Here is a 143,834-nt window from a genome sequence, read left to right on the forward strand (position 1 = left end):
AATGCTGGGCCAATTGTGCGCCGCCCCATGCCGGCCAGGTCGTGGCCGGCTGTGACAGAGCCTGGACTCGAACCCAGAATCTCTAGTGGCACAGCTAGCACTGCGATGCAGTGCCTTAGACCACTGCGCCACTCGGGAGGCCTGATATGGGTAATTTAATAGTAAAATCATTTAAGGGATCAATACATTTCTATATTGCTTCCCCAGGATCTGCATGAACCATCAGGCCAAGAGTTTTTGGTTGACCCTGCTGGACAGAAAGAGAAGGAGGAATCGGAACACACTGCATTCAAATTCAGGTCTTAGTTATTCCATTGTACTGGATCCAATATATATTAGCATTTTACATACATTCATGAGTGTAATAATTATTTATGACATACTATGAAAAACTCTCTTGACTGCTGGCTCTGTCACTTTCAGACATGCACAGAGCAGACTGAAAGGGGAAGGGTAGCTCTTGACTTGAACCACCGGGGTTCAGTCTGACTAAAGTGCCAGGGGTATGAGGAGAGACATCCTCCTTTGTATTTATGGGAACAAATATTTCCTAACACTTTGGATCCTATTTTTGGACAGCTAGAAGACACAATGCATCAATGCAAAAAACAAACAAAAAAAAGACTAATTATTGTCCATGAGTAACCTCAACCTTGTGGGTCTGTGGGTGTTTGGGACAATACCAGTGACGAATCTCCCATGCCCCTATGAACGGGGACTCAGGGCAATAGTTTTTCATCTAAACCAGCATTTTTTTTTACTGGAGTACACTAACCCCTAATTGGAGCTCTTTTCTTGACACATAGTAGCAGTTTACCAGATAAGAAGAGAAGAGAAGAGAAGAGAAGAGAAGAGAAGAGAAGAAGAAGATCAAAAAGTAGATTGTTGTATGGGTGTATTACATCCTGTGCTGCCCCATTGTCATATACATTATGGATTCTGAGTGGTAAAATCATAGCTGAAAAATGCCTCTATGTATTTGTATACATTTTCCCCCAAGACAGAACTGCCAAAGGGGGTGGAGTTGCAATCTACTGCAGAGTTCTGTCATGCTATCCAGGTCTGTGCCCAAACAGTTTGAGCTTCTACTTTTAAAAGTCCACCTTTCCAGAAACAAGCCTCTCACTGCTGCTGCTTGTTACAGACCCCCCTCAGCCCCCAGCTGCGCCCTGGACACCATATGTGAATTAATTGCCCCCCATTTATCTTCAGAGTTTGTACTTTTAGGTGACATAAACTGGGACATGCTTAACACCTCGGCCGTCCTACAATCTAAGCTAGATGCCCTCAATCTCACCCAAATGATCATGGAACCTACCAGGTTCAACCCCAAATCCGTAAACTCGGGCACCCTCATAGATATCATCCTCACCAACCTGCCCTCTAAATACACCTCTGCTGTCTTCAACCAGGATCTCAGCGATCACTACCTCATTGCCTGCGTCCGTAATGGGTCCGCTGTCAAACGACCACCCCTCATCATACCACCCCTCATCATAGTCAAATGCTCCCTAAAACACTTCAGCAAGCAGGCCTTTCTAATCGACCTGGCCCGGGTATCCTGGAAAGATATTGACCTCATTCCGTCAGTAGAGGATGCCTGGTTATTCTTTAAAAGTGCTTTCCTCACCATCTTAAATAAGCATGCCCGTTCAAAGAATTTAGAACCAGGAACAGATATAGCCCTTGGTTCACTCCAGACCTGACTGCTCTTGACCAGCACAAAAACATACTGGGGCATACTGCATTAGCATCGAATAGCCCCCGCGATATGCAACTTTTCAGGGAACTTAGGAACTTATCGGCAGACTCAATAGCCTTGACTTCTCAAATGACTGCCTCGCCTGGTTCACCAACTACTTCTCAGATAGAGTTCAGTGTGTCAAATCGGAGGGCCTGTTGTCCCGACCTCTGGCAGTCTCTATGGGGGTGCCACAGGGTTCAATTCTCGGGTCGACTCTTTTCTCTGTATACATCAATGATGTTGCTCTTGCGGCTGGTGATTCTCTGATCCACTTCTACGCAGACGACACCATTCTGTATACTTCTGGCCCTTGTTTGGACACTGTGTTAACTAACCATACAACTCTCCTTCCGTGGCCTACAACTGCTCTTAATTGCAAGTAAAACTAAATGCATGCTCTTCAACTGATCGCTGCCAGCACCTGCCCGCCCGCCTAGCATCACTACTCTGGACAGTTCTGACTTAGAATATGTGGACAACTAAAAATACCTAGTTACAGTGGGGCAAAATAGTATTTAGTCAGCCACCAATTGTGCAAGTTCTCCGACTTAAAAAGATGAGAGAGGCCTGTAATTTTCATCATAGGTACACTTCAACTATGAGAAACAAAATGAGAAGAAAAATCCAGAAAATCACATTATAGGATTTTTCATGAATTTTTTGCAAATGATGGTGGAAAATAAGTATTTGGTGAATAACAAAAGTTTATCTCAATACTTTGTTATATACCCTTTGTTGGCAATGCCAGAGGTCAAACGTTTTCTGTAAGTTTTCACAAGATTTTCACACACTGTTGCTGGTATTTTGGCCCATTCCTCCATGCAGATCTCCTCTAGAGCAGTGATGTTTTGGGGCTTTTGCTGGGCAACACGGACTTTCAACTCCCTCCAAAGATTTTCTATGGGGTTGAGATCTGGAGACTGGCTAGGCCACTCCAGGACCTTGAAATGCTTCTTACGAAGCCACTCCTTCGTTGCCCGGGCGGTGTGTTTGGGATCATTGTCATGCTGAAAGACCCAGCCACGTTTCATCTTCAATTCCCTTGCTGATAGAAGGAGGTTTTCACTTAAAATCTCAGGATACATGGCCCCATTCATTCTTTCCTTTACACGGATCAGTCGTCCTGGTCCCTTTGCAGAAAAACAGCCCCAAAGCATGATGTTTCCACCCCCATGCTTCACAGTAGGTATGGTGTTCTTTGGATGCAACTCAGCATTCTTTGTCCTCCAAACACGATGAGATGAGTTTTTACCAAAAGTTATATAGTGTGTTACATAGTGTGTTACTGATGGTAGGCTTTGTTACTTTGGTCCCAGCTCTCTGCAGGTCATTCACTAGGTCCCCCCGTGTGGATCTGGGATTTTTGCTCATCTTTCTTGTGATCATTTGACCCCACGGGGTGAGATCTTGCGTGGAGCCCCAGATCGAGGGAGATTATCAGTGGTCTTGTGCCTCTTCCATTTCCTAATAATTGCTCCAACAGTTGATTTCTTCAAACCAAGCTGCTTACCTATTGCAGATTCAGTCTTCCCAGCCTGGTGCAGGTCTACAACGTTGTTTCTGGTGTCCTTTGACAGCTCTTTGGTCTTGGCCATAGTGGAGTTTGGAGTGTGACTGTTTGAGGTTGTGGACAGGTGTCTTTTATACTGATAACAAGTTCAAACAGGTGCCATTAATACAGGTAACGAGTGGAGGACAGAGGAGCCTCTTAAAGAAGAAGTTACAGGTCTGTGAGAGCCAGAAATCTTGCTTGTTTGTAGGTGACTAAATACTTATTTTTCACCAAAATTTGAAAATAAATTAACTAAAAATCCTACAATGTGATTTTCTGGATTTTTCCCCCTCATTTTGTCTGTCATAGTTGAAGTGTACCTGTGATGAAAATTACAGGCCTCACTCATCTTTTTAAGTGGGAGAACTTGCACAATTGGTGGCTGACTAAATACTTTTTTGCCCCACTGTAGAAGGGGAGTCAGTGGACATTCTGAACCTTGTTTGAAGTCCCCAGGTCACATGATCAAGGAGCTATTGAAATGTTACATGTAAAAAAAAATCCTGTAAAAATGTGTGAGATGAAAATGGACAAACCAAAGGGTGTGCAATATAGAAGGGTAGTCAGTGGACATTCTGAACCTTGTTTGAGTCCAGTAGGTCATTTGACCAATAAGCTATTGAAATTCAAAAATGTATTAAAAAATGTATTTTTAAATAGTGCAAGATGTAAATTGACAAAAAATAAATGTGTGCAATGTGTATCTATGCTATCGGGTTAGCTAGAACCAGTTTTGAAAGTTTTAGGAGAAATGCTTAAATAGCTATTGGGATTCGAAAAATGTGATTTGTCACTATGTTGTCGGTCCCTATCTGCAGTTGGTGGACGTAAGGAAAACTAAAGGCGAATATCCAACCTGAAACTGTCTTTACCTCGGTTATATCAACACACTAATCGCTCCCATTTAACAACTCTAAATCGCCTTGGCATAGTATGCATCAAGTCACCTGCCAATAAAGTTGCATACAACATTTGGAAGGTTTATCATTTTCATCAAACACAATCAAAGTTAACATATGCCTTAGATTCCTTCAATTGCCAAATTTATAGGCATGCCCAATGTTGGCATCTTTTTTTAACAACGTGATATTGCGCTACAATGGGATAACTTGAAATAACAATGTAGGCAATTAAATAATCCAAAGAAAAACATGTTCATTTATTAGCCTAGTGGTTATATGTATTTTGGGTATAAAATGTGAAATAGACCTTACGTGAAATCATTGTCAAAGGCACAAGAGGTCTCGATTATTTATGGTTTGATTTACATGTTACATATTAGACATTTAGCAGACGCTCTTATCCAGTGCGATTTGCAGGAGCATTGGGCTTAAGTGCCTTGCTCAAGGGCACATCATCGGATGTTCCACCTAGTCGACTTGGGAATTCGAACCAGTGACCCTTTGGTTACTGGGCAAACGTTCTTAACCACAAGGCTAGAGAAATATCAAAACGTTATTTTTAACAACTTCAAAGCAATTGCTTGTCTATGGCGCAGGAACCACTGACTCGCTGTATTTTTCTATTATCAAGACACCTGCAGGTAACTTTTAACTAGTTAGGAGAGCTCATGAGGTATCCTAAATACTGTATCTGTAGACTAGGTGTGACTCTTACGCTTGATCCGAAAATGTGATCGGAGGGGAGTCTCTGGAGGCACACAGAGGCCAAATTGAGCACAGTACCGCATAGCTGTGCGGCCTCAAATTGTGTAACAATGCAGAGGGCTCCATATTGCTCCGCATTGACATGATTGGTTGATGGTATGTGGGGGCTTGACAACTTCCTTCACAGCAGCTCTGCAGTACTCCTATCAGCGCAAGAAGTATGAATGCCCTGACTTCTGCAAAGGCCCAATGAGGATGAATGCCCTGACTTCTGCAAAGGGCCAATGAGGATGAATGCCCTGACTTCTGCAAAGGCCCAATGAGGATGAATGCCCTGGCTTCTGCAAAGGCCCAATGAGGATGAATGCCCTCACTTCTGCAAAGGCCCAATGAGGATGAATGCCCTGGCTTCTGCAAAGGCCCAATGAGGATGAATGCCCTGGCTTCTGCAAAGGCCCAATGAGGATGAATGCCCTGGCTTCTGCAAAGGCCCAATGAGGATGAATGCCCTGGCTTCTGCAAAGGCCCAATGAGGATGAATGCCCTGGCTTCTGCAAAGGCCCAAGAAGTATGACCATGCTGCCCCTTTTACGATTAAAGAGGCTTCATGCATAGCTTTCAGTGGTGTAAAGTACTTTAGTAAAAATACTTTGTACTTTAAAGTATTTTTTGGGGGTTATTTGTACTTTTGCCAACTTTTACATCAATACATTCTGAAAGAAATAATGTTATTTTTACTCTATACATTTTTTTGACACTCAAAAGTACTCCTTACATTTTGACAATTCACACACTTATCAAGAGAACATCCCTGGTCATCTCTACTGCCTCTGATCTGGAAGACTCATTAAACAAATGCTGCGTCTGCAAATAATGTCTGAGAGTTGGAGTGTACCCCTGGCTATCTGTCAATAAAAAAAGAGAAGAAAATTGTGCCATCTGGTTTGCTTAATATAAGGAATTTGAAATTATTTATACTTTTACTTTTGATATTTAAGTACATTTTAGCGATTCCATTTATTTTGATACTTAAGTATATTTAAAACCAAATACTTTTAGGCTTTCACTCAAGTAGTATTTTACTGGGTGACTTTCAGTTGTACTTGAGTAATTTTCTATTAAGGTATCTTTACTTTTTCTCAAGTATGACAATTGAGTACTTTTTCCACCACTGCTAGCTTTAATTATAGTAGTAAAATGTCTTTATTCTCAGCACTAATTTTCTACTGAATGGTTTAATTAATGATCATGAAAACAATGTAAACCACATGCCATGACCGTCTATCACCAGATCTGAGCACAACTGAACACTTATGGGAGATTCTGAAGTGGTGCCCGAGACAGCATTTTCCACCACCATCAACAAAACACCAAAATATGGAATTTCTTGTGGAAGAATGATGTCGCATTCCTCCAATAGAGTATTACATACACAGTACTGTCTTCCACAGTTTTGCAATTGAGTGTACCTTGTATCTGTACTTATCTTCCAGAAATGAAACGTCCAGATTATTTCTATCTTTACCTCAAGACTCCAATATAAACCTGTCTGGTGTTTAAGATGTGTGCAACACTATATAACCCCTCTATACGGTCAATACGGCTGTCTGTCTAATATAATCCCTCTGGCATTGAATCTAGTTTGTGCCTTTGTGTCCTTTTACCCTGTCCCTATAGCACACGTGCTTCTCCATTTGGTTCTAAAAGGTTGGTATTATCTGTCCACCTTTCTTCCAGTTCCTTTGTAGCTGATTTACTTTCCTGGCTGTGGCTAAAGCCACAGACTGATTCCCAGTCCCCTCTAACTAGGTGTTCTGAGGTTATATGGAAATGGCTTGGCGATATTGCAATTCGCGTTTATGCATTTTACAGTCTGCCCCACAGATATGTAGTACAGTGTCCATACCTAACCGCTGATTAAGATAACTTTTTAAACCAAAATAATATTTTTCCCCCATTGCTTGACAGTGACACAGAGAGGAAGTTCAGATTGGTTGCAGGTCTTATTATACCTCAGTGGCCAGTCCCCAGACACGACTTCCACTTTTGGAAGTAAACAATGAGACACTCCATCTTAACTCCTCCTCCATATTTACTGGATTGGTTGAACAGTGCAGAAGAGAACCTCCCCTGACAGGCTCTCTTGTTCAAGCTGTGTTTAGAATCTTCCAAAACATTATGGCTTTTGTCAACGTGATTATGTGAATTCCTTGCCAGTAATTATCTTATTATTCTTACATTATTAGAAGGCTGAAAGAGAAAATAGTGTATGATCTTATCAACAGTAAATTGCACAAGCACCATTGTAAAAGTGTGAAATGACACAGGGGGAAGGGGGGATTTCTGGAATTGTAAAGGGCATTATAAAACAGCATCTAAAACCATAAATGTAGGACCACATCTATTGATCGGGTCTAAGTCATACAGTGAGGGAAAAAAGTATTTGATCCCCTTCTGATTTTGTATGTTTGCCCACTGACAAAGTAATGATTAGTCTATCATTTTAATGGTAGGTTTATTTGAACAGTGAGAGACAGAATAACAACAAAAAAATCCTGAAAAACACATGTCAAAAATGTTATAAATTGATATGCATTTTAATGTGCGAAATAAGTATTTGACACCTCTGCAAAACATGACTTAGTACTTGGTGGCAAAACCCTTGTTGGCAATCACAGAGGTCAGACATTTCTTTTAGTTGGCCACCAGGTTTGCACACATCTCAGGAGGGATTTTGTCCCACGCCTCTTTGCAGATCTTCTCCAAGTCATTAAGGTTTCGAGGCTGATGTTTGGCAACTCGAACCTTCAGCTCCCTCCACAGATTTTCTATGGGATTAAGGTCTGGAGACTGGCTAGGCCACTCCAGGACCTTAATGTGCTTCTTCTTGAGCCACTCCTTTGTTGCCTTGGCCGTGTGCTTTGGGTCATTGTCATGCTGGAATACCCATCCACGACCCATTTTCAATGCCCTGGCTGACGGTACATGGCCTGTCCATCGTCCCTTTGATATGGTGAAGTTGTCCTGTCCCTTTAGCAGAAAAACACCCCCAAAGCATAATGTTTCCACCTCCATGTTTGACGGTGGGGATGGTGTTCTTGGGGTCATAGGCAGCATTCCTCCTCCTCCAAACACGGCGAGTTGAGGCCAAAGAGCTCCATTTTGGTCTCATCTGACCACAACACTTTCACCCAGTTGTCCTCTGAATCATTCAGATGTTCATTGGCAAACTTCAGACGGGCATGTATATGTGCTTTCTTGAGCAGGAGGGACCTTGCGGGCGCTGCAGGATTTCAGTCCTTCACAGCGTAGTGTGTTACCAATTGTTTTCTTGGTGACTATGGTCCCAGCTGCCTTGAGATCATTGACAAGATCCTCCCGTGTAGGTCTGAGCTGATTCATCACCGTTCTCATGATCATTGCAACTCCACGAGGTGAGATCTTGCATGGAGCCCCAGGCCGAGGGAGATTGACAGTTCTTTTGTGTTTCTTCCATTTGCGAATAATCGCACCAACTGTTGTCACCTTCTCACCAAGCTGCTTGGCGATGGTCTTGTAGCCCATTCCAGCCTTGTGTACGTCTACACTCTTGTCCCTGACAACCTTGGAGAGCTCTTTGGTCTTGGCCATGGCTCTTTGGTCTTGGCCATGGTGGAGAGTTTGGAATCTGATTGATTGCTTCTGTGGACAGGTGTCTTTTATACAAGTAACAAGCTGAGATTAGGAGCACTCCATTTAAGAGTGTGCTCTTAATCTCAGCTCGTTAACTGTATAAAAGACACCTGTGAGCCAGAAATCTTTCTGATTGAGAGGGGGTCAAATACTTATTTCCCTCATTAAAATGCAAATCAATTTATAACATTTTTGGCATGCGTTTTTCTGGATTTTTTTGTTGTTCTGTCTCTCACTGTTCAAATAAACCTACCATTAAAATTATAGACTGATCATTTCTTTGTTAGTGGGCAAACGTACAAAATCAGCAGGGGATCAAATACTCCCCCCCCCCTCACTATATACATATACTTTATATAAAATGGAACTTATTTATTTTAAGACGCCCAAAGAAAAAAAAAGACCTCCTAAAATCCAATGTATTGAGATGATATTATCATGTTCATCACAGAATGTGCCATTGACATCACCAATAAATTCTGACAGGAGGAATAGGAAAGAGGGGAGAAGATATAACCATCCATAGAGATAATACTACCGCATACAAGAGGACCCAGGTGCAAACCATTATGCATTGGTCCACATTCATACCTGCATTGAGCAACATTCTGGGCTGTTGACCCTTATTGCTGACCCTCCTGAAGCCTTCATGTCCTTCAACCAGGCAAATAATAGATTAAAACACACTGTTTTGCAATGAAGGTCTACAGTAGCCTCAACAACACTCTATAGGGTAGCACCATGTTGTAGCCAGAGGACAGCTAGTTTCTGTCCTACTCTGGGTACATTGACTTCAATACAAAACCTAGGAGGTTCGTGGTTCTCACCCCCTTCCATAGACTTAACCAGTAATTATGACAACTTCCAGAGGATGTCCTCCAACTTATCAGAGCTTTTGAAGGATGAACTGACTTGTTGTTCACCCAATCAAAGGATCAGAGAATGAATCTAGTACTGAAAGCATAAGCTACAGCTAGCTATCAGTGAAGTGCATCAAATGTGATGAGTAGTTGACTCAAAGTGAGAGAAAGACAATAGTTACAGTTTTGAACAAATTAATTTCTTAAAAAATGAAGTGCAAGAGAAAGAGGGATAGCTAGCTATATTTTGTTGTGTTTTTCACTTTCACTTACTTAACTAGCAAATGCATCTAGCGCAGGAGGTTGGTGGTACCTTAAGTGGAATGGTATCAAATACATGGTTTCCCTATGTTTGATGCCATTCCATTTGCTCTGATCCAGCCATTATTATGAAAAGTCCTCCCCTCAGCAGCCTCCCCTCACATCTAGCTTGTTTAGCCAACTCAAACACAGAGCTCAAACAGAGAGGGCTGCTATGTTAGCTAGCTGGCTATGGCTCTTCAACACTGGAACTCTTTTAAGTCAAGGTAAGCTTTTTGTTTTATTAATTTATTAACACCGGGGCCGACGGTTTAAGATGAGCGAGGATGTTTTTTTTTTTAATGAGTATGGCCTTATTTCTATTACGGCATATTGGATGACTGTCATTTATATTCCATTCACCCAGTTCAATGTAACGTTGATTAGTTTATGCTACTACTTTATTCTCAAATGTTCCCTATACCCCATCATGAGGTTGCTACAACCTAGCTTTTGAATGAACGTTTACAACGTAGGTGAACAGGTTGAGAGACATTTGAGTAATCAAGGTGACCGACATTGACACATTTAATACCGTCTTGCACGCTCTTGCCTGCATCTAGCTGTGCTAGGGCGTAGTCATTAGTCCAACAGTTGTCAAACTAGAGTTTCTAGTGGACAAATTCAGTTATGTTTATCCCCATTTTGTTCTGTTGCGTGTGATCCCTGATCACATGCAAACACAGTTTCATAGCAGCCACATACAAACAGCATGATCCCTTTGATTGTTGTATAATTCCTTTTCACATCTATGCATTCTCCTCCTCTGACCTTTTCCCATTGCTTGTGGACTTCAGTGCACCACATCAGATGTCTGTGACCAGATGAAAAAACCTTTCCAGGCCAAACCTTCATATCATAACCTCTAACCGTACACTATCGTTGTCACCATATTAGCTAAAGTCATAATCAACATAGCTACTAGAATTAATGCATTAGTAAACCCACTACAATCATGCAGTACAGTCTACAGTCAGCAAGCGGTTTAGTAGTTAACCTCTGAACCACCCATACCGGATTCGGGATAATTGTCATCAGCAACGCTGAATAGCATAGCGCCACAGTCAAATAATATTACTAGTAAATATTCATATTCATGAAATCACAAGTGCAATATTGCGAAACACAGCTTAGCCTTTTGTTAATCCACCTGTCGTCTCAGATTTTGAAATGATGCTTTACAGCAAAAGCAATACAAGCGTTTGTGTAAGTTTATCGATCGCTCGACAAAACAATAAGTACACTTAGCATCAGGTAACTTGGTCACGAAAATCAGAAAAGCAATCAAATTAATTGTTTACCTTTGATCTTTGGATGTTTTCACTCACGAGACTCCCAGTTAGACAACAAATGTTTTGTTCCATAAAGATATTTTTTATATCCAAATACCTCCGTTAGTTTGGTGCGTTATGCCCAGGAATCCACTGGAAAGAGCGGTCACGACAACGCAGACAAAAATTCCAAATTATATCCATATTGTCCACAGAAACATGTCAGACATTTTATATAATCAATCCTCAGGGTGTTTTTCAAATATGTATTCGATAATATATCAACCGGGACAGTTGGCTTTTCACTAGGACCGGGAGTAATAATGGCCGCCTTTCTCTTTTGCGTACAATTCACTCTGAGAGCCCCCACCTATCCACTTACGCAATGTTCACGCTCATTCTTCAAAATAAAAGCCTGAAACTATGTCTGAAAACTGTTGACACCTTGAGGAAGCGATAGGAAAAGGAATCTGGTTGATATCCCTTTAAATGGAGCAATGGGAGGCTATGGAATATGGAGTTTTCAAAATAGAAGCCACTTCCTGGTTTGATTTCTCAGGGTTTCGCCTGCAATATCAGTTCTGTTATACTCACAGACAATATTTTGACAGTTTTGGAAACTTTAGAGTGTTTTCTATCCTAATCTGTCAATTATATGCATATTCTAGCATCTGGTCCTGAGAAATAGGCCGTTTACTTTGGGAACGTTATTTTTCCAAACATAAAAATAGTGCCCCCTAGCTTCAAGAGGTTAACTTCTTAGGGCTAGGCCCCTTTTTCTTCTCAATTTCCACCTGAATGACATGCCCGAAGTAAACTGCCTGTAGCTCAGGCCACTTTGAAGTTTGTAGAAATGTTAAAATAATGTAGGAGAATATAACACAATAGATATGGTAGGAGAAAAACCACAGGAAAAACAACCAGAATTTTGTTTTTGAGAGAGACCATCCTCTTAGAAATGCAAGAGAAAGGTCATATTGTAAATTCTCCCTTGATGCAATTCCTATAGCTTCCACAGGGTATCAGCTGTCTATGTTCAAGGTTTCAGGCTTGTAACTTCAAAAACAAATAAGAAATAACAGTTTTAGTAGAAGGACAGTCTTGGAAATCTGTGTTTGCGAATGCCATGAAGAAATTACGCACCAGCTAAAATCGGTTTCCTATTGAACATACTTCTTTCCGAAATAAATATAGTTTAATTACATTTTAGGGGATCTGCTGAGTAAATAGAAACATATTTTGACTTGTTGAAACAAAGTTTACCATTCTCTTTGAACATGTGGATTACTCAAATCTATGGCACCAACTAAATATATAAAGTTTAATTACATTTGAAAAATCAGAGGAAGATCTGTTGATCTGCTGGGCACCGTCCTAAAACAATTGCATGGCATGTTTTCGCTGTAATAGCTACTGTAAATCGGAGAGTGCAGTTAGATTAACAAGAATTTAAGCTTTCAGTCAATATAAGACACTTATATGCACCTAAATGTTTAAAAACCATAATATTTATTAGAATTTATTTTAATTGCGAGCCCTCCAGTTTCACCGGAAGTTGTCCCGCTAGCAGGACACCGATCCTTACTAAATGGCACCGACCACCACTGGTTTGCACATACCATTTTTAATGACTAAAAGATAACATATGTACACTACAGGTCAAAAGTTTTAGAACACCAACTCATTCAAGCGTTTTTATTTTTACTATTTTCTATATTGTAGAATAGTGAAGACATCAAAACTATGAAATAACACATGGAATGTAGTAACCAAAAGTGTTAAATCAAAATGTGTTACTTTTTAGATCATTCAAATAGCCACGCTTTGCCTTGATGACAGCTTTGCACCCTCTTGGCAGTCTCTCAACCAGCTCCATGAGGTAGTCACCTGGAATGCATTTCAGTTAACAGGTGTGCCTTCTGAAAAATTAATTTGTGGAATTTCTTTCCTTCTTAATGCGTTTGAGGCAATCAGTTGTGTTGTGAAAAGGTAGGGGGGTATACAGAAGACAGCCCTATTTTTTAAAAGACCAAGTCCATATTATGGCATGAACAGCTCAAATAAGCAAAGAGAAACGACAGTCCATCATTACTTTAAGACATGAAGGTCAGTCAATACGGAAAATTTCAAGAACTTTGAAAGTGTCTTCAAGTGCAGTCACAAAAACCATCAAGCGCTGTGATGAAACGATCTCATGAGGACCGCCACAGGAAAGGAAGACCCAGAGTTCCCTCTGCTGCAGAGGATATGTTCATTAGCGTTACCAGCCTCAGAAATTGCAGCCCAAATAAATGCTTCACAGAGTTCAAGTAACAGACACGTCTCAAAATCAGGACTTCATGGTCGAATTGCTGCAAAGAAACCACTACTAAAATGACACCAATAAGAAGAGACTGGCTTGGGCTAAATAGCACGAGCTATGCACATTAGACTGGTGGAAATCTGCCCTTTGGTCTGTAGTCCGAATTTGAGATTTTTGGTTCTAACCGGTTTCTTTGTGTAACGCAGAGCAAGTTAACGGATGATCTCCACAAGTGTGGTTCCCACCGTGAAGCATGGAGTTGGTGTGATGGTGCTTTGCTGGTGACACTGTTGGTGATTTATTTAGAATTCAAAGCACACTTATCCAGCATGGCTACCACAGCATTCTGCCACAATATGCCATCACATCTGGTTTGCGCTTAGTGGGACAATCATTTGTTTTTCAACAGGACAATGACCCAACACACCTCCAGGCTGTGTAAGGGCTATTTGACCAAGAAGGAGAGTGAAGGAGTGCTGCATCAGATGACCTGGCCTCCACAATCAAACCACCTCAACCCAATTGAGATGGTTTGGGATGAGTTGGACCGCAGAGTGAAGGAAAAGCAGCCAACAAGTGCTCAGCATATGTGGGAACTCCTTCAAGACTGTTGGAAAAGCATGTCAGGTGAAGCTGGTTGATAGAATACCAAGGGTGCAAACTGTCATCAAGGCAAAGGGTGGCTACTTTGAAAATTCTCAAATATATTTTGATTTGTTTAACACTTTTTAGGTTACTACATAATTTCATGCTATTTCATAGTTTTGATGTCTTCACTATTATTCTACAATGTAGAAAATTTTTAAAAATCTAGAAAAACCCTTGAATGAGTATGTGTCCAAACTTTTGACTGGTACTGTATACAAACGTGACCTAAGACTTGACTGAAACCAACTTTGCCGCCATTCATGTATACATACCCAAATTAATGTGATATGAGATACTCACTAATTGACTGCGCAACGTACACATTTGATTTCAGTTTGAATGTGATATGGGGGTTAGAGGCATGTTTATTCTGACATTCTAAAGAAAACATTGCCATGTTGATCTGACCCTTGCTGTTGAAATACCAGTGTCTGACACTCGGCTGTCGCAGATGCACCGCCCCCGACATTTATCTAGTCAGATGCTTCATCCTTACCACTCAAACGAGCCCCTTGAGTCAGCATGTCAGATCTTATAGAGTAAAGCAAATTAACGAGTGCTCCCTAGTGGTTAAACATGGAATAGCCATTGACAAAAAAAAACAACTCTGGTGGAAGAGGAAAAAGTACATGCAAAATCCAGACTAGAATGAGGTTTGTGTGGGGTTGACACTATTATAAAGGATTGCTACAAAGGCCCAATAGTAAAGAGCCACTCCTTGAGATAATGGTAGTAAAATAAAAACACTACGTATGTTTAACCAGATTTAATATTTTTGAAACATTGGGTTTGGAAAAAGTACAAAAGTGATCAGTACGCCACAGTATGAAACCAGCTCAGTTTGGTGCAGAGCTGAAATGGTACGTTCCTTTAAAAAGCGTATTCTACAGATGTATTTATATAATTAACCAGCCTTACCTGACACACACTCACTAAAACCGATACAAGTTACACATTTTAAATACATAGGCTGATCCCTGTAATACCTTTACACGTATAAAAAAAACACATTTTTTTTAAAAGGCTGAAAAAGTACATTACAGCAGGGGTTCTCAACTTTTTGGGGCCGGGGACTCTTGTCATACCAAATTCATCAGGGACCCCCTCTTAACCAGAACACAACTCGAGTGAGAAGTAGTAGCATACAAGCTAATACCCTACAAGCTAATGTCCTGCAATTCTACACATTTTTCTACGAGGCAGAGAGAACTTTAATTACAGTGCATTCATGTTCTGCATTTTCTTGGGTGAGAGGGGGACAAGTAATGAGTTGAAAAATAGATAACTGGTGGAGTACTGTGGATACCAATATCCCTGTGAGCCTCCCAGGGCCATTCTGCCCAAAGTTAAGAACAAACCGTAGATTAATAATATTACATTGAATTATACCCTCTAAACTTAATCCACAGATCCCTTCAACACACCTAATGTAATAATTAATCTGTTAGTAACATTCATGATTTTCTTTTAAAATTTAAAACAAAAACTGTTATTTTGAGATCTGGCCGCAGACCTCCTGCATTACCTCCCCAGGGGCCCGTGAAACCCAATTTGAGAAACCCTACATTATAGTACAGGAGACCACAATGCTAACTTGTATGTCAGTAAGTCATGCAGTATTACAAATCGTCCCACTACAGAAAAACAGCAAAGCACTACAGCTGTCACAGTGAGAAAGAGGGCAGCCGGGAAGTGTCTCTACAAAACAAAGTTTAAAAATCTCTCATAGAGTTGATGGTTTTTGGACTTTAACGTCTAAAGGTCTCTGCTACTGGCCAGCAATGCTGTTGTCAGTGACCCTTTTGACATTTGCATACATAGTAAGTTGAGAAGGGTCTCCAATAAGGAGGAGTTTCTCTTCCATAATTACGTCCATTTAGAAAAATATAATTAATATGTTACGAGAAAGTTGCTGTTGAAGAAAAAACATTTCCCCAACCTGGGCAATGCTCTGAGTATGTGGTGAGAAAAAGACCAAAAGCTACAAAATGTAATTGAATAAATAAAATTGCATGACATCCGTAAAAAATCAAGTGGGATCTGTGATGTTGACAGAATCGTATCCACCTTGCACAAAACATGCTGCTGGACCCGGGCAGTGTTAACGAGGCTCTCTCCTCATCCACAGTCACATCACATCCAGTGGCAGAGTAAAACTCAGGGTTAAAACATTTAAAACATGTTGAAATTGAGGATGTGTCCTTATTTTCATGCCAACATGAAAGAGGATTTCCATGTATAGCATGGTCACCTGTTTTCCAATGAATAACATAACTGAAAAGATCAAAATGATTGAGAAAACACAGGAAGGAGGGAGGGAAAGGTAGAATGGCATCAGGCTTTCACAGTGTTAAAACAATGAAGCCACTGAGCCGTGGTTGGGTGGGCTTGTCGTTACGGTAACAGCAGTGAACTCCCCGTCCTGTCAAACTTCTTGCCCTTTGAGAGGGCGGCCACTTGTTTCAGCAGCTCCCGGTTTTTGGCCTGTAGTAAAAGAAAATAAGTGAGTATGTGACCATCTATGTTTAATGAAAGCCTTTACCACAAGCTAGGAGCGTTTGATTTTAGTGCCTTCAGAAAGTATTCACACCCCTAGACTTTCTCCACATTTTTGTTGTGTTACAGCCTGAATTTTAAAAAAGGGATTAAATTGAGTCTTTAGTCAAAAAGTATTCAACCTTTTTGCTAAGGCAAAATGTTCTTAACAAGTCACATGGGCTCACTGTGTGCAATATGTGTTTCACATTTTTATTAAATGACTACTACTCTCTGTTCCCCACCAGAGCATGTGAGGGGAGTTGAACGGTTGGAAATCCCACTCATTGAGTGGTGTACCACGCCGGTGCTCCAGGTCTTTCCCTAAAAACCACGCCGCGCTCACAGAAAAACAAACCGCCGCTCCAAATTCCCTACATTCAAATCACAATTTAACCAACACCCATCTATTTTTGTGACCACCTAGACCTACCAATTGGTTTGGAAGTATTGCAACCAAACCATGTGGATTTGAATGAAAAGTATTTGAATAAACATGAAAAGAAGCTAACATTTCAAATAGACTAAATGTCATATTAAACAGCATATCAACACTAAATAGGCCAGTAGCCAGACTAAGGAACTACAATGGATTTTTAAAAACCATATTATTTCAAGGCTATAGCCTACAAAAAAATACATTGTGAAGCATTTGCGAGTGTGACATAATAGGCTGGTAGGGACAAACATTTTGTTGTATTAAATAATGAATCTATAAATTGTGCATATAGGCTGCGACTTACTTAGAATGAAATACACATTTTAAAAAATCTTATTAAAAACGAGTTACGCCAGTCTGTGGCTTCAGGCTCATGTGATGATGCGTGGAGAACAGACCAGCAGCTGAGAATATCCTCTCCACACTTACAGAGCCACTGGGGATGCTAAACACCCTTTTGGCTACTCTTGCCAGGCTGGACAGAGATGCAGAGTCCCCCCCCCTGAATACAAAGTTATGTTTGGGGCAAATCCATTTTTATTTATTTACATTTTTTATTTAACCTTTATTTAACTAGGCAAGTCAGTTAAGAACAACTTGTTAAGGCTACCCTGGGGCGGCAGGGTAGCCTAGTGGTTAGAGTGTTGGGCTAGTAACCGGAAGGTTGCAAGTTCAAACCCCTGAGCTGACAAGGTACAAATCTATCGTTCTGCCCACTGTTCCTAGGCCATCATTGAAAATAAGAATTTGTTCTTAACGGACTTGCCTAGCTAAATAAAAAGGTCAAATATTTGTATTTAATTTTTTACAATGACTGCATACTCTGGCAAAACCTGGACGAAGCTGGGCCCAATCGTGCACCACCCTATGGGACTCCCAATCACAGCCGGATGTGATACAGCCTGGATTCTAAACTAGGGAGTGTAGGGACGCCTCGTACTGAGATGCAGTGCCTTAGACCACTGCACCACTCGGGATAGCGCCATAGTATTATTGGAGACCTGGATAACTATATTTCTGTCTATTTTTTGTGTGTGGAACATTTAGAATGAAAAGTTAAGATTGTAAATGTGGTGAGTGGTAGAATGGGTGGTAGGGGCTACAATCAAATGTGATAAACTTTCCCAATCTTTCTTCTCTGTCTAGCCTATGGGAAAGTGTTTCTGGTCAGAAAGAACAGTGGTCACGATGAATGGAAGCTGTATGCCATGAAGGTGAGTCTATCGTCTTTGACATTGTCTGAATATAACACATTACTGAGTACCACTCATATTTTTAAGCATAGTGGTGGCTGGATCATGTTATAGGTATGCTTGTAATCGTTAAGGACTGGAGAGTTTCAGGAAAATATTTTTACAGATTGGAGGTAAGCACAGGAAAAATCCTAGAGGAAAACCTGGTTTAGTCTGCTTTCCACCAGACACTGGGAGATGAATTCACCTTTCAGAAGGACAAAAACCTAACGCCAAATTCTACACTGGAGTTTCTTACCCAGAAGACTGAGTGGCCGAGTAACAGTTTTGACTTAAATCTGCGGCAAGAACTGAAAATGGTTGTCTAGCTTTAATCAACAGCCAATTTAACAGTGCTTGTAGAATATTGAAAATAATGGGCAAATGTTGCACAATCCAGGTCTGCAAAGCTCTTACAGTCTTACCCAGATACTCAAAGCTGTAATTGCTGCCAAAGGTGCATTTACAAAGTATTGACTCAGGGGTATGAATACTTATGTAGATTATGTAGAAACATGTTTTCACTTTGTCATTATGGGGTATTGTGTGTAGAAAATATATTTAATCCATTTTGAATTCAGGCTGTAACAACAATGTGGAATAAGGGGTATGAATACTTTCTGAAGGTATGGTTCATCCTACTGTGTCTAACTTGTTAGGAAAGTTGTTTGAATCCCATGTGCTTGAGAAGCAACAGGTATGTTGCAATATGAGGTCCTCCCACGACAACTCAGGAAAGCATGCAGTTTATTAGGCTACAGATGAAATAAGTTACGATGAATTTCACAGGGTGGTGAAAGTGCACGGTGATGAGCTTCATGCTCCTTTCCAATAAAATGTCAAGAGTCTTACTATTTGACAAATAAAAATGATCTTGCTCTTTTGTCCATAACAAATCATGTAGGCTATACCTGCACTGTATCTGCAAGCTGTTGGCTAGAGTGCACGTGCCAATACCAGAGTGGGCACATTCACTATAGAGTGCAAAATGTTGAGAGAAAACGATCAGTAGAGTTAAAAATGCAATGGATACCCATTTAACTTGTATATTTATTCGGTACATGGGAATTTAACCGCAAAATATATTTTTATGTGCACTACGTCATCACGCACTGCCTTTTATGACCAACAAGTCAATTTGATGGAAACATCTTGGATAGGAAATTGTGCGTATTACTTTTATGCAGATTTTAGAATATTCACATGAAACTGTGTTGCCAATTGGATGGAAACCTAGCTAGGGGCCCACAAGATGTCTTGTTTTTTCATGTCTGTATGGTAATTCTTACTCTACCTGTTGCTGTTCCATGGCCTCTTTGTGCACCTTCTCCATGTTGTTCATCTTAACCCTCATGTTGGATTCCTGGTACTGGAAGTCTGCCTTAAGTTCTGTGAGCTGGAAGTACAAAACAAAGAGGGAGACGATCTGGTGAATACAACATGACCAGAAGTCACATAGCAAAACAGATAGTTTGTCAAATCAAATCGTGTGTCACATGTGCCGAACACAACAGGTGTAGTAGACCTTACTGTGAAATGCTTACTGACAAACCATTAACTAGATTTTCTTAACTGCGTTGTTGGTTGAGAAAATATTTACTAAATCAACTAAAGTAACAATAACGAGGCAATATGAAATGGGATACTGAGTCAATGTGCGGGGTACAGGTTAGTCATGGTCATTTCTACATGTAGGTAGGGGTAAAGTGACTATGCATAGATAATAAACCGTGAGTAACAGCAGTGTAAAAACAATGCAAATAGTCCGAGTGGCCATTTGAATAATTTTTCAGCAGTCTTATGGCTTGGGGGTATAAGCTGTTAAGGAGCCTTTTGGTCCTAGACTTGGCGCTCCAGTACCGCTTGCCGTGCGTGCGGTAGCAGAGACAATAGTCTATGACTTGGGTGGCTGGAGTCTGACAATTTTGAGGCCTTCCTCTGACACCGCCTAGTATATAGGTCCTGGATGGCAGGAAGCTTGGCCCCAGCGATGTACTGGGCCATACGCACTACCCTCTGTAGCACCTTACGGTCAAATGCAGAACAGTTGCCAACCAGGCAGTGATGCAACGGGTCAAGATGCTCTCGATGGTGCAGCTGTAGAACTTTTTGAGGACCCATGCCAAATCTTTTCTCCTGAGGGGGAATAGGCTTTGTCATGCCCTCTTCACAACTCTCTTGGTACCATGATAGTTTGTTGGTGATGTGGACACCAAGGAACTTGAAGCTCTCGACCCACTCCACTACAGCCCCATTGATGCGAATGGGGGAGTGTTCGGCCCTCCTTTTCCTGTAGTCCACGATTGGCTCCTTTGTCTTGCTCACATTGAGGGAGAGGTTGTTGTCCTGGCACAACACTGCCTGGTCTTAGACCTCCTTCCTATAGGCTGTCTCATCATTGTCAGTGATCAAGCCTACCACAGTTGTGTCGTCAGCAAACTTAATGATGCTGGAGTCATGCTTGGCCACGCAGTCGTGGGTGAAAGAGGAAGTACAGGAGGGGACTAAGCATGCACCTCTGAGGGTTCCCAGTGTTGACGAACAGCGTGGCAGATGTGTTGCTGCCTCCCATTACCACCTGGGAGCAGCCCGTCTCAGCAGTGGTCGTTTAGGGGCATGAATTACTGTGACGATACAATTAGGTGTGTACCTTTCGGTCCTTCTCCAGTATTGTCTGATCCCTCTGTTGAAGCATTCTCTTTAATGACATCACTTCCTCTTTCAGCTGGCTGATCAGAATAAAGTTGTCCGTTCCTCCAGAATCCATAGATTGGGTAATGGAACTACTGATGGGAGAGAGGACAGAGAGCAGGGAAGAAAAGTTGTCAGAAAAAGGAAAGTACCTTAACTCAGATCTTTCACACTGACCCACTTTGTACCATTACCTGCTCCAACACACCTTGATGGCATCTATCACAGAGATGTGTGTTAGAACAATGGAGGTCAAAAAAGTGTCTGTAGGAACCTACTGGATGTTTTCCATGTTTACTTCAAAAGTTAGAGCTGGCTTGTAACTCCTTACATGTGATTGAAACTCCTCTCGTACCTGTCCCCGTTGGATGGCTTCACATCCAGTTTTGGCTTCTTCTTTGGGGTCTCCTTCTGGATCGAAGACGATTTATGGCTGAGGGGAGAACCAACACACAACTTTAGCCACTGAGGCTCTCCATCAGACCTGTAAAGTGTCCCAGAGTATACCATAGTTCAACTAAGTTGTATAACTAGGCAAAAAGACTTGTCATAACAGTCAATCAAGACGGGAGGGGGTACGTCTTACCTCTGCTTCCACAGTCCCTGCTCCTGCTCTGGACTTAGGCTCCCACTGAGTCTACAAAAAGACAAAGAACAAACACCAAGTTATCAGATTTTTTCAACATGTTCCTTCAAATATCTGACACATGCATCATTACTCAGAGACCACAACATCCTTCCAAAAAGTGCCAGTTCAGCACAATAGATATACAGTATTGTGACAGAGTAGAGACCTGCAGAAGACCCGCATCACAGAGGAAGTAATGGCCTAACAGTTAGAGGATAGGGCTGTGGCACCATGGCCTACTTATGTGAGCTGCTGTGTCTGTGCTGCTGGTGGTGTTGATGATGCTGCTGCCTGGAGTGGTGGTCCTTCTCATTGAGCGAGGAGTTGGAGTGGGAGGAGCTGAAGCCTTTCCTTTGCTCCTTGGTCTTCTGCAGCACACGGCGGTAGGACAGAGTGCATAGCCAGCACAGCAGCTTCCCATCCACCTGACAACACATACACAGGACAGTGGAAAATGGTAAATACGCAATCTCATGAGTGCTGGACAAAGTGTGTTAGGGTATCAATGCAGCGGGTGTGCGTGCCTACCTTCCTCCTACCCTCTTCCTTGCGGTCAAATGCACACTGTTGTTTGCACTGCTCACAGGTCTGTGGAGGGCCATACTTCTTCTCTGAGTTAGTGCAACGCTGACACTTTGTTCCAATGAAAGCAGCAATGATGTTACAATACTGGCAGGGTTTAGGCTGAGTGGGGAACAGAAGATTTGGCAAACATAACCATAACGAAGTCAATACACGTAAAATTATAACAGAGGCGTCAATTCAAGTCAAAACTTACCGTCCCAAACTGCTTTACATTCTGGGCACATTTCTTGCAAATTGTGTTTGTTTTGCTGGAATAGAGAACGTGAAAAAGAAAATCGCATCAACATCCTGGAGCCAATGTTATCACTATATTACATGGTGATGCCTTTGGAATAACAATACCATACACAGTAAAGGTGATGGCGCAAAACTCGCCTCTCCTGCTGAAACTCTGATCTGCAGTATGTACACTTGACGATGGGATGAGCGATGCGACACTCCTGTTGACACAAGAAACAAAGCAGTTCAAGGCCATTTGCTTAAAAATAAATGCAAACAGATACAATGTAGGACATAGATTTTAGTGAATTCTTAAAATGTTAAATCAGAGTTTGGTTTGTCCCAAATGTCAAAACCCCTTTGTATGGCGTTATTTAGTGTTATGCATTTGTTTATAATAATTAACCATGCATGGAATAGTGTGCTTACCTTTTATTCAGACACAGGTTTTCAAGCCTTCTGCCCAGTATGTGTGTGTGGTATGCTTATTATGGCAATGTGAAATATGCATTTCCAACGCATCCGCATGAATACAAAAATGTGATAATTTGTCACAAATTTCAACTTGATTTTTGACATTGCATGAAGAATTTATGTGGAACATAACCTACACTACTGGGCGAAGAGGGATGCTACACTGTGCCTCCTCGAATTCAATTTCGTAGCTGCCGGTAGGTTAAAGACACTGACGCTGTGGCTACATCGATGATAAATCCAATTTGTATTATCTGTAAAGGGCATGACGTGTAAACAGATGCTAAATGAACAGGTCATGGGAGACGTAATGTGAAAAGATCTAGCTAGCTAGTTAACCAATGTACATCTGACGTTATTTTGTCTGCTACATCCAGCAGACTGCATGAGTAGAAAAAACATTTCGCGAATAAATTATATCGTCCTGCGTGTGACATTATCTAACAAGGTGGCCATTTGCGTCCCAGACAGGCTGCAAGGATAATAGTTAGTTGTTACATAATCTATCATCAAAGCCATCGCTTGCGATAAGTGCTGAATGTGGCCAGAGACCTTATAATTAAACATCCAGGGAGCAGTCGAAATGCATATGAGCCTGTAACAATTGCTTTGTAATCTATTCATATTGCAAAATGTGGTGCTAGTTAACTAGCTAGCTATCACCCAAACACTTCCAGTCCAAACCTTGCACAGTTGCTGTCCCTGCGACAGTTCTTCGAAAGGATACCGCTGGTTACACTTCGTACACGCGTACAGGGCCGATGTTGCCATTATCACCAAGATCAAGTCAAAGATAAAAACAAAGAGTGAAATAGCTAGTCACCCAGACAATGTGTTGTCAAACAATTTCCTTGGTAGCTAACGTTAGCTAACTAAGCCTGTAGCTAGCCAATAATAGCTAAGCTAATGCTAAATAAACAGCTAAATATTCTTAAATATCTATCATCTCTCTCCGTTGGCTAGCTAACATAAGTTACTTGACATAGTTAGTTAAAAATACTGATCTAGCATCCGCAAAATGTATAAACAAGAGTAAAATGTAAATAGTTTTTTCGCTGTTCTTAGCTAGCTATTCCTATTTTCCCTTTCTCTTTTTTTGTATCCGCAGCGTCGTCATTCAAACCGGATGCGGCCAACGACAGAAGAAAGAAAGAGAAGCCAATCATGACACATCATTAGTGCGCGGGACTTTGTATTTTGAAACACAGAAGCCAATCACAGTGCAAAACAACACAGCGATTAAGTTCCATTAAGCTGCCTCAATTTGTATCACTGTGATAAGAGGAATATGGAAACAAAGTATCTAGAATGTACATATGCTGTATTACTGTTAGATATTTTAATTCTAAAAGCTAGCTGCTACATGTAATTAAACGTCACTGTCAGGTGGCTGGGGATAAAAGAGAACAATATATTCATACCGTTGTGTACATTGTCAGAGGCATTCTGAAAATATTAGGCAATGCAATGGTACTATGAATTCTGTTTAGAGATTGTGTTCACAACACACATTTAATTTGTGGTGGTCTTTTATTTATCATTAAATTAAGTCAACAGCAACCGGGGTCAATCCCGGATCAAAGAGCAAAGTAAATCCAGGCTGGATAAACTGCTGATGTGCTGGGCCATATGCTGTGGTTAACAGGCAATATAAAGTACTTTGTCATGTTGTATCTACCTACCTACTAACAATATATTGGTGATCATAATACATAAGGACAAGAAATAGTTTTATTTCCAATTTTGCAAATTAACATTTAAACAAAAACTAACAAAAAAAATAAATTATCAAAATATTGCGGTCAAACGTGTATTGTTGACAGGCATGGGTTACAGTCCATGGTAGTCAGCTTGTTCTAAGTTAATGGCCCGCAATTAAATTGACCATAACATTCTTACCAAATTAATTATTCTACTAACACATAAATATTAGTTCAACAGTTAATGATTTATATTGATTAAGGATGGGCCCTTGCGAGGCCATGAAAAAAGCCACTTCATCATTGCACTAGTGGGGAATGAGCCTCACTACTTTTCCTCTGGTTAGTAAATCAGATCACTATTCAAAGACAAAACCCTGTTGTGACTATTTATTTTAAACAACAGTGCAAAGCTCTACATCACTGTGCCTGTGAGATGCATGTTGTTGGAGTCTTAACATTTTCCATGGAGGAATGGTTAGTGGCATTCAGTTTCTAGTTTCTGTAGAATTTCTTATTCGAATACATATGCAGCATTTATTAACAACCTGTGGGTATGACCTTTCAACTAAACCATGTCATGCATATTGTCAATTTTACTGATCTGTTTTGGGTAAACAGTCTGCAACGTGACGTACACATCATCACCAAGGCCCTCAAGTTATCACCTAATTATAACTGAGACTCAGAGCTCAGTATTAACCTAAAAGTCTATGGTATAAACTGTACACACAACCTAGGCTAAGAGAATGGAAATAATATGTAGTTAACTTGCTAGTAAAAAGAACTCAACAGCTTAGGAAAAAACATCAACATACTGATCAGATGGAATGTCATACATAACTATACACCCACATTCATTCATACCTATTTGGTCAAAATATGTGTCCATCCAGTAACAATTTTCTCAGCTTCAAAACCATTTGCAGACATTTCTGACCTCAAAACCTATTTGGAATATGTCAAGTAGAAATAAACAGAAAATTGCTTAAATAGCATGTCTTTTTTCTTTTTCAATTCTCCACCTCGCTTTCACAACGAAGAAATTCATTGAGCATATTAGCTACTTGTTTTATCCTATTAATAATTTAGTGTACTTATTACTTTAGAATAAACTAATGCATTAATACTGGATGTAGTTAAGCCGATATGCAATAGCATACTTGTGAGGGATTATTTGATGATCATTATATGTTACAGTACTCTTGACCCTGGTAGCAGAGGTCAGTGAAGTAAAGTATGGCTATAGTGAGGTGGTCTCAGAGATAAATAGAAGACTCATTTATATATGTGCCATTATAGCATGTGTGACAGCATGGGCAGTGCCATTGAGGCTACAACCCATAGGAAGCCCCACCCTTTTGCAAACATTGATTACTTTAAAATGGCAGAAGCATGGTGGAAGCCCTTAATGATGCTGCCCATGCTAAACAGCCTTTTGGCCACTAGAGGCCTCTGTTATTGTCTATGGGTGGTCTTAAACAGAGGCAGCACGTCTTTTTGGTGCATAGACAACATAGGGTTCTGACCATAGACATATACATTCATATTCTTATTCTATTTCTATGGGTCTGACCCTGTACGACCTCAGCTGTTGGAGCAGCAGTGAGATGGAACATCCAAAGGCCAATACATGGTTTCTACAGACACTTGGTGGTTGCGTTGCTTTCTACAGGAGTGTGTCATGTTAAGCAGGAATGTGTGACACAGCAAGTCCCCTGCAGTGCAGTCTATTAGTTATGGGCATGGCACCTTATCGTTGTGAGGCCTCAGTCCTTAGCCTTACTCTATAAGCCCCCTGTCAAACAAAGGTCTGAACGGGAGTGATGGAGCGGGTGGGCGAGCCAGCCCTCTCAGTGGAGGAGGCAGAGCGATTGGTCACGTCTCGCTGTAGCTCCTCCACCCTCTTCTGAAGCTCCGCCCGCTTGGCCAGCAGCTCCTTGTAGCGCTGGTGAACAGGCTCCTGGGAAGAAGGTACACAAACAGTAGTGGTCAACACTAGAACATAACTATGCTAAAACAAGCATATAAACTTCCATTTATACTCATACTAACAACGCAACAGTAAAAATGTAGTCCCCCACAAATTATGCAGCCACCCCCGGCCAATTGAGATACCGTGTGTGACTAACAGTTTGTGAGTTTGTGTAAAAGTTTGTGAGTGCTTTTGGTGACAAGCTGAATTTCTTCAGCCTTCCTGATGTTGAAGAGGCGCTGCTGCACCTTCTTCACCACGCTGTCTGTGTGGGCGGACTAATTCAGTTTGTCCGTGATGTGTACGCCGAGGAACTTAAAACGTACTACCCTCTCCACTACTGTCCCGTCAATGTGGATAGGGGGGTGCTCCCTCTGCTGTTTCCTGAAGTCCACGATCATCTCCTTTGTTTTGTTGACGTTGAGTGCGAGGTTATTTTCCTGACACCAACACTGTGGGCCCCCACCTCCTCCCTGTATGCCTTCTCGTCGTTGTTGGTAATCAAGCCTACCACTGTAGTGTCGTCTGCAAACTTGATGATTGAGTTGGAGGCGTGCATGGCCACGCAGTCGTGGATGAACAGGGAGTACAGGAGAGGGCTCAGAACACACCCTTGTGGGGCCCCAGTGTTGAGGACCAGTGGGGTGGAGATGTTGTTACCTACCCACACCCCCTGGGGGCGGCCCGTCAGGAAGTTCAGTACCCTGTTGCAAAGGGCGGAGTCTAGACCCAGGGTCTTGAGCTTGATGACGAGTTTGGAGGGTACTATGGTGTTAAATGCTGAGCTGTAGTCGATGAACAGCATTCTCACATAGGTATTCCTCTTGTCCAGATGGGTTAGGGCAGTGTGCAGTGTGGTTGCGATTGCGTTGTCTATGGACCTATTGGGGCGGTAAGCAAATTGGAGTGGGTCTAGGGTGTCAGGTAGGGTGGAGGTGATATGGTCCTTGACTAGTCTCTCAAAGCACTTCATGATGAAGGAAGTGAGTGCTACGGGGCAGTAGTCATTTAGCTCAGTACCGTAGCTTTCTTGGGAACAGAAACAATGGTGGCCCTCTTGAAGCATGTGGGAACAGCAGACTGGGATAAGGATTGATAGAATATGTCCGTAAACACACCAGCCAGCTGGTCTGCGCATGCTCTGAGGATGCGGCTGGGGATGCCGTCTGGGCCTGCAGCCTTGCGAGGGTTAAAACCTGTTGGGGCGAGGGTTAAAACCTGTTGGGGCAAGGCGTTCCCCTCAGGGAAAGGCGTTCCCCTCTCCGCCATGTTGGAGTCAACAGAAATACAAAATTACAACATAAATAATCCCTTACCTTGATGATCTTTCATCAGAATGTAGTGCAAGGAGTCCTAGTTCCACAATAAATCATTGTTTTGTTCCATAATGTCCAATACTAGTGTCCAAGCTGCATTTGCTATCACTTTCAGCTCACGTGCCCAAAAACTGGACTGCTGGTCCAAGAGAACTTGCATGAAAACTTCCAAAAGATATATTCCAGGTCGAATAAACTGGTCAAACTAAGTACAGAATCAATCTTCAGGATGTTATAATCATATATATCCAATAACGTTCCAACCGGATCATTCGTTTTCATCTGGGGCTGATTGGAACAGCCGTAGCACTCACAGAGAAATGCGCCACAGCAAAATGGCATTCTGTTGCGACACCGACTATTTTCCCTCCCATTAGGTCAAAGTTCACAGCAAATGCTCCATTACACTTTCTACTGAATGAGGACATCTAGTGGAAGGTGTAGGAAGTGTTTCCAGATCCATAACTTGTTGGGAAGGGAGGGGGCGATGACGTCAAAGTTGCCCCAACTTTCAGAATTTCAAAACTTGTTTGGAAGATTGCCTGCCCTATGAGTTCTGTTATACTCACAGACATAATTCAAACAGTTTTAGAAACTTCAGAGTGTTTTCTATCAAATAGTAATAATAATATGCATATATTAGCAATCTAGGACAGAGATTGATGCAGTTCACTATGGGCACGCAATTCATCCAAAGTGAGAATACTGCCCCCTATCCACAACATGTTTTAACACGTTTAGAAGTTTTACTCAGTCGGCTGCAGTAAAGGAGAGTCCGCAGGTTTTTGATAGCGGGCCATGTCAGTGGCACTGTATTTTCTTCAAAGCGAGCAAAGAAGTTTAGTCTGTCTGGGAGCAAGACGTCCTAGTCCGAGACGGGGCTGGTTTTCTTTTTGTAATCAGTGATTGACTGTAGACCCTGCCACATACCTCTTGTGTCTGAGCCGTTGAATTGCGACTCTATTTTGTCTCTATACTGATTTGTTTGATTGCCTTGCTGAGGGAATAGCTACACTGTTTGTATTCAGTAATGTTTCCGGTCAACTTGCCCTGGTTAAAAGCAGCGTTTCACGCTTTCAGTTTCGCACGAATGCTTCCATCAATCCATGGTTTCTGGTTTGGGATATTATTATTATTTTTTTTTTTTTTACCCCTTTTTCTCCCCAATTCCGTGGTATCCAATTGTTAGTAGCTACTATCTTGTCTCATCGCTACAACGCCCGTACGGGCTCGGGAGAGACAAAGATTGAAAGTCATGCGTCCTCCGATACACTACCCAACCAAGCCGCACTGCTTCTAACACAGCGCGCATCCAACCCGGAAGCCAGCCGCACCAATGTGTTGGAGGAAACACCGTGCACCTGGCAGCAACCTTGGTTAGCGTGCACTGCGCCGGCCCGACCACAGGAGTCGCTGGTGCGCGATGAGACAAGGATATCCCTACCGGCCAAGCCCTCCCTAACCCGGACGACGCTAGGCCAATTGTGCGTCGCCCCACGGACCTCCCGGTCGCGGCCGGTTACGACAGAGCCTGGGCGCAAACCCAGAGTCTCTGGTGGCACAGCTGGCGCTGCAGTACAGAGCCCTTAACCCCTGCGCCACCCGGGAGGCCCGGTTTGGGAATGTTTTAATAGTTGCTGTGGGTACGACATCGCCGATGCACTTGCTAATAAACTCGCTCACCGAATCAGCGTATTCGTCAATGTTGTTGTTTGACGCAATGCGGAACATATCCCAATCCACGTGATCGAAGCAATCTTGAAGCATGGAATTAGATTGGTCGGACCAGCGTTCAACAGACCTGAGCGCAGACCTGAAATCGGGCCAGTGCTGTAGGAGATATTGCGTGTGACTAACATACTAATGGGCAGAGAGAGATCCATAATCCCCTCCTCAATTTCATTCAGGGGGACAATTATTCAAGATAGCATAAACATTACTACTATCAACATCATTACCACTACTATGAAAGTGAGGTAGTTTGCCCAGACCTGTGGCCTCATGCGAGGGTTCCAGCGGATGTAGTATCCCACCCAGAGCTCCAGGTGGCGCATGCTGACCACTGGGAACAGCACATGGTTGGAATAGTTGACATAAAGAGGGTTGGTGAACTCCTCTAGCTGGCTGTTGATGTAGGCCCACAGAGAAACTGTCTTCTTAGGCAGCTCCTGCAGAACAATTAGATGTATGAGATGTTGGTTTTAACATTAGCAAATAAAACATACTCATTATTATATTCCTATTCGCACTGTTATGACAACTGTGTATGAAATGTCATCCATGAGAAACAGTCAAATAAACATTGAGTTTAGTTTCAGGTTTTCTGAATTGCACTCCATCCAAGTGGTGTTTAAACCTAACATAGTCTGCACTCTCACCTCCTTCACCCTTTGCTGTTCACTGTTACACATGAATGTCCCAAACAGGCAGCTGTACATGTGGTCCAGGATGGTGACCAGGAAGTACTCGTTGAACTCAAAGGCTGCAGGAAACTAGACAGGAACAGTTAAATTATAATCCATATACGATCAGGAGAATCTAGAGGGATTATGTACATAAGTAAATCATCCCGTGTGTAATGTGTACTTTATTACTAAGCCTGGAATTTTTTCTGCTCAGGTCACATGACTACCCATCAACGCCCCTTACCAGTGATGTCCCTCACCTGTCGGGTAATCTGCCACACACAGTCAATGAACTGCAGGAAGACAGGCGAGCGGTCTGCGTCTGTGTGGTTCTTATCCCCATGACCGATCCTCTGGAAGGAGAGTGGGGAAGGAGGGAGAAGAACAGAAAGTCAAGCGACCGTAATGGCTGAACAAAACACGAGAAGGGTAAAGCTGTGCCATGGCGATGGTTGAGCCATGTGAGTCAGGAAATGAGGAAGTTTCAAACCATTTTAACTTCTCTTACCACATTAGAATGTCCCGAGCATTTCCAAAACGTACATGAATAATCAAGAGAAGGTGTCCCAAGTGTTTTAGCTTGGTATAAGGAACACTACACAATGAGAGGGAGTAAAGGCTTATTTACTAGCTGGAAGCGGTGGCCAAAGCTCAGCCACTCTTTCTCCAGCAGCACCTGGAAGCCACGGATAGTGCGGTAGTGTCCGTCCAGCATCAGCATGGCCAGGGAGGTGAGCTGGGCAGTACGGTCCCATCCATCACTGCAGTGAACTACCACTGAAGTCTTCCCAGACTCCACCTTGTCTGCAATACGCAGCGCCCCAGCCAGGATCAGCTACACAGGGAACAGACAGACAGGTTCAACAAATAATCTCAACCTTGATTTTTTTTCTCTCCCTTCTGTCCTCACCTTGATGTGCTCCAGCCAATGAGTGGACTCGAGGTTGGAGAGCCAATGGGACTCCTCGATGTTGGGATAGACCACCTCCTTCAGCTTGCGCAGTGACTCTCTCATCACATGGATGTTGTGGATGTCCAAGAACACCAGCTCTGCATTCTGATAGGCATCCTCACTCTCATAGCCACCCCCTTTCATCTGAGGAGAACGCAGGGAATGTAGTCATCTCTTGGAATTGAATATACTCTTTGAATAACACTGAATAGTTTTCATACTTACAGAATGTAATTATCTATGAGGAGATCAAAATCAAATCCAAAGAAAACAACACTATGGGTTGAGCATTGAACTGTATAGGCACTGTGTGTGGGAAATGTACTTTGACGCAAAATAAAACATGATTATTATTACTAAACTACATACCTTGTTGGCGGCAGCATTGACGCTAGGCCTGGCATCGAAGATGAAGAGCTTGTGGGACTGAGCGTTGGCATCCATGATGGCCTGGAGGTACTTCTCATCGTCTTTGCTACGCTTGCCGTTGACCCCGACCATGGGCTGACTACAGCGGGTCACTGTGGCCTGGCTCTCTGGGTGAATCCACGACAGCACCTGCAGAGCCACAGCAGAGGCATTGGCACGGACAGTAACACAAGACCGCAGGTACAACATCAGCGTGGTACTACATCAGCGTATTACTACAGAGGTACCGCAGACAGTTAAAGAGTGGGGACAGTGTGAAGTGTAAATGCTAACTCACAGGTATCCTGCCCTTGGCTCTGAAGGCAGCCACTCTCTTCAACTCCTCATCTGGTATGTTGACAGGCACCACCAGGTTTGATGGGTAAGTGTCACACACTTCGTAGTGATCATTCACTTTAGTTATCCTCCAGCTCTCGTTGGGTATTCCCTACACACATACGAATATAGAAACATTTAAAAACAACTTATACCTAAAGCCCAGATTTTTGAAATCTTCCAAATACCTGTCTTTTGTATTCCGCTTGAGCATCATACACTTTCCAGCCATTTTCAGGATAGACCTGCCCATACTCAAAGGCAAAGATTGGCTGTGGATGACAGAGGGAAAAACATAGTCGGTTAGTTGGCCCTGGGCCTTTATAGTACACAGTAGCAGACCATGGGCAACAGACCTAGTGACTCACTCACCAAACCATTGGAAACAGGAAAGGCAAATTTCATCAGGATCTCAAAAATGGACTTCCTGAGTGAGTCCTCCATCTGCTTGTGTGCAAACCGCAGATTACGGATATCCTGAGGAGACAGAGTGACAGGTCACTGTAACCATTGTAATTTACACTCAGAGAAAGAAGAAGCACTAGAATGCAGTGATTAGAGTCTGAAGTATAAGAAAAATAAGAAAAATGCCTGTTCTCTTTGAGAGCAACAAAGAGATTATATATTAGTATAAACAGCAGGTAAGGGATGTTCCAGACATTTTTTTTGGTGGTCACTGCTCACCTTGCAGACCAGCCCGTAGGAGACCTCACCACGGCTAGATGCACCTCCTATCTTCTCCACACGGCTCACTACCCCCAGGGGCAAGTCCAGCACAAACGCTGGTTCCTAGGACACAAAGGAAATAATAAGAACACTGATTTGACATCCTGAAGAGTGGATGGAGACAAATCGAAAACTGAAAAGCATACCCTGTCCATGCATCTGAAGAACAGTCTATAGTTGGTGACAGTCAATGTCCCCCTCAGTGCACCGATGTAAGGACAGATGTAAGTGACGTCTTTGGCTGTTAGAAAATACAAACAAAAGTTTAAGCAGGTCATTCCATTAAACCCAAAATAACCCATAGCTGGGGGGTGAGGGAGATGACCTACCCATGTCTTGCACACTTTCCTTTGGTAGTAACTGTGGTTCTTCTTTGTTTGAATCCCTGAGCACCTGTATATAAAACAATATCTAATGTTTAGGTAAAACATACAGAGTAGCCAACAGCACAAATCAAGTTGATTATTTTTACTTAAACACCAACGCAAATCTTTGAGGGAAGAGGGATGGAAGACTATACCTTGGCAGCAGCTTTAGGTCTGCCCTGAAATCATTAGGAGAAAAGCGAGAGGGTTAACCGCAGACATGTTTAAGATGCTATTGCTACATTAGTAGAACTGAATCTATGTAAAGTTGTAGGTGAAAAGCCATGTACCAACCCGTAGTTCTGGGGAGAACTCTGTTGAGGTGGACACATTGTCAGAAGACATCGCATAGGGGGTCTTGGCAGCGTGAGTGGACCGGTCAGAACGAGACGTGGACGTACTGTCAACAGAATTGCAGAATACGTGTATACTATAGGATAATGACCAGTGAGAAATAATACCATACCAAAATTGCTTGTTCATTTGACAGCAGTGTTCGCTAAAGCAGAAACTAAATGGTTGGCACCTAGCCCAGGGGACTGGAGAATAGATACACTCTGTATGTTACAGACCCTCTCTGATTTCCAGTCCCCTGGGCTATTTGTACCCAGACTAGATGGCTATGGAATCTGACATTATGTCTAGCTAACTAGATAACGTTAGTCGTATAAACTAAGGCTGCTATCTTGGGCCAACTGTCTACCTTCTCGGGCTGCCTGCTATAGCGACTTTTGTAACCCGAATCTCCCAGTAAGGTTTAGCTGAGACTTCAACATCTTTCATTGAAATACACTAGTATAATTCAATATCTTCACTGTCGACAATTTTTCACCATATTTAGATAGCATGTAGTTAGATAACTATAAAAGCTCCTGTCAATCGACTACACAGGGAGCTAGTTGAACGAGCCCCACCTGGACAATGAATCAACGCTGGCCTGCCTTGACGAGGATTGCTTCGAACCCAGACTGTCGATGCTTCCACTCTTCTCCATGGTAAATCTTAGTAAAGTATTCAAATATATGAATTTGAGGCGATTGGGCAGATATCTACATGCAACTGTTTTGATTCCGTCCTTGGTGAAAAGTAAATCCCAGGTACAGACAGGAAGCTGCCATCTTTTCCCAGAGTCCCCTATCCATAATAAACAAGGGAGTGGTGTTTGGAGTTGGGGGTAGCGCCCCCTGCCGCCATTACTGGTTATTACATGTAGCCCAACACTATCTTCATCATTAACAACAGCAACATGCTTCAGATTAGAGATTTTTAAAGATAAATATGTGGAGAGAAGGTGAAGATGTGGATTGAGAAAGGACACGTACTCAATACATTGTGTGAACAATATTTTACTTGTCCACAACTATCAATTAAGAACAAATGTAAATATCCAGTGCATGATGTTAACATGTAGATTCAGAATTCACAGAATTATCTCTATTATTTGGAAATAGGAAAATGCAAACATACATACTGTACAGTACATCAACATAATAACTGAATATAGCTGTTCCAAAAACAAAAAACATATAGACCCTATGCCATTTGTACCTGTCACACATTCAAAAAGCAATGTCCAAAGGGTGAGATGATCAGTCCAAACCCTGAAAACAACGTTTGGGGTTCTACAGGCAATACAGGGAATCCCCAAAGTGGTAGTAATGCCAATTCAACCATTTACATGTTAAGAAAAATCTGTGCGCTATCAACTAGTACATTTATAACAACAAATATACAGTTTTACAGTGTTATGTATTCCAATCACTAACATTGTTATATACACAATACCTCAAAGTATATATTATCAATCCAGCAGTTTCTCACATTGAAGGCAACTTAGACAAAGTAAGGCAAGCTTGTAACATACTGCTTATAATGTACATGTTTTGACCTGGTAACACTCAATACCTGCCTGTAAAGATTCACACAAAGTTAAAATATCATTGATAGAAACACCAGGCAAAGGGGGAAAAAAATAATTTGAAAAATGAGATCAAAGCCATCAGTATTGTCTTCTACAATGATGTGCAATCAATCCTTTTCTGCCTCCCCATGCTATCTGCATTGTGTTGCTCTATACCTGCTGCAATGTGACACACTCTAATGATCATTTAGATTTCTGTATCAGCAACAACACCACACAACAACCTGTAAAATAGGTGTATTTTCAGGGGGAGGTAATACATTACTGATGATGTAGTTGATAGTTTGTCTTGCTGTGTCCTAGGGCTGGGCCGGAGGGCTACCATTGGTCTCATCGTCCCTTCCCTGCTCTGTCTTTCCGTCCTATCCATTCTGCTCGTCCTGTAGCTGCTCAAACTCTGCATCTAGATAATCCAGAGAATGGTTTCCCGGTTTGTGAGAGACCCTGCCCCACTGTTCTCTATTGCTGGCCACGGTGTCATACAGCTCTGCCGACCTGGGGAACAGGTCCTGGAGGAGTCTGCAGGAGAAGGGAGCAAAGCCAGGAGGAAAGTATAGTCAGACTCAAGCTAAGGAGGGACCACTAATATGCATATACAACACACAACAGTTGTTATTGTCTGAGTTAACAATTACACCACTCATCTCCTAGATATGGGGGTTACAGATCAGTCAGAGGCTCACTTGTAGATGGGCATGGCTATGTGCTCCATGAAGCCTGTCTGTAGCTCTGGGATGTAGGCCTTCTCTCTGTCCATCATCTCACTGGGACGGTTCCCCATAGCCTTCTCCTGCAGCCACAAGCACAGGGACACACACACACAGGACATTGTAAAGGTTCCTGTACTACATGGACACAGAGAACAATATGATGGATACCATTTTTGGCATTCATAAAAAATGACATACATACCAGATCTCCTTGAGAAAAGAATTCCTTGTAAATGAGTCCCTGTCACAAAAACAAACATGAGTTTCATGTTAGCATACTACATGGAGACCATCTTACTAACAATAATAAAATAGATGTAAATGCAATAAGGAGGAGGGGTGAACACAGTTGGTTTAGCGGCGGCAGGTAGCCTCAAGGTTAGAGCATTGGGCCAGTAACTGAAAGGTTGCAGGTTTGAATACCGGAGCCAACAAGGTGAAGAATTTTTTAAATCTGTCGCTGTACCCTTGAGCAAGGCACTTAACCCTAATGGATCCAGGGGTGCAACCCCACTTCCTGCAGGTGTCTCAGGGGGAATTTGAATATCCCCCCCAAAAAACATTTCCATTACACACGAGTATAAAAGGACAAATATAAGCACCCCCAAAATTCTTATTAGAGGAGTCAGATCTGAGTGGGTACTTACTGCGATCTTCCAGGTGGTCTTCCAGTCTTTGGTCTGGTCAGAGAGGTCACATGAGGTCATGATCAGGCACAGTAGCAGGTTATGGTGCTGAGGTTCTTTGGTGTTGTAGCCCACTGGAAGACAAAACAGACAATATGATCAAATTAAATTTTTATTGAACCTTTATTTAACAGTGGGGTGGCAGGTAGCCTAGTGGTTAGAGTGTTGGGCCAGTAACCGAAAGGTTGCTAGATCGAATCCCCGAGCTGACAAGGTAAAAATCTGTTGTTCTGCTCCTGAACAAGGCAGTTAACCCACTGTTCCTAGGCCGTCATTGTAAATTAGAATTTGTTCTTAACTGACTTGCCTCGTTAAATAAAGGTAAAATTAAAAAAATTTAAACTATGCAAGTCTGTTAAGAACAAATACTTATTTACATTGACTGCCTACCCTGGCCAAACCCTAACCCGGACCAATTGTGCCCCGCCCTATGGAACTCTCAGTCATGGCCAGCTGTGATACAGCCTGGAATCGACCCGGGGTCTGTAGTAATGCTTTGACCACTGCACCACTCAGGAGCTCTAATAAGAAATGGAAGAGCTGTAGAAATGAAGATCTACCTTCCTACCGCTCACAAGACACTCAGACAGGATGTATGGGCCGGGGGATGACTTACCATCTGCCATTTTCTGTAGATCCTTCAGGATCCGTAGGTGATGAGCCAAGTCTGTGGCCAGGATGATGTCCCTCATCAGGTCAAGCATCCTCTGGTAGTCCTGGCAACCAAAAACACAACACAGAAACAGAGTCAAAATAGTACAAAACCAACTAGAAAAGAGGAATGTTCTTACAGTGCCTTTGTCTTACCTTTCTGGAGAACTTCTCAAAGATATTGCAGCCCTGGGTGTTGAGGATGGCGATCGCCTGAGCAAAGTGGTGTCTCTGGAAATGAAAGCCAATAGTCAGTGGTGAGGCTGCAATTACATTTTATATCCACTAGAGGACAGCAAATACCCAGTGCGCAATCAACTCATGTTTTTACCTTTTACCTTTAAATAAAGGACACACATAATACATTTATGTTCATGATACTTTGTGTTTACCTCCAGCACAGATCCCTCAGAACTATACAGGCCAGCCAACACAGATTTCTGGAGAAGAGAAGACAAAACTGATTGTTTTTGTAATGCATGCTTCTGTGGCAGTTTGTGTGACTCCAGTAAGCTACATTATGTTTATTTGTTGGTCATTGATTCTATGGCTAAATTTAAAGGGAAACTCCGCCGCTTTTAACATTTGGGTTGTTATTAAGAAGTATTTATTAATGTCTTACACAGTGTGCAGTATTATGATTTCATGTCTATTGACTGTTTAATGATGAGCAAAATTGGAAATTGTTTGTGAAGTTTTCAAGTAGAATCTCTGAGATGACTAATACAAGTTTTTATGGACAGTCATTTTCAGCTATCTATATAACTCATCTGCAGTTTTCTGATCATAATGGAACAGCCTGCTTATGCTATATGTTGCTCTGGTTGTCTTCATCCAAAAACCTATAGATATTATATTTATAGTCAGCTTCCTCCAGCAAACTCCCATGACTCCATTTGGCAAGACCACGCCCACCATCACAGATAAAGTTGCAACTCCGGCCATTGCATTCTTTCCAAATAGCCTATATTTTTGTAGTGAATTACTTGTTAACTTCATACTTTGTATTAGTTCTACAGTGTTGTATTTGGCTGTTAATGTTGAAAATACTTTAAATGCAGCAAGGTTGGCTACTTTACTTAGCTAGCTAGCATTGCTAATGTTAGCATAAAAGATACAGGCTTCAATCATTAGAGACTATGATTCTGTAATGATTAGCCTGTAAATGTCATGATAAATGTTCTAACAGGCCTAAATGTTGTTTGGACTGTTGTTTAAGACAGTCACTAAGATTAAGCTTGGCTGTTATTGTTGCAAACACTTATTATTTTGGGTGTAGCAGTCGAGCTAGCATGCTAGCTAACATCAGATACAGTAATGTATTGTTAGCTTTTGTTTGCATCTAAATTTGAATGGTTCTTTATTGTGATTGGTGACAATACATAAACATATATTCGGCATGATATGCATGCAAGCATTATAATATGATTACAACACAAAAGTAATGTGAAATGCATTCGTCATTTATGACATAATTTATGCTTGATCTGAAAATGTGATCTGGCGGCACCATATGGAGGGTGTGGTGCAATTGCGGGGCCTCCGGGAGGTTGCGGAGGCCAAATTGCTCCGTACAGCATCACAATGCGCTTCCCAAATTTTGTAACAATTACATGATTGGTTGACAGTAGGTGGGGGCGGTACATCCTGTATAAACACAAATTCACTTCTTGACAACTTCCTTGATAACAAACATGAACTTTGACCAAAGGCTATCAGAAAAAGTTCACAAATAAAAAACATTTACGATACCTCGTGTAAGGAATTTCAAAGACACAGAAATTAGTTTGAACTCCTGGAAAGAGATCGGGGATCCAATTTGGTTTCTAAAATCGGATTATATTTGGCTGATTTCACTGCATAACATTTAGAAGTTGTCCCTTTTCAGGTTTAGAAAAACGAACTCATTCGTATCAGCATACAGAAATCGAAAGTGGTAATTAAAGTAGTTTTTACCCGTAATGCAGTTGGTTGATGATGACATCAATGTATTGGGTTTGACAGATTCTGACCCCAACATAGTGTGGAGTACACAAATAAACAATAGCCTAAATGTAGAATAATTTTGCTGTGAAACAATGAGATTCGTGGGGGGAAACGGTGCAGTCGTTTTACATCATGCTATCTTGGCTGAGCTCCTGTGTCAAGCACTGGGAAACGGACTCCAACATCTCAGAAGAGGTAAAGTCTGGTCTTTTCGTTTAGCTAGTGGCTGGATGGCTATAGAGATTAGCCCTGAATCACTAGGAGTGGTGCAGTGCAGATCAATTTATTGGCTGCGTATGAAGTATGAATGCTTTGACTTCTGCGGAGGCCGCATCTCAGTAAATGCTGTACGGCCACTGCAGATGATGGATTGACCATGCATAGCCTTTTAGTCTGGGTTTGCTAGCCAGCTAAGCTAACTGCAGACTGGGCAATGCATTGTATCCTGGGAGGTGAAATGCACCCTGGGAATTGTAGTATACGGTACGAGGGCAAAACAGAAGCTTAAAAAATGACAAGGAATCGTGCAGTATTACTAACAAAAACGATAAAACGTCAAAACGTGTATCACATCTTACATTAAGAACACCTGCTCTTTCCATAACATAGCGTTCACCTGGTCAGTCTATGATCCCTTATTGATGTCTTATTGATGTTTTTCACACTGAACAGTTTCCCATGTGTATCAAGAATGGTCCACCACCCGAAGGACATCCAGCCAACTTGACACAACTTTGGGAGGCTTTGAGTCCACATGGGCCAGCATCCCAATGTTAGGATGGTGTTCCTAATGTTTTGTACACTCAGTGTATACAGGTACTTACAGCACAATAACTGGTTATAAAGTGGTGGAATTGTCCTTCAAACTGCAAATACATTCTCAATGAAGTAAGAATTATATCACAATAATGTTTAAATCAATTTAATATAGGAAAGAGGAGCCAACTAAAAGTGGCAGCGATGATGTTCAAAGTAGTCCAAGCTACAAAATAAACCAACAGACCACTTCAAATACAATAAAACTGTCATTAACGGTTACAGAATTTTGTTTTGACTGTGACATGTTGACTGTAATATGTTATTGTTTATCTACCTTAGTTGAATGCACTGACTGTAAGTCACTCTGGATAAGCACGTCTGATGAATGAACAAAATGTAAATGTAAATTGTAACAGCATTCTTCTTCCTCTTCTGAGGAGGAGTAGCGAGAAGGATCGGAGGACCAATGCGCAGCGTGGTAAGTGTCCATAACGTTTATTTTAAGACATAAACTGAACACTATGAAATACAAAACAATAAATGTGAACATGACCGAAACAGTACCGTGTGGCAACAAACACTCACATGGAAACAAACACCCACAACTCAAAAGTGAAACCCAGGCTACCTAAGTATGATTCTCAATCAGAGACAACTAACGACACCTGCCTCTGATTGAGAACCACTGAACTCAAAACCCCAATATAGAAAAACACACATAGACTGCCCACCCCAACTCACGCCCTGACCATACTAAATAAAGACAAAACAAAGGAAATAAAGGTCAGAACGTGACATAAATGTAGAAACAAACACCTCCTGGATATTATTATAATGAGCTCAGTCCCCAAATAAGTGCAAATTTGGTCAGTCTGGACCAGACCAAATCTGAACAGATCCTAGACATGTAGGCCATGTTTCACAAGTTGAACAGCATAGTACAGTACGGCACAGTTCAGTACAGAAGAGCACAGTAGAGTACGGTACAGTGCAGTTTAATTCAGTAGAATAGAGTACAGTTTAGTAGAGTACATTAGAGTAAAGTAGGGTACAATACACTACATTATACTGTACTCTACTGTACTTAGCTATACTTTACTTTTCCTTACTTTACTGTACTGTACTCTACTGTGCTCTACTGTAATGTGCCGGACCGGACCAAATCTATGTTTGGGCCAAATATAGGCCAGTTCGGACCGGACGTGTCCGGATGTTGAATTGAAGGCTAGTCCGGACCAGAACAAATCTGAACCAAACATAGACGTCTATGACCTACTTTGGTGGATGTTGAAATCAAGGCTTGTCGGGACCGCACCAAAAACAATACAAAATAAAGACGGTTGGTCCGGACAGGACCAAAAAAGACATCCAAAAGATGTCGGCGTCAAACTGTGCTTAGTGGGCAATAGAACAGTCTGTCTGTGTGTTTGTGGTATGAGGGATCTTACCGATGCCACCTGGAAGGAGTTGTTGGTCCCTCTGTGGTCCAAGTCATGACACATGCAGGACACAAAAAGAGCAAACATCTCGATGTCCCTGAAAGAGGACGCTGCAGTGTGAGTTGAAGTGTTCATGAGGGTGTTTCACTTTATCGTAACAATGTTTTTAAATGCATTTCTCTGTGTGTTCTTACTCTAGGTAGTTGGATAGCTCCAGGTTCTTGCAGAGGAGGTAGCAGAAATGAGAGACTGAAAACGCGTGCATCCAGTTGTGATATGGAGGATCCCTGTAGCCTCTCTTCACCATCAGACAAAACCTGGCCAGCGTGTTCATGTTGATCTTGTAGGTGTTTATGAAGCCCATGTCCTCAAACATGCTGATCACGGCCTAGGAACAGGAGGCATAATCGAGAGACATGAGAAAACAGAAATAATACACACTACCAGTGTCTTTCTCCAAGATTGTGTGTTGACTGTCTCACTGTGGGTGTGCTATCGTCTGACAGGGAGCGAGGTGTGTAGGTGAAGCTGGAGAAGCTGGGGTGTATTTCCCCTACAGCCTGGATGCCCACAGTCAGTAGCCGGGTCACTTCCTCGTCTGACACCTGAGGGACAGGGTCAAAGGTCAGGACATTAACTGCCAAATATAACAAAATGGCTGGATCTGCATTCATAGATTGAAGAGATAAGTGGCTGGATCTGCATTCATAGATTGAAGAGATAAGTGGCTGGATCTGCATTCATAGATTGAAGAGATAAGTTGAATAGGTTGAAGAAGAGCTCTGATTGGATGCTTTACCATCATGTGGTACTTCATCATCTCATTGGCCAGCTGACTCCTAAACTGTGCTTCATCGACCCTCTTATACAGGAGGGACTGAGGAACAGAAAGCACAGGAGTCATTCAGCATGATGACAATATTGTTGATGACAAATTATTGTTAAACAATTTATCAATATCCACAGTAAGGACGATAACTTTAACTTTTTGGTATTTATTATTGTTCTAATTCAGGTGAACAGGAGCGTTCATAGTACAACGACAACTACAAAAAGAGTGGGGAACGATTACAAGAGCTATCGTTTGGATCACTTTCAAAGTGATTTATTTTCCATATCCCTTTGATGATAAAAAATTGACAACCAATCGAAAAAGCATTCTCTTGAAGTTTTCTTGGTTCTAGCTGCGCAAGGCTGCTCGGGGAAGAGAGACGGCTGAGTGCATGGTAAGCTTGCCTGAATAACCGGGCATGTCTGAGCATATTGGTGGCCACGACAAACAGCGCATGAGAAGGCCATATTTTGCAATACATTCTGACAAAATACACACTATGACTGGCCTGCTAATATGCCTTTCTGGACCTTGTAAACTGTTGAGAATAGACCAATAACTAATCGAAAGGGTTGCATAATCAATGATATGATGTAAAAGATGTGCAGGCTAAACAGCGTTTGTTGTTGAATTACTACATTTAAATATGAGTTTCAATATTACATGTGCACCACCATTCAAAAGTTTGGAGTCACTTACAAATTTCCTTGTTTTTGAAAGAAAAGCACTTTTTTTGTCCATTAAAATAACACAAAATTGATCAGACTATTGATCAGACTAATGACTATTGTAGCTGGAAACGGCTGATTTTTAATGGAAGATCTACATAGGCGTAGAGGCCCATTATCAGCAACCATCACTCCTGTGTTCCAATGGCACGTTGTGTTAGCTAATCCAAGTTGATCATTTTAAAAGGCTAATTGATCATTAGAAAACCCTTTTGCAATTATGTTAGCACAGCTGAAAACTGTTATTCTGATTAAAGAAGCAATAAAATTGGCCTTCTTTAGACTAGTTGAGTATCTGGAGCATCAGCATTTGTGGGTTCTATTACAGGCTCAAAATGGCCAGAAACAAAGAACTTTCTTCTGCTACTCATCAGTCTATTCTTCTTCTGAGAAATGAAGGCTATTCCATGCGAGAAATTGCCAAGAAACTGAAAATCTCGTACAACGCTGTGTACTACTCCCTTCACAGAACAGCACAAACTGGCCTTTTCCAGAATATAAAAAGGAGTGGGAGGCCCCGGTGCACAACTGAGCAAGAGGACAAGTATGTTAGAGTGTCTAGTTTGAGAAACAGACGCCTCACAAGTCCTCAACTGGTAGCTTCATTAAATAGTACCCGCAAAACACCAGTCTCAATGTCAGCAGTGAAGAGGCGACTCCGGGATGCTGGCCTTCTAGTCAGAGTTGAAAAGAAAAATCCATATCTCTGTCCAGTGTCTGTGTTCTTTTGCCCGTCTTAATCTTATATTTTGGAGATATGGACAAAAAAATTGCTTTTCTTTCAATAACAAGGACATTTCTAAGTGACCCCAAACTTTTGAACGGTAGTGTACATTGAAGCACTGAATGGTCTTGTGTTACTACCTTATTACAAGGCCTACAGCGTGCAGTAGGATGCGTTAATCAGCTGATCGACAGGTGTACTGCAGAACGATTAGCGGTCCACTGGTGTGGATGCTCAAAATATAGTAATGTATAATTTATTATTATAGTTATTGTCCTTGGGTGTGGATGGCCCTTTAATCTATACAAAAAACATGATGTCAGGTAATAATCAGTTATAAGGCCAATAGGATAAGCAAAGGGGATGCCTGTGCACTCACATGAGCGATGCTGATGCCACAGTATATGGAGAAGGCTGTGGCCAAGTCCTCATCCAGACGGGTGAACCATGGTCCATTCGTCTTGTTGACCAGCTCCGCCACGCCAATCACTTCTGAACAGAGAGAGAGAGAAAGAGAGAGAGATAGATGAGAGATATACAATTATCAGTAGATAGATCAGAAATAGGGAGACGGGGAAATGGAGAGAGAAAGAAAGAAAAGCGGGCAGAAAAAAAGAGACGGAGAGACAGACCTCCATGTTCGTCCTTTATGGGGAAGCAGAGGATGTTGCGTGTTCTGAAGCCTGTGCTGTCGTCCACGGCACGGTAGAAGAGAGGGTGGGAGTAGGCATCTGTGATATTGAGGATCTTCCCTGTGGTGGCCACATGGCCTGCTATGCCCTGGTCAGCAGGGATACGTAGCTCTGTCTGAGATGACAAGAAAGAGGCCATTACAGTATGGAAATAACAGTCATATACAATACCATTTTGTCTAAGATAAAAGTCTGTAGATTAGAGATTTGGGTGGAGTGAGTTGAGGATGATGACCCACCTCCTCATCGATAACCACTCCTCCATTAAACACCTTGGCAACTAGTTCATGACTGACACTGTCCAACAGGAACACAGAACAACTGAGAGATAGAAGGGTCATATTAATCAATGTTACTAACGCTTTTGTTAGCATCTTTGTGATAGCCTTATGGTAATACAGTACTTACATTTCTGCACTGGTGAGACTCCTGGCTTCTGCAATAATCTCTTTCAGCAGGACTGATACATCATCTGGAGACAGAAGTAAATAACTGTTGTTATAACAACTGACATTGCGCCACTAAAAATAGGCTAAGTATGATACTCACCCAAATGTGTGAAGAGGTTTTTGGCGACCTGAAGCAGTGCCTATATGAACCCAAACAGACACAGGTAACAAACAGTTGAGAAGACCAGAAGTGGATTTGTGGGTTAGCTAAAGATTCTCACCAGGTTAGGGATTGTTATGGACAAAGTCGAGCAGAGCAAGGCTAGCACAGTACAAGTATTGGCTCAGTGGTCAATGAATGCAGTCAGGTAGCGTCTCCTTACCTGACATTCATACTTCAGTCTCTGTTCCTTCTGGAAGGCCAGTGTGCTGGTCAGTACTGAGGATGTGTAGCGGAAACAGTGCTGCACTATGTGTTCATCCAGCTCTGTGTGTCTGAAGGATGACAAACACACACACACACACACACAGTATTTTACAGTAAGACACAGACAGACGCAGCTATCCATGCACACAGGCATACACCCACAGGCAGCAGTATGCATGCTTACGCAAACACACATAGATAAATACCTGTCTGCTCCTTTTTTGTTGAAGGCACAGGCGAGGGCCACAACCTTGGTGGTGGCCCGACACTCAACAGGAACACACAGCATAGAGAGAACTTCAAATCCCAGAGTGCTGTTCAGCTGCTGGTGTTCCTCCTACAGTATCAGCCCAGAGAAGAAGGGAAAGGGGCAGAGATGTAGAGAACACGAGCATCAAACACATCCAAACCTACTACTTACTGTAAGACTACAAAACACCACAATACTGATCAGGAACATTTCAGTGTTCTTACTGGAGTGACGTCTTGCAGGGAGGTGCTCTTCCTCTTCTCCACAGCCTGACCAAGGTGGCCAAACGTCAGCTGGACCCCAGACAGATAGACAGGGTCAGGCTGAGTAAGGGGCAGCAGCAGGGGCACAGGTGGTAATGTCAGAGGGGAAGAAGGGCTGTGTTGTGTAACTTACTGGGAAACTGATCTCTGCCTTCAGAACCGTGTCTCCAACTACCTGAGGAATAACAAAGACATCCAACAAACGTGTTATTGTTTGTTTATTTTTGCAACTTTTGCTTTGTTTTAGAATATAGAATATTGTGTGTGTATGTGTACCTGACAGAACAGCTGTTGGTTATCCTCTGATACCAGAAGTAAACAGCAGCACAATGATTGAGTCTGTTCCTCCAGCTGTGAAAACAACAATACAACCCATTCAGTCAAACAGTCACTGTATATCAATCAAACAATCAACCAGCTCTGATAATTCACAGTTTATTTTTGGGTCTAGACTCACATAACGAATTACTTTTAGTTGGAGAGAGGCAGCATCCAGGTCATACAACTCTCCTATAGTAAGAAGGTGAAAGAATCAACATGAAATCATTACTTTATATTATTTTATAATATATTCTTATCTAACATTATCCAATACTCAGCATTGCATTGATGTATTTACATTGGCAAGAAAAAGTATGTGAACCCTTTGGAATTACCTGGATTTCTGCATCAATTGGTCATCATATTTGATCTGATCTTCATCTTAGTCACAACAAGACAAACACAGTGTGCTTAAACTAATAATACACAAATTGTTGTATTTTTCTTGTCTATACTGAATACATAATTTAAACATTCACAGTGTAGGTTGGAAAAAGTATGTGAACCCCTAAGCTAATTGGAGTCAGGAGTCAGCTAACCTGGATGCCAATCAATGAGACGAGATTGGAGATGTTGGTTAGAGCTGCCCTGCCCTACAAAAAACACTCACAAAATTTGAGTTTGCTATTCACAAGAAGCTTTGTCTGATGTGAACCATGCCTCGAACAAAAGAGATTTCAGAAGATTAAGAATTGCTGACTTGAATAAAGCTGGAAAGGGTTGCAAAATTATCTCTGAAAGCTTTTTATGTTCATCAGTCCACGGTAAGACAAATTGTCTATAAATGGAGAAAGTTCAGCACAGTTGCTACTCTCTAGGAGTGGCCGTCTGCAAAGATGACTGCAAAAGCACAGTGCAGAATGCTCAATGAGGTTAAGAAGAATCCTGGAATGTCAGCTATAGACTTACAGAAATCTCTTGAAAATGCTAACATCTCTGCTGATGAGTCTATGATACGTAAAACACTAAACAAGAATAGTGTTCATGGGAGGACACCACGGAAGAATCCACTGCTGTCCAAAAAAAACATTGCTGCACGTCTGAAGTTCGTAAAAGAGCACCTAGATGTTCCACAGTGCTTCTGGCAAAATATTCTGTGGACAGATTAAACTAAAGTTGAGTTGTTTGGAAGGAACACACAGCACTATGTGTGGAGAAAGAAAGGCACAGCACACCAACATCAAAACCTCATCCCAACTGTAAAGTATGGTGGAGGGAGCATCATGGTTTGGGGCTGCTTTACTGCCTCGGGGCCTGGACAGCTTGCTATCATCAACGGAAAAATTAATTCCCAAATTTATCAAGACATTTTGCAGGAGAATGTAAGGCTATCTGTCTACCAATTGAAGTTCAACAGAAGTTGGGTGATGCAACAGGACAATGGCCCAAAGCACAGAAGTAAATCAACAACAGAATGGCTTCAACAGAAGAAAATGTGCCTTCTGGAGTGGCCCAGTCAAAGTCCTGACCTCAACACGATTTAAATTGCTGTGGCATCACCTCGAGAGCAGTACACACCAGACATCCTAAGAATATTGCTGAACTGAAAAAGTTTTGTAAAGATGAATGGTCCAAAATTACTCCTGACCGTTGTGCAGGTCTGATCCGCAACTGCAGAAAACATTTGGTTGAGATTAGTGCTGCCAAAGGAGGGTCCACCCTACACTGAATATGTTCAATAAAGACATGAAAACGTATAATTGTTTGTGTGTTATTAGTTTAAGCAGACTGTGTTTGTCTATTTTTGTGACTTAGACCAATTTATGCAGAAATACCGGTAATTCCAAAAGCTTCACATACTTTTTCTTGCCACTGTATCGACAACAAAATACAGGTGCATGTCTCCCATCCCGCTATCATACCGCAAAGCCTCAGGATCTGATGATCCAGTGCACTGTAGTCCACATCAGGTGTTGTCCTCCTGTTCAGGGAGAGAAATGGTGTCCTGTTGACCTCTGACCCCTGGGTGAGCCTTTGGCCCTGCAAAGCCTGGACTCTCTTACAGGCTATGGTGACCTGTGAGAGACAATCAGAGTTATACCAGCAAATGTCAGCTACATTCAGTGCAGGCCTGCTGTCCCCAAATATGATCCCATGAAAGGACCGGTGGGTCTGGAGAAGGCATTTCAGACTCACATGTTTCTCCAGGACATCAAGGCTTTGTTCCTGAGCTATAGTGGGCAGTGTACAGCAAACCTTTTAGAATAGAGAAGACACAGAGTTTTTAGAAAGTATTATCTTTCACACTGTAAGGCAGAGAGGTGAGAGGGTTCAGTGGAGCATGCTCACCAAGAGGAGGGCGGTAGCTACTCCTTGGTCCCGGTCCAGAATTGGAATGATCAACACTGGGGTGGAGGTGGAGAAGATGGAGAGAAAATTATAGAAAATGAGAGGGTGGAGAGGAGGGACGTATTAGCCTGGAGGAGGACTGTGCACTCTTTTGAACTCTCTCAAATCATTTAGAGTAGAGTTGCTGTTGTTCACGCTGCAACCCACACAGATACTGATACTGGGAGGCAGGCAGCCTAGAGTTTAGAGCATTGGACCAGTAACAGAACGCTTGCTAGTTCAAATCCCCAAGCAGATAATGTGAACAAATCTGTAGATGTGCCCTTTAGCAAGGCACTTAACCCTAATTGCTCCAGGGTCACCCTCTCAGAGGGTCTCTCAGGTAGATTTGGAATATGCAAAAAACATATTTTAAATTTACACGTGTGAAATAGGACAATTATAAACACCCACCAAATTATTATGACAGATAGACAAAAACAAACACACACCTCTTTTGTCCTGCTGCAGTGGTTCTGTTAGTCTCTCTCTCTGTTTCCCCTGCAGCTCTGAGGAAGGAAGACCCTCACACTGTACTCTCCTCTGCTGGACAACCACATTCCTGAGAGAGACAAAGATTTTATTGATTGGTCACACTTTATTTGGATAGTCCGGATTTTCCATCTATAGATGCCCTACAGATGGTCATACTATCAGAAAACTATCTGTTGATGAGCAACTGCTTGATCATGTTACGGTTAGGTTTAGAATAAGTGTTACGGTAAGGGCTACGGCTAAGGTTAAGTTGAGGTTTAGGTTTAGGATAAGGGTTAAGGTTAGGATTAGAGCTAGGGCTAGGGTAAGTAGATAGTTTGTTGAAATGTTATTGATAGTCAAATAAAGTATTGCCAATTGATTTAAAGGGTAAGAAGCATGAGTTTTTACTCACCAAAGTAACAACACAAAGTGGTCAAAGACTTAGTAACTTAGTTGTAGTCACGATCTGGTTACCTAAAACTACGTTTTTACATATTTATTAACTTATTTCTGGATATCTTCAGAACTACCTACAACGCACTATTTCTCAACGTCATATGGAGAACCGGTGCCACCTAGCTAGTTCCATCTGGCTAACGTTAGCTACTAGCCATGCTAGCATGTAATTACATTCCAAACCAAGTGTTGGCGCTAGTGAGCTACTATGTACATCCACGCAGAAGAAAACATATAAATTAATGCAAAAAACTGTATCTGCTCTTCTCCTGTGCGTTTGGTAGTAGTAGTCGAGCGAGCTAGTAAGTGTTGTAGTTTTTTCCTTTGTCCGTAGCTAGTGCTCGTTTTCATTTCAGACCCAACAGCTTTTTTTTAAAGTGCAACCCAACAGGTTTTTTAGAAGCTAAATATTCAAAGTAGGTGTGTTGTTGTTGGGTGCAGTAATACCCACAAGGACATGGTTACGACTCATTTGTGGCCCAAAAACAAGAAGCTAGCTTTGAAGTGGTACTGGTTTGTCCGGTTGAAGCGAGCGTATTGGAGTAAGGGAACCGGGGGCATGTCTACTGTATGTTGTACTTATTTCACCCTAGAGGATTTCGATGGCTATAACCAGTGGAAGACAGGATTCGGTAAGGAGACTCCGACTGAAACCAGGTGCTGCACCGAGCGTGAATGTGAAGCCTGCAACCTGTTTCCTACCGACCTTCCAGGTACATCCCGAGTGTCAGCAGTGATGGAGATAAACTGGGTAATAAGTTCATTGTGGTAAACCTCTAATATAGCTTATCTAGCTTGTCAACTTGTGACTGTGTTCCAAAAACATGTTGACACATTGCTGGGATTGAGACATGGGAGCCAGCTTGCCTAGTTAATTAACTTCAGCTAAAGTTATTTTTGACGATGGTCCTGTTGGTCAATGTCATTGCATTGGATTGTCCCCTGAAAGTTGCGTGCCAAAAATTGCCCACTAAATTTGGTCAATATCATTGCATTGCATACCAAAAGTTGAGCACCTAAAATGTTCTGCCAATATTGTCTGCCAAATTAGTATACCAAAACTTGGCTGGCTATCTAGGTCAATTGGTAAGCTAGCTAGCTAATTCACTTTTAGCCAGTGAGGTTAACAACCAAAGCCATCTAGATAATATAACATATTATTAGAGATATTTCCTATATTATAGAATATTGCTTGTATGTCATAAATGATAGGTAGTCTTTATATAAAGACACAATGCATTTGGCTGATATATTACATAACAAACAATGTCACTTGAGGGAAAATGAAGACTAAATTATGACTGTCTGAAGTACAGGTCAACTGGGCACCACATCAGCCTATTACCTGAGTTTCCCCTCCTTCTGTAGCTCATGAGGTGGTTCTTCACACCACAAGCATCCTGTCTCTCCATCTAATAGATAGACGTATACACTGTCCTATAAGAGAGAGGGGGGGGGAAGGCAGCCTGTTAATAAGGGGATTAAAAACCACATGCATTCCCCTCCATATGTATTTTTGGACAGTAAAGCTAAAAACTCTGGGAATTCTCATTCAAGTTATAATGTTTCATATTAGACGAAAGTAAAGAATGTCAGATTTTGTTTGAGGGTATTTTCATACATATCTGTTGTGAATGCACTTTCTGTTTCTAGTGCCCCCATTTCAGCAAGTCTACAATTTTTGGGACAAATTCACTTATAGTGTATTACGTTTAGTCAAAAGTTTGTATTTAGTCCCATATTCCTAGCATTCAATGACTACATCAAGCTTGTGGCTCTACAAACTTGTTGGATGCATTTGTGGTTTGTTTTGGTTGTATTTTGGATTACGTTTTGCCCAATAGGAACTGAATGATGAATAATGTCTTGTGTCATTTTGTAGTCACTTTTATTGTGAGTAAGAATCAAATGTGTTTCTGAACACTTCTACCTTCATGTGTATGCTACCATGAGTATGGATAATCACGAATGGGTTGTCAATAATCATGAGTGAGAAAAATGTTACAGGGGCACACATATTATACCCCCCAAAAATGCTAACCTACCCTGTTAGTGTTAATGGTGAGAGGTTAGCATGTCTTGGGGGTATGATATAAAATGCTAACCTACCCTTTAGTGGTAATGGTGAGAGGTTAGCATGTAACATTCTCACTCATCATTATTCACTGTTCATTCTTAATTCTTCTTAATCATGGCATTATCAAGATTAATTTAGTGTTCAGAAACATCTCATCTACTCACTTAGAAAGAAAATGACTCCAGTCATCATTCACCATTCAGTTCCTATTGGGCAAAACATAATCCAAAACAAACCGCAAATGCATCCAACAAGTTTGTAGTCACAAGCTTGATGTAGTCATTGTGTGCAAGGAATATGGGACTAAATACTAAAGTTTTGACTACTTTAATACCCTGTAAGCTATTTTTTCCAAATACTTATGACACAGGGGGGAGTAGATACTGTACATAAAGTGCTTTCCTTTCTAAACAGTGAAACAGATATATGAACATACCCTGAAATAAAGGTGACATTCTGTACTGTTGTCTGATATAAACATTTTATCTAAATTCCAAAATGCTGGTGTATAGAACCATAATAAAATCTAAATTCCAAAATGCTGGTGTATAGAACCATAATAAAATAAAAATAGCTTCACCGTCCAAATACATATGGAGGGGAGTGTATGTATGCTTTAAGACCAAGCAGGAGAAAATATGGTTGGAATATGTCTGACATTTTCTTCATTACTTGGTCAAATATGTACAAGCGGATGGTATTTGGCCTGTTTTGTGTCATTCACTTGGTTTCCTGTTTCTCTGTAAGCTCTACCCAAGGGAGAATACAGTATGTTGGTGAGTAGGATGGAGACAGACTTTAGATATAAATCATGACGGAGACAGTAGAAACACACCACTTCAGAGAGGACAGCCTGGAGAGCCTTTCTGATGGCATCCCGCAGGGAAGAGGAGTCTGTGACTGAGGCCAGTCGGAGCAATTCATCCTGGGAAATAAAGTAAAGGGAAATAATCATTTATATCATGGTGACTTTGATGCAGAGGTACACAGAGGAGAAGGAGCAGGAATGGGCTCTGGATGTTACTCACACAGAGCTGCCTCTCCAGTAGCTCATATTCACTGGAGACACATGCACTGTAGAATACAGCCAGACCGACCGGTGACACATACAACACACTCACTATTACAGCAATCAATGCCAAATATTAGGATATATCTCAAAGGATGTAGCCGGGTCAATTCTCTAACTGTCAGACTGTGACTGGCAACCAAACACTCAGCCTCCAAAAACTGTAAGTCAGAATAGACATTTTTGTCTTTTAACAGAAACTCTTATCCAAAGCGACTTACAGGAGTAATTAGGGTTAAGTGCCTTGCTCAAGGGCACATCGACAGGTTTTTCACCTAGTCGGCTAGGGGATTTTAACCAGAGACCTTTCAGTTACTGACCCAACACTCTTAACCGATAGGCTACCTGCCCCCCAAATGACAGTAAGTTACAGTCATAACCAAAATTATTGGATCGCTTGATAAAGATGAACAAAAAATACTATATAAAATAAATAGTACAAATACTGAACTACACTGAATGTACAAAACATTAAGAACACATGCTTTTCCATGACATAGACTGACCAGGTGAATCCAGAGGTGAAGGTTATGATCCCTTATTGATGTCATTTAGTGTAGATGAAGGGGAGGAGACAGGTTAAAAGAGGATTTTTAAGCCTTGAGAACACTGAGACATGGATTGTATATGTGTGCCATTCAGAGGGTGAATGGGCAAGTAGCTGCTTTTGAACAGGGTATGGTAGTATGTGCAAGGCGCACCGGTTTGTGTCAAGAACTGCAAAGTTGATAGGCTTTTCACGCTCAACCGTTTCCCATGTGTATCAAAAATGGTCCACCACTCAAACGACATTCAGCCAAGCATTAGAGTCAACATGGGCCAGCATCCCTGTGGAATGCTTTCGAAACACTTTGTAGAGTCCATACCCCCAACCAATTGAGGCTGTTCTGAGTGCTAAAGTAGGGGGGTGCAACTCAATAGTAGGAAAATGTTCCTCATTTTTTGTATACTCAGTGTATATTGTATGCTAAAAAAAATTGAAATTACATAATTTTATACTAATTCAATTGTATTAGAGAGAAATAATTAAAACATCTAAAAAAAGATACATGCCAAAATCTTTGGCACCCCTAAAGATTCTTATGAATAAATAAACAAAATTTAATTAATATTCTTTTTAAATTAATCTCTCAATTGTGGCCTTGTATGGCTTCCTGTTTCACTGGGGTACAAAAACGAGATAAAGCATATAAATTCATTTGTCATCCATCACCAAGGGGAAAAGTAAAGAACTCACAAATTAAGAGATTGTTGTTGACTTTTATAAATCAGGCAATGGGTACAAAAAAAACAACTGATAAACCAAATACTGCTTACCACTATTAGGGCACCAATTACAGATGTAGGATCTTAATTTGAGCCAGTTTGCTACAGCAGGAAAATAATCCTGCATCAACAGGAAATGTGAATTATTTTGTGGATTATAATTAATGGGCATTTTTTGTAGGGGTGGATACATTTTTCATTACGGCAAATCAAGTCTTTTTAAACCTTGAATACACTACATTTTGCATTTCCTGTCGCACAGGAAAATTCTCCGCACAACAGAGTGATCAAATGAAGACATTTAAAACCACTGGAACAGTGGTACATTTGGGGAATGTGACGGAAGATGGAGGAAACTGAGGTTTTGTTTGAAACTGCTAGTGACCCATGAAGCTAATAGTACAGAAAGTGAGAATGAGTGGGACCCATTGGTGAAAAAAAGGGGAAACGAGAAGTAAAGCTATGTTGGAAAATAGGAAACCACTAGACTCGTTTTTAGTCGGAGTCAGGGTTTTGGATCAATGCTACTTAGGAAATCCGTTTAACGTCTCCCGGAAAATCTGGAATGTGTTGGAGGAAAGTGTGGAGTCAGTGAGAGTCACAAGAAGTGTTCTTATTTAGATTTTTGGTGTGTCTGCGGAGCAGAAGAAGTGTGTTTTAAGACTCAAAAAGATATCGGAGTGGAACGTTTCCTGCATGGATTTTTGTAGCAGTGCGCCAAATCAAGGGTGTTATTTCTGGGGTGGTGCAAGTAGTAAAGGCTGAGGATGTAACTGAAGACATTGATGGAGCGGTTGGTGCACGTCGACTGGCCTGTATGGTGGACAGAGAAAAGAAGTTCACTTCATCCATGCTACTGTTCTTTGATGAAGAGTCTCTTTCTTCTCACATAAAGTTAGATTCATGAGATACCAAATCAAATCACATTTTATTGGTCACATACACATGGTTAGCAGATGTTATTGTGAGTGTAGCAAAATGCTTATAAAATGCTCTTACCCTGTAAGAGCTTTTGTGCACAAGCGCCTTCAGTGTCATAAATGTAAACGATTTGGTCATGTGTCAACGGAAGAATATTGTATGCCAGATGAAGGGAAATGCTGCAACTGTGGAGGTGAACATGCGCCTAAATTCCTGGGGTGCCTTGTTAGGGTGAGTGAGAATGAGGTGCGAGGGTAAGGAGTGTCCAGTGTGTCTCTTATCTGGAGGCGGTGAGAAGATTGGAAGGAACGAGTGGCGGGGAAGAAGCAATGGTAGTAGAGCCACCAAGACCAGTGAACCGAGGGATAGTGAAATGCTACATGTTAAAAAAGTGGACTTTGTATTATTTATTGCAGTGTTTATAATCTGTACAGCACAAGTGGAGAAGAAGTGGAAGTAAATAGGAATCATTGTGAATGCAGCTGAACCTTTTTCGGGATTTCATAGCCGAGGCCTTGGAAGAAATCGTGTCAAAACCACACTCCCAGAGCCCTCACCTCCTCGCTGTAGGCTGTCTCAACGTAGTTGGTAATCAAGCCTATTACTGTTGTGTCGTCTGCAAAATTGATGATTGAGTTGGAGGCATGCTTGGCCATGCACTCATGGGTGAACAGGGAGTACAGGAGGGGGCTGAGCACGTACCCTTGTGGGGCTTCAGTGTTGAGGATCAGAGAAGAGGAGGTGTTGTTCCCTACCTTTACCACCTGGGGGCGACCCGTCAGGAAGTCCAGGACCCAATTGCACAGGGCAGGGTTCAGACCCAGGGCCTCGAGCTTAATGATGAGCTTGGAGCGTACTATGTTGTTGAATGCTGAGCTATAGTCAATGAACAGCACTCTTACATAGGTATGCCTCTTGTCCAGATGGGACAGGGCAGTCTGTGGATCTATTGGGGCGGATGCAAATTGAAGTGGGTCTAGGGTGGCAGGTAAGATAGAGGTGATATGATCCATGTCTCTCAAAGCACTTCATGATGGCAGAAGTGAGTGCTACGTAATTTAGTTAAATTACCTTTGCTTTTTTGGTATAGGGACAATGGTGGCCATCTTGAAGCATATGGGGACAACAGACTGGGATAGGGAGAGATTGAATATATTTGTAATCACACCAGCCAGCTGCTCTGCGAATGTACCTCCAGCACCGGCCCCTGAGCCTTTATATTGACTTTATTGAGAGCAACCAAGAAATGCAATCACCAGAGCGGTATCCTACGAAGCAAGCTAGATCTACTCAGGGTTAGCTTCTATTCCATTTGAGGCTTTATTCGTACTATGACGGTGTATATTGCTAGTCCGCCTGCCGCTAAAACTAGCAGGCTTGTAACTGCGTGTGCATGTCGCACATGGATAGTTGAATGCCAAACTCTTCATTGAGACAATGCTGAAGCATTAATTCATGGGCTAGTCAGTGCCACATTTGTGCCGAATTCAAAATGAAAGACAAGTTTTATCTTCCAAATTCAGTAGGCTATTGCCGTCTTTATTTTATTACTCATCATTAATGCCGTCTTTATTTTATTACTCATCGTTAATGCCGTCTTTATTTTATTACTCATCGTTAATGCCGTCTTTATTTTATTACTCATCGTTAATGCCGTCTTTAGTTTTCTTTCATGTGCTTATCAATGCTCAAGCACCTTTTTTCCCCAGGCCTATCGCTAGGTTATCTTTATTAAGTCATACAAAATTGTTACATTATTTGAAGTTTAAAATGCATTCTGTCATGACTAAATGTGTAATGTGATATATTTTAACATTACTATTTTTTTCCACACAAACATTTGGTTAATAAAATATTTAATCAATAGTCTTCCTCAAATAATTGTTTTATTTATTTATCTAGGCAAGTCAGATAAGAACAAATTCTTATTTACAATGACAGCCTAGGAACAGTGGGTTTACTGCCTTGTTCAGGGGCAGAACAACAGATTTTTACCTTGTCATCTTGGGGAGTCAATCCACCAACCTTTTGGTTACTGGCCCAACACTCTAACCACTAGGCTACCTGCCTCCCCCATGGGGATGATGATGCAATCTTTGCAAGAGGGAGGGAATCTGATTTCATTGGTCCTCGGCTCAGGTGAGCCACTTTCGTAACACTGGTTCCGAGTTGAACTCAGAGTTGACCAAAATTACCTTGCTAATTCCTTAAACCTGCTTCATAGGACACTCCTCTGGAGTTTGCTAAATGGCGCTGGCACTTGGATTAGAACCGGGTGCTATGGTCAGATGAGACAAAAATAAAGCTCTTTGGCCACACACACCAGTGGTGGGTTTGAAAGAAGGATGCATATAAGAAAATGATCTCATATCTACTGTACAATATGGTGGTGGATCCTTGATATTATGGGGCTGTTTTTCTCTTGTTAAGGTTAACGGCATCAAGAACTCTACAAAGCACCAGGACATTTTAGTCAAAAACCTGGTTGCCTCTATCAGGAGGCTGAAACTTGGTCACGAGTGGATTTTCTAGCAAGACAATGACCTCAAGCACACATCAAAATTCACCATGGAACCACAAAATAGCCATCTCAGTCTCCAGACTTGAACCACGTTGAAAACCTGTGATTTGAATTGCAGGGGGCAGTCTGTAAGCGCAGAATGAAGCATATCAAGGATCTGGAAAGACTGTATATATGAATGGTCTAAGATCCCTCCCAATGTGTTCTTCAATCTCATAAAACATTATGGAAAAAGGCTAAGTGCCGCTATCCTCCCAAGGGGAGGATGCACAAAGTACTGAAAACAGGGGAGACAATAATTTTGACACTTATCTTTTTTAGATTTTATTTTTTTACTTTTCTATTAGTATAATAGAATTTTGTTTGAGCATACCATATAGCTCAGTATTTGTCTTTTTTGCTAACTTTATGCCAATCATGTCATGCCCTGACCTTAGTTTTCTTTATTATTTTGGTTTAGGTCAGGGTGTGACATGGGTGATTATACGTTTTTGTATGTTTATGGGGTTGTTACCAGTCTAGGGGTTTTGTATGTCTATGGTTGCCTAGATTGGTTCTCAATTAGAGGCAGCTGTTTATCGTTGTCTCTAATTGGGAACCATATTTAGGCAGCCATATTCCTTGAGTATTTCATGGGTGATTATCTATGTCTAATGGATGTTGCATGTTTTGTACTCAGTGTTGATAGCGGTCGTGTTATTTCGTCTTACATTAAAAGTATGTATTCACATCACGCTGCGCTTTGGTCTCCTCACTACGACAAGTGTGACAAATAATTTCTGTTGTGTATTTTCCTTTTCATTGCATTATCAAAGAACATGTGGTTTTATCCGTGCCTTCATAATTTTGCACAATTAAAATGGTAGCTGGTTTTAATATAGTTTTATAGCTGTGTTTTTAGCAATATCAACAACACTTTAATGTTCACACGCATGGGGAATGCACCTGGAGAGGGTCCCTGTTTTATAATGCATGATCATTTATTGACGTTCATAAACTTGGACTTTTATCAGCTCTCTGGGCCAGAAGAATATGGAACACCAGGAATGATTAACATTTATAGTTAAGTGATAATTCATTTCAATCTTCCACACATACATACACACCACAGAAGGCTGCTGAGGGGAGGAAGGCTCATAATAATGTCTGGAATGGAGTGAATGGAATGGTAGCAAACACATGGAAACTATGTGTTTGATGTGTTCGATACCATTCCATTAATTCCGTTCGAGCCATTACTATGAGCCCGTCCTCCCCAATTAAGGTGCAACCAGCCACCTGTGGTACAAACATACTTGCCACACAGGAAACCTTCACTTGCCTTAGTCTAAGTTACAAACAGGTCTGGAGAAACAACTTCATCATACACAGTGATCATCCTTAATCCCAGAAACCAGAGTAGGGTTGCAAATGGAGGGTATATTACTGGAAAGTAATGTGTGTGTGTCTCCTCCACAAATCGACAGATAGCTAACAACTCTAATAATAATGAAGATCCAGGAGGCAGGAATACCATTTGGGTTCTTTAGTAAGGATGATAGTAAAACTGCAATACAAAAAAGAGAAAATATGTATCACAACATGATCTGCATCCATTTACATCACGCAAACAAAGGCATACAAATAATAATTTAGAAATACACCAATGAATAGCATGAATCCGTGAAATTACCAGGAACATATGCATAAAATGACTGAAACCCAGTACACACAACTATGTATACATACAATGAAATTAAAATAATACAATCTCGTAACATACTAAGCACTGAAATTAGCCAGATACATACAAAGACAAGAAGCTAGCAACATTTAATCACGGAATGGGAGCTAGCATGCTAACACACAATGTTAAGTGGTTATCGTCACAGCTGTGTATATCCCCCCCGCAAGTGGATACCAAGACGGCCATCAGGGAACTTCACTGGACTTTATGCAAACTGGAAACCTGAGGCTGCATTTATTGTAGCTGGGGATTTTAACAAAGCTAATCTGAGAACAAGGCTACCTTAATTCTATCAGCATATCGATTTCAGTACACGAGCGAGTAACACATTCGAACACTGCTACTCTAACTTCTGCGATGCATACAAGGCCCTCCCACGCCCTCCTTTTGGCAAATCTGACCATGACTCCATCTTGTTGCTCCACTCCTATAGGCAGAAACTAAAACAGGAAGCACCCATGCTTAGATCTGTCCAATGCTGGTCTGACCAATCAGATTCCAAGCTTTAAGATTGCTTCAATCACGTGGACTGGGATATGTTCCAGGTAGCCTCAGACAATAACATTGACGTATACACTGACTCGGTGAGAGAGTGTATATGGAAGTGTATAGGAGATGTTGTACCCACTGTGGCTATTAAAACCTTCCCTAACCAGAAACCGTGGATTGATGGCAGCATTCGTGCAAAACTGAAAGTACGTACCACCACATTTAATTATGGCAAGGCGACTGGAAATCTGACCGAATACAAACAGTGTAGCTATTCCCTCCGCAAGGCAATCAAACAAGCTAAGCGTCAGTATAGAGACAAAGTAGAGTCGCAATTCAACGGCTCAGACACGAGAGGTATGTGGCAGGGTCTACAGTCAATCACGGACTACAAAAGGAAAACTAGCCCCATCGCGGACAACGATGTCTTGCTCCCAGACAAACTAAACAACTTCTTTGCTCGCTTTGAGGACAAAACAGTGCCACTGACTACTGCCCGCTTCCAAAACCTGCGGGCTCTCCTTCACTGCAGCTAACGTGAGTAAAACATTTAAACGTGTTAAACCTCGCAAGGCTGCCGGCCCAGACGGCATCCCCAGCCTCGTCCTCAGAGCATGCGCAGACCAGCTGGCTGGTGTGTTTACGGACATATTCTATCAATCCTTATCCCAGTCTGCTGTTCCCACATGCTTCAAGAGGGCCACCATTGTTCCTGTTCCGAAGAAAGCTAAGGTAACTGAGCTAAATGACTATAGCCCCGTAGCACTCACTTCCGTCATCATGAAGAGCTTTGAGAGACTAGTCAAGGACCATATCACCTCCACCCTACCTGACACCCTAGACCCACTCCAATTTGCTTACCGCCCAAATAGGTCCACAGACGACGCAATCGCAATCACACTGCACACTGCCCTAACCCATCTGGACAAGAGGAATACCTATGTAAGAATGCTGTTCATCGACTACAGCATTTAACACCATAGTACCCTCCAAACTCGTCATTAAGTTCAAGACCCTGGGTCTCGACCCCGCACTGTGCAACTGGGTCCTGGACTTCCAGCCCCCTATCCACATTGACGGGACAGTAGTGGAGAAGGTGGAAAGTTTTAAGTTCCTCGGCGTACACATCACTGACAAACTGAAATGGTCCACCCACACAGACTGCGTGGTGAAGAAGGCACAGCAGTGCCTCTTGAACCTCAGAAGCCTGAAGAAACTCTGGCTTGTCACCAAAAACATTAACCAACTTCTACAGATACAGAATCGAGAGCATCCTGTCAGGCTGTATCACCGCCTGGTACGGCAACTGCTCCGCCCACAACCGTAAGGCTCTCCAGAGGGTAATGAGGTCTGCACAATGCATCACCGGGGGCAAACTACCTGCCCTCCAGGACACCTACAACACCCGATGTCACAGGAAGGCCAAAAAGATCATCAAGGACAACAACCACCCGAGGCACTGCCTGTTCACCCCGCTTATCATCCAGAAGGCGGGGTCAGAACAGGTGCATCAAAGCGGGGACCGAGAGACTGAAAAACTATCAAGGCCATCAGACTGTTAAACAGCCACCACTAGCACAGAGAGGCGGCAGCCTACCTACAGACTTGATATCATTGGCCACTTTATTAAATGGAACACTAGTCACTTTATTAATGCCACTTTAAGAATGTTTACATATCTCACATTACTCATCTCATATGTATATACTGTATACTGTATCATTCACTATCTATTCTTTACTATCTATTGCATCTTAGCCGCTCTGTCACTGCTCATCCATATATTTAATACTTACATTGTAATATATTCTCATCCCATTCCTTTACTAGATTGTGTGTATTAGGTTTTGTTGTGGAATTTGTTAGATATTACCTGTTAGATACTGCTGCATTGTCTGTCGGGTCTATAAGCATAAGCATTTCGCTACACTCGCAATAATGCCTACTAACCATGTGTATGTGACCAATACAATTTTAGAATTTTTTTTATAAAGTGTATGGCGATTTGTTAGCTCAATTCGCTTAGCACATTTGCGAACTTAAAATCTTTAACAAAGATGTGAATATACATGAAGCTGACAGAAATCACAGTTTGTATTAAGGAAAGCATGTGCTAAACACTTGAAAACAACATGTACCAACTTACAGACGTATCTTTCCAAGGCCAAAACGGGAGCAGATGAGAAATCTAAATAAGAACGATCTAAATGAAAATATCACTTCATTTTTTTAACCAATAGAAAATGAACTCAACAATACAGTGTGAAAATAAGCACATTAATACATCAAATATATATAACTAACCCGTATGTGATTAAATCTTTCACTAGATGGCAACTTCAACTTGAACTGCTGTTCCACCATGACAAAGATTATTTTAAAATAATAGAAGGAGAAATATGTAAAACAGTGGTCACCAACCGGTCAATCCGGATCTCCAAGACATTCCTAGTCTATCACCTAACATTTCTGTAAAAAAAAAAAAAACAGCGATAAAGCCTTGCGTTCCTATTTTGTTTTATTAGTTTCACGTGGTTGGTGGTACTGTAGGTGTACTTGATTCAGCAAGTAATGCAACAAAGTATCTATTACCGGTGTGATCATATACCTATTTTTATATATATATATACAGTACCAGTCAAAAGTTTGGACACAGCTATTCATTCAAGGGTTTTTCTTAGTTTTTTAAAACTATTTTCTACATTGTAGAATAATAGTGAAGACATCAAAACTATGAAATAACATATGGAATCATGTAGTAACCAAAAAAGTGTTAAACAAACCTAAATATATTTTATATTTCAGATTCTTCAAAGTAGCCAGCTTTGCACACACTTGGCCAGATTTTCTCAACCAGATTCATGAGGTAGTCACCTGGAATGCATTTAAATTAACAGGTGTGCGATGTTAAAAGGCAATTTGTGGAATTTCTTTACATCTTAATGCGTTTGAACCAATCAGTTGTGTTGTGACAAGTTAGGGGTGGTATACAGAAGATAGCCCTATTTGGTAAAATACCAAGTACATATTATAGCAAGAACAGCTCAAATAAGCAAAGAGAAACAACAGTCCATCATTACTTTAAAACATGAAGGTCAGTCGATACGGAAAATTTCTAAAACTTTTAAAGTTTCTTCAAGTGCAGTTGTAAAAACCATCAAGCGCTATGATGAAACTGGCTCTCATGAGGACCGCCAGAGGAAAGGTAGACCCAGAGTTACCTCTGCTGCAGAGGATAAGTTCATTAGAGTTAACTGCACTTCAGATTGCAGCCCAAATAAATGCTTCACAGAGTTCAAGTAACAGACATATCTCAACATCAACTGTTCGGAGGAGACTGAGTGAATCAGGCCTTCATTGTCGAATTGCTGCAAAGGAACCACTACTAGAGGACACCAATAATAAGAATATACTTTCTTGGGCCAAGAAACATGAGCAATGGACAATAGACTGGTGGAAATCTGTCCTTTGGACTGATGAGTCAAAATTTGCGATTTTTGGTTCCAACCACTGTGTCTTTGTGAGAAGCAGAATAGGTGAATGGATGATCTCTGCATGTGTGGTTCCCACCGTGAAGCATGGAGAAGGAGGTGTGATAGCGTGGGGTGCTTTGCTGGGGACACTGTCAGTGATTTATTTAGAATTCAAGGCACACTTGACCAGCATGTAATGCTGCAGAATGCTGTGATAGCCGTCATCCCATCTGTTTTGCGCTTAGTGGGACTATCATTTGTTTTTCAACAGGGCAATGACCCAACACACCTTCAGGCTGTGTAAGGGCTATTTGACCAAGAAGGAGAGTGATGGAGTGTTGCATCAAATGACCTGGCCTCCACAATCACCCTATTATTCTACAATGTAGAAAATAGTACAAATAAAGAAAAACCCTTGAGTGAGTAGGTGTAATCCAAACCTTTGACTGGTAGTGTATATATAATACATTTTTACACACTCAATATTTCTTTGTTGTAAATGTTTTGGCGCCAAACTGGTGGCAGTTGTGAAAAAAGTCTATATTTGGCAAAGTTAATTGAAAATAAGTCAATTGAAAATAATGCCATTGTCAATTAGATGCTATTTTCATTAATTAGGTTATTTTCTCTTGAACCATATGGTCAATTCAGTAGAATTATGGACACATAAATACTATATATGAATACACTTTTTAAAAGTTATTCAAGTATAAATTTCCAAAGTTACCATAGATTACCTGTTAATTACCAAAATGACTGAAGATTCCAGTAACTTTAGTAAATGACCGGTAGCTTTGCAACCCTAAACCAGAGTGAGTTAAGGCACAGTGCACTATTCAGACCCCTTGACTTTGTCCACATTTTGTTATGTTACATCCTTAATCTAAAATGAATCAAGTAAAAACATTTCCTCATCAATCTACACACAATACCCCATAATGACAAAGCAAAAACATTATTTACATAAGTATTCAGACCCTTTACTATGAGACTCGAAATTGAGCTCAGGTGCATCCTGTTTCTACAACTTTATTGGAGCCCACCTGTGGTAAATTCAATTGATTGGACATGATTTGAAAAGGCACACACCTATCTATATAAGGTCCCACAGTTGAAATTGCATGTCAGAGCAATAACCAAGCCACGAGGTCAAAGGAATTGTCCGTAGAGCTCCAAGACAGGATTGTGTCGAGGCACAGATCTTGGGAAGGGTACCAAAAAATGTCTGCAGCATTGATGGTCCCCAAGAACACAGTGGCCTGCATCATTCTTAAATGGAAGACGTTTGGAACCACCCAGACTCTTCCTAGAGCTACCCCAGTAGGGTGGGTGTGTGGAGGGAGGGAGGGAGGGAGGGAGGATGTGGAGCGGAGCACCCATTGCATCTGGAGTCATGTGTCTGCTGGGTGAATTGATCTATGCTAAAGGTCACAGTAACCTTACGGAGAATATAAGCACTGAGTAATCACATCACCTGGAAAGAATAGGACTCCACCTACACTATATGGCAGGCCTCTCTGCTTTACAATACAGTCCTGCTTCAACTCCTGAGCTGCCTCATCTGAGGTAATTGACGTCTGACTTTCGACCTGTGGCTACGGCAGGCCAGCCTGGAGGTTACCTCTGTCCGAGTTTGAGCAGAATTGAAGTCTCTCATAGATAGCATAAACACTATCATTGCTGGAAAACAAATTTCAAATCATTCATGAAAGAGGTAGAGCGAATAAAAAAACTCCATTCATCTCAACACATTCACGTCAAAGCCTAATCATATTTATTGACTGCTGCTACTAGAGACTGAGTTGGATGGTAGAGGTGTCGGATGAAACAATTTTAACACAAGACCATGCGGTGACAGAGAGGGATCCCATTTGTTAAAAAAGACTAAGTTAGGATGAGAGAGAAAGAGAGAGAGAGAGAGCCTGTTGTCATGACGTTGGCCTGGGGGTAGGTTTATGACAGTCATAAATACCTCTTTTCCTCTCTCTACCCTACTGATGTTACATTTGCAAACCCCTTGGTTAACATAGATTCTGGGAACATCAGAATGTGGGGGAAATGAACTATATTCTGGTAATCCGACCAATGGAACATATGCGGTGGTACTTAATGAATACGATGTCAGTTCGGTTGTCATCTGAGACATTCTCATCAATGATAAGATGGCATAAACTCTACAGTGAAAAGTCGACACATCAGAGTTATCAGATTCACATGGAATTGTTGTTCAATTTAAATGTTTGAATATGAAATTATTTGTGATGGGATGAAATGTGATTTTAGCTTCTAAAATGTGAGATTTGGGTTTTCATAAGATAGGGCTCTGCTTAATCAGTGGCCCACCCCTGTGAAGGGACATGGGCTATAAAACTTTTCAAACACGCCCTCCTCTCCCTTCCTATATAAAGCCTTGACGACAATATAACCTCCTGTTCCGAGGATGTGAGGACGATGGTCCGATGTCAGAATGCTTCAGATAATAACTACAGAATGAAGCCAACATCAGCGTGAGCTTTGGATGCGAATGGTATGAACTTTGAACTCTTATTCACTACAGTGATACCTCCTAGCCGTTGAGTTAGCAACAGCAGCTGCAAACGAGGGTTAGGAAGGAACAGACAGAGTATCCCGTCTATCACACAACGACGTTACTACAACGTATTCAATTGACCACCAGAGACATTCTTCAAAGGACTCGGTTTGGCAACACGGCCTTCCATCTACCACCAACCTACCGAAGTGCAGCTCAGAGTAAATATTTATTGCATTTTCCGTTTCCAAATGGGCGGTAATTTAGAATGCATGAGATACTGTATTTACGATAGCACGGCTTCACCCTTTGTTCCTCCGTCTTCCCGCTCTTTCACTCAAACCCAGACCCTGTTCTTTTGTGTAACAAGCTGTCATATCTGTTCCGCCCGCTAGGGACGTTTTCCTTTATGACGTAATTTGTAATCAAGTTATGATTAATTATGTGTATGTGTAATTCTGTGTGATTAGTTAGGTATTCACTAAATAAATAATTAAACCCAGTTTTGTATTGCTGATTCAACTTGTTAGCCAAGGTTCGTGAAGATAACCAAGAATTTACAACTTTCAAATGAGACTGAATTAAGGTGATGATTAATATTGACTGCTATTGATGTAAAATATTACTAGGTCTTTAAGAGTTTATTCGGAAGATAACAGCTCTATAAATATTATTTTGTGGTGGCACGACTCTCTAGTTAATTACATTTACATGATTAGCTCAATCAGGTAATATTAATTACGGATAAATTATTTTATAGAATAGCATGTCATATCACTTAATCCGGCATAGCCAAAGACACGACACTGTCCAGTATTATATACATGGCTATGATAATATAATTTTAGAGTTATTTGAGTGCATTACACCTATATCTAAATACGCCATCAGGAGGATAAACAAGGAAACAAGGGGAAATTCACCATACCACAGTCTGCCTACGTAGGATACTAGCTTAATCCACTGGGAAGTTGTAAACCAGATGTATAATGTATACGTGGTGAAAGACCTCTTCCATCACATACAGACAATAACAGTGGCACACAGACATGCCAAAACCTTGCCACCATCCTCATTGGGAATGTCAACACTATGACTCTGGCCTGTATTCATTTGCTTGCCAGATGCACTCATCCCTGGACATCAAACACTTGTCTTTTACCCTTTGACAGGTAGCTTACACTCACAAACTGCTTTTCATCAGCCACAGTTTATTACACATAGCGTTATCTGCTGCTAAAATGTTAGTGTTAATATGGGGTGTTGAGACCTTTTGGTTCAGCATTATGCCATTGGAGGACTGCCTGAAATCACTGGGATTGAGTAATCTGAGGGTGTTCCTATAGAAATAGCATAGTAGTAAAAGCATAAGTAGCTCATTTGAATGGTGTTCAGCCTCATTCCATGTGAATAAAATATCATTGTGAGAGAATGTACTGTGGATACATACAGAACCAGTCAAAAGTTTGGACACACCTACTCCTTCAAGGATTTTTCTATATTTTTACTAATTTCTACATTGTAGAATAATAGTGGAGACATCAAAACTATGAAATAACACATATGGAATCATGTAGTAACCAAAAAGTGTTAAACAAATAAAATACATTTTGAGTCTTCAAAGTAGCCACCCTTTGCCTTGATGACAGCTTTGCACACTCTTGGCATTCTCTCAACCAGCTTCACCTGGAATGCTTTTCCAACAGTCTTAAAGGAGTTCCCACATATGCTGAGCACTTGTTGGCTGCTTTTCCTTCATTCTGCGGTCCAACTCATCCCAAACCATCTCATTTGGGTTGAGGTCGCGTGATTGTGGAGACCAGGTAATCTGATGCAGCACTCCATCACTCTCCTTCTTGGTCAAATAGCCCTTACACAGCCTGAAGGTGTGTTGGGTCATTGTCCTGTTGAAAAACAAATGATAGTCCCACTAAGCGCAAAACAGATGGGATGGCGTATCGCTGCAGAATGCTGTGGTAGCCATGCTGGTTAAGTGTGTCTTGAATTCTAAATAAATCACTGACAGTGTCACCAGCAAAGCACCCCCACACCATCACACCCCCTCCTCCATTCTTTACAGTGGGAACCACATCTGCAGAGAACATCAATTCACCTACTCCGCGTCTCACAAAGACATGGTGGTTGGAAACAAAAATCTCAAGTTTGGACTCAAAGGACAGATTTCCACCAGTCTAATGTCCATTACTCGTGTTTCTTGGCCCAAGCAAGTCTCTTCTTCTTGTTTGTGTCCTTTAGTAGTGGTTTCTTTGCAGCAATTTGACCATGAAGGCCTGATTCACTCAGTCTCCTCTGAACAGTTGATGTTGAGATGTGTCTGTTACTTGAACTCTATGAAGCATTTATTTGGGCTACAATTTCTGAGGCTGGTAACTCTAATGATCTTATCCTCTGCAGCAGAGGTAACTCTGGGTCTTCCTCTCCTGTGACTGTCCTCATGACAACAAGTTTCATCATAACGCTTGATGGTTTTTGCGACTGCACTTGAAGAAACTTTAAAAGTTCTTGAAATTTTCCGGATTGATTGACCTTTATGTCTTAATGTAATGATGGACTGTCATTTCTCTTTGCTTATTTGAGCTGCTTCTTTTCCAATATATGGACTTGGTCTTTTACCAAATAGGGCTATCTTCTTTATACCACCCCTACCTTATCACAACATAAGTGATTGGCTCAAACACATTAATAAGTAAAGAAATACCACAAATTACCTTTTAACAAGGCACACCTGTTAATTAAAATGGATTCCAGGTGACTACCTTGTGAAGCTGGTTGAGAGAAGAGTGTGCCACGTGTGTGCAAGGCTGTCATCAAGGCAAAAGGTGACTACTTTGAAGAATCTGAAATATAAAGCATATTTTGATTTGTTTAACACTTTTTGGGTTTACTACATGATTCCATATGTGTCATTTCATAGTTTTGATGTCTTCACTATTATTATACAATGTAGAAAATAGTCAAAATAAATAAAAACCCTGGAATGTTTCAGTGTGTCCTGACCTTTGACTGGTACAGTATACTGTAAATATCAGTCCTCGAGCGATGCAGAGTTAGGAACTTTATCTTAACGGGGAAGTCTGAATGTATGTAAACAACATTGTAGAGGGCTTAATGGGAAGACAGAAGAGAGGTGTACTGTCACGAACGTTGTCAGGAAAATTACTGGACCAAGGTGCAGCGTGGTAAGCGTACATTTCTTTTTATTTTGAATGTCGCCAACAAAAACAACCATGACGCTTATTAGGGCTATACAGGCCACTAACAAAGTCAACTACCCACAACTAAGGTGGCAAAACAGGCTGCCTAAGTATGATTCCCAATCAGAGACAAAGATAGACAGCTGCCTCTGATTGGGAACCACACTCGGCCAAACACGCAGGACTACAAAACATAGAATGCCCACCCCACATCACACCCTGACCTAACCAAATAGAGAAATAAAATGGCTCTCTATGGTCAGGGTGTGACATGTACACAGTGAGACAGGACATTAGAGTGCCTCTAGCCTCCACTGTCGTCAGAAAAACATTGTTTGTTGCTGTCTGTAAACAGCAGAGGGGTTTGAGGGTAAAGACCAGGGGTCTGACAGATGGTTGCTGATGTAAATTGGTCCATATTGATTTGCAGCATGCTAGTTGTGACCCAGAAATACCTTCCCTATTTTTACCCCATTAAATGCGCACACAGTACGTCAGAGAACTGACAGTGACAGTCAAAAACACCGAGCGCTGTCCTCACCCTAACTGTGCTTTGACGAGCAGCTCAAATGCCAACGCCAGCCTCCCAGCAGGCCTGTCTCCATCAGCAAACAAGGCTCTGGAGGATCATAGTTAGAGCTGAGCATCACCCACGTAGAAAGGCACCCCACTGACAAGTGCTGTGTAGAGACAGCTACGCATCACAGAGATAAGAGTCCACTGTGGCATCACTAATGGGCAGAGACATCATGGGGCTCTGTGGTCAACAACATCCCTGACTATCTCTGAAGATTAGCTGCCTTGATGCCTTGCACAGACACAGGCCTGCCTGCCTGTCTGTCTGTCAGTTTGCATAGAAGATCAACTGAAACTGTCAGAGGACTCATGGGAGGATGCTGTGGACATATTCAGCAATTACAGTGCTGAGTGGGAAGAAGAGAAGTCGCTGATATAAGTTCTACACAAATAAAATGAAGTGTTTCGTAACACTAAAATTAGTGTCAAATGAGCTACCACCACCTTAAACATAAACTTTGCTGGAGTATTTAAACATATGGTTGTGAGGGTATTGGGACAGATTTAAGGTGTACTGAAACATTCATCCTGAGGTGTTCTGAAACATGACATGGTGTTTTGTAACACCAAATAATCAAAAAATGTGCAGCACCTTGTCAGAGACTGGGAGCACGAACACTGAGAAGGTTGAAAACACTATTTGAGTTTTGAGTTCTGTTTAGTGCAGAATTAGATCCCTTCTCTTTTGGTGCTGTTTCCTCTTTCTAAAGCTTCTAAACACTATTGTGGTGTTTTACATCCTGTCTAGTGCAGAGTTAGATCCTGTCTTCTGGAGTTTCCAAATACTGTAAATGGGAGTCCCTTTCTCAGTGTATATTCCCTGACCTTATATGGTGCATTTACAAACTCATCAGTAATTCCAAAAGGTCAAAAATGTTAATTATTATGCTCAAACAAAGGACACCAGAAAATGTATTAATTGGTTTTCACAAAACTCAGTTTGTCCAGAATAATAACTAATGAGTACAAAATTACTTTTCAATAAATCATTTTGAAGCTTCAAATGCTTTATATTTCATTGACAAATTATCAAATGAAAACATTAACAAATCTAAAATGTTTATATTGATAAAGTAAGACAGTTCAAAGATCTGTGATGTATTTATCATATTAACATCCTTAAAAAAATACAGGCAATGACTGCTAGAAGTAACACTTATACAAAACTTGTACATAACTTCAGCCCAGGGCTCAATACGATCGCTCAATACAATCCACCAAATCAAATTGTATTGGTCACATACACATGTTGAGCAGATGTTATTGTGTAGCGAAATGCTTGTGTTTCTAGCTCCGACAGTGCAGTAATATCTAACAAGTAATATCTAACACCTTCACAACATATACCCAATACACACAAATCTAAGTAAAGGGAATTGAGAATATATAAACATGTGGATGAGCAATGTCAGGTGGCAGGGTAGCCTAGTGGTTAGAGTGTTAGACTAGGAACTGGAAGGTTGCAAGTTCAAACCCCCAAGCTGACAAGGTACAAATCTGTCATTCTGCCCCTGAACAGGCAGTTAACCTACTGTTCCTAGGCCGTCATTGAAAATAAGAATTTGTTCTTAACTGACTTGCCTAGTTAAATAAAGGTAAAATAATAATAATTTTTTAAAAAAGACTAAGATACAGTTGAATAGAATAGAATACAGTATATACTGTACATATGAGATGAGTAATGCAAAATATGTAAACATTATTAAAGTGACTAGTGTTCCATTTATTAAAGTGGCCAGTGACACTTTATGCTAATGTATTGACCTGAGTCTTTATATTCAGATGATGTCCAGGATGGAACAGGGCCCTGATCGACCATTACCGCTGCAGTCTGTGCGAGGACGTCCTTAGGAAGTTGGCCTGCAGAGACACCACCCTCACATTCGACCAGCTGGTGGACCTGTCCATCCGGCTGGACGACCTGCTGGCTACCCGCGGACGTTCAGATCGGGGTCTGGTGGTTCCATCCTCCCGCACCCCTTCTCCAATACCCATGGAGCTGGGAGGGGCGGTATGCAGGGAGACTGGAGGGGGTTCCAGCTCGTGCACCATCTGTGGCCGCAGAGGTCACACTGCCGGTCGGTGCCAGGTTGGTTCCTAAGGGGATCGAGGCAACAGGTAGGGCGCTCTGGCATCACCCCAGGTGAGCCGGCACCATTCTCACCCAGAGCCCTCTGTTGCACATATGTTTGTGTATGTCACTTTCCCTGAGTTTTCCCCGCATTCCCAGCATAAGGCGCTCGTCGATTCAGGCTCGGCTGAGAATTTTATTGATAGAGCGTTAGCTCATAGTTTAGGGATCCCCATTGTTCCCATGGATGTGCCCTTCCCCGTTCACACCTTAGATAGTCGACCATTAGGGTTGTAGTATGATCTAAAATAAAGACGCGCAACCACGAGGTTCTGGCTCCAGCCTGTTTATTAACCTAACCCTTGCATGTCCTACATAGGTACGGATGCCCCCAAGGGACATCATACTACATCTTCGCCTCTCCCATTAACAAGAACTCAACATGCATAACCACCGAAGCATAACTGAAATACAATTTGGAAACCAGTATTATTCTCTATGCTACTTCCCATCCTGAAACAGTATGAAAGCATTAAATCACACAGTATGAACATTAACTTAGGTACAGTCTCTTTGCTGGGTATGTTCCCCAGCAGTATGTTATCTCTTCACGTAACATAGTCTTTCAGCCACTCTGGTGGCTTCACATCCCTTTTTGGGCACGCTTGTGGCTCTGTGAGCATTCTCTCTCCTTCACCCTCTTTTTGTGCATTTTCTGTGGCCTCGGTCTGTGTGGCTGGTAGATCTGGAAGAGCTCTGAGGTGTGTTTTGTTCCTTCGTACCTCTTCTGAGCCTGTGTCCACCACATAGGAGTGTGGGGCATCCGCTTTCCTCAGCACTATTGCTGGTGTCTTTGAGTTTGTAATCACACGCGTTGACCTTCGGTCAGCTCTGGCTTCTCCTTAGCACGGTGTCTCCGATTAAAGTCTCCAGTTTGCGTTTGTTTCAGACGTTTGTCCCTCTCAGCGAAGGCCTTTCTGTTAGGCCATCTGGGTTTGAGCTGAGCCGGCGAGACAGGCAATGGGGAACGCAGCCTCCTGCCCATCAGGAGCTCGGCAGGTGACGGCCCATGATGCAGTGGTGTAACTCTGTAAGCTAACAGAGCCCTGTATGGATCCTTGTTCTTTTTCAGCAGTCCCTTGACTGTTTTCACAGCTCTCTCTGCCTCACCATTACTCTGTGCATGGTAGGGGCTACTGGTCACATGTATGAAGTCATATTCTGCGGCAAAAGCAGAAAAGGAGCTCGCAGAGAACTGGGGAGCGTTATCTGTAACCAGGACCTCAGCGACCCCTTGCCTGGAAAAAATAGACTTTAATCCATTGATAACACCAGCTGATGTGGTTATGGGTGTCTTTGCTATTTCAATGTATCTTGAGTAGTAATCTACCACTAGCAGATAAGTGTCATTTTTCCAATAGAACATATCCGCCCCTACCTTTTGCCATGGCCGTTTTGGCAGCTCCGTTGCCATCATTGGCTCCGGATGACAAGGTTGACATTTTGTACAGACCTCACACTAGGCCCTAGCTTGGCAATCTGAGTACTCAGACCAAGCCACCACACTGACTGTTGAGCCCTCAGTCTGCATTTGGTTATCCCCATGTGTCCATCATGCACTCTGTCTAGCATTTCTGGTTGTAGAGTCTCTGGGATAACTATCTGTAGTCCTTTCATGAGAAGGTCTCCATTACAGTGGAAGTCACTTTGGTGCACCCAATAGGGCTTCAGCAGCTGAGGCAGTTCCTCCTGCCTGGGCCATCCCTTTTTGCACTACTGCACTATCTGTTGGCAGATGTGGTCTCGTTGTTGCTCCTCTGCAATCTGCTGCAGTTTGGTCTGAGATGCAGGTAGACTGTCCCTTATTGCATTAATGGACACCTGTACCTCACCCTCTAGACATTGCTCCTCCTCTGATAATGGACGTTTAATTGGGGCCCTGGAGAGTGCATCTGCTGTGATCAGTGCCTTCCCTGGCACATACACCATCTTGTAGGTGAACCTCAGTAATCTGAGGCGAAAGCGCAGAACTCTGGGAGGCAAGTCGTCCAGTGCTTTTGTCCCTAACAGAGCCAACAGTGGTTTGTGGTCAGTCTCTGCTGTAAACTGCAGGCCAATAAGGTATTGGCTGAGCCTTTCACATGCCCATGCGATAGCCAACGCCTCCTTCTCCACTTGAGCATATCTTTGCTCTGTGTCGGATAAGCTTCTGGAGATGTATGCTATTGGACGCCACTCCATGTTGTCCTGCATCTGTGTGAGGACCGCCCCTAGCCCAAAGGATGATGCATCTGCTGATACTTTTGTCTTAGCGTGGGGACGGTACTGGGCCAGCACTCTCTGTGAGGCCAGATCTCCTTTGATTTTGTCAAACGCTACCTGTTGCATGTGACACCATGACCAGTCATTCTCTTTGGCTAATAAGTCTCTCGGAGGTTTGGTTGTATCTGAGAACTGTGGGAGGAACTTACCCACATATGTGGCCATGCCTAAGAAGGTCCTGACTTCAGCCACATTCTGGGGTCTGGGCATATCTGTGATGGCGCTGATCTTCTCTGGGTCCGGCTCTATTCCAGCTGCACTGATTTTGTGTCCCAAGAACAAGACTTCTGATTGTGCAAAAGTGCATTTTTCATTGAGTGTCAGGCCAGTCTCCTGGAGTCGGGTCAGAACTGCTGTGAGCCTTACATCATGTTCTGCTCTGTCCCTTCCGCACACGAGCACATCGTCCGTGTGGACTATGACGCCACTCAGCCCCTCCAACAGCTGGGACATGCGTCTTTGGAAATGCTCAGGACCGGACGCGATTCCAAATGGCAAAACATTAAAACAGTACCGGCCAAACGGTGTTATAAACGTTGTGAGTGCCCTACTCTCTGATGACAGCGGTATCTGCCAGAAACCTGAGCGGGCATCCAGCTTTGTGAAGACTTGTGAGCCATCCAACTGAGCCAGTGACTGCTCCACTGATGGTAAGATGTGTCTCTCTCTGCAGAGTGCCTCATTCAATTTAGTCATGTCCACACAGATCCTTATTTCCCCATTGGCTTTTGGGACCACCACCATCCCTGCACACCCGTCTGTGGGACTCTCTATTTTAGACACCGCCCCAATGTCTTCCATCCTCCCCAACTCTTCCTTTTACTCTGGCCAATAAAGGGATAGGCACCCGGCGGGGGGTGGTAAGGGCATAGGGGACAGCATCCTCTTTCAGGCGGATTTTGTAGTCACCTTCTATCCTTCCTAGACCAGAAAACACTTTTGGGAATTTCTTTTTGAAAACCTCACCTGGGTCCTCCAGTTCGCTCACTCTCTCAATGAGTTGCAATGCTTCAATTGCTGGCAGCCCCAGCAACGGTCTGGCTAGAGAGTCAATGACGAAGACAGGCTGGATGGCACTTTTGTCTTTACTCTCCAGTTTGATCACCAAGTGCCCTACCACTGGTAAAATGTTATTACTGGGCCCGTACAGTTTTTTGTTTGTAGAGAGCAAAGGGCCATCTCTGCTATAGCTATACAGCCTAGTTGGGATAGCTGTCACTGCTGCCCCAGTGTCTAGTTTAAATGACACAACCTCCCCATTGAGTTTAATGTCTGAATGCCAGCCAGTATTGTTTCCCTTTACTTCTCCCAGCAAGATGCTGTCCTGCTGTACCTCCTCTGAAACCTCATGCATTTGCTTTAATCGACAGACGGCTGAAAAGTGTCCTCTCCTGCATTCAGCATCCTTTGCTGGGCAATCTTTCCATCTGTGGAAAGGGGATTTCCCACATTTGCGACAAACATTTGAACTAGCTGCTGGTGCTGTCTGTGATTGTTTTCTCCACGTCTGTTTCTGTTTTGTGTTCCCCTCCGTTGTTTTAGCTCTGTATGAAAATGCATGTATTTCCTCACTCTCTTCGTTCTGCAAGGAGTTGCTGTCGCGCAGTATCGTCTGCTGTCTATTTACTGTCTCACTCTGCCTAACCTGGTTTACAGCTTTGGACAAGGTAAGCTGGGAATCCAACTAACTTTTCAGAAAGTGATATATTCCTTATTCCGACTACAATCCGATCTTGGATCAGCTCTTCCCTGAGCGCGCCAAACTGACAATGTTCTGCTAGTTTGTGAACAGCTGTGATAAAACTGTCGGTGGTTTCACCCTGCTCCTGTTTGCGCATATTAAACATAGCTCTCTCAAAAATCATGTTGTCTCCCTACAAAATGCGTTTCAAAGCAGTCTTTAACGGCACTGTAGTTAAGTTTCTCTCCCTCGGTCAACGTTGAAGCATTTAATATATCCTCGGCTTCATCACCCATAGAGTAGATCAGTGTATTAACTTGAAATGCCTCATTTTTCACGTTTAAGCCTGATGCTACCCTGTACCTTTCAAAGCGCCCGATCCATTTCGGCCAGTTTTGAATGTCCATACAAACAAAATTCTCCGGGGACTAATGCGAAATCTGTCAGCACTAGCCACTGGCCTGTCCGTGTTTGCGCCAGAGCCCGTTGAACTTGGAGTCGCAAACCCTGAAATCCCGCCAGCTTCTTCCTCTTGCAACATGTTGCTTAGCAGTAGCTTAGTCCTTGCTCGTTAGCTAGCAAAATAATGATCTCCAACACTGTGCCCTCCCTGCTTTGAAACAGCCTGAATGTATGATTTACTTGGTACTTCCTTCACGTTTATGTGAATTTTAAAACCACTTCTGACACCATGTAGTATGATCTAAAATAAAGACGCGTGACCACGAGGTTCTAGCTCCAGCCTGTTTATTAACCTAACCCTTGCATGTCCTACATAGGTATGGATGCCCCCAAGGGTTGATTAGGGAGGTCACCGCTCCTTTGGGCATGGTGACGCAGGGGGGTCACAAGGAGAGAATTAGTCTCTTCCTTATTGACTCCTGTGTTTCCCGTGGTGCTAGGCCTACCCTGGTTAGCTTGTCATAACCCCACTGTTTCTTGGCCACAGAGTGCTCTCACGGGGTGGTCGCGAAAGTGCTCAGGTAGGCGTTTAGGTGTTTCCGTTGGTGCTACTACAGTGGAGAGTCCAGACCAGGTCTCCACTGTGCGCATTCCCCCTGAATATCCTGATTTGGCTCACGCCTTCTACCCACTACCACTCATCGCCACAGTGATTGAGTCAATGCACGTGGCGCGCTTCTTCGCTAAACTAGATCTCAGGAGCGCTTACAACCTGGTGCGTATCCAGGAGGGAGACGAGTGGAAGACGGCTTTTAGTACCACCTCAGGGCACTATGAGTACCTCGTCATGCCGTACAGGTTGATGAATGCGCCATCAGCCTTCCAAGCCTTTGTAGACGAGATGTTCAGGGACCTGCACGGGCAGGGTGTAGTGGTGTATATTGATGACATTTTGATATATGTGTCCCTGGTGCGCAGGGTGCTTGGTCGCCTATTGGAGCATGACCTGTAGGTCAAGGCTGAGAAATGCCTGTTCTTCCAACAGTCCATCTCCTTCCTAGGGTATCGCATTTCCACCTCAGGGGTGGAGATGGAGAGTGACCGCATTTCAGCCATGTGTAATTGGCCGACTCCCACCACGGTAAAGGAGGTGCAGTGGTTCTTAGGGTTTGCCAACTACTACCGGAGGTTTATCCGGGGTTTTGGTCAGGTAGCGGCTCCCATTTCTTCACTGCTGAAGGGGGGCCCGGTGCGCTTGCAGTGGTCAGCTGAGGCGGACAGGGCTTTTAGTCACCTGAGGGCTCTGTTTACCTCGGCTCCCGTGCTGGCCCATCGGATCCCTCTTTGGCATTCATAGTGGAGGTGGACACGTCCAAGGCTGGGATAGGAGCCGTGCTCTCTCAGCGCTCGGAGTACGCCACCGAAGCTCCGCCCCTGTTCCTTATATCTTTAAGAAGCTCAGCGAAACTATGAAGTGGGGGACCGGGAGCTTTTGGCTGTCGTCAAGGCCTTGAAGGCGTGAGACATTGGCTTGAGGGGGCTAGACACCCTTTTCTCATCTGGACTGACCACCGAAATCTGGAGTACATCCGAGCAGCGGGGAGACTGAACCCTCGCCAGGCAAGGTGGGCCATGTTTTTCACCCGTTTTGTGTTCACCCTTTCCTACAGACCAGGCTCCCAGAACGTGAAGGAAGACTCATTGTCCCGGCTGTATGACACAGAGGAGCGGCCCATGTATCCCACTCTCATACTCCCCGCCTCCTGCCTGGTGGCGCTGGTAGTGTGGGAGCTGGACACAGACATTGAGCAGGCTTTACGTGCAGAGCCAGCTCCTGTTCAGTGTCCCGCTGGGCGTCTGTACGTCCCATCTGCTGTTCGTGACTGGTTGATCTATTGGGCCCACAAGTCACCCTCCTCTGGTCATCCTGGGATCGGTCAGACAGTGTGCTGTTTGAGCGGGAGGTACTGGTGGCCCACCTTGGCTAAGGACGTGAGGGTTTATGTTTCCTCCTGCTCAGTGTGCGCCCAGTGTAAGGCTCCTAGGCACCTGCCCAGAGGTAAGCTACACCCCTTACCCGTTCCACAGTGGCCTTGGTCGCACCTGTCAGTGGATTTTCTGACTGATATTCCACACTCACAGGGTAACACCGCAATCCTGGTTGTTGTGGATCGTTTCTCTAAGTCCTGTCATCTCCTCCCAATGCCCGGTCTCCCTACGCGGAGGCCTTGTTTACACATGTCTTCCGGCACTACGGGGTGCCTGAGGATATAGTGTCTGATCGGGGTCCCCAGTTCACGTCTAGGGTCTGGAAGGCGTTCATGGAATGTCTGGGGTTCTCGGTCAGCCTTCAGGGTTTCACCCCGAGAGTAATGGGCAGGTGGAGAGAGTGAACCAGGATGTGGGCAGGTTTCTGTGGTCCTATTGCCAGGACCGGCTGGGGTAGTGGGTGGCGTTCGTGCCCTGGGCCGAGATGGCACAGAACTCGCTTTGCCACTCCTCCACTAACCTCTCTCCCTTCCAGTGCGTACTGGGGTACCAGCCGGTTCTGGCCCCTTGGCATCAGTCAGACCGAGGTTCCTGCGGTGGACGACTGGTTCAGGCGTGCGGAGGAGACATGGGAAGCTGTCCATGTTCACCTTCAGTAGGCCGTGACGTGCCAAAAGGAGAACGCAGATCGCCACCGCAGTGAGGCCCTGGTGTTCGCACCGGGGGACCGGGTCTGGCTCTCATCCCGAAACCTGCCCCTCCGCCTGCCCTGTCGGAAGCTGGGTCCGCGGTTTGTCGGTAATTGTTTCTTGTAGTGCTTATGCATGGTATGCTGGTATTTACCGGGTTTTGTTTGACCCATTTATTGTATTGTTCTGTTGATGGTGGTTTATGGATATTAAACCACACCGTTGTAAATCAGTTTTCGCACTACTGTGCCTGACTTCTCTGCCGCCAGTACGCACCTCACTCAGTATGTTTTTCTGCAGGGAGACATAAATTACTAACAATAACAAATAATAATGATAGGACATAAATATATAATTAGGTTCTCAATATTGTAATATTAATAAATTACAATATGAATTTACAATTATGAAACATATCAATAGCAATATTCAAAATGCATACATGATTAAGCTATGCAAATATAGCAACAAGATAACAATATGAATTGTCAATAGTATGATGCAATAACATGGTGTGGTATTGAGGCCAATGCTAGAGCAGGCTAAATTGGCAGTGGTTATTTACATACATACATCAAACAATAGATACAGCTTATAAAGTTAGTAGGCAAACAAGCCGGCAGTATTAACTAAAAAGCAGGCCTTAATTTAAAACAGGTGCACAAAAGGTGCAAGCAAGGATTTGGCAATTAATAACTACATGTAGCATCATGAAAACTGATCAATGAATTAAAATGGCTGTTTGACTTGGATTATTAGCATTGGTGGCTGAAATGCTACACAAATCAAATATTCTTATTGAGTGAATTCCTTTACCGTTTCCTTTCTCAATTTGATAACATTGTACTCACGTTTTCATTGACACATACATGGATTGTTGTGGACAGTTTTATCTGAGCATCGAAGATTTTCTATTATATTGACAAGATAGTCGTGTTACTATTAACAATGGAAAAACATGTCCTCGAAGATGGAAGGCAGGCGGGAGGAGGCAAGATCAGGTGGGACCACCTAGTCAATGAGAGGGCAGATATGTGTGTCCACAACAGGCAATTGAGATAGATAGAGGACTCATCTTTATGTCTGTGCCATTGAGGCTATCTCCATTTTAAAGTTTTGCTCCCAACTTATAGGAATCCCCACCCAGTTGACTACTTTAAAATGGTGGAAGCCCTGAATGACAATGTCCATGCTAAAATGAGCAATGATGAGTATCTATGACAACAAGCACAATTCCGATATAAAGTTGCTTTGGGGTAAGTTGACAAAATGCTACATGCGTCTTCTTATGTCAGTGCATTTGTAATAACCTAACCATTATAAAACTTATATTCGATTAAATAAGCTTCACGAAGCAAGTTAACAAGTCCCCCCAAAAACAGACCAAAACACTCTCTCATTGACCTCCATACAAAAATTATTATTATTATTTTCGTATTATTATTTTCGTGGACAGATTTTGGAGGGAGGTTGGTCAAGCGCATAACGTGAATGTCTAGCAACCCAAAGGTTGGGTGTTCGAATATCATCATGGGCAGATTTAGCAACTTTGCAACTACCTAAAAAAAAATCTACTTTGCAACTACTTAGCATGTTAGCTAACCCTTTCCCTAACCGTAACCATTTAACCTAACACCTAACCGTAACCATTTAACCTAACTCCTAACCCTAACCTTAACCCTTTAACTACTTAGCTACTGTAGCATGTTACCTAACCCTAACTTTAACCACTAACCCTAATCCCTAAACCTAACTTTCACCCCTAACCCTAATCTTAACCCTTAGCCTAGCTAACGTTAGCCACCTAGCTAGCTTAGCTAATGTAATGTACACATACGTCATGAAGAAAGAAAATCGTGTAATACACAATGGACTTTTTTGTGTGCTTGTCATGAATTTCAAAAAGTAATTTGTGTCTTTTTCACAATAAGCTGTTGTGTGTTGAATTCTGAACAGCATGGCAGCACAATGGTTGAAATTGACATGTTTGCCTTAATCTAAACATTTGTATTCTGATATGGTGGACCAAGTTTCTCATACGGTATGTGGCTGTGTGGTTGTGGGTAAAATTTCAAATACAGTGGGGCAAAAAAGTATTTAGTCAGCCACCAATTGTGCAAGTTCTCCCACTTAAAAATATGAGAGGCCTGTAATTTTCATCATAGGTACACTTCAACTATGACAGACAAAATGAAAAAAAAAAATCCAAAAATCACATTGAAGGATTTTTAATGAATTTATTTGCAAATTATGGTGGAAAATAAGTATTTGGTCATTTGATTGTATGGGAGACAGTCTGCCAAAACATAATTTTTATGTTTTAATGTTGCCTTTTAAATGCACTGAAACACCAAAAGTGTTTTCCCAACACTCACTTAAGAACACAATTATTCAGATTAAAGAACCAATTTGGGTGTTTCAGAGTACTTCCAGTCTATTTTTAAATACATTCAGTGTATCATAACATTTACATTGGGTTTACATTAAAACAGCAGATCTCACCATAGGCGCACTACTTTTTATGGTTTTACTACACAATGATGGTGTTGTGAGTCTTTCTATTTTAACAGTGTACACTCCCAAAACAAGAAAACAGACAGACCAGTTAAAAGATTGTAATACAAGGGTGGGTTGGAAAGGTTATGATTATAATTGCCCAAATGAGGTAGCCTTGTAATTACAAGACTGTGCAGTGAACATTCATGTAAACTTGTAAGATTGAGAGGCTTGCGAGGCTAGAAATGAGGCTGAGAACAGATTAATCCATTGCTCTGTTGACTTACTGGGATACTTCAAAACATAATCAATATATAGTAAGCCCTTTCATGAGTAAATACATGTTTGCTCTCAGGGTTTGATACCCAGTTCAATCACAAATAGATATCTCATGTGTAAGTGGCCCTCATGCTAATATCCTTGCTTCTGTGCTATACAAACGGTCCTTCCCTAGACAATGAGCTCTATCCTGTAGGGAGAGTCATAATAACAGCCTGTCAGCCAGTCATGGATAATTAAGTGTTGATTTCACCTTGCCCGGTGGGACCCCAGGGACTGAGGATGCTATCACCGTCTGACTATCACTGTTTATAAAACTAATAATATCCCTCATCACACTGACCGCTGCATTTCAACCAGCCACTGTTTACCATGAATAAAGCTAAAATAAACACAATCGCCCATGCAGACACACATAAACACTGAGCCAACGCTGCTTTCTTATCTGACCGCTATGAACGCCCTCTAGCCAAACAAGTTTCCTCAGCACAGCAATAAGGACCAGGCTAATGATGCAGACAGTCAATATGGAAGAGGAGGGGCAGCTTCTACACTAAATGTACCAGAAAGAGAGAAGGACGACATTAAACAAGTTTTAAAAAGCTGAAATAAATTACAAAAAACATTACCAACACTGAAAGTTAACAAAAATGTAACTTTTTTTTAATACACTTCTGTGGCTGTAAAAGAGCTGGATCTAGTCTTTGGGGTTAAAAGAAGAAAAAAAATAGATACAGTACCAGTCAAAAGTTTGAACACACCTTTCATATATGAGATTCTTCAATGTAGCCACCCAATACCTTGATGACAGCTTTGCACACTCTTGGCATTCTCTTAACCAGCTTCATGATGTAGTTACCTGGAATGCATTTCAATTAACAGGTGTGCGATGTTAAAAGGCAATTTGTGGAATTTCTTTCCTTCTTAATACATTTGAGCCAATCAGTTGTGTTGTGACAAGGAAGGGGTGGTATACCGAAGTTACCCCTGTTTGGTAAAAGACCAAGTCCATAGTATGGCAAGAACAGCTCAAATAAGCAAAAATAATTGACAGTCTATCATTGCTTTAAGACATGAAGGTCAGTCAATACGGAAAATGTAAAGAACTTGGAAGTTTCTTCAAGTGCAGTCGCAAAAACCATGAAGAGCTATGATGAAACTGGCTCTCATGAGGCCTGCCATAGGAAAGGAAGACCCAGAGTTACCTCTGCTGCAGAGGATAAGTTCATTAGAGTTACCAGCCTCAGAAATTGCAGCTCAAATAAATGCTTCAGAGTTCAAGTAACAGACACATCTCAACATCAACTGATTGGAAGAGACTGAGTGAATCAGGCCTTTATGGTCGAATTGCTGCAAAGAAAAAACTACTAAAGGACAGCAATAAGAAGAAAAGACTTGCTTGGGCCAAGAAACACGAGCAACGGACTTTAGTGGTGGAAATCTGTCCTTTGGTCTGATGAGAGCAAATGTGAGATTTTTGTTTCCAACCACCGTTTCTTTGTGAGACGCGGAGTAGGTGAACGGATGATCTCCGCATGTGTGGTTCCCACCGTGATTTATGGAGGAGGAGGTGTGATGGTGTTGGGGTGCTTTGCTGGTAACACTGTCAGTAATTTATTTAGAATTCAAGGCACACTTAACCAGCATGACTACTGCTGCATACTGCAGCGATACGCCATCCCATCTGGTTTGCGCTTAGTGGGACTCATTTGTTTTTCAACAGGACAATGAACAAAAACAAACCTCCAGGCTGTGTAAGGGCTATTTGATCAAGAAGGAGAATGATGGTTTTGCATCACCCAACCTCAACCCAATTAAGATGGTTTGGGATGAGTCGGACCTACTTCCGGCGCCGACAGAGATGGCCGCCTCGCTTCGCGTTCCTAGGAAACTATGCAGTTTTTGTTTTTTTTTTACGTGTTATTTCTTACACTAGTACCCCAGGTCATCTTAGGTTTCTTTACATACAGCCGACAAGAACTACTGAATATAAGATCAGCGTCAACTCACCATCAGTACGACCAAGAATATGTTTTTCGCGATGCGGATCCTGAGTTCTGCCTTACAACCAGTGTAACCGAGTGGATCACATGCAGCGACCAAAAAAAAAAAAAACGACTCAGAAAAAGAGGGAAACGAAGCGGTCTTCTGGTCAGACTCCGGAGACGGGCACATCGTGCACCACTCCCCAGCATTCTTCTTGCCAATGTCCAGTCTCTTGACAACAAGGTTGATGAAATCCGAGCAAGGGTAGCATTCCAGAGGGACATCAGAGACTGTAACGTTCTCTGCTTCACGGAAACATGGCTCACTGGAGAGATGCAATCCGAAGCGGTGCAGCCAGCGGGTTTCTCCACGCATCGCGCCGACAGAAACAAACATCTCTCTGGTAAGAAGACGGGCGGGGGCGTATGTCTTATGGCCAACGTGACATGGTGTGATGAAGGAAACATACAGGAACTCAAATCCTTCTGTTCACCTGATTTAGAATTCCTCACAATCAAATGTAGACCGCATTATCTACCAAGAGAATTCTCTTCGATTATAATCACAGCCGTATATATCCCCCCAAGCAGACACATCGATGGCTCTGAACGAACTTTATTTAACTCTCTGCAAACTGGAAACGATTTATCCGGAGGCTGCATTCATTGTAGCTGGGGATTTTAACAAGGCTAATCTGAAAACAAGACTCCCTAAATTTTATCAGCATATTGATTGCGCAACCAGGGGTGGAAAGACCCTGGATCATTGTTACTCTAACTTCCGCGACGCATATAAGGCCCTGCCCCGCCCCCTTTCGGAAAAGCTGACCACGACTCCATTTTGTTGATCCCTGCCTACAGACAGAAACTAAAACAAGAAGCTCCCACGCTGAGGTCTGTCCAACGCTGGTCCGACCAAGCTGACTCCACACTCCAAGACTGCTTCCATCACGTGACTGGGAGATGTTTCGTCAGACGTCAGACAACAACATTGACGAATACGCTGATACGGTGTGCGAGTTCATTAGAACGTGCGTTGAAGATGTCGTTCCCATAGCAACGATTAAAACATTCCCTAACCAGAAACCGTGGATTGATGGCAGCATTCGTGTGAAACTGAAGGCACGAACCACTGCTTTTAATCAGGGCAAGGTGTCTGGTAACATGACTGAATACAAACAGTGCAGCTATTCCTCCGCAAGGCTATCAAACAAGCTAAGCGCCAGTACAGAGACAAAGTAGAATCTCAATTCAACGGCTCAGACACAAGAGGTATGTGGCAGGGTCTACAGTCAATCACGGACTACAGGAAGAAACCCAGCCCAGTCATGGACCAGGATGTCTTGCTCCCAGGCAGACTAAATAACTTTTTTGCCCGCTTTGAGGACAATACAGTGCCACTGACACGGCCTGCAACGGAATCATGCGGTCTCTCCTTCACTGCAGCCGAAGTGAGTAAGACATTTAAACGTGTTAACCCTCGCAAGGCTGCAGGCCCAGACGGCATCCCCAGCCGCGCTCAGAGCATGCGCAGACCAGCTGGCCGGTGTGTTTACGGACATATTCAACCAATCCCTATACCAGTCTGCTGTTCCCACATGCTTCAAGAGGGCCACCATTGTTCCTGTTCCCAAGAAAGCTAAGGTAACTGAGCTAAACGACTACCGCCCCGTAGCACTCACATCCGTCATCATGAAGTGCTTTGAGAGACTAGTCAAGGACCATATCACCTCCACCCTACCTGACACCCTTGACCCACTCCAATTTGCTTACCGCCCAAATAGGTCCACAGACGATGCAATCTCAACCACACTGCACACTGCCCTAACCCATCTGGACAAGAGGAATACCTATGTGAGAATGCTGTTCATCGACTACAGCTCGGCATTCAACACCATAGTACCCTCCAAGCTCGTCATCAAGCTCGAGACCCTGGGTCTCGACCCCGCCCTGTGCAACTGGGTACTGGACTTCCTGACGGGCCGCCCCCAGGTGGTGAGGGTAGGCAACAACATCTCCTCCCCGCTGATCCTCAACACTGGGGCCCCACAAGGGTGCGTTCTGAGCCCCCTCCTGTACTCCCTGTTCACCCACGACTGCGTGGCCATGCACGCTCCAACTCAATCATCAAGTTTGCGGACGACACAACAGTGGTAGGCTTGATTACCAACAACGACGAGACGGCCTACAGGGAGGAGGTGAGGGCCCTCGGAGTGTGGTGTCAGGAAAATAACCTCACACTCAACGTCAACAAAACTAAGGAGATGATTGTGGACTTCAGGAAACAGCAGAGGGAACACCCCCATCCACATCGATGGAACAGTAGTGGAGAGGGTAGCAAGTTTTAAGTTCCTCGGCATACACATCACAGACAAACTGAATTGGTCCACTCACACAGACAGCATCGTGAGGAAGGCGCAGCAGCGCCTCTTCAACCTCAGGAGGCTGAAGAAATTCGGCTTGTCACCAAAAGCACTCACAAACTTCTACAGATGCACAATCGAGAGCATCCTGCGGGCTGTATCACCGCCTGGTATGGCAACTGCACCGCCCTCAACCGTAAGGCTCTCCAGAGGGTAGTGAGGTCTGCACAACGCATCACCGGGGGCAAACTACCTGCCCTCCAGGACACCTACACAACCCGATGCTACAGGAAGGCCATAAAGATCATCAAGGACATCAACCACCCGAGCCACTGCCTGTTCACCCCGCTGTCATCCAGAAGGCGAGGTCAGTACAGGTGCATCAAAGCTGGGACCGAGAGACTGAAAAACAGCTTCTATCTCAAGGCCATCAGACTGTTAAACAGCCACCACCAACATTGAGTGGCTACTGCCAACACACTGTCAATGACACTGACTCTACTCCAGCCACTTTAATCATGGGAATTGATGGGAAATGATGTAAATATATCACTAGCCACTTTAAACAATGCTACCTTATATAATGTTACTTACCCTACATTGTTCATCTCATATGCATACGTTGATACTGTACTCTATATCATCGACTGCATCCTTATGTAATACATGTATCACTAGCCACTTTAACTATGCCACTTGGTTTACATACTTATCTCATATGTATATACTGTACTCGATATCATCTACTGTATCTTGCCTATGCTGCTCTGTACCATCACTCATTCATATATCCTTATGTACATATTCTTTATCCCCTTACACTGTGTATAAGACAGTAGTTTTTTTTGGAATTGTTAGTTAGATTACTTGCTCGTTATTACTGCATTGTCGGAACTAGAAGCACAAGCATTTCGCTACACTCGCATTAACATCTGCTAACCATGTGTATGTGACAAATAAAATTTGATTTGATTTGATTTGATTTGACCACAGAGTGAAGGAAAAGCAGTCAACAATTGCTCAGCATATGTGGGAACTCCTTCAAGACTGTTGGAAAAGCATTCCAGGTGAAGCTGGTTGAGAGAATGCCAAGAGTGTGCAAAGCTGTCATCAAGGCTTTGGGTGGCTACTTTGAACAATCTCAAATATAAAATATATTTTGATTTGTTTAACACTTTTTTTGGTTACTGCATAATTTCATATGTGCTATTTCATAGTTTGTCTTCACTATTATTCTACAATGTAGAACATAAAGAAAACCCCTGCAATGATTAGGTGTGTCCAAACTTTTGATTGGTTCTGTACATTTGGTGTTGGGGGCCCCCTGATGGTCTCCCCCATAGATTTAGGAATTAGAAAACTAGAATGGCAATGAAACTTATAATGATGGGATAAAGGTCAGCCATTTTGGTCAGGGAGTTGTTCAACCATGGTTTGCCAGTGCTGTGATAAGATATTGTGCCATTATGACAACATTCCATTAAAACAATGCAGTCAATCCACAGCCATACACTGGCTGGAATCAGTAGATGACAGGACTTAGACAAGTACTGATATTGTATCATATAATAACTCTCAGCTTTCCAAGAATACAAAAATGTGGACATTAATGGTCTTTGTTTTACTTTCCTGCATAAGTCAAATCTGGATTATGCCTCTACTGCCATTTATTCCAATTAGACTGGGTTGGATTTCTCCCTGACCAATATGGCTGCCATTTTCACCCCATTCTGGAATTTTGAGGGTTTATTACATAGCCTCTCTAGTATTTGAATAGGACTTCTATGGTAGGTCCCCTCCCTGAACAGTCGTAAAAATATAATAACAATTGCTGTAACACTGCAAAATGTTCTCTCAGCATCATGGCAACGTGTAGAATAGCAGGAAAATAGCTTTAGAAATGCTCAATTATCTCTGCCTCATTGCAAAATGTGTAGAATAGCATGGGATTAGCTATAAAACTGCACGTGTTCCTCTCTGCCCCATGGCAGTATGTGTAGAATTGCAGGAAATTAGCTTAAAAATGCACGACTCTTTTAGAATCATTGCAAAACATGTAGAATAGCATGAGATTAACTATAAAACTGCAAATTGTTATCCTTACACAGTGGCAAAATGTGTAGAATTTTAGGGGGGGGGGGGCCCTAACAGGTGGCTATCGTACCTCTGACACACAGACTAAGACACAGATACACAAACGCTCCACATTGCCACCAGTAAAACATGAACCATTTGGTTGAATCGGAAAGTCCACCTGCATTTGACAAGTCTAAACAGCACAGCCATACCAGAGGCCTCTACCAATCAGCTGAGCATGGAAATTATAAACACTTCCAACTCTGAGCTGGTGGGAATCATCTTTCTCTCACATAGATTTACTCACCACTGCATGCAATGGATTTTAGTTGAAACATTATAAAAAAGAAGAAACCAGCACACTGCTCTTGACTGACAGCTGTCACTATGGTGACTGATCATATCTCTAAGAGACTGACATAAGCCAGTCCTTAAGTTTGTGGAGTATAGATACTTGTGGCAGGAGACAGACGGTGTGAGGCTGGGACAGATAAGGAGTCTTACCTGTACGGAGTTTGAGTACGCCCCTCTCTCCTCCACTGGCGGGAACACCTGCCGTCCTGCTCCCCTGAAGAAGCGAAACAGGGCAATAAGAACCCACCGCAGCATAATGCCTGTGTTTCTATTGCTTCCTCCTATTTCTCTGTCTCTTTTCCTTTATCCCTGTGTTTCGTTTTCTATTTGTCTCTGTCCTTCAGCCACTAATAATATATTTCTATCAGTCTCTTTGGCTCTCTTCATCTATTCTCAGTACATAAACAAGCCTACACATTTCTGTGCATGCTCCAGGCTTCTCTCTCGGTCTAACACTCTCTCTGTCTCTCTCTCAAGACTCTCTTTAAATCTCCTCCCCTCCAACATTCTCTCCACTCAGCCCCACCCCCCTTGTCTGTCATAATAATACTGTGAGTGGTTTAGGCAATCCGTATGTGCACACTTGTATGGAAACTGCATGTTTGTGTGAATGTCCCCAATGTCATCCCCACCTGCTCCAGAACAACTGCAGGGTTCCAAAAACAGACAGAGGAGCAAAGAGGAAATACCTTCAGAAGTATCTCACTCTCCCCCCCGCTCGCTCGCTCGCTCGCTCTCTCACTCACACACACACACACACACACACACACACACACAGTGATATTGATCTTTAAGTGCCGGTGAGTGAGAGATATTGTTTCAGACCAGGGTCAGAGAGGCTTGCTGGCTCAGTGGGGGTTGCCTTTGTGCAAGCTCCTGTAACAGAAGGCTTCATGGAGCAACATTCTATCACACACACACAAGTCTATTAGCTTACAAAAGCACTGTCAGGTTGGTCTGTAGAGTACCGTAGGTAGCCTATGATAACTAGTTGGTTTTAAATGTAATTAAATGAAGGTATTAAATAAGTTTTAATAATCCAAGAGGATGATTGTTACATCAATGTGTCATCAATGATGATGTTTGGTCCCATGATGAGGCATCTCTATTGACACAAGATCCATTTGACTCTGAGTCATATTAGCAACAAAACAGTCAAGAGGTGGTAGGTAGCATCATATGACTTTCCAGATAAAATATTTGGTTAATGATAGGCAAAGGCTGAACACAGATAGAACATTGGGGGAATAATATGCAACACAATGTCCTTTATATGATAATGAGGGCAAATAACAAAGACCCTGATATCATATCGGGCCTGTCCCCTGTCAAGAGTTACTGAAAAGATTTTCAGTTACCTACTGAAAAGCACAGCAAAGAAAACAACCCAAAATCCACCAGCATGTGCAATTGGCATAACTTTGAAATGAGACACAGATAATAAGACAAAGAAGGGCCTCCTGAGTGGCGCAGCGTTCTAAAGCACTGTATTGCAGTGCTTGAGGCGTAACTACGGACCTGTGTTCGATCCCATGCTGTGTCACAACCGGCCATGACCAGGAGTTCTATAGGGCGGTCCACAATTGGCCCAGCGTCGTCTGGGTTAGGGGAGGGTTTGGCCGGGGGGGCATTATGTAGCTCATTGAGCTCAAGCGACTCCTTGTGGTGGGCCGGGCGGGTGCAGGCTGACTTCAGTCGTCAGTAGAACAGTTTTTCCCCTGACACATTAGTCCAGCTGGCTTCCTGGTTAAGTGGGAGGGTGTTAAGGAGCATGGTTTGGCGGGTAATGCTTCGGAGCACGCTTGACTCAACCTTCGCCGAGCCCTTTTGGAAGTTTTAGTGATGAGACAAGATCATAATTGAAATTGTGAGAAAAAGGGGGAATAATAATAAGACAAATAAAACTTTATAGGCTCGTGTGATTCAATTAGCTCTGAATAAAATAAACTCAATCTCCCATCAAGCATAAAAACTGAATTACAGTATATGGGTCTTTCTATAAACTAGGGTATCAGTGAGGATTTCCTACACTGGACAACTTTTTACAGCTGTTGATAAGTAATTGATAACAATCTGACAATTTTTTTTTCATGTCATTACATTAAAACATAAGGGGGGAGATCATAGCTATATTCAATGAAATTCACAAGTTGATTTAAAACCTGTTTAACAATTTATCATGGTTGGTGTCTTGGCGGATTTGTCCAAAATCGTGTGACATAAAACCATTTTTATCGTAACCAAAGAAGTGTTAAACAAATCAAAATGTATTTTATATTTGAGATTCTTCAAAGTAGCCACCCTTTGCCTGGATGACAGGCAAATAAATCACTCCACAGAGCTGGGCTTTATGGAAGAGTGGACAGAAAAAAGCCACTGCTTAAAGAAAAAGGCATGTGGAAGACTATGTCTGGCGCGCAAACCTAACACTTCTCATCACCCCGAGAATACCATCCCCAGCATCATGCTGTGGGGATGTTTTTCATCAGCAGGGACTGGGAAACTGGTCAGAATTGAAAGAATAATGGTTGGCACTAAATACAGGAAAATTATTGAGGGAAACCTGTTTCAGTCTTCCAGAGATTTGAGACTGGATAATGACCCAAGGCATACTGCTAAAGCAACACTCGAGTGGTTTAAGGGGAAACATTTAAATGTCTTGGAATGGCCTAGTCAAAGCCCAGACCTCAATCCAATTCAGAATCTGTGGTATGACTTAAAGATTGCTGTACACCAGCAGGAACCCATCCAACTTGAGGGAGCTGGAGCAGTTTTGCCTTGAAGAATGTGCAAAAATCCCAGTGGCTAGATGTGCCAAGCTTACAGACATACCCCAAGAGACTTGCAGCTATAATTGCTGTAAAAGGTGTCTCTACAAAGTATTGCGATAGGGGGGTGGATAGTTATGCATGATCAAGTTTTCTGTTTTGTTGTCTTATTTCTTGTTTGTTACATAAGAAAACATATTTTGCATCTTCAAAGTGGTAGGCATGTTGTGTATATCAAATGATACAAACCCCCGCAAAATCGATTTTAATTCCAGGTTGTAAGGCAACAAAATAGGAAAAATGCCAAGGGGGGTGATTACTTTCGCAAGTCACTGTATATGTTGTTAAATAGGTGAGGCCAATTTGTATATACTCACATTTTTTCCTTTGGGTACACATTTGGAACTGCATGAAAATCATTTTATTTTTTAATTCAAACCATTTTGAAATGTTCATCTCAATGTCACACATTAGCCCCATTGTTTATAGAAAGGCCCTTATCTCTAAATGGTTTAGTGAAAATTATGTGCATGAATAAAATAAACCAACTACCCCTGAATTTGAGCTGACTAGCAGAGAGTTAATACAAATATTCACTTGAGCAATAAGCAATTTATTGACATGACCAAACATGAGATTTAGACAAACAATACAAATTATTAAAGCTAAGAAAACATTTTATAAATGTTTTTCTTCATCTACCGGTATTACATTTAACTGTCTCTCTATTCTGGACAGTACGTTGTTATGAGTGGAAACTGAGTGGAATATGTCAGTATTGTAACGGAAATGGTTAGCATGCCATTAGATAAACACCTCACTCGTATTTTGTCCTTCAGATAGCCTTTAAAGATTCATGACACCAGAACACCACCAGAGAGATATATTCCTTCTTTGGTTTCTAATCTAGCCCCATGAATGACCACTGAAAAAGTTATTCTGAAACATTTTGGACCTGCAATTGGCATGCGGCGCTTCTATTAAACATAGACATTTTTAAATCAATGTCAGGTAATTAAATGACAGACCAGTCAGCAAGATCTACATGTCTGCAGGATGAGGAAGTGAGAAAAGTTGCTCTAAAATCTAAGATTCCATAATGAACGTAGCATTTGTGTGTCAAGTATGTGCAGGTTATGGTAACGTTGAAGCTTAATGGGGGTGGTGATGTAAGAACTGGGGGTGAATGGGAGTGCATGGTTGTTACCAGGGGTGACTGAGCCACTTCACCAGCCCTGAGTTCCTAATGTAAAGCCATTACCCACACACCCTCATGTCTAACGACATACAGCTGAAAAATAAAAGGATATTAGAAAGCCCTTTTACTGAGCGAGAGGCACTTAGCCCCACAAGAGCACCAATAAAACTTTATGGGCGATTGAGAATGGTGGTGGTGGGGGGGGGGTTAATGTGCTGTAGCAACATGCCAGAGATCCAGTCTTAAACCCTTTAAGGTACATTAACATATAACCTAAGAGAATAATATTATAATGACTATCTAGTACAGTGTTTTAGGCAAGCCATATTTCCACACATAGACATATCAAAGGCTAAAACAAACTATTTGCCAACAGAGATCTCGGGTGTGCCAATAATCTAATTTTGTGTTTCTATGGTGATACAGCTCTGAAGGAGAAATCCTCAAAAACTGACAGCCCTTTTATTTCTGAGCATCTTCTACAGTAGGACTGGATATATTAAATCGTCAATGCTTTGGCTTTTTATTATTTCACCAGGTAGGCCAGTTGAGAACAAGTTCTCATTTACAATTGCAACCTGGCCAAGATAAAGCAAATCAGTGCGACAAAAACAACACAGAGTTACCCATGGAATAAACAAACGTACAGTCAATAACACAATAGAAAAATCAACCAAACAAGTCGAGCAGGTTTGAAGTGCCAAAGCATCCTGACTTCAGACATCAAAGGAATGGTAGGATAATGATTTTAAGAAATATAAAAACTATACACATTGTATTCAAAAGACACAGTTTAAATGTTGAATGACATACAATGATATCAACATTGCTTAATCACAATAAGGTTTTCAGATACCAATTCATAATCAGCCTAGAGAGAGAGAGAAACCTCTTGGGCTTTGACCAGCCAGGCACTGGACAACAGCAACAAGATCAGTCTTCTTTCCCTGCTCTAAGGGCGGTGTCTAGCTAACCTTCCCTCAGATGAATTTTTATGTTAAGGTACTGTTAAAGGATTAGTCCATTAATAAAAGTGATAAACTTGCACATCACTGTAATGCAACAAGCTGTGGTCTTGAGTAATGACAGGGTTGAAATCCTGCTCTCCAATAATTAGTGACCACCACTGTTACCATAATGACATGAACAGAATGCTCGGTGTCTAAACTTAGATGGTTTTACGACTGCAGCTCTCCAACCTTGTCATTATGTCCCAATCAAAGGAGCTTCAAAGTCAACATGACATTTAGATTATTTTTCTCACGTGCCTCTAATATTTTTGTTTGAGTTTGTTGTTGTAGTGTAGTTCTATACTGCTTCCCCTACTATTACCTTCAGGTCTGTATGTTTTCATTTCAATATACTGTAGAATGAAACTGTCTCTGCTCTTGTTGGGTATAATGGGTGTGGGTGAGGGAGAGGGCTATACTGTAGAATGAAACCTTCTCTGCTCTTGCTAGGTATAATGAGTGTGGGTGAGGGAGAGGGCTATACTGTAGAATGAAACCGTCTCTGCTCTTGTTGGGTATAATGGGTGTGGGTGAGGGCGAGGGCTATACTGTAGAATGAAACCGTCTCTGCTCTTGCTAGGTATAATGAGTGTGGGTGAGGGCTATACTGTAGCTGTGGGTTAGAAATAGGGTCAAATCAACCATTATAACAGAGAAAGACATTATTTGTGGTTATTAACTTCAAATAACTTGTTGAAAAATATTTTTGAGAAGAATTTAAGATGCGAAAATGTGTCTGGAAGATACTTCTGTGATGGAAAACCAGGATTAGGTTATTTCCCCTTCTGCCTTAGATCAGGAATCTGGCCTGGAAGCTGCAGGACACAGGTCACTATTGTGCTATATGAAAAAAGAAAATGAAAAAAAGAAATCAAATAAAGAGCTGAGGAAAGTAGAATATGTTTCAGTCACACAAAAGGACACTACCTGGAGGTTCATAAAAGTGGCCAGCCACTTGATCAATTCGTTCTTTGATTCACAGCACAGGTACCTAAGAAGATTGCGAGAGGGAAGACGGCGGGGTTAGAGAGGCTATACCTTTACCATGATCCTCAGTGCACTAGTACCTACGGTTGACCCATCTTTAGTTGCTACTAAAGATACTCACCACTGCTGTTTGTCTCGTTCTGCCTGCTCACACACTACAGTCATCCCCCAGCTAGAAGAAGAGGAGGGAACTTACATTGTATTGACAGCTGATATGGAACAACAAATAGCCAAATGGTTAAGAAAATAGGCCAGGAGTCATTGGAGTGTTGCTGGTTGACTCTCACCATGATGGTGGCTGTAGCCTCTTCTTGATGCCATAGTAGACTTTCAGAGCATGGACTTGACATTCCCTCTCAGGCTGAGTACTCTAGTAAAGAGTAAAAATGGACAATTGTAGTTATACGGCCACATACTGTAGGTACTTCATACAGTCACAGAATAGACCTACACATCCTCCTTCCATCCTCTGTTACCTTTACTTCTTTGTAGAGCCTGAGAGAGGTGCCATCGAGTACACAGAGGCGTCTGCTGAAGGTTCTCTTCCCCCTTTGACCCTTCTCATCACTGAACTTAATCATGCTGTTTCTGGACACGTCTACCATGGCAGCTGTGAGAGGGGACATACAACTCTAATTCACTTCACTGTGCTGATTTTCGACCATATCATTAATTAACACATTGCCTTCTCCCTTACCTCCCTTCGGATTCCTTTTCTGTTGTCAATACTATTCTTCACAGAAAGTATCTACAATATGTAATTTATTCAAAAGTGTTCTTGACTGGACTGGAATAATAATATATACATCGGTAATCATGCATTTACCTATGTAGATTAACATGGCCTCCATGTAGCAGTTCCGCTTGACCACCAGGTGACAGTCTTTACCCAGAGAGAAATAGATGGCCAGCGCTCGTTCCTGGTAGTGCAATGGACGCTCTGTTGGGGGAATCAGAGAAGACACATTGTATTTTACCACTAGTTTGCAGTTGAGCATTAGCGTTCATCATCAATATAAAGATATCACTTCATTAACAACCGCTGTCCTATTTCAGCTTATACATTTAAAAAGGGACTTGGCAACTGTAACTGAGGTGTTCTAATTACCCATCTCCTGGTTGTCGTTGACCAGGAAGCAGCTCCAATAGTCCCCCTGCTGTGGAGGGATGTTCCCGCGTCTCAGGACCTCACACACTAGCTCCTCAGCACTCACTGCCTGGGAGATCTGAGGGAGAAGAACAGGCAGGGTTAGCGTTAGGAGCGGGCAGCGTTAGCGTTAGGAGCGGACAGGGTTAGCGTTAGGAGCGGGCAGGGTTAGCGTTAGGAGCGGGCTGCGTTAGCGTTAGGAGCGGGCAGGGTTAGCGTTAGGAGCGGGCAGGGTTAGCGTTAGGAGCGGGCAGGGTTAGCGTTAGGGCGGGCAGGGTTAGCGTTAGGGGCGGGCAGGGTTAGCGTTAGGGGCGGACAGGGTTAGCGTTAGGGGCGGACAGGGTTAGCGTTAGGGGCGGACAGGGTTAGCGTTAGGGGCGGGCAGGGTTAGCTTTAGGGGCGGGCAGGGTTAGCTTTAGGGGCGGGCAGGGTTAGCGTTAGGGGCGGACAGGGTTAGCGTTAGGGGCGGACAGGGTTAGCGTTAGGGGCGGACAGGGTTAGCGTTAGGAGCGGGCAGGGTTAGCTTTAGCAAGCAAGTGAACTTATATGATCATCTGGGCACAAAGCATTGCAGAAGAACACCCCATACTGTCGCATTTGGATTCTAAGGTGAAAGGTGAGAGTGCACATGGAGCGGACCTGAACCAGCAGCTCAGAGCCCTCCTCCTTCCTCTCCAGGTAAATCCCACAGATGGTGAGAGGTGAGGGGGTCCCCTACAGAGCAGATTGAAGAGAAAGACACATCAGGCTAACAGCCATCCTCAATCCAGCAAATAGTAAGAGATAGACAGGTCATGGAAGGATTTAATCATTTCAGTTGGGTGGGAAACAACTGCTGCAAGGGGTTCTGAAAATGTCATCATGCCATAGGTGTATGCTCACCTCCTCAGCGTGTTCCTCCTGTGCTTTGATGACATGAGAGATCATGTCCAGCTGCCTCTGAAGCTGCTCAGCATTCACCTGCCACACAGACAGACACATCCATCCAATTGATCAGAACATTTCATTTTGCTTCTTGTGACAACACAGTACATTTCCCTCCATTTATCTTCTATAAATCAGTGATGTCATCAGTGTGAGACAGACCCACTCACATTGAAGATATCCTGGTAGTTCTGGATGAGCTCCTCTACCACCTGTCCTGCGCTGTTATCAGTGCCGTCCGTCTGGAAGAGCGTGGGACCAAACACAATGGCCAGGTTGTGCATGTTCATCTGATTCTCATCTGCAAAGCACTGAACGCTTTGGGAACAGAATCGACAGATTTGTACAAGAGATTTCTCAACAGCGATGCATGTCTTGAACTTTCAAAGACAAATTAGTCAATTATCTATATATAAACAATACAAATTCTATAAAAGAGACAAACCAGAATGGAGGGAAGAAAAAGAGAGAAAAGAGAAGAGGACAGGCGGACAGAGGTGGAGAGTTGAGGCTAACCAGTAGAGGTGGTTGATGACAGCCCCCAGAGTGGCTCTGTTGACTGGGGGGAGGCTGTGGAGGAGGGCCTTGTACTGGGACACTCTCTCTCTTTCACTGACAGCTGGTGGACAAAAAAGAAAAACACCTACACATTACAGCACAAAACGCCTTGTCATGGGGCTACCAATGATACGACTACCAAGACGAGCAGTGAAAAGCAGTGTTGTGGTCATTGTGGTCCACCTGTATTAGAATGAGGGTAGGCCAGACTCACTAGTGGTATGGAGCCATGGCAGAGAGGCCTGATGGCCATTGAAAACCCCCTCTCCCACTTCCCTGAGGAATCTCTTCAGGACGTTGGCCACATTATCCACCTGGCACACCCCTTCACTCAGACGAACCTGACGGGCGTCATGGCGGAGAGATAGCAGCAGGGCGGCGATCTTAGAGTTCACACCACATCTCCGATAGATGCCCTCTGACTTCAAACCTGGAAAGGGGGAGGAAAACCCCCCCATAAACAAACACATAACCACTATATCATTAACACAGGCTTACAAAGACACTGATAGAATCGAATAATGGAGCTGGTAAGAGCACATCTTTTGTTAGGTATCTGTCCCAACCGATGCCATGCTAGGTCCACTTACCATGCTGTGTGATGTAGCTAATGCAGCGGTCCACGATGACAGGGACTTCTGTCTCAGTAAGCTGCTGCTGGTCCAGGGGGCCGTCTCCTCTCCCTAAGCCCTGCTGGATGCCACTCAGCCAGCCCTGGTAGTCAGGCCTCCTGTCCCCCTCCAAGCGCAGCCTCCTGCCTCTGTCCACCAGCACCACAGCAGCAGCTTCTTGCTCCATGGCTGGGACAGCACATCACATTACATCACACACTGTCTACATCAATTGTCAACCAAAGTAGCTCTATTAAAACGTTATGTATATGTCACTAACATTCTTGGTCCACCAAAATAAAAACACTTCTCCCTCTGCAGTACTTCCTTAACCTACAGTTAGGGAAAGTATTCAGACCTTTTGACTTTTTCCATATTTTCTTATGTTACAGCCTTATTCTAAAATGTATTAAATAAATGTTTTTCTCTCAATCTACACACAATAACCCATAATGACAAAGCAAAAATCTTTTAAAAAATGTATAGCTATTTTTTACATTTTTAAATGGAGCTCAGATGCATCCGGTTTCCATTGATCATCCTTGAAATGTTTCTACAACTTGATAAAAGTCGACCTGTGGTAAATTAAATCAATTGGATATGATTTGGAAAGGCACACACCTGTCTATATAAGGTCCCACAGTTGACAGTGCATCTCAGAGCAAAAACCAAGCAATGAGGTCGAAGGAATTGTCCGTTGAGCTCTGAGACAGGATTGTGTCAAGGCACAGATCTGTGGAAGGGTACCAAAACATTTCTGCAGATTTGAAGGTCCCCAAGAACACAGTGGCCTCCATCATTCTTAAATGGATGAAGTTTGGAACCACCAAGACTCTTCCTAGAGCTGGCCGCCCGGGCCAAACTGAGCAATCGGGGAAGAAGGGCCTTGGTCAGAGAGGTGACAAGAAATCAATGGTCACTCTGACAGAGTCCAGAGTTCCTCTGTGGAGATGGGAGAACCTTCCAGAAGGACAACCATCTCTGCAGCACTCCATCAATCAGGCCTTTATGATAGAGTGGCCAGATGGAAGCCACCCCTCAGTAAAAGGCACATGACAGCCCGCTTGGAGTTTGCCAAAAGGCACCTTAACACTCTCAAACCATGAGAAACAACATTCTCTGGTCTGATGAAACCAAGATTAAATGATTTGGCCTGAATGCCAAGTGTCACGTCTGGAAGAAACCTTGATCATCCCTACAGTGAAGTATGGTGGTGGAAGCATCATGCTGTGGGGATGTTTTTCAGCGGTAGGGACTGGGAGACTAGTCAGGATCGAGGGAAAGATGAATGGAGCAAAGTACAGAGAGATCCTTTATGAAAACCTGCTAGGGGGGGTTAGGACCTCAGGCTGGGGCGAAGGTTCACCTTCCAACAGGAAAACGACCATAAGCACACAACCAAGACAACGCAGGAGTGGCTTCGGGACAAGTCTCTGAATATCCTTGAGTGACTGCGCCAGAGCCCGGACTTGAACCCGATCAAACTTCTCTGGAGAGACCTGAAAATAGCTGTGCACCGATGATCCCCATTCAACCTGACAGAGCTTGAGAGGATCTGCAAAGAAGAATGGGAGAAACTCACCAAATAAAGGTGTGCCAAGCTTGTAGCGTGATACCCAAGAAGTCTTGAGGCTGTAATCGCTGCCAAAGGTGCTTCAGAGTACTGAGTAAAGGGTCTGAATACTTACAGTAACAGTCAAAAGTTTGGAGACACCTACTCACACCTACTCACTTAAGGGTTTTTCTTTATTTTCACTTTTTTATATAATTTATACAAATATAATAACACATATGGAATCACGTAGTAACCAAAAAAAGTGTCAACCAAAATAAATTGAGATGGTTTGGGATGAGATGGACCGTAGAGTGAAGGAAAAGCAGCCAACAAGTGCTCAGCATATGTGGGAACTCTTTCAAGACTGTTGGAAAAGCATTCCAGGTGAAGCTGGTTAAGAGAATGCCAAGAGTGTGCAAAGTTGTCAAGGCAAAGGGTGTCTACTTTGAAGAATCTCAAATATAAAATATATTTTGATTTGTTTAAAACTTGTTAGGGAGGATGTTCCGTTGTGGGGATCAAATCAGCGGATATTTTAGAGCGTCACTGATCGTTTTTCGTTAAAATTCAAACTTTCATGAAAACACACAAACAAGGTATTGAATTAAAGCTACACTCGTTGTGAATCTAGCCACCGAGTCAGATTTGTAAAATGCTTTTCGGCGAAAGCATGAGAAGCTATTATCTGATAGCATGTAACACCCCAAAAGACCCGTAGAGGATGTAAACAAAAATAATTAGCATAGTCGGCGCTACACAAACCGCACAATAAAATATAAAACATTCATTACCTTTGACCATCTTCTTTCTTGGCACTCCTTGATGTCCCATAATCAATACTGGGTCTTTTTTTGGATTAAATCGGTCCATATATAGCCTAGATATCGATCTATGAAGACTGTGTGGAAAACGGAAAAAAATAGCGTTTCATAACGTAACGTCATTTTTTAAAAGTTAAAAAGTCGACGATAAACTTTCACAAAACACTTCGAAATACCTTTCTAATGCAACTTTAGGTATTACTACACGTCAATAAGCTATAAAAATCATCAGTGGGCGATGTAAATTCGATAGCCTGCCGTGTGGAAAAATGTCCGGAAAAAAGACAGACAATGCCTCGGGTCGGTGGTCGGAGAGAATCGGTTCCCTTTGGTCGGATCTACCAAGAATCAATTCAGATTCAAATGAGGAGACTCTATAGATCCTGTGGAAGCTGTAGGTAATGCAAGCTCGGCCCCATATATTACGGTTCACCTTTAACAATTCATGGGAGTGGCGCATGGATATTTTTTTTCCATCTCCAGTGATCAGATTTTCCTGCGCTTTTCGATGAAACAGACGTTCTGTTATAGTCACAGCCGTGATTTAAACAGTTTTAGAAACGTCTGAGTGTTTTCTATCCACACATACTAATCATATGCATATACTATATTCCTGGAATGAGTAGCAGGGCGCTGAAATGTTGCGCGATTTTTAACAAAAAGCTGCGAAAATTCGCATCATCCCAAACAGGTCACTCTTTTGGTTACTACATGATTCCATATGTGTTATTTCATAGTTTCGATGTCTTTTGATGTATTTTTCAATGTAGAAAATGGTCAAATTAAAGAAAAACCCTGGAACCACTGCTTTTAATCAGGGCAAGGTGACTGGTAACATGACCGAATACAAACAGTGCAGCTATTCCCTCCGCAAGGCTATCAAACAAGCTAAGCGTCAGTACAGAGACAAAGTAGAATCTCAATTCAACGGCTCAGACACAAGAGGCATGTGGCAGGGTCTACAGTCAATCACGGACTACAAGAAGAAATCCAGCCCAGTCACGGACCAGGATTTCTTGCTCCCAGGCAGACTAAATAACTTTTTTGCCCGCTTTGAGGACAATACAGTGCCACTGACACGGCCTGCAACGAAAACATGCGGTGAGTAAGACATTTAAACGTGTTAACCCTCGCAAGGCTGCAGGCCCAGACGGCATCCCCAGCCGCGCCCTCAGAGCATGCGCAGACCAGCTGGCCGGTGTGTTTACGGACATATTCAATCAATCCCTATACCAGTCTGCTGTTCCCACATGCTTCAAGAGGGCCACCATTGTTCCTGTTCCCAAGAAAGCTAAGGTAACTGAGCTAAACGACTACTGCCCCGTAGCACTCACTTCCGTCATCATGAAGTGCTTTGAGAGACTAGTCAAGGACCATATCACCTCCACCCTACCTGACACCCTAGACCCACTCCAATTTGCTTACCGCCCAAATAGGTCCACAGACGATGCAATCTCAACCACACTGCACACTGCCCTAACCCATCTGGACAAGAGGAATACCTATGTGAGAATGCTGTTCATCGACTACAGCTCGGCATTCAACACCATAGTACCCTCCAAGCTCGTCATCAAGCTTGAGACCCTGGATCTCGACCCCGCCCTGTGCAACTGGGTACTGGACTTCCTGACGGGCCGCCCCAGGTGGTGAGGGTGGGCAACAACATCTCCACCCCGCTGATCCTCAACACTGGGGCCCCACAAGGGTGCGTTCTGAGCCCTCTCCTGTACTCCCTGTTCACCCACGACTGCGTGGCCACGCACGCCTCCAACTCAATCATCAAGTTTGCGGACGACACAACAGTGGTAGGCTTGATTACCAACAACGACGAGACGGCCTACAGGGAGGAGGTGAGGGCCCTCGGAGTGTGGTGTCAGGAAAATAACCTCACACTCAAGGTCAACAAAACTAAGGAGATGATTGTGGACTTCAGGAAACAGCAGAGGGAACACCCCCCCACATCGATGGAACAGTAGTGGAGAGGGTAGCAAGTTTTAAGTTCCTCGGCATACACATCACAGACAAACTGAATTGGTCCACTCACACAGACAGCATCGTGAAGAAGGCGCAGCAGCGCCTCTTCAACCTCGGGAGGCTGAAGAAATTCGGCTTGTCACCAAAAGCACTCACAAACTTCTACAGATGCACAATCGAGAGCATCCTGGCGGGCTGTATCACCGCCTGGTACGGCAACTGCTCCGCCCACAACCGTAAGGCTCTCCAGAGGGTAGTGAGGTCTGCACAACGCATCACCGGGGGCAAACTACCTGCCCTCCAGGACACCTACACCACCCGATGTTACAGGAAGGCCATAAAGATCATCAAGGACATCAACCACCTGAGCCACTGCCTGTTCACCCCGCTATCATCCAGAAGGCGAGGTCAGTACAGGTGCATCAAAGCTGGGACCGACAGACTGAAAAACAGCCTTTATCTCAAGGCCATCAGACTGTTAAACAGCCACCACTAACATTGAGTGGCTGCTGCCAACACACTGACACTGACACTGACTCAACTCCAGCCACTTTAATAATGGGAATTGATGGGAAATGTAAATATATCACTAGCCACTTTAAACAATGCTACCTTATATAATGTTACTTACCCTACATTATTCATCTCATATGCATACGTATATACTGTACTCTATATCATCGACTGCATCCTTATGTAATACATGTATCACTAGCCACTTTAACTATGCCACTTTGTTTACATACTCATCTCATATGTATATACTGTACTCGATACCATCTACTGTATCTTGCCTATGCTCCTCTGTACCATCACTCATTCAGATATCCTTATGTACATATTCTTTATCCCCTTACACTGTGTATAAGACAGTAGTTTTGAATTGTTAGATTACTTGTTGGTTATTACTGCATTGTCGGAACTAGAAGCACAAGCATTTCGCTACACTCGCATTAACATCTGCTAACCATGTGTATGTGACAAATAAAATTTGATTTGATTTGATTTGAATGATTCGGTGTGTCCAAACTTTTGAGTGGTACTGTACATAAATGTGATATTTCAGTTTCATTTTTTATAAATTTGCAAAAATGTCTAAAAAACAGTTTTTGCTTTGTCATTATGGGGTATTGATTGATGAGTGGGAAAACTATTCAGTCCATTTTAGAATAAGGCTGTAAAGTAACAAAATGTGGAAAAAGTCAAGGAGTCTGAATACTTTCTGAATGCACCGTATGCCCCACTGTGCCAGGTTCAGGTGTGACTCACAGAGCTCCTGTAGTTTTCGCAGGTCGATATTATCCACTTGGTCTTCTCCGTGGAGGAGGAGGAGCAGTCTGGAGCCCCCCAGGGAGAACCAGCCCAGGCAAGGACAATGGAAGCTCTGGCCCGCAGTGTAGCGCAGCCGGCCCACCCGCTCAAAGGACCAGCCCACCAGGTCCTCTGCTACAGGGGGGACCAGGGCCTGACACACAACAAGACAAGGCAGCAGCTATACATAAAACTACCATTTACCAATCTATCATAATACTAATTGAAATCTAGTTTTAAAGAGGTATGGTTACCTTGCCAATGACCTTGATCCACTCCCTCACCGTGTCAGGGGAATCCTCTCCAAACAGGTAGACTCTCCCAGAGTCATGGTACAGCTCAAAGGAATGACCATAACTGACTCAGCAGGAAACACAAATAGAATATATACTGTACAAATATAAACATTCTTCTGAAGCTCACAATGTTTTGGATTAAAACACTATCTATCGTGTTGTCTTACCCATGTTTCCCTTGGGGATTGACCACCAGACAAAGGACATCACTCATCTTCATCTGTCCACTCTGGCTGGAGCTCTTCTCACTCTCATAGTAGCTGAAGTTACCTTGGTTCAATGAGCACCAGCGACGACTAAAATCTACATGTTCCAAAATGCTACAATTAGCTTACGGTAACTGAATTTACATTAAAACAATGTCACTTACCAAAAAGGAATATCAAGTTCGAAATGTGCAAGTTGCTCACTAGTTCATCTGAAATTCAGATCTAAAGCATGTCCAATTCACAAAAAATTTAGTTTACAAACAGAATATCAAGAATGACCCACCTCCTTTAGATTTGCGCTCTGTAACTGCTCGTGTTGAGGAGGCAGTCTTGAACAGATAACCAGTGTGTGAGATGGGGAGAGCAGCCTCTAAGATTGTGTGATCTCCAGCCCTTGACCCTGGGAGCTCTGGAGAGAGGAAAAACATATAATACTGATGATGTCACCTCTACTGAACAATGAAATACAACCCATACATTTGTGTTCAACACAACTATATGATTGATGTAACATTGCAGGCATGGATTACAGAGAATTTGATGAATGAGGCTGGTTTCATTGCTCCTACCTGTGTTGTGGTTGTGAGTGAGGAACTCCACCTGAAGTGTCTGTCCATAGTGCTGGGCCACGGACACAGGGCTGGGCAGCTCTGGATCACCTGTATAACAGTTCACATCTGCTCCACAGAACACCAGCGACAGAGTCTCCAATACATCACCTGTCTGAATGGTGTTGCACAGAGCCTGAGAGATAGGGAAAAGGACAGAGAGGGGAGAGAGAGGAGGAAGCGAGAGAGAGAGGGGGAGGTATAGAGAGAATCAAGGAGCAGAGAAGACAAGTCTGAACTTTTGAGAGCAACAGATGGAGAGAGAGAGAGCAAATTAGAGAAAATCTGAGTGCCTCACCTTGTTGAGGGCTTCCTGTTGGCCAAACAGTGCATGGTAGCAGCGGTATTTCCCCTGGCAGTACTTGGCAGTAACAAAGCGCTGGCGCTCCTCACTGTCACTTGATGGACAGAGCATCTCACTTGGTGGAATGTTAGCTGCCCAGAAAAGGTTTACTTTGTCGTTACCTAGCAACAGGAACAGCTGGTGAACAGGGAGTGACATTAGAACCTTGACCTGAAAGACTAGTTATTTTATTAACAGGGTGAACAATGACAAAATCTAATTTTCAAAGACAACATACGTGTATAATACAATTATACAAATAAGATAGAAAGCATAGTGTGAGGAACATAAACAGAGGAAGCCAGTCATATGGGTGGTGAGAATGCAATGTTACTAATCCATGTAATAATATAATAGAATACAAATGAGAAACTGTACCTACCTGATTTTCAGTCCACGCATTTTCATCCATCTTCAGACTGCGGACTTTGGACACACTCTGGCCCAGGCCCCTGTGCACCCCTAAACCACAGAGAAATGGATTAAAGAGAGTTAGATTTCAATATCCTCTACCAGGCACTGTTATCTAACATACCAATGTGATACAATTTTTGTTAACCTGACATATTTGAATATGATCATTATAGAATCTAATCAAAGCTTTTGAGTCTTGATCCATTAGTTTCCGAGGCTGGACTGACCTCTGGAAATGGTTCTGTACCTGCACAGCATTTGCAGAGGACCACACACAGGTTGACAGAGGCCCAGTCTGGGTGGGGGGCGCCACAATCTGCACAGCGCTGGTTGGCCTCCTCAGACCAGATCTTCTGGGCCACCGCGTTGCTGGACAGAGAGTGACTGACACAGGCCTGCAGGGCCTCAACCCACTGCTCCCTCTGCTGTTCCGACTCGGCCACAAAACTAACCACACAGAAAAGAGGTCACAGGGGTTTCACTGTGGGATGTCATTAAAGGGTCATAGGTCAGTTTCACTCACCTGAATGTCCTGTAGATGGTGGTGAGGTTGAAGGACCGTTTGTCTGTGCCCTTCACAGCACCCAAATTCATCTCAATGGAGGTGATGCCAACACCCTGGCTGTGCTCCTGATGACATGAACATCACAGTTTTTTAACATTTCTTATCAACTCAAAAATGTAGCTAGTCTTAGCTGTTTGAATGGCAGCCTCATCACATAAATTGTGAATTCACTGACTGGCTATAGCTAGATCATCTATATCCTTATCTGCATGAGTAATCATTATTGATATCAATGTTTATTCCCCAAATATATAAGTGTCTCCTCACGGTATAATTTGTTTCATTTCTGATCCAGAAAATGACTCATAAAAGCCATATCTGTAGCTATGTCATCCTTGAATTGTACAGACAGAAGATGACATCTTCATCAAAAAGTAGAAATGACAGACAAAATGTTGTGATAAAGAAAAATGTTGTTGAGGCTAATTTAATTAAGTCTAAATTAGCATTATTATTAAGTGTTGTGATTTATATGGAGACCTTTGCCTGTCACCTTTAAGAATACATAAAGGACTTTCATGCACGTTTAAAAAAGATATATTTCAGAACAAATGGATGCACACATGCACCATGGATACACACCTCAGCGTTCCTACAGAGGAAAACACTGTCGGCACAGATGACTACATAGAGCTTGGAGCGCAGTCCACTCATCTCCAGGTATCCTTGCTTACTAATGAGCGAGACTCTACTAGCACGCTGTCCACACGTATCACTGGAGTTCATAAGGGACTTCTCCATGCTGTTACAATGCTGCTGAATAGTCTCTTTCAGTACTGACACCCATTCCTCCCTGACGGCTGAAAACACACACACATCAAATCAAATTGTATTTATCACATGCACCGAATACAACTGGTGTAGACTTTACATCAATAACGCCCACAAATTACTCATATTTCCTCATTGTGACCATTGTTACTTTAGGCTGAACACTTACTGTTGTTCTCGGCACGGAACAAGAAAGTCCTGTTCCTTGTCACCACCTCAAACTTCTGTCCTCCAACATTAAGCACTTTAGTGACAGACAGTATGGCTATGATCCGCTTTGAGTAGACCTCCTGAAGAAAAGAAGAGAGGACAAGGAAGAAGAGGAGGGGCTGTAATAAGTAAGGTATTAAACAGTAGACAGTGTGATCTGTGAACCTATGTGTGGCTCTATGGAATGACGTCCGGACCTTCTCATTTTGAAAGTATCGAAGGTACTGTGCATCCAACATCACCCAACGCTTCTGGAAAACAAGGGTCCTGCAGATAAAACAGAGATGACTTACACTCTCGTGCATACACACACACATGCATGAACCAACACACAAATGCACACATGCATGTACAAGCACACAAACCCTTCTCTCTTACCCCTGAGGCGGAGTCTTGTGCAGCCAGCCCATCTTGATAACAGGTGAGTGGTGAATATCAGGGTTGAAGGATTGTGACAGTGTGCAGCCAAGATAGATACTGTCTTCCTCAACAGATGTCCTCCTGAGATATTAGACACCCACATAAGCAGCGAGGACATGAATGTTCCCCTTGTCTCATCATGTTTGCAATAACAAAAACATGTCGACGAAGGCTTCACACACAAACTCGCATGTAAAACAGTTCAACAGAAACACACCTGTTTTCCTCAATGTCCTCGTACTCAGCCTCATCCACACTAAACTGACTGTGGAAACAGTTCTGCATGGCCCGCAATGCATTCTCCTATGGTGCAGAATACAAAATGCAAACAATGGATCAAAATATCATCCTTCACACTTTAATTACTTGTGTACAAAAATAACTCTGGCATGTGTACAATCGCTAACATAAACGCCCAACACTCAATCGCTCTAAACATCTGTAATCACACACAAGAAGAGGCAAATAGTACATTCAAGTAGTACATACACACCCACACATACAGATGTCCAGTATAACTTACATTGTCTGCCATGACATCTGTGTCTGGCCTCTCTTAACTCCAGAACAGCTATACAGGTTAGCTGTGACAAAGAGGTGGAGACAAACAACTGAAGCCAAAGGATTACAGTAAAGGAATCGTTTCTCTGTTATGCCGCGTCACAGGTCCCAATGAAAAAATGTGCCCGGACAGGTTTACCTGATGATACTGAATAAACTGTATTACATACATCACATGTCAGCTAGAGTCAATTGTTTACATTTTACGAAAGACAATGGCTGTTTGACACGTAAACTATGAACAAGTGTTGTAACCTCACAACTGCTGGTAAGGAAGTAAATTAATACAGTAACTTTATACAATAACTCAATAATTATTCCCAAAGTCTGAGAATAGTTCAAATAGATGAACTAACGGGTTCGAGTAAGAAATGGGTACTGTAATCTGGCCACCTGCTTGGAATGGTGAGCCCCATCCCTGTGACAATGGCCCTCTCATCACAGCAGCTATAACAGGAAGTGTGCTTAAGAAACTGGCATCAGAGAGACTAATCTTCCTCATGAAACTGCAATAACCCTGAACAAACAGACTTTATTTGACATTTACAGCAGCTTCTCCATGACTCCTAATTCATGTCATGGCACAGGACCACAGGCATAGGAGTAAGGTATAATAATTGACATATTGAGACAGGTGAACCTGTACAGTTCTGACCTGTACTGTATCTTCTGTAAATTCTACCGTATATTATAAGGAATATAACTCATTTGAATTCTATGAAGAATACCACTTGTTTTTGAAAGTGCATTCATGAGAGTCAATTTTCATCAGAAAATATATGATTATTATAGAAACAGATTTGCGAATACAGCAGGCAGGTAAAGCATAGCAGCGAGGGGCAATCTGTGACCTTACCTGTAGCTCTTAGACTCTTGTAACTCTGCTGAACTGCTACCTTTGTACATAAGATGTTGGTGATGCAATGACAAATGCTCAGTAATATCAATGTACTGGAGTGATAATATATACCCAAAAAAGTAATTTTCCTTTGCAATAGTGAAGTTTAGACTCACCAACCTTAATAGTATTCTTCCCTCTACTCTGGTGAGTGACATGAGAGAGTTGAGAACATTCCTCTCTGTCTAAATTAGGAAATGATGGTACTGTATTGAGGAAGAGGGTGTGTGTGTGTGAGAGAGAGAGAGAGAGAGAGAGAGAGGCTCTCTGTGTATTCCCTCCTCTCTCTCTCTATCCCCTCCTCACTCTCTATCCCCTCCTCTCTCCCTCTCTATCCCCTCCTCTCTCTCTCTATCTCCTCCTATCACTCTATATCCCCTTTCTCTCTCTATTCCCCCCTCTCTCTCTTTCTCTCTCTGTATTCCCTCCTCTCTCTCTCTCTCTCTCTGTATTCCCTCCTCTCTCTATTCCCTCCTCTCTCTCTCTTTCTCTCTCTCTCTCTCTGTATTCCCTCCTCTCTCTATTCCCTCCTCTCTCACTCTCTTTCTCTCTCTCTCTCTGTATTCCCTCCTCTCTCTCTATCCCCTCCTCCCTCTCTATTCCCAACTCTCTCTCTCTTTCTCTCTCTCTCTGTATTCCCTCCTCTCTCTATTCCCTCCTCTCTCTCTCTGTATTCCCTCCTCTCTCTATCCTCTCCTCTCTCTCTCTATCCCCTCCTCTCTCCCTCTCTATTCCCTCCACTCTCTCTCTCTCTCTCTCTCTATTCCCTCCTCTCTCTCTCTCTCTCTCTCTCTCTCTCTCTCTCTCTCTCTGTATTCCCTCCTCTCTCTCTATCCCATCCTCTCTCTCTCTCTGTATTCCCTCCTCTCTCTCTATTCCCCTCTTTCTCTCTCTCTCTCTCTCTTTCTCTCTCTCTCTCTCTCTCTCTCTCTCTCTCTATCCCCCTCTCTCTCTCTATCCCCTCCTCTCTCTCTATCCCCTCCTCTCTCCCTCTATATCCCCTCATCTCTCTCTCTCTCTCCTTCCCGCTCACCATCAAACAAAATAATATTTTATTTGTCACATTCTTAGTAAACAACAGGTGTTGACTAAGAGTGAAATACTTATTTACGGGCCCTTCCGAACAATGCAGAGACAAAAAAAAAGTATTATAATAATAATAGAAAATAGAAAAAAATAACACGAGGAATAACAGGGATTATCCAGTCTCTGTACATTTCAATGACCTGAAGCATGACATTTCCACTTTTAGATGTTGTGGCATAGAGAAAGTTAAGATATCAGACAGGGGAGGAGACATTGATAATACTCTGAGTAAAATAGAATGTTTTGGGATTTTCACCCTCCAGACATTATTTCCTAAAGGACTTGATGAAATGCCTATGTATGTTATGTTGTGAATTTGAACATGAAATATGTGTCTCGTAGATTATTCTGACGTTTTTTATACGATGTACCCAGTGACTAATGAAAATGTACTATGGCCTCATTGAGATTTACAGACGTGTTCAATACGCCTTATTTATACACTTTTGTAATATTTATGAAATGCATATTGTTATATTTGGTAGCACTTATTTGTTTTTCCTTTGCCTCAAACACCCTTCGATGTGTAGAACGGATGTGGGTGGGGCCAGGGCTACATAGGGGTGCACTTTTCTTTTTTTTTTAATCACAAAAGCTTTGACGAAGGCCGTGTGGCCGATGCGTAAGCTTATTAAATATCGGTGATACTATCAAGAGCAGTGTGTGGTTTCCTTTTTCCTTCGTGGTTTTCTGTTAAAAAAAAGTGTGACTTTGAGACTGAAAATCTGAAACCCGTGATTTAAAAAATATATATATCTGTTTCAATGGTAGGCCTACTATTAAAGGCCCTTGCATGGTCAATCTGACGTATATTGGCTGTGCAGCATTTACGGTGATATGGCCACATTTTCGGATCAAGCATAAACTCGCTTTTAAACAACTTTCACAGTACAGCACAGTACAGCTTGGGTTGGCCTGACTGTGAAAGACCAATATCGGATTTGTCATTTAGTTAATGCAGAGTTTGTTTCTCTTATAATTTTTCACACAGGGCGTCTTTCCTTAGCGTGGCGGAGCGTTTGGAATGACATTTGTTGGTTTGTTGTATACCCACTTCTCCAGGAACCACTAAACCACTGGTAGAATGAGTGAGCTTGCCTAGGAACCAGCATGCGAAACACGTGAGGAAATATAACTTGGTCGTCTGCCTGGACCATTTTTCTAATATTTTTCATATTAACATATTTGATTATTTTCTGTTCTCCTCGTTTTAATTCAAGTACTTTTCAAGTAAGTACTTTTCAAATATAGGTATTCCTATATTTACATTTCAGAGTGCCAAATTCAAGTACTTTAAGCACCTTAAGCAACTTGTGCAAATCCTAGAAATGGTGGTGGAAATGCTTTTATGCACAGAAATTGATATAATAACCATCATATCCAAGTAAACTTGGAGTCACATGATGATATGGTGTGTGTGGTCGGATTGGGAAACTATTCAGTTTATTAGGCTACAGATGAAATCAGTGGTGTAAAGTACTTAAGTAAAAATACTTTGAAGTACTACATGACTATTTGGGGGGGGGGATCTGTACTTTAATATTTATATTTTTAACTACTTTTACTTTTACTCCGCTACATTCCAAAAGAAAATATGTACTTATTACTCCATTACATTTTCCCTGACACACAAAAGTACTCATTACATTTCGAATGCTCAGGCAGGACAGCAATTTGGTCCAATTCACGCACATATCAATACAATGCATCTTCATCCCTACTGCGTCTGATCTGGCGGACTCAATAAACACACAATACTGAATTTGTAAATTATGTCCAATTGTTAGAGTGATCTGTCTGTCTGTAAATAAAAAAACAAGAAAATTGTTTAATCTGGTTTGCTTAATGTGCTTTATCTTGGCCAGGTCGCAGTTGTAAATGAGAACTTGTTCTCAACTAGCCTACCTGGTTAAATAAAGGTGAAATAAAATAAATAAAAAATAATATAAGGAATTTGATGTATACCATTTACTTTTACTCAAGTATGTCAATTTAGTACTTTTTCATCACTGTACTTCAGTAAATCTAAAACCAGATACTTTTAGACTTTTACTCAAGTAGTATTTTACCAGTTGTGTAAAGTACTTAAGTATAAATACTTTAAAGTACTACTTAAGTCGTTTTTTTTTAGTATCTGTACTTTACAATTTATATTTTTGACTACTTTTACTTCACTACATTCCTAAAGAAAATGATGTACTCTTTACTCCATGCATTTTCCCTGATGCCCAAAAGTACTCGTTACATTTTGAATGCTTAGCAGGACAGGAAAATTGCCTAATTCACACACTTATCAAGAGAACATCCCTGGTCATCCCTACTGCCTCTGCTCTGGCGGACTCACTAAACACATGCTTAATTTGCAGTTGTGTAAAGTACTTAAGTAAAAATACTGTGTGCGTTTTCTTGGGTATCTGTACTTTACTTTACTATTTATATTTTTGACTACTTTTACTTCACTATATTCCTAAAGAAAATAATGTACTTTTTACTCCATACATTTTCCCTGACACCTAAAAGTACTTGTTACATTTCGAATGTAAAATGGTCCAATTCACTTGCTTATCAAGAGAACAACACCCACCACTGCGACCTGTATGCTCTAGTCGGCTGGCCCTCGCTACATATTCGTCGCCAGACCCATTGGCTCCAGGTCATCTATAAGTCTATGCTAGGTAAAGCTCCGCCTTATCTCAGTTCATTGGTCACGATAACAACACCCACCCGTAGCACCTGTTCCAGCAGGTATATCTCACTGATCATCCCCAAAGCCAACACCTCATTTGGCCGCCTTTCCTTCCAGTTCTCTGCTGCAAGTGACTGGAACGAATTGCAAAAATCGCTGAAGTTGGAGACTTTTATTTCACTCACCAACTTTATACATCAACTGTCTGAGCAGTTAACCGATTGCTGCAGCTGTACATAGTCCATCTGTAAATAGCCCACCCAATCTACCTACCTCATCCTCATACTGTTTTTATTTTATTTACTTTTCTGCTCTTTTGCACACCAGTATCTCTACTTGCACATCATCATCTGCTCATTTATCACTCCAGTGTTAATCTGCTAAATTGTAATTATTCGCTCCTATGGCCTATTTATTGCCTACCTCCTCATGCCTTTTGCACACACTGTATATAGACTTTCTTTCTTTTCTACTGTGTCATTGACTTGTTTATTGTGTTATTGGCTTGTTTATTGTTTACTCCATGTGTAACTCTGTGTTGTTGCCTGTGTCACACTGCTTTGCTTTATCTTGGCCAGGTCACAGTTTTAAATGAGAACTTGTTCTCAACTAGCCTTCCTGGTTAAATAAAGGTGAAATAATAAATTAAAATGAAAACAACCCTGGTCATCCCTACTGCCTCTGATCTGGTGGACTCACTAAGCACAAATACTTAATGAGTGTCCCCCTGGCTATCAGTAAATTAAAAATGCATAAACATTATGCCGCCTGGTTTACTTAATATAAGTAATTTGAAATAATTGATACTTTTTTACTTTTGAAAGTTAAGTATATTTTAGCAATTACATTTACTTTTGATACTTTGGTATATTTAAAACCAAATACTTTTCACGGGGTGGTAAAGTGCACAGTGATGAGCTTGATGCTGCTTTCCAATAAATATCTAGGGTCTTATTCTAATGACATGATAATCAATGCCTGACTGCCGTTTGACAAATAAAAATATTATCGCTCTTATCCATAATAATCTGATCATGTAGACTAGCCCACCAGCATTGCCATACCAGCACTGTATCTGTGAGTTGTTGGCTATTAAGATATTTTAGCTCACATGCCAAGACCAGATTAGGCACCACTGCTATTTAATGCAACAGTCTTTGTGACAAAACAATCAGTAGGGTTGAAAATGCTATGGAAACACGAACTTTAGATTTGTATTTGGTAAATGAACATTTAAGCGAAAATGTTAAAGTTGTGTGCACTACGCCATCAGGCACTGGTTTTTATTTGGTGGAAACACCACTTTTTATTTATTTTATTTTATTTTATTTCACCTTTATTTAACCAGGTAGGCAAGTTGAGAACAGGTTCTCATTTACAATTGCGACCTGGCCACTAATGGGAATATTGGCATATTTTCTATATGCAGCTTCTAGAATATTCGCATGAAAATCAATTCGCCAACTGAATGGAAACCTACCTTTTCACTGTGATTTTTCATAGAGAAATTCCTTTATATTGGCTGGTTCCTCCCACTTAAAATATTTTCCATTTGATAATACACTGCGCATGTGCAAAATCGAAACATGCGATTCGTTTGAAATATGTGGCGGGGAGATTCGTTGGCGTTGCGCAGTCGAAGCGAAGCACAGGCGAGTCTCAATGCATCACAAATGAAATAATCCCAACAAAACGAACTGGCAAAACAATGGACAACTCAAATCACCTAATTGCGAAGATGTCGGAGAAATTGGAGAAGTAAGTTTCTAAAGAAAAAAGCCTGCTGAATGCTAACTACTGCACGTTTAGCATCCCGTCCAATACAATACAATGCTAGCTAGATAGAGAAGTTCACCCTCACTAGCAATTATGTTGCTAACTTGTTAGCTACTGTAGTTGTTACTAGATAACTTCTTTTTTTTGTTAGTTACTGTAGTTGTTACTAGGTAATCAACTTTTTTGGTTTAACCTAAGTATTGAATAATTCAGTACGGCCAAATGGTTTGTAACGTAAATTTTAGCTGCTTAGCTAGCTATATACGTTAGCCAGGGAGGAAGAGGCGAAATCAGTATAAGTCATATTTTTTTTACACTATAGCCACATGAAGTCAAATATCCGGATAGTACTGTAAAGCTGACCAACCCACCTATTTGCCAGCATGGCCGACCCACTTGTTTACAGCTGCACTAGGATCAGACAGGCTTACTGTGTAGCTTAACTACATCACTGCTAACCCGGCACAACTGAGTATGGCTCAGAAAACATGCGTCAATCCAGGGATAAGAAATGTGTTGTACTCCGAATTTTCCCATTTATCCCAACTGTGTCATTTGGGAAGATTGAACGACTGCTAGTTTATTCTCGGAAACTGACCTCGTTGTCCTCATTATAGGTAGAAGCCACAGCAGCCGTTTTGGATCATTTGTTGTCAACACCAGGTGCCTTTCCTTAATGGCTACTGCTAGCTAGCATGAGGACGAAAACTATAGTTTACAACAAAAAAAGTCATTACATCTTCTCTGTGTAACAGTTGGGATAATGGCACAATTCGAGTACAACACATTTCTTATTCCCGAATTGAGGTACGTTTTCCAGACTATGTCTTAATCTACAAAGAAGGCCTGTAGAAACCTAGTGCAGTTTTAAGCAAGCAGGACAGATTTGCTGGCTAAATCCAGAGTAATGTGTTGGGATGTAATGTTTCAATCGCCGATTCACTAACGGAGTTAAAGACTGTTTTAAGTTGGATATTCGACAGAGTTTTGCGATTTCAAACCACTTGAGCCACAGACTCTAAATAAGTATCATGATTGCGCATACCATTGCACAGGTCTTATTTTCTCGATTTGGACATGAATTCGCTTTCCAAAGCTAATAAAAATGTGGAAATGTGAGCGGCATTTTGTATTCCTAGTAGAATTAGTTAGGTAGCGTAAACAAAGTAAATGTTTATGAAATAAATGTTAGTGCATCGAATCACATCAATTCATTCTCAAATAAAACCATATCGCAATAAAACTGTATTGTTCCTGTATCGGGGTCCATGTATCTAGATAAGTATCCAATCGTTTTTAAATGGAAAGATGCACATCCCTACTACGGTGCTAATATTATGCTTATTTTATAGGTCATTGTCAATGGACACTGAGGAGATGGAGACCTACCAGAGGTATGTGGGAGGAAGATAATCATGTTAATGTCTTCAGAACACAATTCTGAAAAATGTACACAAATATTACTGTGGTAGTTTTTATTGCGGGACTTTGAGAGTGGGGAAATCACCTCACTAGTCAGCCTATTATTTATTGAACATTCATATTGCACTGTACACACAGCCTTACCTATGGATTGTGGATCTATGAAATGGGGTATCACTGTCTCAGTTACACCCGCAGAACACTATTCTGAAAAGCTAAATAATGTTAGTCTAGTAGTAGTGCTCTATTTTGGGACTATGACTGGAAAATCACCTCTGATTAGTCTTAATTTATATGCATTGAACATACATATTGCGCTGTACAGCATTACCTATGGATTGTGGATACATGAAATTGAGTCAGTCTACTCAGTGACACCCACAGAACACAATTCTGAAGAGTTTACACGTATTAGTGTCGTAGCTCTTACTTTGTCTATAGGAAATCACCTCTCTGGTGAGCCTTTTATATGCATTGAATGAATCTTCCATATGGTATAATGTGTATAAGTATGCCCCTTTGCAATTATGCAGTCCTCCAATATGTCCACAGTGAGAATTCAATACATTTTTTTACAGTTTAGACTATATACATTGAATTTACTGTAAAACAGATGCCCTGCTTCACATTTCTGAAAATAGTAAAACAATGATTTAATTCATGTGAATCGGTTCTTTTTTTGACAAACCTAATGATTCACTTTGCCATTGTAGTAGTTGGGGTTCGGTTCAATCGTGGTGAATCAAATCATGGGAATCAAAATAATAATTTCTGAATTGCAAACAGTAAAGGGAAAAAAATGTTAGCTATAGCCTTTGGGATTGTGTCATCGCAAAAATTATTTTGAAGATATTTTAAGTTGATTGGGACACAAAATGTATTGGACACTGCAACTAAATATAGGCTAATAGTCAGCCTAAATGAAACACTTCTAAAGTAAGACAAATATAGGGACCTATATTTAACAGTAATAACAGTAATTTCTAAAGGTTGTCTACCAAGAACTTCCCAATTAAATGTTGACTGCAAAATAGGCCTACCTGGCAGAATGATATCATGATGTCTATCATTTGGGTGCACATTTGTTTAGCAAACAATGGCATTGCATGTGCAGTACAGAAACAATGCTAGTAATGTAATGGTCTCTTGCTAGGTGCACAGTTGAATTAAAGGGAAGTACACCCTCAATTTTTCGAAAGATTTTTCCCCATACCTCAACTGGTCTTCTGATGTGGTTAAATACTTATTGTGTACTTAGAACATCCACTTCTGTTATTGTTAAATAAGTGAATCTGAAAACACTACGAAAAATGCCAAACCTGGTAAAATCAAACTGAATTTGGTTGATAATCTATTTTGGCCCTATAATTGGCTAAAATAGAATATGCACATTTCCTGAAGAAAATGTGGGCTTGCTTCACCTGTTGAAGCCTTTGTATGGTAGTGGGAGTTTGCTTTGCCTCTTTGTCTCTTGGCTGATTTTTCAGGAAGTTCCTTTCCATTGGCAGGTTGTTCTTTCCATTTGACAATACACAGCGCATGTTCAAAATCGAAACGTGATTTGTTTGAAATATGTGGCGTAGAGAACTGTTACGCATTCAAAGCACAGACGAACAGGAAATGCCGAGTCCCAATGCAACATCCAGGCAACACACAAGTGAAATAATGTACACAAAACGAACCGGCAAGACGGACATCTCAAACCACAGCTGTCTGTTTCTCCGAAAAACTGTCATTTTCGTCCTCATGCTAGGTAGCAGAAGCCACAGCAGCCATTTTGACTGAAACTGCAATTCCAATCAGCTCCTTTGTTGCTCAACACAACATGTTAGCATGGGGACGAAAATGACAGGTTACTTAACTAGCGGTCGTGAAATCTTCTCGGTGTAACAGTTGGGATAATGGGACCATTCTGAGCCACCGTTACTATTCCCACCAAGTATGTCAACACTATTGGTGCGATGTGGAGGGTGTTTGCCTTTCGCACCAGTGTCTTGGGTTTTATTCCCTTCCCTGTCCTGCCGTTTGCTTCAATACCAAAAGGCAAACATTTGTTGGTGTGGTCTCTAGATGTTTTACTAAGGTTTAGTATTCTTACAAAGGGTCCAACTTAATTTATTATGCTATAATTAGTATTTTTGCTTGCCCCACAGCTCAAAAAATGAAATTTATTTTACTAGGCAAGTCAGTTTAGGTAAATTTCTTATTTACAATGACGACCAAACTTGGATGACGCTAGACCAATTGTGCACCGCCCTATGGGACTCCCATTCACGGCTGGATGTGATACATCCTGGATTTGAACCAGGGACTGTAGTTATGCCTCAGACCGCTGCACCACTCAGGAGCCCTTAAATTGGTTACAGTTAATACATTTTGCATGGCTTTATTGTAAAATTAGTGCATTAATTATGTAACGCCATTCTGACCCTGTTTAGCATTTTCTAGTGAGCCCAATTGTGGCATGATTCCACTATTTGTATCTGTTTGTTTCAGTGGCAGACTTATTTTGAAGGCAAACCGCTAATTCCACTATTTTTACGAATCACTGTTTTTCACATCGGGGTTCTTCATACCTCCTCAGTGGTGAAGAATTTGAAGTAAACTACATCCAGGGTAGGGGCAACAAATCAGGTACAGACAGAAAAAGCATTGTTAAAGGCCCAGTGCAGTCAAATGTGAGTTTCCTGTGTTTTATATATATTTCCTGAGGTTGGAATAATACTGAAAAATATGATAATGCAATTTTAGAGTAATAGACCACCTGATAAATCAGCCTGTTGTGGTGGGATGGAGTTCTGGTCTGCCTGATGATATCACCCGGCGGTAAATTAGTTAACAGACCAATAAGAAAGAGTTCTAAACCTCTCTGCCAATCGAGGCTAGGTTTCAGTTTTCCCCTCCCTCAAACCAAACCCAGACAGTCCTAGCAGAATTTATTTGATATTGAGATAAAAATGGCTGTGTTGGACATTTTTAAAGCAACAAAGATGGTGGTCCTCTGTAGCTCAGTTGGAAGAGCATGGCACTTGCAAGGCCAGGATGGTGGGTTTAATTCCTGGGACCACCAATGGGTAAAATGTATGCACGCATGGATGAAAGCATCTGCTAACTGGCTTATTATGGTTATACACTACCGTTCAGAATTTTGGGGTCACTTAGAAATGTCCTTGTTTTTGAATGAAAAGCAACAAAAAAAATGTTCATTTTAAAATAACATAAAATTGATCAGAAATGCAGTGTAGACACTGCGAATTTTGAACATGACTATTGTAGCTACAGAGGCCCACTATCAGCAACCATCACTCCTGTGTTCCAATGGTGCGTGGCTTTTTCTTTGTAACTCTGCCTAGAAGACCTGCGGCAGCGTAGCCTAGTGGTTAGAGCGTTGGACTAGTAACGGAAGGAAGGTTGCAAGTTCAAACCCCCGAGCTGACAAGGTACAAATCTGTCATTCTGCCCCTGAACAGGCAGTTAACCCACTGTTCCTAGGCCATCATTGAAAATAAGAATTTGTTCTTAACTGACTTGCCTGGGTAAATAAAGGTAAAATAAAATCCCAGAGTCACCTCTTCACTGTTGACATTGAGACTGGTGTTTTGCGGGTACTATTTAATGAAGCTGTCAGTTGAGGACTTATGAGGTGTCTGTTTCTCAAACTAGACACTCTAATGTACTTGTGCACCGGGGCCTCCCACTCCTCTTTCTATTCTGGTTAGAGACAGTTTGCGCTGTTCTGTGAAGGGAGTAGTATACAGCGTTGTATGAGATCTTCAGTTTCTTAGCAATTTCTCGCATGGAATAGCCTAGACTGATGAGTTTCAAAAGAAAATGCTTAGTTTCTTCCCATTTTGAGCCTGTAATCGAACCCACAAATGCTGATGCTCCAGATACTCAATCATTCTAGAAGGCCAGTTTTATTGCTTCTTTAACATCAGCACAACAGTTTTCAGCTGTGCTAACATAATTGCAAAAGGGGTTTCTAATGGTCAATTAGCCTTTTAAAATTATAAACTTGGATTAGCTAACACAACTTGCCATTGGAACACAGGCCCATTATCAGCAACCATCACTCGTGTAGATATTCCATTTAAAAAATCTGCCGTTTCCAGCTACAATAGTCATTTACAACATTAACTATGTCTACCCTGCATTTTAATGGACCAAAAATGGGCTGCTTTCAAAAACAAGGACATTTCTAAGTGACCCCAAACTTTTGAAAGGTAGTGTATGTTTTGATTTGTTTAACACTTATTTTTTTGTTATTGCTTACTACATTATTCCAAATGTGTTATTTCATAGTTTTGATGTCTTCACTATTATTCTACAATGTAAAAACGAAAAACCCTTGAATGAGTAGGTGTGTCCAAACTTTTGACTGGTACTGTATATAGATTATTTATAAAGCCAGGCACATTTAACAGTTAGACTATTGGCCTTCTTTAGACTAGTTGAGTATCTGGAGCATCAGCATTTTTAAATAGACCAACCAGTGCTCCCGCACATTGGCTAACCGGGCTATCTGCATTGTGTCCAACCACCCATCAACCCCTCTTTTACGCTACTGCTACTCTCTGTTCATCATATATGCATAGTGACTTTAACCATATCTACATGTGCATACTACCTCAATCAGCCTGACTAACCAGTGTCTGTATGTAGCCTCGCTACTGTATGTAGCCTGTCTTTTTAGTGTTGTTTTATTTCTATACTTACCTAACACCTTTTTTGCACTATTGGTTTGAGCCTGTAAGTAAGCATTTCACTGTAAGGTCTACCTGTCTACACCACACGTGACAAATAAACTTTGATTTGATTATAGACCTAATTTAAGTTGGTTTCCTCGTCTCCTCACTCTGCTGCTGCCTCTCCCGCATTGTTCTTAACACCAATATCCGGCTTAACGTTGCTATTTTGCGCATGGCAAAATAGGGAAAGGTGCCAATTCAACGGTGCACTGAAGATTGTTTCAGAACAGAGGACAGCGACTACTATCTAATGCGGGAGAAAGCGCATTGGTTTTAAAATAGTGTTATTTGTTAGTCTTGCACAATTATTTTGACATATAACCATATATAATTTCAGTATAACATGTCTTAGAATGATTGACTGTGTCATGGCTTACGTAATGGATTAGTCACAGGTGCGAATCAGACAGGTGAGCCAGCAGCATACCACCCTGCATCCCACTGCTAGCTTTCCTCTGAAGCTAAGCAGGGTTGTTCCTGGTTGGTCCCGGGATTGGGACATTTCCCTGTGTAGTGTTCAGTCTTTTGGATGGGAAGTTAAACGGGTGCCTTGACTCTCTGTGGTCACTAAAGATCCCATGGCACTTATCGTAAGAGTAGGGGTGTTAACCCCGGTGTCCTGGCTAAATTCCCAATCTGGCCTTCATACAATCATGGCCACCTAATCATCCCCAGCTTCCAATTGGCTCTTTTATCCCCCCTCTTTAACTATTCCCCAGGTCATTGATGTAAATCAGAATGTGTTTAGTCAACTTACCTGATAAAATAAGGGTAATCAAATAAAGGTGTCTTGTGCGACCAAACAATCGACCAGTGGACTAAATAGGGTCAGCCCTAAACTGGAAGTGAATATGCATTTATATATTTTTGCATTATAATTTAAAAAAGAACGCAGCATTTCGGAGGACTTTTTCAGTCGTAAGAGGGAGATAATACAAAAAAATATATATATATATATTTATTTATTTATTTATTAGGGGGAAGAGAGACAATACAGTATAAGGCTTTGTAGATGAATTTAGATGTTTTTCTTGGAATGCAATTGAGTCATTTAGCGGGTGTTCTTATCCATAGCAACTTAAAGGAGCAATTGGGGTTATGTGCCTTGCTCAAGGTTTTGCTGCAGTGCTCCAGACAATTTTTTTCCCCCCCATTTGCTAGGTAAGACAACGGAAAAATATGGCTATTTCATCTAACATAATCCAGGGAATGCTTGATTGATATTTTGTTTGTCAACCTGTCAAAATAGTATCCAGAATGGTCAGATTGCTTTTTGTGCATATAAGGCGTAGGGCTATGCTACATAATTAACCGCCTGAGGAAGTGGGAAGTTTTGCTAACTTTAAATACGAACCATGTAATTAATTAATCTCTAATGTCCTACAAAAACTTTCCAGCGCTAGGCCTATGTTACTAGATGTAGTCACCATAAATGTCCTGCAGAACAAGCCTACTCAGATTGTAAGGTGGTGCCATTTAATGTTGAGAAATAAATAATATACTCACCGAAGGCATACATGTACCTCTAACAAAAACAACAGTAGTTGTATCTCTCCCTCCCTGTGCGCACAGCACCTCACTCACACAGCTGTGGAACAGGGACCAGCTTAGGGCATGATAAGGGCAAAATATATTGATTTTTATTTGCGATATAGATCAAAACACTTGGGTGCACTGTTGGAATCATTGAAATGGAATGATTTATATTAGGAAGCTAGGTGGAATGCAGCATTGTTCTTGTTTGGAACAATCTTTTGACTGGATTTTACCTAACAGCATGCAAATTTATAGTGAATCTAATAGCAAGGAGAAGGAACTGCACTGCTTGATTGACAGGGGGCAGGGCTTGGTGTGTGTGGGAAGCAGCCTCAAGAGGAGAGGGCTGACATACGGAGTAAACTATACTGTCACGCGTTGCTTGGTGGTGTTTCAAAATATTGCATGGAATTTTAATCTCTTGCTTTATAGATATTACATGTCAATATTGCGATTTCAATGTAAATTCTAATTTAGCCTTCGACAGGCAGATAATTTCATAGCAGGAATCAATATGATGCACAAGGCTACTGGTGACCAAATAATGTTTTTTGAGCAAACAAACCTGCAAGAGCTTTCTATAGCATAATCAACGAAAATTATAGATCAGAACCATTTTGCTTAGGTAAGAGGAAGGCAATGTCGGTCATTTACGGTATATCCTTCCGGCTCTAGGCTGAGAAGTGGAAACTGGTCTTAATGACGAGATGGAAATGTCTGCACTGCAGACATTCTTTCATACCAAGATTTTAACTGCTGCGGAGCAATGCTTTTTGTGTTGTTTTTCAACAGCTGTATCATACACGATATCCTATTATGATATAGATTACTGACTTGTCTAATTCTATTACTTAAAAAAACAAACATTTACGAGTGTTTTTCTTTCTTTTAAAGGTACATCAGGGATGGAAAAGATGCTGCCAGACAAGGAAATATGTCAAAATCATTGGAACTGTTCAAGCTGGCCCATGACATCCGCCCTGGTGATAAACTTTGGAGCAGGATAAAGAAACTTCAGGAGGCTATAAAAGAGATGATACAGCAAGGCTCAGAGAGTGAGGATGAAGATTTTGTCAATGTCAACAACAGTGGTCTAATGCTTTTCAAAGAAATGTATGACAAACTGTATGATCATCAGCAAGAGGGGGTTGCTTTTTTGTATGGTCTCCACAGAGATGGTCGTCAAGGAGGAATCCTAGCAGATGACATGGGCTTAGGGAAGACAATTCAGGTCATATCGTTTCTCTCTGGTATGTATGATGCTGACTTGGTAAAGCATACCCTGCTCATCATGCCAACCTCACTCATCAAGAACTGGACCAAGGAATTTGCCAAATGGACTCCTGGAATGAGAGTCAAAGAGTTTCATGGCACAAGCAAAGTGGAACGCAACAGGAACTTGGAGAAGATTCAAAGAAGAGGTGGTGTTATCATCACTACATACCAAATGCTGATCACTAACTGGGAACTTCTCTCGTCTTACAATGGTAGTGAATTCAAATGGGATTATGTAATCCTAGATGAGGCACACAAGATCAAAACCTCCTCAACCAAGACAGCCAAAAGTGCACATGCGATTCCTGCCAGGAATCGTGTACTTCTTACAGGCACACCTGTACAGAATAACCTGAGAGAAATGTGGGCTCTTTTTGATTTTGCTTGTCAAGGGGCACTTCTTGGTACTTCTAAAACCTTCAAAACACAGTATGAAAGTCCCATCACCCGTGCAAGAGAGAAGGATGCCACCCCAGGTGAGAAAGCCCTGGGGCTCAAGATGTCGGAGAACCTCATGGCCATCATAAATCCATACTTCCTAAGGAGGACAAAGGCAGAAGTACAGAGAAAAACACAAAACCGTGTGAAAGCCTGTGAAAAGGACCTTGAAAACGAAGTCCCAAGTAGTAGTGGTGGTGGTGGTGGTGCAGAAATGCCGAACCTCACCAGGAAGAATGATCTAATTATCTGGACGTACCTGAGCTCAGTTCAGGAGAAAATCTACAATCAGTTCTTATCCCTAGATAACATCAAGGAGCTGCTCATGACCACCAGGTCACCGTTGGCTGAACTGAATATCCTGAAGAAATTGTGTGACCACCCAAGACTTCTTTCCGCCAGGGCTGTCGCTCAGTTAGGCCTAGAAGAAGGAACAAGTGCAAACTATCATGATGATGAAAATGAATCTGCTGCACACAGAATCGACAACATATCTGATGAAACACTAATATCAGAATCTGGAAAGATGATGTTTCTCATTGCACTTTTGGAAAGGCTTAAGGAAGAAGGCGATCGCACACTTGTTTTCTCTCAGTCAAGGAAGATGTTGGACATTCTTGAACGGGTTCTAGTGAACAAGCGTTTCAAGATTGTGAGACTTGATGGCACAGTAACACACCTTGCAGAAAGAGAGCGGCGCATCCAAATGTTCCAGACCAACAAGCAATACTCAGTCTTTCTCCTAACCACCCAAGTGGGAGGAGTTGGCATCACATTGACAGCAGCAAACCGAGTAGTTATTTTTGACCCCAGCTGGAATCCAGCCACTGATGCCCAGGCCGTTGACCGGGCCTACCGCATTGGACAAATGGAGAACGTTGTCATCTATAGACTGATCACTTGTGGCACAGTGGAGGAGAAGATCTACAGACGGCAGGTGTTCAAAGACTCCTTGATCAGACAGACCACCGGGGACAAGAAAAATCCATTCCGGTACTTCAGCAAACAAGACCTGAAAGAACTCTTCACACTACAAGACACTCGATCCTCATCAACACAGCTGCAGCTGCAGTCACTGCACTCGAGACAAAGACTCACAGATCCTAAATTGGATGAACACATCGCCCACCTTCACTCCATGGAGATGTTTGGAATATCTGATCATGACCTCATGTTCTCGCATGAAGTAGCAAACAATGAAGATGACCCTGGGGATCAGGAAGCTCACAAGTACATAGAGAACAGGGTGCAGAAAGCTCAGGAGCTGATGAAGGTGGAATCGGGGTTGCAACAGCAGTTTGCTGACAGCATTGAGTCAAACACTGAGCCGGCACATCTGCGGAAACCCCCTCAACACTATACAGTGGGGTCAACTGAGAAGAAGCCAAAGAATGAAAAACCCAGCCCCTCCTATCCTAGCCATAACCACAACTTCAACTCCCCTGTGTTGGTGGATCTTACCCATTCTGGGTCTGGTGACGAGGAAGATATCCACAATCTGAGTAACAAATTCATTGATCTAGCTGTAGATGAAAGCATTGAGATTATAGGGCCCACTGTGACATTTGCGACTGAGGAACAGTTCATAAAGCGCAACCATCTTTCTCCCATAGACACGTCTCTTGAGGTGTTGGATGGTGAGCCAATTTACACTTCCGCTCAAGAGATTTTGGATGTGTCATCAGAAGCAAAGGATGATATTGTTGCCGTAGGACATGTTACCTCTGAAGTTGAACAAGACAACCAGCCAAATGGCAATGGTTCCCCACAATGGCAGAACTTGTCACTTCACCAAGACTTGACAATGGACCAGAAGATCTCACCTGTCAAATCCCAGAAGAATCAAAGACTTTCTATGCTACTACAGATGTCCAACAAGAGCCTAGAAAGTCATGCAGAAACATCCTCCAAAGTTGATGAACTTGAGTCTTTTGGAGGAAATTTCAATCTACAGTTAGAGGACAGCGCTAGTGATATGTTCCCAGAAGAGGAATCCGAGTCCATTGTGGGAAATTCAGGTTTCCAGTTAGAGATGGATGTCGGCTTCAATGCAGATGACAAGCCTTCTGTGACTGGAGCTGTTGAACAGAATGGAGCAGATGTTCATGTCAATTCCCCTGTTTCTGAAAAATCATTCATTACTACTTTCAAGAAAAAGAAAAGGGAAGCTTTAATTTACAGTAGTGAGGAGGATGACATTGACGAAGATGAGAGGCCTCATTTGATGAACAGGAAATTGGATGAAGAATTCCATGGTATTGGTTCCTCCACACCAAAATCTGCTAAATCTGGATCCAGTTCCTTTAAAACCAGGAAAAGCTTTGGAGTGAACACCTCTGTGGCCTCAAGACGTTCCTTTGTGGATTCCGTGATTGAGCATGTAGAGGACCTTGATGAGGACATGGAAGCTGAGGTTTTACAGGTGCACACTGATGATGCAAGTGAGGAAAGTGAGGTGACTGGATTTCATGAGTCTCTCATGGAAGAGGAACCCACAGGGGAAACCTTAAACACTGAGAATGAAGAGGAAAGTGAGGAAGGTGGAAGTGAGCCAATGCATGTTGAAGAATCTGAAATGGGAGAGGAGGAAGAAAGTTCTTTGGAGGAATCTACCGGTGATCATGAACTTGTTTCTAGTGAAAGAATGGACCAATGTGCCAGTGGAAAAGATGCCACATTACAGACTGTGGAATGTGTCAACAGCAGCCGTGATTCCTCAGCTATGACTGAAGAAAAGATGTATGAAAACCATGTGGTAAATGGAAAACAATCTTTCTCTGAGGGGAAACTTGATGATGCCTTGAACTTCTTTTTGAAAGCAATTGACATTAAAAGTGGTGATCCTGAAATTCAGTTAATGACAATTAAATTGTACCGTCGGCTCGGTGAGAAAAAGGGAAAAAAGTGAATTATTTTTGAAAAGTGTGAACTCATTGCTGTCATCTACATGTACACACAATGTATCACTCACTGATAGGGCTGTCTTTTTAAAGGTTTGTCTTGTAAAACTATGTTGAAACAAATGGTTAAAATAATAGGCTAGTTAGAAATGTTTTTTTGATCAATTATTTTCTTAATTGTATTTTTGCATGCTTTTGTTGTGTATATAATTCATAAATGCAAGTAAAAAATAATGTAAAAATCTCATTTGTTTTAAAGTTTCATTGTGTAGTTTCACTGTGGAGGTTTCAATCATTACTCAGCCCATTAAATATTCAAATGAAAATGGCATTTAGTGCTTGCTATTTTGGTTTGATGTATATGTTTTGTGATGCTAAAAACTCTTATTACTTGAGCTCTTATGTGAGCCATATATTGTATAATGATGACAATATCACACCATAAAACAGCATGTTCGTTTTCCAATAAATTAAGCAATATTAGAACGAGCAATGTCATTTTATTTATATACTAAAGTACCAGTCAAAAGTTTGAACACATCTACTCATTCCAGGAGTGTGCAAAGCTGTCAAGGCAAATGGTGGCTACTTTGAAGCTACTAAAATATATTTTGATAACACTTTTGGTTACTATATGATTTCGCATGTGTTATTTCATATTTTTGACATCTTCACAATGTAAAAAATTGTACAAATTAACAGACCCTTGAATAAGTAGGTGTGTCCAAACTTTTGACTGGTATTGTCTGTGGGACCTTATATAAACAGGTGAATGCCTTTCCAAATCATGCCCAATCAATTGAATTTACCACAAGTGGACTCCAAGTTGTAGAAACATTACAAGGATGATCAATGGAAACAGGATGTACCTGAGCTCAATTCTGAGTTTCATAGCAAACCTCTGAATAGTTATGTAAATAAGGTAATTGTAAAAATGTCTAACCTGCTTTTGCTTTGTCATTACCTGTAGATTCAGGATCATTTTTAATTTAATACATTTTAAAATAAGGCTGTAACGTAAAATAATGTGGATAAAGTCAAGGGGTCTGACTACTTTCCAAATGTATTGTGTGTGTGTATATATATTTTAAAAAACTTTTTTTTTTTACCCCCAATTGTGCACCCATTGAGTCTCCCAGTTGTGGCCGGCTGTGACAGAGCCTGGACTCGAACCCAGAATCTCTAGTGGGACAGCTTAGACCACTGCGTCACTCGGGAGGCCAGCATTAGTTTATATAGGATGAGTCATGACTAGAATACAGTATATACATATAAAGTGGGTAAAACCGTATGTAAACATTATTAAAGTGACCCAGTGATCAATTACTCTATGTACATTGGGCAAAGCCGTCTCTACGGTGCAGGGTAAAATACCGGGTGGTAGACGGCTATTAACCGTGACTAAGGGCAGGGTACTGGGCGAAGGCCGGCTAGTGACGACTCTCTAACATTCTGATGGCCTGGAGATAGAAGCTGTTTATCAGTCTCTTGGTCCCTGCTTTGATGCACCTGTACTGTCTCCTAGACCTAGATGGTAGTTGGTGAACAGGCTGAGGTCATTGATGATCGTCTTGGCCTTCCTGAGACACCGGTGATGCGTTGGGATGACTGCACCACCCTCTGGAGAGCCCTGCAGTTTTGGATGGTGCAATTGCCGTACCAGGCGGTGCTACAGCCCAATATGATGCTCTCAATGGTGCATCTGCAGAAGTTTGCGAGGGTCTTAGGGGCCAAATTGAATTTCTTCCGCCTTCACCACACTGTGTGAAGGCACCATTTCAGGTCGCAAGGGATGTGCAGACAGAGGAACTTGAAGCTTTTGAGCCACTCAACTGCGCCCTGTCTGTGGATGGGGGCGTGCTCTCTCTGCTGTCTCCTGTTGTCCATGATCAGCTCCTTCAATGGGGGCGTGCTCTCTGATGTCTTCTGTAGTCCACTATCAGCTCCTGTTTTGTTGCTCTTGAGGGAGCGGTTATTTTCCTGCTACCACTATGCCAAGGCTCTCACCTCCATGTAGGCTGTCTCATCATTGTTGGTCTTCAGGCCTACTACTGTTGTCATCTTTAGCACACTACACAAAGCTGTCTTCAGATACCATAACATTCACAACTTTAAGTTAAAATGACTACTGATACAACTTCTCTCTTCTGCCAATATTTACTATTTCTTTCAGTAATTTACACACTTAAGTTGGCTGCTTTCAATATATGTGGGAGATTGATCATTCAAGCAGCTTTTCCTATGTTGAACATTTGAGGGAGAGAAATATCCTCCATTACCAGTATTTTCATTCACAATGCAGCAGTGTAATGTCTGAATATCGATTTAACTGCAATGTATATTTCATACAGTAAAATGTATTGCTTAGTCTACAGGGATCTTGTATTACATTATGACTCACCTAATTCACAAGTGTAAACTAGAGTCAGATGAGATTAATTACTTATAACTGGTTGAAATGCTTATGCATATAAATTGTGACAATATTATCAAACCTAAATTAAACCAAAGCATCAAATAGGTATGGTCTTCAGACCCATTCTCATTGGCTCCGAAAGATGGACTCATATGACGTAAAGTTTCCGGGTTAGTCTCTTCGTTGGAGGTTACTATCGGTCATTCATCCTGACGCGGTCCTGCTGACGTCTCGGTTTCTGAGGTAAGTATACTAGCTAGGGAAATGGCTCAGTAAACTGCTAGATAATCTGTTATCATCATCTTATTTACATACATGTGGCAATATTTTATATATATTTTTTATATCCAATGTAAGAAAGCTATCTATGCCAACTTCATTCCAATATTTGTTTATGATGATGCGCCTATGGTATCTGACTTTCAGATACGAAACTATGTGAGATTACTCTCGGTCAGACACGGATATCACTCACTGGACTTTAAAAAAAAAATGTATATTTTATAGATGTCCATCTCAAAGGCATGTAACATTTCCCAATTGTATACAACTAATGAACGTTTGAACAAACTATTTGATGTGGGTTATATACAAGTTTATATATGTGTTATATATACACCACACGTGATGGTGATATGGTTTATTCACCAAGAACAAAATGTGATATCGATAAATGAATTTGCAGTACCAGTCCTAATAACAGGAGAGAAAATGAATGCAAAGTCTGGTGGGCACACTTCAAATCAGTCATCACCCTAAATTGTTTTGATCGGGTGTTTGTGTTACAATCCGTACTGATGTTTGATGTAGACTTGTGTTTAAAGGCTTGAGCTACAGTACAAGGCTTGTATTGCTAGTTTTGTCTATTTCTGGCACGTGTTTTTATAGACACAGCAGTAGCATTGATTATCCTTTCTTACAACACAGCCTTGCTATGAGTCTTGGTCACACGTTTCATGCGTCACACAGTATTCTTCAGTGTGTGAAAGGTCATTGACATCACCTCAAGGTGAATATATTTACCAATGACATGCTTTTACGCAGTGGTGTAAAGTACCTAATTAAGTCTTGTCCTGTTGTCCCCTCTATGACTGTAGAGAGGAATCTCATCACTTCCTGTCCAATACAATCTCCTATTGGATTAGAGCAGTTGTGGGTGGTAGCAGGAGAATGTATGTTAGCTCTGTGATTGCAGCTGAGTTTACCAAAGAGCTGAAACTAGGGGTGAATAATCTACAGTCGTCTTGTGTACAATAAACATTGCCTGGACTAGGCTATTTGTTCAGGAAAAGAGGAAGACCTGTGTTTTGTTAGCTTGCCTTAGAACAGTAGGTAAGGTAACCAATTTCTTCTCTTGTTCATTCTCTCAAAAGGGTTGCATTGTTTCGGGCTGCTCTTCACCGGTGTAGTGTTTTTCAGAAGTGTGTGCATGTGGTCTTTCCTCTGCCAAATGCATGATGCTCTCCCACAATTCTGATTCTGTTTCAAGGGCTGATATACCTGATACCTGCCTTTTTATAATGGATATTTGAAAGTGGTAGGAAGATATTTTTTCTCTCACTGAATAAAAATATTGATTGAAGAAGGAATTTGTCCTGGCTGATTCCTTTCGGAGTTGTTATGCCTGAGTGTTGTTGTGCCTATGTAGTAAATGGAATTAGGCAGATCAGTGGCACATGAGCACGATAAGCACTTGAGCCTTCATTAGTACATCAACAGGGACTGTCTGGAGGGATGTCAAGTGACAAGCATTTCATCATCAGGGCAACATAGCAGATCATGATGCAAGCATTACAACATGAAAAATTGTACAAGTTCTGATTCTGTCGAGGCATGCTCAGCTGCTAGTTACAGTAGCAGCAGTAAGATCAATTCGATGAACTTTTCAATGGAATGTAGGTCTTTTGACACTGTGTTCCTCTGATGTCAAGCTGACCTCCATTAGGCTACATTGTGGCTCTCATTGTATTATATGGTATTACATGGTTTGATATGGTTTGGTCTAAATGTTTTACTGAATAGTGGATATAAAGAAGAAGATGGACTTGAGGATAGGGCTCAACTCTTTATTTTCTTTGTTCAGGGCTTAAAATACCATTTTTGTTTAGGCTTGGATAAAGTCCTGAATAACATTCTGTGACACTTTTACACTTTCTAGTGTGCTGGTATTGCTCTTGCCAGTTGCCATCTTAGAATCGTGCGCAATTAAATAATGTGTTCTTTGGCTTACATGGAACCTGCTTTCGATATACTTGTATTTCCTTTATTTTGGCAGTTACCTTTAGGTCCAAAGGGTTGCCAAGTGGCACCAGAAATTTGGTGAAAGTAAAAGCGAAATAAGAAAGTAAATGAATGCGTTACTGATATTACTTACATGTTTAAAATATTTTACTAGTAAAAGGTTAAGGTTTCATGTAGGCTATGCTGTCGATCTCCCATTTAACTTAACCTAGCCTAACCTCTTTGGCTTTATAACCATTCTGCTGAGCTCTGTCTTCTTTGTATTTCAGTCTTTTCATTTAGGCCGAAGTCATTCTCAAGGGGTATTTTCCTAGGGTAGGCCTAGTGGTTAACGCGTTGTGCCAGCAACCGAAAGGTTGCTATTTCAAATCCCACATCCGATAAGGTGGAAAATCTGTCATATGCCTTTGAACAAGGCACCTAACCCTAATTGCTCCAGGGTCGCCGTTGATAATGGCATACCCTGGCAGTGGCCCCAACCTCTCAGGGAGAGTTGGGATATGCAAAAACACATTTCCAATTCACACGTGTATAATAGGGCAAATATAAGCACCCAAATTGTTATTAATATTATTATTTATTTATTAACAACTTGTTGCTCATTCTGATTATTCTACCTTATAATTGTTTTCTGTCTTAGCCAAGGCATCACCAATTGGCATAAATAAATACAGGTGTTCATTCAGCTTTTTAAAACACTGACCTAACATTCTTCCAGTGCTCGGAAATGATTGCACACTGCAAGCATCAATTATAGATAAGTTAAAAGATTGTCAAATCTTAAGTAACATTGGGCCTAGATGTTTGTGTACAGCTGCATCAGCCATTGCAGTGCTCCATTGAAACTCAGCTATTTTATCCAGCAATATAAAAACTATAATGATATATATAAAATGCAACTAGGTTTGATGCATTGGAATATATGCTTTGACATGAAACGCATTCAAAAAGCCTCTGAAAACAAATAGTCATTCAGTGTGGCTTGTCTATAAATTAGATTTTGCATTATGCACAGTGCATACTTGTGGCTACTGGCTAGCTCCTAGCTGTAGTGCTTCAATATGACTAACATGCTTCTCTCTCTCTCTCTCTCTCCAACTCTGTCTTTCTATCCATTTTTTTTCTTCTTCCCCTATGCTGAACAATTCTTGACCAATCACCCTGCTGTCTATAGAGCTAGCATCACAGACCTCTTGTGTCAAGCCTTTCCATTGAGTCGTCTGGGTGCATGTGCTGCTACCTGTCCCATCTGTAATTACTGCCACCTGCCGTGGCAATCTTTCCACAACCTGAGTGCTGAACCGTCTGAACTCTCCTTGACACAGACACTTCTCCCTCAAGTCTCTCTTTCTCTCCACTTCTGCCTCACCTTCAACCATGATGTTCAAAGTTGACATGCATTACATAGTCTTCTTGCCTGTGTACCTATTGATGTGGCTGTACACTCTCATCACGTTTATCCCATGGTATTTCCTCACTAATGCTGGAAAGAAGAAAGCCATGGCCAAGAGAGAGAAAGCCAAGTCCACCACAGGCAAAGCAGAGGGCCCCTATCGTTGTGTGGAGAACTTTGACAACCTGGCCCGGGAGGACTTTGAGGGAAAGGACACTCTAGACAAGCTGTTTGAGCATGCAGTGCAGCGCTTCGGCAACACAGACTGCCTGGGTACCAGGGAGCTCCTAAATGAGGAGAACGAGACGCAACCCAGCGGCAAGATCTTTAAGAAGGTAGAGTGATCACACACACTCCATCGCACCAGAAAGGAATTAGAGTGCAGTGAAGGTTCTGTGAAATAAGTTACTTCGGTTATGCGACCTGAAGCAGGTTTGTATAACTTCATATAACATCTAACTGTCCTAGATTAAATCCCCTCTTGTGGAGTAATTGAATCGAATGTCATAAACGTTTTCACAGGAAATAACTTGATTTGACTCTCCAGTGGGATATTTTCCCCAGTGAACTGAAGGCCCTTAGTAGAACTAACCCTAATAGCCTGTTCCTGTGCTCTCTCCTCTGCTGCAGCTGATCCTGGGGGAGTACAGGTGGCTGTCCTATGACGAGGTGGACCAGATCATCAGCCATCTAGGTAGTGGACTGGCAGCCCTGGGCCAGCAGCCCAAGAGTACCATCGCCATCTTCTGTGAGACACGGGCAGAGTGGATGATCACTGCACAGGCCTGCTTCAGACGCAACTTTCCATGTAGGCATTGACTGCAACACATCTCCCTGTTTAATGATGTAACACTAGCATATAAAGTAATAGAACAGTAATATTTTTGATAACATTGTGCTGTGTGTTTGCATATAAACAACATGTTTGGTTGTGTTGCAGTGGTCACTCTGTATGCCACCCTGGGGGAGGAAGCGGTGGCCTTTGGGCTTAATGAGTGTGGGGCCACACACCTGATCACCAGCGCAGAGCTACTGGAGACTAAACTCAAGGTTGGAGATATTAGGGGAAATTAATGGTTCACATTCCAGCCTAACTACACACTACTGTTCTCAGCTCCTCTCTCAGTGGGAAAGAGAGCTGGGTCGTTCCACCAAATGGGTGCCTTTTGCGCCCCTTTGATATTTTAAGTAGAAATTGTGCACGAATATTACATTTTAAAAGCCTGTTATTAAATGAAGTGCCCTTTAATAAAGACCACATGGATAATTCAATACATCTGAATAAAGGCTTGCTAAAGTGACAAAATGATACATTTTGACACGTCCCTCCGTCCACCCTGTGCCACGTCTAGGAAGATTTCAACCCATGGAATCCAAACATTTCAACAAAGTTTCACCATCAGCCCTAGTTATTTCTGTTGCTTTGATAAAGTCCCAGTGATTCATTTAAGCGTTTTCCTCATTTTTAAGGTGAACCCTAATACATGAACTGAACTCTTGTTTTAATATAGTGAAACTATTACTTAAAGAAAAATGTTTAAAGAAACATTGAACATCTAATAATCACAGTGTAAAAGCAGGTGAGCTGGTTCTACTCTTTTTGGTAATTATCTGATGTTTTGTGGTGGAAAACTGAGCGGGTTGAGCATAACACGTCAACCCTGTTAACATTAGATAGACTAGAGATGTTTTAGCAATATTTTTTTGGGGGGGGGTGAAACTTGCATTCAATTGCCACTCAGTGTTGCACACAAGCTTCCATTCCTGCTGTCACGAGGGGCTTTATGGCTGAATTAACATGAAATCTCCAACCCTGTTACAGTCAGCCCTGTTACAGTCAGCCCTGTTACTTTATTTGGCCCTTACCATTGTAATGTTTGTTATTTAATTAACCTCTTGAGATGGAAAAAAACATGTTTTTTTTAATGAATTTGAATATGTGCTCTTTATTACAGAATGTTAAAATTATGAGAAATCCAAAGATTTTTTTGTTAAACCAAGTTATACTTCTCAAAAGGAATGACCCAGCTATCTTTTCAGACAGGATGAGTGTAATCACCTCCGTAGGTGAAGGAGGAAGTTAAAAACACATGGGGTGTTTGTGTGTGAACTGAGATGTGTTGTTCACCTGAAAAACAAACCCCTGATATCATCAAAACTTGAATGAACCCTAAAGGGCTGAGATTACTCATGTTCAAAGTCATGCCAAATAATGATGTCTTCCTATGTGTCTGACAGAATGTTTTGCCAGATATGCTCAACCTGAAGCACGTTATATATGTGGACAACAAGAGCATCAGCCGGACAGGCTACCCTGAGGGCATTCAGATCTACAGCATGCAGGCAGTACAGGAGTTGGGAGCCAAACCTGACAACTGTATGTGAAAACACATCAACAGCACTTTTCATATACAAAACACAGGTCACACTGTTGGGTCACTGTTTTAGGACACCCTGTTATGTCAAATAGTGTTTGCACTGAAACTTGAGTTTACATATGGCCCAAATGCCATTGTAGAGATGGTAAAATGTATAAGCAGCTAAAAAGAAGTCTGTGAAGTATAATATACACATATGCTGGACGTTTAGTTTCCCACTGTGTAGTGACGTGTCCCCCTGTGCTCCTGGCAGTGAGTGTAGCTGTGCAGCGCCCCCAGCCCACAGATCTGGCTGTGGTCATGTACACCAGCGGCTCCACAGGACGACCCAAAGGAGTCATGATCATCCACAGCAACCTGATCGCTGGCATGACGGGCCAGTGTGAGAGGATCCCAGGACTGGGGTGAGCAGAGCACTCTACTGCAGCGCCTCTATCAAGTGTATAACCAACATTTAACTAGGCTAGTCAGGTCTCTGCGTCACATTCCCATGTCAGACACAATGTTTTGAAACAGCAGACAAACAGTGTAATGTACTGATGATACCCTTGCCTGAACATGATTAATCATGCACTCTTTTGACTGAACTTGATAATTAGATAAACAGTATTGTGGAAGTGCATAACCACTGTGGTGCAGGGTTACAGATATTGATGATGTAAAGTGCTGTCTCATCTTCATATTGCTAAGTCATGTTTGTGTCCATGTGCAGGCCAAAGGATACCTACATTGGCTACCTGCCTCTAGCTCATGTGCTGGAAATGACTGCTGAAATCTCATGTATGACGTATGGCTGCAGGATTGGCTACTCTTCTCCACAAACACTCTCTGACCAGGTAGTAGACACAGCAGTTTGATCTAAAACGATAGAATTGATCATGCATATTTCAACAACAACAAAAATGTTTTCTGCAATGTTGGCAACAATCTGTTATTTTGATATCTTCTCTTTTGCAGTCAACAAAAATCAAGAAGGGCAGTAAAGGAGACTGCTCTGTGTTGAGGCCTACTCTGATGGCAGCTGTACCGGTAAGAACAAGCATCCTTCCTTAACATGTCTGCTTATCGCTGATGTGTTAGTGTTCTATGAAAAGGCTCCGTTAGAGATTTGTAGAAGTCCGCTTTAGAGGACATCTTCTAACAGGTTGTTATGTTTGTTCTTTCATTACTATCCTGCAGCTTTGATGTCCTCTGTAGAGGGTGGAAGCCGAGATATAAGATGTTTATCTGTTATCTGACAGGAAATAATGGACCGCATCTACAAGAATGTGATGAACAAGGTGCAGGAGATGAGCTATGTTCAGAGGACTCTGTTTAAACTGGGCTACAACTACAAACTGGAACAGATCAAAATGGGCTACGATGCCCCACTCTGCAACATGTGAGTACACAAGGACACACACACACTGCAGCATGTTTCTATCTACCATACACAATCCTGTGACATGCACATAGCTATCTCTATAGGTCAGATCCCTGATACAAGATTAGTGCATAAATCAAATGTAATTGGTCACATGCGCCGAATACAGCAGGTGTAGACTTTACAGGGAAATGCTTACTTATGAGCCCATTCGCAACAATGCAGAGTTAAAAACGAAGACAAATATTTGCAAAATAAAAAAACTAAATAGTAACACATTAAAAACAGTAACGAGGTTATATACGAGGAGATTAAGATAAAGAAATAAATATTAAAGGAGGTCAATGTAAATTGTCCGGGTTGCCATTTGATGAACTGTTCAGCAGTCTTATGGCTTGGGGGTAGAAGCTGTTCATCTGGGATGATGGTGTTGATGTGAGCCATGACCAGCCTTTCAAAGCATTTCATGGCTTCAGATGTGTGTGCTACGGGGGCGGTAGTCATTTAGACAGGTTACCTCTGGAGTCTGTGTATTCTAAGTGTACTGTATGTATGCTTGTGTGTATTTTGACTGGTTTTGGAGGAAACCATATTTCTGTGTCTGCCAGTCAATGCTGCTTATCAGATATCAGGGTGTCCTTCTGACTGATTAGGGGTGATTACGAAATAGCTCTATTTGATATCAGAGTGAAATTTCATCAGTAAACATGAACTAATGGTTAAGGTCGAAGTTGATTTCCTTCCTCTGTCCTGTCCGTCAGGCTGCTGTTTAAGAAGGTGAAGGCTCTGCTGGGAGGGAACATCAGGATGATGCTGTCAGGAGGAGCGCCCCTGTCCTCCGCCACCCAGCGCTTCATGAACATCTGCTTCTGTTGCCCCGTGGGACAGGGCTATGGCCTCACAGAGACCTGTGGAGCAGGTACCATCACAGAGGGTGAGTCAGGGCAGGCACAGGCATGGACTACTACTACTGGGGTCAGGGCATAAAATGAACACCTGTCAAATGCGGGTAGATTTTGGTATTGGTGGGTAAGAATGTATATTTCACCAGCCACATTGGTGGGTGGTCAATGTGCAGTGCTCTACAGTGAAATCATTACATTTGCGAATAAAAATAGTAAAAAGTCCAGGATGAGCACATGTGGAGTTAGAAAACTGCTGCAGTAGCTGTTTTCAAAGTATTTCTTTGGTTTTGTTTCATAGCTGCTAATTGCATGAAGACATAGGAAACCTGTATATCCCACCTCGTGAAAAAAAACATTGCCTGACAGGGGAGCTGTGCGCAATGGGTGAAGTGCTGATATATTCATTTTTGGAGGCGCTGCGCACTTGCATACAAGTTTGTCTAATTTACTCAAAAGTCTACAAAGTAAAGTGAGACTTTGTCCTTGTGTTTCTTGGCTATTTACATTATTATGTTCACAAGCTTGGTTGTTTTTAAACATTAGTTTGAGTCTGCTGCTTCAACTTATAGCAAAGAGACGCCCTATCCTAAATCTCACAGACACGTGACAGGACTCGAGTGGCCACGGTACCACTGTAACCTCCCGCCCTTAAAGGGGCAGCTGAACATTTTGATCCTGATATTTTGATTGAAAGACTCGGGTCACAAAAAATGTACTGAAATTGAGTAATAAACCACGGTACTTCTTACTAATACATTTATTGTTTTAGAAACATTACAGAGCATGGTCATCTGTTTGTGTTTGTTTTTTTTATCTCATATTTTGGCTGGTAAAAAATCTGAGTGGCAGGTAGATGTTTTAATCGTAGTAGTAGTGTGTAGGAGAATGGTGGGCGCTCTGTCATTTGAGAATCTTCACCATTGTGTTTTTTGTTAGGAAATTATACCGATGCATGCTATGGCAATTTTGGGCTTTAGCCAAGACAGGTATTTGAGAGCATGCTATTGCTCAGGCTTATTTTAATCTATTGAGTTGCCCTGAGAGTTTCATGTCTTTAAACACACATACTCTGAGGTAAATGTCTTTGTTCAAGCACCAACCTGTGAAAGGTTCTGTGATACTGGGATTGTTGATGGCAGAGGAATGGCAGCTATACTAAATATAACTATTTTACTTCAATCGACTTTGCTGTTTAGGTCACGCAGGTATTTGTCACTTTTCAGTCCATTCTGAATGTAGAAGGATATGCTTGTGAGACGCTATGCAGCAGTATTTGAGTGTGAAACAGTTTGTCAAATGATGCCAAATAACCACTGGGGCCGATAAGGCCATATCATTTAACAGGACCTCAGGACATTGTTTCTTGGAACTTTCTTGGAAGGCAGAGGACAATGTACAAGCTCTTAGTTTAAAAAGAACACAATATTATATTTGATAAAAAATATATTATGTTTGCTATGATTTGATTTTCCTCAAAGATCAAAGCAGTGTTGAAATTGTGTGCCTCCGCTCTTTGGTCAGTCTGAAGCACAAGTACGTCTGTCGCCCCAGATGTGCATGAGCACTGATGCTTATTCTTTAATAAGGAAACCTTGATTTGAGAAATATTCAGAGTCTGGTTTTTAGCCCTAGGACCATGCCTCAGGACTACCAGGCATGATGACTCCTTGCTGTCCCCAGTCCACCTCGCCGTGCTGCTGCTCCAGTTTCAACTGTTCTGCCTGCGGCTATGGAATCCTGACCTGTTCACCGGATGTGCTACCTGTCCCAGACCTGCTGTTTTCAACTCTCTAGAGACAGCAGGAGCAGTAGAGATACTCTTAATGATCGGCTATGAAAAGCCAACTGACATTTACTGCTGAGGTGCTGACTTGCTGCACCCTCGACAACTACTGTGATTATTATTATTTGACCATTCTGGTCATTTATGAACATTTGAACATCTTGGCCATGCTCTGTTGTAATCTCCACCCGGCACAGCCAGAAGAGGACTGGCCACCCCTCATAGCCTGGTTCCTCTCTAGGTTTCTTTCTAGGTTTTGGCCTTTCTAGGGAGTTTTTCCTAGCCACCGTGCTTCTACACCTGCATTGCTTGCTGTTTAGGGGTTTAGGCTGGGTTTCTGTACAGCACTTTGAGATATCAGCTGAGGTACGAAGGGCTGTATAAATAAATTTGATTTGATTAGTGGGCTGGGTTACAGCCTAATACTGGCATCAAGTATTAAACTCTACGTGGTGTCTTTATTTATCTGTGATTGTGTGTTTTGACTCCAGTTGCAGACTACAGCACTGGGAGAGTAGGAGCCCCCCTCATCTGCTGTGAGGTGAAACTACGAGACTGGGTTGAGGGTAAGACAGTAAGCCTATAGAAACACACACTTATTTATGAACATTTTTGATAAAGTGTACTGCACTGTTGAGGAGAGCTTGCAAGTAAAAAATGTACTGTATTGTTTACATCAGTTTTCAAACCTTTTCAGCAGGGACCCAATTTTTTTTATGCCATAATTTCTCAGAACCCCATTTTTTCCCCGGCAGAGTTTGTGGCGAACACACCCAAAATCAAATAACACAGCCTTAAAATCTGTACATTTTGATTTTCACATCAACAAATATCGTTTGATTCATTACATTTTCATCTCTCTAAGAGAACCAATACATACAGTGCCTTCAGAACGTATTCATACCCCTTGCCTCTTTCCACATTTGGTTGTTACAGCCTGAATTTAAACAAAAATAATTCTCACCCATCTACACACAATACCCCATAATGACAAAGTGAAAACGTATTTTTGGACAATGCAAATGTATTGAAAATTAAATCCAGAAATATCTAATTGACAGAGTGAAAAGAAGGAAGCATAAGAAATATTCCAAAACAGGCATCCTGTTTGCAACAAGTTCTAAAGTAAAACTGCAAAACATGTGGAAAAGCAATTCACTTTTTGTCATGAATACTAAGTATTTGTTTGGAGCAAATTCAATGCAACACATTACCGAGTACCACTCTCCATATTTTCAAGCATAGGGGTGGCTACACCATTGGCCTCATGGTAAAAATCCATGAGCGGTTTCCTTCCTCTCTGACTACTGAGTAAGGAAGGACGCCTGTATCTCTGTAGTGACTGGGTGTATTGATACACCATCCAAAGTGTAATTAATAACTTCACCATCCTCTAAGCGATATTCAATGTCTCCTTTGTTTTTACCCATCTACCAATACTATAGGTTCCCTTCTCTGTGAGGCATTGGAAAAGCTCCCTGGTCTTTGTGGTTGAATCTATGTTTGAAATTCACTGCTCGACTGAGAGAGCTTACAGATAATTGGATGTGTGGGGCACAGTGATGAGGTAGTCATTAAAAAATAATGTTAATAACACTATTATACACTATTGCACACACGGAGTCCATGCAACTTATGTTACTTGTTAAGCACGTTTTTACTCAACTTAAAAATGGGGTTGAATACTTAATGACTCAAGACATCTCAGCTTTTCATTTTTTAAATTAATTTGTAAAAATGTCTAAACACTTTGACAATATTGGGTATTGTGTATAGGCCAGATACCAAACATCTCTATTTAATCCATTTTAAATGCAGGCTGCAACAGAACAACATGTAGAAAAAGTAAAGGAGTGTGAATATGATGTTTTCCACACACATTTAGTATGCATATCATGGATGACCTGGACATCCTTGTTCAGTAGCTGCCCTGTTTGCCTCTTTTGCTTGTTGTTACCGTATTTGCATGTGGCTCTCATTATGTGCCTTGATTAGTTTCCATGTGGTTAGTTTCTTCCTGTTCCAAACAATCCTTTTATTCAGCTATTCTCTACCACCATGCCTCACTCTTATCTTCCCACTGTGTTTCCAAGGTGGATACACCAGCCAGGACCAACCCCACCCCCGTGGAGAGATCATGATTGGTGGGCCCAACGTTACCATGGGTTACTATAAGAGCGAGCACCTGAACAATGACTTCTGGGTAGATGAGCAGGGCCAGAGGTGGTTTTGTACCGGGGATGTGGGGGAGATCCACTCTGATGGCTGTCTGCAGATAGTGGGTGAGTGGCTGAGAGGAGGTGGAGAACATCTGAGTAATAACACATAATAAAAACATGCTCACTGTTTATTGCACAACAGCTGCCTCTCAACACTTTATGACCATGAAGTAATACTGTCATAAACTATTCAAATTGATCTAAACAATGCTAACTGCCATAAAACCTCTCAGTGCTATCCTGCCATATTTTAGTCTTCTCACTGACCCTCTCTGCTTTGTTTGTAGACCGTAAGAAGGACCTGGTCAAACTGCAGGCTGGAGAATATGTGTCCTTGGGGAAAGTGGAGTCTGCTCTGAAGAACTGCCCCCTTATTGACAACATCTGTGCATATGCAAACAGGTAACTCTTCTGTCTGCTTTATTATACCACATACACTACTGGTCACTTAGAAATGTCCTTGTTTTATAAAGAAAATCACATTTTTTGTCCATTAAAATAACATAAAATTGATCAGAAATACAGTGTAGACATGGTTAATGTTGTAAATGACTTGTAGCTGAAAATGGCTGATTTTTAATGGATTGTCTACATAGGCGTACAGAGGCCCATTATCAGCAACCATCACTCCTGTATTCCAATGGCACGTTGTGTTATCTAATCCAAGTTGATCATTTTAAAAGGCTAATTGATCATTATAAAACCATTTTGCAATTATGTTAGCACAGCTGAAAACTGTTGTGCTGATTTTAAAGAAGCAATAAAACTGGCCTTCTTTAGACTAGTTGAGTATCTGGATCATCAGCATTTGTGGGTTCTATTACAGGCTCAAAATGGCCAGAAACAAAATCCTTTCTTCTGCTACTTGTCAGTCTATTCTTGTTCTGAGAAATGAAGGTTATTCCATGCGAGAAATTGCCAAGAAACTTAAGATCTTGTACAACGCTGTGTACTACTCCCTTCACAGAACAGTGCAAACTGGCTCTAACCAGAATAGAAAGAGGAGTTGGTGGCCCCGGTGCACAACTGAGCAAAAGGACAAGTACATTAGAGTGTCTAGTTTGAGAAACAGACGTCTCACAAGTCCTCAACTGGCAGCTTCATTAAATAGTACCCGCAAAACACCAGTCTCAACGTCAAAAGTGAAGAGGCAACTCCGGGATGCTGGCCTTCTATTTTCAATGACGGCCTAGGAACAGTGGGTTAACTGCCTTGTTCAGGGGCAGAACAACAGATTTTTTACCTTGTCAGCTCTGGGATTCGATCTTGCAACCTTTCAGTTACAAGTCCAACACTCTAACCACTAGGTTACCTATCTACATAGGCCTCTATACGCCTATGTAGATATTCCATAAAAAATATGCCGTTTCCAGCTACAATAGTCATTTACAACATTAACAATGTCTACACTGTATTTCTTATCAATTTTATGTTATTTTAATGGACAAAAAATGTGCTTTTCTTTCAAAAAACAAGGACATTTATAAGTGACCCCAAACTTTTGAACGGTACTGTAGGTTTTACATTGATACCAAATGCGTTTGTGGTTATGTTTTAGTAGTTATTCTACATGTATCACCCCTAAAACATATTCAATGTGCATGCTCAAGTCTAGTCTATCATTTTATTTTCTCTTGCTTTTAGTGACCAGAACTACGTGATAAGCTTTGTGGTACCGAACCAGAAGCAGCTGACAACTCTGGCCAATAACAACGGCATAAGTGTTGCCTGGGAGGAGATCTGTAACCACCCAGCCATGGAGAAGGAGGTCCTGAAGGCCATCAAAGAGGTGGCTGCCTCAAGTAAGGCTGAAACCTACTCTGACACATATCTTGTTAACTTGACTAACCAGATGGACCTAGAATTAACTTGACTAACCAGATGAACCTAGAATTAATAGACACATAATTTCAGTGTGACGAGGGCTTTGCTCATGCCATGCATATCCCTTTTATATTAACCATCCCCCCCCAGTCAAACTGCAGCGTTTTGAGATCCCAGTGAAAGTGCGTCTAAGCCCAGAGCCCTGGACCCCTGAGACTGGCCTGGTGACAGATGCATTCAAATTGAAGAGGAAGGAGCTGAAGAATCACTTTCAGACTGATATAGAGAGAATGTACGGAGGGAAGTAGAGCCACCATCTGATCTAACCAAAGAACAGTTTCCTTACAACTTTCCCCAGTGATGTGTCTGAATAATAATAATACTATTTATTTGTATTGTGCTTTTCATAAGAGTTATCTCTAAGCTCTACAGAAAAAACCCCACTTGAGTGTAAAAAAAAACATTAGGAACACCTTCTTAATATTGAGTTGCACCACGCTTTGCCCTCAGAATAGTCTCAATTCGTCAGGGCATGGACTCTACAAGGTGTTGAAAGTGTTCCACAGGGATGCTGGCCCATGTTGACTCCAATGCTTCACACAGTTGTGTCAAATTGGCTGGATGTCCTTTGTGTGGTGGACCATTCTTGATGCAACCAGGAAACTGTTGTGTGTGAAAAACCCAGCAGTGTTGCAGTTCTTGACACACTCAAACCGGTGCGCCTGGCACCTACTACCATACCCCATTCAAAGGCATTTCAATATTGTTCCTTGCCCATTCACCCTCTGCATGGCACACATACATAATCCGTGCCTCAATTGTCTCAAGGTTTAAATATTTTCTTTAACCTGTTTCCTCCCCTTCATCTCCACTGATTGAAATGGACTTAACAGGTGACATCAATAAGGGATCATAGCTTTCACCTTGATTCACCTGGTCAGTCTATGTTATGGAAAGAGCAGGTGTTCCTAATATCTGTACACTCTGTGTTTAAACACAACATACATTTAGAATCAAGGCAGGTAAAATAGCAATAGTGGTCTAGGTGCGATTATTATTTTTTGCTTCGGACTAGGACTGAAAAAGACACTGTAGAAGTGGAATTTAAGGCCCGTTTTAAAAGTTTAGAGTGATGGAGAGGCTCTCAGGTCGTCAGGGAGAGCATTCCATAGGAGAGGGACTAGGGAGCAGAAGGCTCAGTCCCCATAGTTCGGAATTTGTGTAAATGTGTGTGTGTGTATATATGCTCGCGTGTGTTTGCATATGCTTCAAAGCATTATGCCTGTGAACTGTTGAATTGTCGTTCCACGCCATATTTTTTGTCAAATTATGAATGTCACTCCATAAAGTCCAGCACAGAGGGATCAGCTGGTTAGTTACAGCTATTTGTGTACATGTAGTTGTCTCCATGCTTGGGAGCAATTGGCAATGCAAGTCTTGTATTTGCATATTGTAATTTGCCTTTGGAATGTATAATTTTTTTTGTCTAAGGGAGTTAGGTGTCATAATGTCTTGTGAATTGGCCATTGTCAATTTTAGAAATTTCCTGTAGCTGTAAGACAGAGTTGGGCAATTGGTGGCCCCCGATCAATTTCCAAACACAGGGCAGCCCCCCCCAAAAAATGTTATTTATTTAATTAAGTATTTTCATTATAAAAACATTTTCGGGACTCATTCGGGGCCCCACTTGAGTGTTAGAATAATAAAATACACAAGGTGCAATTTCTAAATTTGG

The 143,834-nt window shown here is 42.0% G+C and overlaps 6 protein-coding genes and 1 long non-coding RNA gene across 20 annotated transcripts; 3 read left to right on the forward strand and 4 right to left on the reverse strand.

Annotated features, from left to right (window-relative positions):
• Nucleotides 1-14,707: 14,707 nt before the first annotated feature.
• Nucleotides 14,708-23,892, reverse strand: LOC112228671 (protein FAM76B). Of its 6 annotated transcripts, none has more exons than XM_024394203.2 (10): nt 23,444-23,892; nt 22,442-22,506; nt 22,260-22,314; nt 22,010-22,165; nt 21,722-21,906; nt 21,440-21,490; nt 21,209-21,337; nt 20,813-20,945; nt 19,457-19,558; nt 14,708-16,440 (listed from the first exon to the last, which is right to left on the reverse strand). In XM_024394203.2, the coding sequence occupies exons 1-10, from the start codon at nt 23,528-23,530 to the stop codon at nt 16,351-16,353; spliced, it is 1,053 nt and encodes a 350-aa protein (XP_024249971.1). In that variant the 5' UTR covers nt 23,531-23,892; the 3' UTR covers nt 14,708-16,350. The 6 variants fall into 6 exon arrangements, with proteins under 6 accessions (XP_024249971.1, XP_024249969.1, XP_024249970.1 ...); XM_024394201.2 differs by having other exon boundaries at nt 20,813-20,948; nt 21,185-21,337; XM_024394202.2 differs by having other exon boundaries at nt 20,813-20,948; nt 23,444-23,891.
• A 378-nt stretch (nt 23,893-24,270) lies between these two features.
• LOC112228670 (myotubularin-related protein 2) lies at nt 24,271-34,078 on the reverse strand. The gene is made up of 16 exons (XM_024394200.2): nt 33,857-34,078; nt 33,237-33,342; nt 33,098-33,121; nt 32,907-32,970; nt 32,724-32,818; nt 32,536-32,640; nt 32,224-32,328; nt 32,040-32,123; nt 31,814-31,963; nt 31,477-31,665; nt 31,066-31,251; nt 30,784-30,990; nt 30,416-30,508; nt 30,129-30,242; nt 29,742-29,918; nt 24,271-26,422 (listed from the first exon to the last, which is right to left on the reverse strand). The coding sequence occupies exons 1-16, from the start codon at nt 33,934-33,936 to the stop codon at nt 26,261-26,263; spliced, it is 1,941 nt and encodes a 646-aa protein (XP_024249968.1). The 5' UTR covers nt 33,937-34,078; the 3' UTR covers nt 24,271-26,260.
• Nucleotides 34,079-34,282: 204 nt separating this feature from the next.
• On the reverse strand, nt 34,283-88,005 carry LOC112228668 (cGMP-dependent 3',5'-cyclic phosphodiesterase). The gene is made up of 29 exons (XM_024394198.2): nt 87,702-88,005; nt 51,894-51,983; nt 50,327-50,418; nt 48,501-48,610; nt 48,010-48,065; nt 47,857-47,916; nt 47,583-47,736; nt 45,857-45,909; nt 45,676-45,750; nt 45,533-45,574; nt 45,361-45,429; nt 45,093-45,223; nt 44,843-44,954; nt 44,620-44,659; nt 44,479-44,542; nt 44,310-44,391; nt 44,011-44,185; nt 43,758-43,870; nt 41,894-41,971; nt 41,577-41,699; nt 41,289-41,482; nt 41,104-41,191; nt 37,303-37,350; nt 37,067-37,141; nt 36,876-36,975; nt 36,221-36,333; nt 35,776-35,814; nt 35,547-35,653; nt 34,283-35,382 (listed from the first exon to the last, which is right to left on the reverse strand). Exons 1-29 carry the CDS (start codon nt 87,804-87,806, stop codon nt 35,226-35,228), a joined length of 2,745 nt encoding a protein of 914 aa, XP_024249966.1. The 5' UTR covers nt 87,807-88,005; the 3' UTR covers nt 34,283-35,225.
• Nucleotides 38,537-45,209, forward strand: LOC112228669. The gene is made up of 4 exons (XR_002950081.2): nt 38,537-39,091; nt 40,093-40,133; nt 41,294-42,320; nt 45,117-45,209. It is a non-coding gene; the product is annotated as an uncharacterized LOC112228669 (long non-coding RNA).
• A 2,906-nt stretch (nt 88,006-90,911) lies between the features above and the next one.
• Nucleotides 90,912-107,865, reverse strand: arap1a (ArfGAP with RhoGAP domain, ankyrin repeat and PH domain 1a). Of its 4 annotated transcripts, none has more exons than XM_024394194.2 (28): nt 107,669-107,865; nt 106,775-106,835; nt 106,469-106,554; nt 106,210-106,332; nt 106,029-106,098; nt 105,791-105,911; nt 105,433-105,650; nt 104,809-104,915; nt 104,533-104,732; nt 104,254-104,333; nt 103,827-104,009; nt 103,490-103,664; nt 103,204-103,329; nt 102,879-103,014; nt 102,670-102,772; nt 102,374-102,569; nt 96,734-96,943; nt 96,358-96,573; nt 96,102-96,204; nt 95,756-95,903; nt 95,544-95,621; nt 95,301-95,375; nt 94,623-94,740; nt 94,341-94,454; nt 93,991-94,124; nt 93,802-93,884; nt 93,636-93,686; nt 90,912-93,518 (listed from the first exon to the last, which is right to left on the reverse strand). In XM_024394194.2, exons 2-28 carry the CDS (start codon nt 106,784-106,786, stop codon nt 93,368-93,370), a joined length of 3,417 nt encoding a protein of 1,138 aa, XP_024249962.1. In that variant the 5' UTR covers nt 106,787-106,835; nt 107,669-107,865; the 3' UTR covers nt 90,912-93,367. The 4 variants fall into 4 exon arrangements, with proteins under 4 accessions (XP_024249962.1, XP_024249963.1, XP_024249964.1 ...); XM_024394195.2 differs by lacking the exon at nt 107,669-107,865 and having other exon boundaries at nt 90,912-93,367; nt 93,455-93,518; nt 106,775-106,904; XM_024394196.2 differs by lacking the exon at nt 107,669-107,865 and having other exon boundaries at nt 95,756-95,886; nt 96,485-96,573; nt 106,775-106,905.
• Nucleotides 107,866-113,049: 5,184 nt separating this feature from the next.
• On the forward strand, nt 113,050-126,060 carry ercc6l (excision repair cross-complementation group 6-like). The gene is made up of 3 exons (XM_024394192.2): nt 113,050-113,240; nt 114,611-114,652; nt 121,859-126,060. The coding sequence occupies exons 1-3, from the start codon at nt 113,191-113,193 to the stop codon at nt 125,583-125,585; spliced, it is 3,819 nt and encodes a 1,272-aa protein (XP_024249960.1). The 5' UTR covers nt 113,050-113,190; the 3' UTR covers nt 125,586-126,060.
• Nucleotides 126,061-128,175: 2,115 nt separating this feature from the next.
• LOC112228665 (long-chain-fatty-acid--CoA ligase 4) lies at nt 128,176-142,565 on the forward strand. Of its 6 annotated transcripts, none has more exons than XM_024394188.2 (15): nt 128,176-128,236; nt 131,726-131,962; nt 132,258-132,435; nt 132,568-132,677; nt 133,866-134,004; nt 134,259-134,409; nt 134,718-134,841; nt 134,963-135,034; nt 135,247-135,386; nt 136,130-136,302; nt 138,548-138,622; nt 140,150-140,338; nt 140,563-140,677; nt 141,920-142,077; nt 142,250-142,565. In XM_024394188.2, the coding sequence occupies exons 2-15, from the start codon at nt 131,735-131,737 to the stop codon at nt 142,405-142,407; spliced, it is 2,010 nt and encodes a 669-aa protein (XP_024249956.1). In that variant the 5' UTR covers nt 128,176-128,236; nt 131,726-131,734; the 3' UTR covers nt 142,408-142,565. The 6 variants fall into 6 exon arrangements, with proteins under 6 accessions (XP_024249956.1, XP_024249955.1, XP_024249954.1 ...); XM_024394187.2 differs by having other exon boundaries at nt 128,188-128,236; nt 131,729-131,962; XM_024394186.2 differs by having other exon boundaries at nt 128,207-128,236; nt 131,409-131,962.
• The last annotated feature ends 1,269 nt before the right edge of the window (nt 142,566-143,834 follow it).

Source organism: Oncorhynchus tshawytscha, linkage group LG30 (assembly GCF_018296145.1).
Source record: "Oncorhynchus tshawytscha isolate Ot180627B linkage group LG30, Otsh_v2.0, whole genome shotgun sequence".
Taxonomy (NCBI): domain Eukaryota; kingdom Metazoa; phylum Chordata; class Actinopteri; order Salmoniformes; family Salmonidae; genus Oncorhynchus; species Oncorhynchus tshawytscha.

What these genes read in the sequence shown, in the direction of transcription:
- LOC112228671 (XM_024394201.2), bottom strand. Translation starts at nt 23,530, where the DNA reads ATGGCAACATCGGCCCTGTACGCGTGTACGAAGTGTAACCAGCGGTAT. An exon ending in AGGAAGAGGGTAGGAGGAAG is followed by an intron (nt 21,907 to 22,009) that starts GTAGGCACGCAC and finishes ATGTGTTGTCAG; the next exon opens with GTGGATGGGAAGCTGCTGTG. An exon ending in AGGCCATGGAACAGCAACAG is followed by an intron (nt 16,441 to 19,456) that starts GTAGAGTAAGAA and finishes CTTTTACTACAG; the next exon opens with GCCAAAAACCGGGAGCTGCT.
- LOC112228670 (XM_024394200.2), bottom strand. Translation starts at nt 33,936, where the DNA reads ATGGAGAAGAGTGGAAGCATCGACAGTCTGGGTTCGAAGCAATCCTCG. An exon ending in GAGCCAAGGGCAGGATACCT is followed by an intron (nt 31,666 to 31,813) that starts GTGAGTTAGCAT and finishes GTGGCTCTGCAG; the next exon opens with GTGCTGTCGTGGATTCACCC. An exon ending in TTGGCCACCGCTTCCAGCTA is followed by an intron (nt 30,509 to 30,783) that starts GTAAATAAGCCT and finishes CTCTCCTTCCAG; the next exon opens with AGGATCGGTCATGGGGATAA.
- LOC112228668 (XM_024394198.2), bottom strand. Translation starts at nt 87,806, where the DNA reads ATGCTGCGGTGGGTTCTTATTGCCCTGTTTCGCTTCTTCAGGGGAGCA. An exon ending in AACTAAAAGTAATTCGTTAT is followed by an intron (nt 45,751 to 45,856) that starts GTGAGTCTAGAC and finishes TTGTTTTCACAG; the next exon opens with CTGGAGGAACAGACTCAATC. An exon ending in CCCTGCAAGACGTCACTCCA is followed by an intron (nt 45,224 to 45,360) that starts GTAAGAACACTG and finishes CTGATACTGTAG; the next exon opens with GAGGAACACCAGCAGCTGAA.
- arap1a (XM_024394194.2), bottom strand. An exon ending in GATACTTTCAAAATGAGAAG is followed by an intron (nt 105,912 to 106,028) that starts GTCCGGACGTCA and finishes TCTTTTCTTCAG; the next exon opens with GAGGTCTACTCAAAGCGGAT. An exon ending in ACTACCAGGATATCTTCAAT is followed by an intron (nt 95,622 to 95,755) that starts GTGAGTGGGTCT and finishes TCTGTGTGGCAG; the next exon opens with GTGAATGCTGAGCAGCTTCA.
- ercc6l (XM_024394192.2), top strand. Translation starts at nt 113,191, where the DNA reads ATGGACAACTCAAATCACCTAATTGCGAAGATGTCGGAGAAATTGGAG. An exon ending in ATGTCGGAGAAATTGGAGAA is followed by an intron (nt 113,241 to 114,610) that starts GTAAGTTTCTAA and finishes CTTATTTTATAG; the next exon opens with GTCATTGTCAATGGACACTG. An exon ending in GAGATGGAGACCTACCAGAG is followed by an intron (nt 114,653 to 121,858) that starts GTATGTGGGAGG and finishes TTTCTTTTAAAG; the next exon opens with GTACATCAGGGATGGAAAAG.
- LOC112228665 (XM_024394186.2), top strand. Translation starts at nt 131,612, where the DNA reads ATGATGTTCAAAGTTGACATGCATTACATAGTCTTCTTGCCTGTGTAC. An exon ending in AGCAGGTACCATCACAGAGG is followed by an intron (nt 136,303 to 138,547) that starts GTGAGTCAGGGC and finishes TTTTGACTCCAG; the next exon opens with TTGCAGACTACAGCACTGGG. An exon ending in CAAAGAGGTGGCTGCCTCAA is followed by an intron (nt 142,078 to 142,249) that starts GTAAGGCTGAAA and finishes ATCCCCCCCCAG; the next exon opens with TCAAACTGCAGCGTTTTGAG.